General features: G+C 45.4%; 4 protein-coding genes across 6 annotated transcripts in view; 1 reads left to right on the top strand and 3 right to left on the bottom strand.

The window, feature by feature from the left end:
- Window positions 1–42,896: 42,896 nt before the first annotated feature.
- Window positions 42,897–44,887, bottom strand: lsm6 (LSM6 homolog, U6 small nuclear RNA and mRNA degradation associated). 2 transcript variants are annotated; one of them, XM_037473259.2, is made up of 4 exons: window positions 44,771–44,887; window positions 44,198–44,303; window positions 43,971–44,084; window positions 42,897–43,081 (listed from the first exon to the last, which is right to left on the bottom strand). In XM_037473259.2, the coding sequence occupies exons 2-4, from the start codon at window positions 44,289–44,291 to the stop codon at window positions 43,047–43,049; spliced, it is 243 nt and encodes an 80-aa protein (XP_037329156.1). In that variant the 5' UTR covers window positions 44,292–44,303; window positions 44,771–44,887; the 3' UTR covers window positions 42,897–43,046. The 2 variants fall into 2 exon arrangements, with proteins under 2 accessions (XP_037329156.1, XP_037329157.1); XM_037473260.2 differs by lacking the exon at window positions 44,771–44,887 and adding an exon at window positions 44,667–44,701.
- Window positions 44,888–57,329: 12,442 nt separating this feature from the next.
- Window positions 57,330–118,489, top strand: znf827 (zinc finger protein 827). The gene is made up of 14 exons (XM_037471105.2): window positions 57,330–57,718; window positions 74,343–75,620; window positions 77,739–77,911; window positions 78,199–78,682; window positions 86,395–86,667; window positions 95,173–95,412; window positions 97,869–97,923; window positions 98,040–98,140; window positions 104,511–104,648; window positions 105,825–105,996; window positions 106,583–106,749; window positions 109,264–109,473; window positions 112,043–112,220; window positions 114,467–118,489. Exons 1-14 carry the CDS (start codon window positions 57,676–57,678, stop codon window positions 115,476–115,478), a joined length of 4,524 nt encoding a protein of 1,507 aa, XP_037327002.2. The 5' UTR covers window positions 57,330–57,675; the 3' UTR covers window positions 115,479–118,489.
- A 10,083-nt stretch (window positions 118,490–128,572) lies between these two features.
- mmaa (metabolism of cobalamin associated A) lies at window positions 128,573–136,277 on the bottom strand. Its single transcript, XM_037473064.2, has 7 exons — window positions 136,166–136,277; window positions 135,379–135,808; window positions 134,236–134,358; window positions 133,831–134,001; window positions 133,241–133,326; window positions 132,045–132,194; window positions 128,573–129,478 (listed from the first exon to the last, which is right to left on the bottom strand). Exons 2-7 carry the CDS (start codon window positions 135,785–135,787, stop codon window positions 129,188–129,190), a joined length of 1,230 nt encoding a protein of 409 aa, XP_037328961.2. The 5' UTR covers window positions 135,788–135,808; window positions 136,166–136,277; the 3' UTR covers window positions 128,573–129,187.
- A 679-nt stretch (window positions 136,278–136,956) lies between these two features.
- The window catches only part of smad1 (SMAD family member 1), a 13,654-nt gene continuing 6,431 nt past the window's right edge, over window positions 136,957–144,179 (bottom strand). For both annotated transcript variants that reach the window (XM_037472826.2, XM_037472825.2), the window contains 6 exons: window positions 143,352–143,922; window positions 141,669–141,941; window positions 141,442–141,558; window positions 139,300–139,521; window positions 138,958–139,214; window positions 136,957–138,605 (listed from right to left, as the gene is read on the bottom strand). In XM_037472826.2, the coding sequence (XP_037328723.1) occupies window positions 138,462–138,605; window positions 138,958–139,214; window positions 139,300–139,521; window positions 141,442–141,558; window positions 141,669–141,941; window positions 143,352–143,751 (1,413 nt within the window). In that variant the 5' untranslated portion in view covers window positions 143,752–143,922 and the 3' untranslated portion in view covers window positions 136,957–138,461. The remainder of the gene's footprint in view (window positions 138,606–138,957; window positions 139,215–139,299; window positions 139,522–141,441; window positions 141,559–141,668; window positions 141,942–143,351; window positions 143,923–144,179) is intronic.

Below are 144,179 nucleotides of genomic sequence, written 5' to 3'. Positions count from 1 at the left end.
AAACAAACATTAAGTGAGTAGCACGTGGTGGAATGAAGTCGTAGCACAGTTACAGGGGATCAGAGGCGAAGTATGTGCAGATGTAGCCCATCACCAACAAAGACCAGACTTCTCCGAGACCATAGACCACCATCTTTTAATGAAGTCTAGTTTACATGAAATCCTTCAATGGGGTGCCTCTGTGGCTCAGTATTCCTCCCCCTGTGGGTTACTCACAGTACACAAGTGAAAAGGCATTGTGCAAAAACAAACCCCTCAAAATTGTTTGACCATTTTTGTTAACCTTTAATTGAAGCTCACGTCAAATGGAAACAATCTGGCCAGGAGATCGCCCGCCCCCCCCCCACCCCCCCCCCCCCCCCCCCCCCCGTTGCTTTGCCACTCCATAGAAATGTGAAATCTGTGACGAGGGAACACAGCTCCACCTTTACTCCTGGGTTTAAACGTTTCGGAGCCTCCGAATTAAGATGAATAGGTTTAACGAACGTCTTGTGGCAGATCAGAAAACATTCTAATTAAGTAATAAGTCATTTTTGTCAAGTCTTATGAGGGTTTTTCTCTTTTTTTTTCAAAGACGCTGACAAACAGCCTATTTTGCAGCTTAGGTGTTGTGACTTCTCACCTGCCAATGCGGCCATGAAAGGCTATGAAATGAAAACACCGAGCGGGAGCCCAAAGGACCGAGGCCAGATGAAGGAATTAAAGAATCAATCAAAGCACCGTTAGCAACCGACTGAAGCTGAGCCCTATCCAATATTTGGGTTCTGCTCGACGTTGTCGAGTGATTTAGTGGCTTCGGAGCGCTAAGTGTCATGTTCCCAAAACTCTCCCGTCCTTAATGAGAAATTGTGCTCTCTAGTTAGTCTGTTTCTTTTTTTCTTTTTTTTAAAGGTGGGTGGGGGGGGGGGGGGGGGGTGGCGTCTCTGTTTCATTTCTCTTTTTTACGCTTCACCGTGAGAGAGGGAGTGCAGCTGTGAGATGATGAAGTTTCAGGGAAAGGTGGATGTGCCATCCATTACAGGAGGTGGAAAGGTGCAGATAAATCACCTTATCAGCCCCTGCCTTCTCCCCACTGAGCTGAGGGAGCCGAGCAAAGGGGGGAAATCCATCAACCTCCACAAATGGGACATGACTCAGAGATCACTGTGCCTCCAGACTGCGCTCTGTACGTACCTTACACCGGCTTTATCATCGTGTTATAACTGTGACGCGCTTCTGCCGTGGCTCAGGTGGACATCGTTGTGTGAGATGCAAAAATCGACAGTAATAATGTCGACATCCTTTAGACAGCACACTTTGTTTTATTAGAATAGTTTATTATACTTAATAGTTGTATTATTTTAATTTTTTCTTATATTGCTTTATATATATATTCTATTACTGTGTGTAACACATGTGGCAATAAATGGCTTTCAAATTTAGTTTGAATGCACACCCACAACAACCGTACACAGCGAACACCTATGGCTCGCCATACAAGGTTGCTTAGCAACAATAATGACAGTGACCTTTTAGAAAATCAGTGGGATGCGTCCCACCAGACGGAAAAAGGGGGGCCGTTCGGGGCACGCGCTATGGCACTCCTGTGGGTTCCTCGGTGTTTGTACCTCAGCACAGAGCAACGATGACGCGCCTTCCTTCACGCAACATCACGCAAAGGGCGTTGAGCGCGTTTGCCCTCTTGCTCTGAAATGCACCTTGTCGACACCCCCCCACCCCCACCGTTTACGTAGGAGCAGTGTGTCGGCACGCCGCTGCACAGGTATCCGCGAATAAAAGCAAAGTCTTTTTTAAACATCTTAACCGCTGTTTGTTCTGTCTCTGGAGGGCACGAGCCGTGCGCTGGGGGTTTGGGAATAGACGAGCAGAATTGCAAATTTGTTTTGCCAGATACATGTGCTCTATAATTCCACGCCTGCTGCACAGCGTGTCAGATTTACACACGTAAACACACACACACACACACAAACGCCAAGGTGGGACACTTTAATTCTTAGAAGAAGATTTGGGATGTTTAGGTGTGATTAAGGACCTCTCCGTGGGAACAACATTATACAGACAGTGGATGTGATGTGCCATTGTGTTGTTGTTGTTGTTGTTGTTTTCCCTCTGAACCGAGGAAACGGGAAACATCCATAACAAGTTTTTTGTGTTTCATGTTCACGACATTAAAGGCTAATATAATTTTTTTTTCTTCCACCACCGTGAGAGAAAACAATGCAACGCCAGGCGAGGGTGAGGCCTATGAAGCCACGGAGCGCCGTATCGCGGCGTCGTTACGCGAGTCTGGCTTCACTCTCAATCCCTGTAGCATCGTGTTGTACACTACAAGATCCTGACGCCTCACTTAAGCTCAGCGCAACGGGGGAATGGCCTAAATGAAAGCCGAAAATATCCCCCCCCCCCCCCCCCCCGCCCCCCCGGCGGGAAGTGTAAGAGAAAAGGAAACCTTCTCTGTATCTGTCTCTTAAGTCCTTGGCATGCATCTGAATGACAAACCCGTGTGTCTGTCCCCCTTTTAAGAAATCCTTTACAAGTGGTGAGACACCAGGGCCTGGGCCGTGCAGGCTGTATATTTCTATTCATAATTGATGACCTGCACCCAGACAGACAGCACACTACACATGTAATATGGATTCACTCTCGGTTTCAGATGCATGCCCTCGTCTGGACTCGACTCTGAGCCACCGTCGTGTCTGGAAGGGGAACCAAGACAAGAGTGTGATTTGTGTGTGTGTGTGCGTGTGTGCGTGTGTGTGTGTGTGTGTGTGTGTGTGTGATACGGTCTTGTGTTTTCCAGCCTCGGCTTGGCTCCTGTTTTTCACGGCTTCATTTCTGGTTTTGTTTTCCAATTTTATTTTTTAAATATATATATATATATATATATGTACCTAATTTCTCACAAGTTGTTCTTTGTTCTACTTCCCCTGTGAGCGTTCACAATGAAATGACATTCCTGTGGACTATTTGATCGGCCCTCCAAATCCTGCGGTGTTGGTTTGGTCTCACCTCACCGTTTTCCCAGATTTCCGTAAAGGAACATCTTGTTTCATCAAATCCCGGGTGATTTCTTCTGGCCTTTCGTGGGATGTGATCCACTAATCTGTGCCTCTGACCGTGTTTTCCACAGCGTTAATATCAGAACGGGAGATGAGAATAAATCTCTGGCTTGCAGGCTTTAAGTATACTGAGTCAGGCTAAGCTGTAACGGTCACTACGAGACGATAGTCCACTATATGCCTATATCAAGAATAGTGTAGACAAAGCTGTAAAACATGAAGGTAAAGTCACTGCTCGTGTCAATTTGTAAATCACCAAGACATTAAATGTTTTAATAATTGTTAAATTTGATTTTTTTGTGTAGTTGCACTCAGTTGCAGGAATACAGCTTCAGCGCGTATTACTTACTTTCTGTTCTCTTTAAAAAATACACTTTAAGTGACACCAAAAACATTATGATTTGCACCTGAATTTGAGCATAAACACAATTAGATCTGCAGCTGCGCCTATAGTGAAGTATGTAGTGTTTGGATATGAATGAATACTGGGTGTCACATTGAATAACAGATCGCAGGATGAAATGACGTCAACAATAAATTGTAACATGCAGTATCTTTCGTTTGATTCCAATCTTTTTTCGTGATAAAACAGCAGCAGTGTCACTAAGTTATAAACTGCAACTCGGACTAAAACTGTGAACTTGAGTGACGTTCAAAACGGAGCTGAAAGGAGACCTGGAGATGGGTTATTGGACACAATAGCAGTATTCTGATGTTTTGCCAGTATATGAGTGATGAGCCACTTGAGCCTCCATTTGAATGACTGTCACTCCTCCCCGGTACCCCCCCAATTGATTCAGTGGTTTAATGGACTTGAGTGGTTCGCCCTCGAGTCTCACTCTCTCCTCTGGTCTCAGCTGAAGTTCACCGGGGGGCAGAGTTCATACCCCCGTTCCCATAGCAACATATGACACGTCGCCCTCAAACAGAAACTCCCTCTCAATCCTCCATAATGGATTTGACCCCCTGAACTCTGCCTCTCAAACTGACACATGGGCGAGCGTGAGGCCCTGCCGGCTGTAGCCTGCAGCCCCGCGTCCTCCCCCCCCCCCCCCCGTTACCCTCCACGTCCCCGCCACGGAAAGGGTTAATGACCAGCCCATGGCACGTGTCAACCCAGCGAACGAGATGAAAAGGTTAAAAACCATCTCCACGGCGACGGATTTAAGTAAAAACTGGAACTTCGGCTTCAGTTTTTCAGTGGGGAGGGGTCCCGTTTGAGGGCCGCCTTGCTCACCGCAACCTCACACAGTCTCGCCGGTGGAGCCCGTCCCGCCCTCCATCCAGCCTCGCCTGCTGCGTTATTTATGAGCACTAATCAGGCTCCCGGCTCTGGCGTGCTAGCCACCCTACCGGTAACATCACTTCCCTGACCCGACCCCGCCTGTTTCCCCACAGCATCGGCGCGTGTGTTTGCCCGCTGACGCCTCGCTCATTAAGACTCAACTTATGCGAGGCCGGGGCCGGAGCTGGGGGGGCCTTTTGCAACACGCTCTAACCAGCCCAGGCATCCCCCCCCCCCCCCCCCCCCTTCCCTAGTGGGGAGCAAGGAACAGCTACGTGCTAATCTCAAACAACAGGAAAAAGCAAGGCCGCTAGTACGCATAGAGGTAGTTTACTGGGAGACGTGGCCCTGCGAGGACCTGCGATCAGGCTCCATTATTGTTGTAATTAGCGTGCCTCGATGGAGCCCGGGCTCCCAGGCAGCGTGCCTCGACCTCCCCTGCCTCTCCGTCTGTTTACAGCCAGCCGAGGCAACGGGAAGAGGGCAGGAGGGGGGGAGGGGGGGGCGGCCACACGGCTCGATGCCTCCATTCAGCTCCAGCAGCAAGCAACACAGCTGTTTGCTCATTTGAAGTGTGGACACGGGGAGGGTTTTCGTTTCTCTGTCCTGTCCGGCGCTATTCGGACGGAGGAAGAGGGGGTGGGGGGGTCAGATGTGGTGTTTATGTTTTTTGATCAGTTCTCCTCAAAGACTGCACCAAAAAGCAAGGCGCACATCAATCAACGTCAGGATGGAACCTGTTAAGGCGTCGAGCTAAAAATGCGAATCGCACCCGGCGTGCTGTCTGAACCTCCTCCGCTTCCCGACTCATCCCTCACATTTACCCCAACCCTTTGGCCCCCCCCGGTGCGACCCCCCCCCCCACCCCCCCATCCCCTGATCACCAATTAGCAAGACCGGTCCCTCTTTTTTTTCCTTCCTTTGCGCGAACGCAGAGGCGGGAGCGTGGAGAGAGGCAGAAAGGTAGAGCGGCGCCATCAGGGCAGTGCGAGGTGGAGGTCCCATGAAGGACACGGCTCCCTGGGTGGCTGAGCGATGAGCAGGGGAGCGTGAAGGGCTGAGGCAGGTCTTTGCCCACAGACCATCGGCTCTTCGGGGGTTAGTGTTGCAGTGTTGAAGTAAAAAAATGTTATCAGGCAGGTAGGGAAGCTTTCTTTGAGTCCCCCCCCCCCCTTTGTTGAGCTGAGACGCGGCGGTGACGCGTTTCTCTTCATTTCAGTCGGCGCTAACATCATGAAACATTACCCTTGATAAGGATCAGCTTTGCCCCCCCCCGGCGTCCCTCCTTGTTGTCTCACTTCATTCCCTCACTCACATGGTATCTGATGAGAGGCCGTGTGCTGCAGCGTGGTAATGAAGACTGTGTTAGAAGGGCATTCAGGCCCCTCACACCCCTGGAGAAGCACAGGGCAGCGCGTGCATATCGATCTCAGATTGTTTCCTTGAATGCGACTGCCTGGCAGTACTTTGTGCTCTCGCTGCACTGCGTCTCAGGTTAATGTAGAATGATGCGCTGGTACGAAGTGAGGCGATGCTGTGTGTGTGTTCCCGTGTGTAATGTCTCATATGTAGTATGCATTACACTTGTTTTTTATTTGTCTGTACACAAACACGAGGGAAATAGTGTTGAATCAATTTTTACAGTTGGTAACAAACAATCTTAAAAATAAGATATTTTACGATCATGAAAACATGTTTTCATTTATATTTTGACTAAAAGAATTTGTTTAATTTTTCTGCTCGGTGACACTGAAGCAGAAGTGTTCATCATTTTACGCCAAACGCATGCATTGAAGTCAAAACCAAACCCAATGAATGTAGCAAATGCAAAATATGTGACAGAATGCTAATAAACATAATATGCACTCATTAGCAATTACAGGCATCGTTATGAATAAACGAATGGGCGGTCCAATAACATCATACCAGAGCATCTGATATGAATATAATGTTATTCCAGACACAGCATGTTTACATGGGGCCTTGTCTATTCATTTATACATGCTGTGTGTCTGTGTGTGTGTGTGTGTGTGTGTGTGTGTGTGTGTGTGTGTGTGTGTGTGTGTGTGTGTGTGTGTGTGTTCCTTGCGATCTAAAGGGCTAAAGCGCCATCTGGTGGTGATGCAACGTTGTACTTGCTGAAATGAGCATCAATTGTACACTGACTTCATCACCAGATGGTTTAAAACTTCATATCGAGATCTCTGCGGTTTGACAGTTACACATAAAGCCATTTTCTGCCCAAACACTTGAGGTGAGGGAGATGTTTGGACATTTATCCCAGAGAAATGAAATAAAAGCTATATTGTTTTATTGTGTGGCATGTTAAAGCATTTTCTGCATGGTACCAAGAAAATAATTGTGTCCACTATTTTGCATGTTTGTTTGGTTATGTGTCTAACACTGACTGATATCTGTGTCACTTCAACTTCTTTGTTTAAATTTCAATCATCTTGAGGATAAATTTCTCAAGCAACGTGCAACAGGCAAATCTGTCACGTTTATGGCAGCTCATTTGTTTGCATAATAGCCGGCGTGGCGTGTCCGCGCTTTTTTTTTCTTCTTTTTTTTAAAGACTTATTTGAGGTAATGCATGTTTGAAAAGGGCTCGCTTCCTGTCCTCCCCAATTGGCGCTGTCAGGCGTCTCTTCGCTGGCTTGTTTCACAGTCTGATCGGATAACCCGGTCCACGTGAAAGGAGTGAAAGGTAGCCCAGGCAGAGTGAAACAAGAAGATGAAGAAGGAGAAGAAGAAGGAGACAGGTGATTAGGAAGCTGCTTAAGGGATGCTCATCTGCCAGGTACACGACAGGCCTCACGCGCTCCCTTTTATACATAAATAGTTGTCTTTCATTCGGCATATCTGCAAACAACCGCTGATCAGAGGTGTTTAGGCAGGTAGAGGGGGAGGGACTTTAATGCAACATGACAAAAAGTGCTACTTTGATATTGCTCATATCGTTACCCTGGTGATATTTAAGTGAAGAGAGGAACCCCCCCCCCCCCCCCCAAATGGTCTTATTCTCTCAATAACTCACCAGTCTCTCTCAGTCAAACGTTTGAAGCCTGTTTGAAAATCATTTTTCAAATATATCTCACTTAATTAGGTAGGTGCACTTGTGCAGATGTGCTCTACACTTCACCTACATGTTTGTGCGGCATGCAAGAAAAAGAGTGCATGTACAACGTGTGTGTGCCTAGCCTCTGCATGTGTGTGCGCGTTGTGAGACGGTAATACCTGTGTTACAGTCAAAAGTAAGTAACTTCAGAAGTCGAGTGTATCATGTCGCCGGGATCGTCTTTGTGGTGACAACAGTGATTAATAATGGAAAGCAGATGTTGGCATCTTGAGCTGAAATTTTCATGAAACTTCGCTAACGTGATTAAAGTGCACGTCTTCCGCGAGTCACTCCGAGTCTTTTAACTGCGCTCTCTGGGGAGAGGCAACAAATCATGGTTGAGACAACATGTCAAATCACAAAGAATCTTATGCATGTCAGGAACTCATTTACTTTCTTCTCCTTTCTGAAACGGGAGTCCCTTCTCTGTTCATCGCAGCAGGCCAATGTGAAACAAAAGTTCGATTCTTATCTCCATCATTTTACACTCATCTCTGGTTGATTTTTGTGGTTTGCAGCATTTCATAAAGGATGTGGCGATAGGTAAGTATAATTTCTTTACTTTTTTTAGCCCATTCTTACAAGAAAAAAAAAAGAATAGCTATAAGGACCACAATATAACTTACATAACGTATAAATAATGTGAAATATTAATATTTACTTGAATTTGAAATATGTCTAAATAACAAGCTTTTAGTCTTTTGCTTAAATCTCAGTAGTAATAAATTCAGAATCTAAAATCACAAAAGAGATCTTTATCAAATGTCAGTGTCAAGTCAAGATGAATTAACTTGACTTCCAGCTTTGCAAGTGTGTCTTCCTGTGAAGAGTGATCTATATTTCAGAGGAATTTAATGACATTTCTATTCTCACCTCTCAGACGGATTTTTCTTTATATTTGTTTGTATGTATGTATAAATGCATTTGCACCTCTGCTCAGCAAAGTTTATTTATATTTTAGGATGCATTTAAAAGCCCGGGCTGCTGTCACAAGGAGGTAGCTTAGCTTGGCTCACTTTGGACTGCAAGGTGCAAATGTATGAAAAAAGGCTTGAGTTGGAGACTCAGCGCAAGGTAGCCAGGGGGGAGTTGGGGGGGGGGCAGCAGAAATATCAGATAACTTTAATGCTTTCTCAAACATTTTGCCCTCTGTCTTTTCTTTCTTCTTTTATCCTTGTGTCTTAATGCCTCTCTCTCTCTCTCTCTCTCTCTCTCTCTCTCTCTCTCCCTCTCTCCTCCTCCTCTGAAATCACCTCCCCTGGAAAGCATCTGCAAAGAAGAGGAATAATACTGCGTGTGATCAGATGGATCATTTCATTGTATTTTCTTCTCTTCTGCCCAGTCCAGGGTGACCAGGTGACCAGGAATCCATCAGTACATTTTGACCAATTTGACCATCATATCTTTATTTTGATTTATTCAGATTTGAGATGGAATTTCAATGGTAGGGAAATCCCTCGTATCAAATTGTCCATTTGCATGGATTCTTAATATTTTGTCATCTCATATAAAACATCCATAAAAACAAACAATGTGTTGAGCCTTCTAAAAACACGTCTTACTCCTCTGTGCTGTGGATATCCGTGTTATTCGTATTAAGTCCCACATAACGCATTAAGCTGCTGTAAATCCCCACTCACACAACAGATTATCATTAATCCACAAAAGGAAAAAGTCTGTCAATCATTTCCATCTTCGGTGGAAACTTGTTGGCGTAAGGTTGACTATAAGGAGGCCAAGTTCAGAGAGACAAGGTGATGCTTTCTAAGAGATAAAAATAGAAACTTTGACCGTAGTATTTACCTTTGTCTGTCTTTGCATCACAAATATTTTGCGTTACATATGTGTTAATCACTCAATAATTTAGTCAAAACATTTTTTCCCTAAATTGAGTACATTTTATTGGGAATAACATTTACTAGACTTTCAATTTACTTTGTTGTAGGGGATTTCAGTCATATTATATGAATTAATTAAGTGAAACAAATTACTTAAGCTCAGCACCAGCATCATTTTTCACCGTTGAGCCTGACACGTGTGAGATTACGAGGGATTTCAGATTGGAATAATCATTTAATTATGATCAGATTCACATTGGTCCAATCAAAATCCCTCTTCCTCTCCTCTGACAGTTTGGTGACTTCTAAACAGGTGACGACTCCACCTGGTTCCACCGAAGCCTCTGAACCTCCTGAACGACAACCTAATTCAAATTGTTGCGATAGCGTGGTTTGAATAGCGCAGAAGGGCTTGTGCCGACTCAAATTTGACTCTCCCTATACCTCCAATCCGCTATATTTGGGATCCGAAGAGCAAGCACCATAAATATCACAAAAGGCTGTGTGTGCGTGTGTGTGTAAATGAATATGAAAAGCAATGTCCTTTCCGGCGAGGCAATGATAGCTGTTTTCACATTGCATCTCATTTTGGTGTTTTCTCTCCCACCTTTCACACTCCTCCCTGCGGCCATAAAACAGTACTTTTACATATATTACCTTTTGATTAATGGAGCTGTATTCATTATTCTGCCCCGTCGCTAATTAGAAAACGCACCCCGCTAATGACATACAGTTGGAATAATACTTTGCCCACGAGGCACGCTGCCGCATCAGGTTTCATACCCGCACGGTCGCCGGGTTTTGCGAGCCCTCGCCCGTAGATCCAGATCGGCCTCCTTCCTCGCCGCTCGCCTGCTCCATTAGCAGCGCGGGCATAATGAGACCCGCTTTCTCCGGGGAGTTGTCACTGAGGGTTGATGAGGTGTGCAGGCACTGCGTCAGTCTTAATCAGGAGATCTGTGTGTGTGTGCGTGTGTGTGTGTGTGTGTGGTCATGTCTGGTGTCATATTGCGCATGTGGATGTCTCCGTTTTGCCGCTGCTTTACTGCTGTTGAAGATCATATTTGATTTTCCCAGTGGTCAGAGGAGGAGGGCACTGCGTGGTCCCGCTGGCATCCCGGGATTCCGCTGCTCTGAAAAAAAAAAGGTTTCCTTGTGACCGTCCTGTCACGGCCCAAAAAAACCCATCAATATCACACCAGCAGACTTGTCTGTACTAATGCGGCCGTATTCCCCCGGCCGCGTTAATGGCTGCAGGAGTGTGACAGAGGTGTGGAGGGGAGGGACTGGGTCATGACATATTGGTGACAAGGTAACACCAGCTTTAGAGATGACATCTGTCATTTGTCTCCTTCAGCCAAACAGCCCACTGGTCTTTTTGGGGTCTTTTATTTTTATATAACCCATTGGCACATACTCATTTCATTATATCTCATTATGTGTCACACAGATTTTAACTATGTTTTATACTCATCCAAATCTACAGACATGCCGATTTCATGAATGACAATCACGAAATGATGATGGCAGATGCATGAGAAATGAACTATTGGCTTAGTTGTGCAAGCATATCGTTTTGCTGACTGAGCTTCATTTTTAACAATCATGTTGCATTGCTGCATTTGGTCATGAAAAACATTTTTTTTTAATTCGCAGATATCAGAAATTTCGAAATTGAACCATGTTATTTAAATTTCAGTTCATTCTCCAGCCTGTGCATCGCACAGAAACACATACAAAGAATATCTGATTTCATTTAACCCTGCAATAAGGGCAGAGAAAAGGCCGGGGTAACCACAGCAGGCAGATGAAAGGAGTTCTGCCCTCCGGAGTCTCCACCTGAGAAAAGGCCAAAGGTCACGAAGGAAACCACAGAGTTGTGCCAAGCAGCCGTTAACACTTCCCACCTAGTTTTTTTTTTGTGGCTCGGAGGTCAGCATTTTCTAAGATTACCTCTTCTTATTTTCTCTTTTCCGCTCTCTCCAAAGCGCCATTAGAGCCCAGCACACAGCCATTAGAGATCAACAGCCCATGCAGCTGTAATAGCTCTGGGGTCTACTAACCGACAGCCCCGCTGTGCCGCGCACCGTCCTGCTGCTGCTGCTGCTGCTGCTGCTGCTGCTGCTGAAGGTTCTCGCTGAGGTCAAGTAGGTCAGCGCTGTTTTTTTGGCCCACGGAGTCCAGTCTGTGTTGCAGCCACCCGGACCGATCTGTCCTGGCTCTAGTTAAACAATAATACTGTTGATGGTGCTTTTTTTTTTTTTTTCTCCCCCAAATGCTCCTCCAAAAGAGATTTTCAAAGCGTGCGGTCAGCTACACAGCTGTGCGCCCCGTGTTTGCAGTTATTTGATTGTCTTGCTCAAGGGCACTTTGGTGTTGTTGATGATCGCCTGCACGAGGCTCGAATCCGTTTATTCCGTGCAGGAGTTACAGTTCGAACATCTAAGCTCGGGAGATTTTTTTGGGGGATTTCTTGATAGAATTGTATCGGCTTGCATGGGTGTTTTTTTTAGTTTTTCTATATCAAGCACATGATATGCATATGACAAAAAAAGGTGTCGTCAATTAAAAAAACAACAATGACTTCCAACACTTTAATGAATTGAATATATATTGAACAATTTAGACGGTTCAGAATTAAAAACCAAAACATTCAAACATTATCAAAGGTCAATGCATCATGTGAGTCAGATTTGGATAGAAATTCACAGACAACATGGCCTGCCTTAAAAGCAGCCCTATAACATAAGAAAACACTGTTAACATAAACTTATTGCATAGATCGGTTATTGGTAAACCGGACCGAGCTGGTGAGGGACTCCACAACTTCCCCTACTTCTCCAACTTTGTCCTTTCAATATTTAACTGTTCCCCAATGTGTTTAAATCCATCCCGGTTCTTCGGTTCTAGAAGCTCTGCCAAACTCAGCAGGGGAAAGAGTCACTTCGGATTGACACTGAGATGCATTGTCAACTCAAACTCAGCCGCAGTTGGACAGGTAAGACAGAAAAATTGGCTCGAGAGGAAGGGAATTTCACTCGTTTGTCTCCAGACTGTTCGGTTTGAATCCCTCTCTTTCGTTTTGTCACAGACGCGTTACGGACCGCGCCCTGCACAGTCAGTGACGTATCCGTCAGAATGACACCACGTTAAATCACTGCAGGTGGAAACACCACGGGGGACGGTTGAAGAAGGCAGCGGATATTTCCCAGCTTATCGTCACATTTGCTGAAAGTAGTTTTGTATATATATATATATATATATTAGTTAAATTCCACATGCTACACTGGTTCTCTTTCACTGAACTTTATTGTGCTGCAAATTATCAAGTGCTGTGTGACTTCTGTCATGATGTGAGCATCTATCTAAGCATGTATCTGCAACTACAGGGTGTTTGCCTGTGAACTGACCAAAAACGATAATTACAATTTCATTCAAGATGTGCCTGCTTTTTCTCAGGATTAATATGTCTTGCTTGTCACTTGCTGTTATCCATTGTCCTTTTTTTCATTTAAAAACCCTGATTCCCACCACCTTGAGTGGTTTTTATTTATTTCATCACTCCTTAAACTTTCTGTATGCAAAGATAAAATTCACAAACACTGTGTTGTTTTTCATCTATTCTCAAGACATAAACATACATGTAAAGGATTGACTGTCTCCTCAAATGTTATCTGGGCCAACATGCCGCAAACATGCTTGGAAAAATTAAAAGTAATGACAAAAGCACAAATGCTGCTGAGATTCCACTTGATGTTGAGGCTAGAGTTTCTCTGTTTAATTAACCCGTATTCCAGTTTCTGGATGAAAATAAAAAATAAAAACACACTCTCTATGTGTGATAGAGAGTGTGTTTTTGCTGAAATATTTTTTTAAAGTTAAATACAATTGAATATATGCCATTTATGTCCGTATGAAGGTAATACATTTACTGATCTGCATTAAATAGGTTCCTTGAGTTTAACACAAGACAACAGTGCATTACACTAATTTTAAAACCAGCACAGTGTAAAAAATACATTAAAATGTAAAAATTAAATAATATTTTTTAGCATTATTAATTACGTATCATTGGAATCTTTTTAAATGTTTTAATCAAAATGTCATAACAGTGAATGACACATTAACATGCCCTTCACTTAAAACGTTCTTCTCTGCCCCTCCCCTCCTCCAAAAGCATCATGGGAAATCTGGATCATCTCCGTCGCTTCTTCTGCATCCGTCTTTTACACGAGGGCCACAAACCTCGAGCCTTCCAAAAGTAAAGTTTAAAGGGATGTGCAGGCAAGAGTGCTGTCACGGCACGGCCAATTATACAATTATGAGTGAAGAGTTCCTCTAGAATCCTCTATCGCCCCGGAGAACCCCATTACCCAGAAGCCCTGGCTTTGAACACCTCTGGCACACCCAGAGATGACACCAGCTCCAGTGCTGGCTCCTGTCAGGCGAGGGTTCTGTAACAAAAGCCTGTCCTCCCCCCCCCCTCCCTCCACTGAGGAGCCACACTTCCTAACAGTGTTGGCATGAAGCCAGTACTGGCAATGTGACAGCCAGAAGAAACAGTGAGTGCCACAATTGACATATTCCCCATCCTTTTGGCATGTCGTCTCCCTTTTTCTGGACACCTGATTGATTCTGACAGCCTATATTGGGTATTTCATATGAAAGAGAATTTCGCGATGAAATGTTAATGAGTTGGAATTTCTCTCAGTGCTTTTATTACAGGCCGCCAGTTTTGAACATTTTTCAAAGTAACACACCCAAATTCCTCTGTTTCAAATGAATTAATGATACAGTCTTGTCACTGAAGTATCATGCATTCTTTAATCAGACCGCGAGTCTGAAACAGAAGCTTCTTGAAAAGGTATTTCTTCATGATCGGAAACAATTACAAACTTAGCGGCGATCATGAAGGGCTGCTCACAAAGTCATGCATACACATGCACATTGTGTGTGTGTGTGTGTGTGTGTGTGTCAGAGAGAGGGAGAGAGTGGACTCTGCTTCTCGCTATATCTGAATCGCACGTCTTGACTGGCTCACTTCAGTCGTGACCGGAGGACTTGAGGAGACTGAGGCCAAAGGCTGTGTGAAGCGCGAGCACAAGAGACCAGAACCGCCCGTCTCAGAGAATGAAAACACTCCCGACTTCAGCTCACGCCGCCGTCGGCGCGGTCGACGCGTTGAACTTTGTGGGAGCCCGGAAAAAAAAACCCATTCAAGCTTTCGTGCCTGCGTCTCGGCCTCCTCTGCAAGCAAGAGAAGGGACGAGCTGCCGGACTGTTGTGTCATTTTCATTGTCTCACATCGCACACCCCTAACTCACGCTCTCTATACACCCCCCCCCCCCCCCCGTCTGCATGTGTGCCTGTGATAGAGAGGAGAAAAAAACACAAGGAAAACAGGCAAAGCAACAACAAAAGTAATCACAGCGTGGACCGTTATTCTCTCACCAGTGTCCGTCTCACAGGGGCCTTTTGGTGGAGTGATTGACTTTCTTTGGAGTTTGTCTTTTCTGACACTCTCTCTTGTTGTTGCGTAGTGCAAAGTGCCCCCCCCTCTTTTCCCCTCCGTTCCCGAAGCAGAAGTTGGAGAACAGTTGGTGCCCCTCAATAACTCATGGCGCCACCCTCCAGAACTCGGGAACACGCAACAGCCTGGTAGAATTCCAGGTAAAGGGCCGGCCTAATTAGTTCCCATCAAAAATGCAATTCTTTCCTGGAATTACGCCGCGAGGGCCGAGTAGCCGAAAGCGAAGATACCTGGTGGATGAAAAAAAAAATAATAATGAATGAACAGAAATATTCTAACCTCGAGCCATAAGTACATTTATATGCTTGACATGACTCTGCCATCAATGTTGGGTCTAATTCTAATTTAATTTCTGAGATGTACGTGTAATTTTGCCATTAATATGAATGTTAGCGCCCTTAATATTTCACACGTCTCGTGGATATTGTGAGCGTCTCATATATCCTTCAAGACTGTATTAATTAATAAACTCTTTTCTGATACTCCCCCCCCCCCCACGCTGGAAACTTCTAATAAGAGCAAGCAGGTAGGATGATATAGTGAGAGGCGCCAGAACACAGTTGTCTGGTGCCTCATTAACATCCCCGGTTCATTAGGAAGAGGTTTCTTTCCTGTCATCTTTTTTTTACAATGTGCCAATGTTGTGTGGCCTTTAAGCTAATTAATAATGAATCAATTAACCAAATTAATTCCTGGGGTTTGGAAGCGTTGTTCAGTAGTGAGGCCAGTCAGCTTGGATTTGGGCCCCGATGGGTGAGGAACCTTTACAAGCTGATGTTGTTCATGTTTCTGACAGTGCCAACCCCCTGTCTAAAAGCCCTAGCAAGTGCCATTTGTCTCCGGGTTAGCAGAAAGACGAGATATAGGGCGGGCTGAATTATTTAGGCTCCCACAACACATGCACTTTTGCTTTTCAAGCATGAGTTATAATTTAATTAGAAACTTCTGGTGCGTTGCTGGCTATTTAAATATTAAAATCTTCCGCTGATCACATTGGATTAGCCGTCCCTGTGAAATTCCCTGAGATGTCAGTTGTTGTCTTCCTGTCTCTCTCTCTCTCTCTCTCTCTCTCTCTCTCTCTCCTCGCTGTCGCCCGCTTTTCTTGCATTTCCGTCAGTGCCTTTCACGCGCTTCCACGCCGTTTCCATCGGAGACAAAGGATTCCTCCGGTGGACTTTTTGGGGAACCTGGGATGGAGGGATGATCACGTCCGTCGACTCCCTCGTTCTCCTGAATGCAAAGGATGCGACCTGTTGACCTGCCCCCGTGTTCCGTTGATGTCAGAGCCAAAAGGGATCTGGGGCCTTCAATTTGTATTACAAAAGTATCGAAATCTCATTTAAAAATCATGAATTCATATCTAAAACATCACACATAACATTAGACTGCAGTTGGTCTTGCGGTTTCCCTCCAATTGTCGAACCAGGAGAAAAAATGTGTTTATTATCTCTATTTTTAGCAGCTTTTAGGATAAGGAAACATAAAATATTGTTAATTATGTTGATCTTCGGGGCGCACATATGGTGTTCAAAAAGAAAGAAAATGCTATGTAAAAACTGACATTTTACTTTAAAAAAAAAAATAAGAACACAGGTATATAAATAAGTTGCAAAGTACAATACCTACTTTTAAAGTTAGATGCTTTTTATAATGCAAAACCTTAGGCCGGGGTTAAACATCTGTAAAAAAAAAAATGACACAGTTTTGTCATGTTCGTGAGCAAAGTGGGACGGCGAGATATCATTACAGAATATTTATATATTTAAGAAGCACCATCTCCCACAATCCCGAGTCCGTCACTGGTTGAATGTCACCGCAGTTGACAGACCCAGTCAAGTGACTGGCTTCAATGGACGTGGCAGTCGTAGACAGTGCAACAGCAGTAAAGATGACATTACCTCAAAATAGGGTGTGGGTCGATATCATAGACGAGATAAGATCAGATAAAATAATCATTTTTTTCTGTCCCACATTAGGGACATTTGCAGAAGAGTAGATAGTGTAAAAAAAATAGATATAACGCCAATTAAAGTTGTTGCCTTACTGTTAAAACGTCACGGTAGCTCTATACATTTCCTTTTTAACACCAAAATCCAAATGACATGTATACTAATTCCTCTTGTAATGCTATTTATATATATATATATATATATATATATATAATAAATATGAACCCTTTTTAGAAGGTGAAAAGGAGACATTGCATTACGTTACAGAAAATAAGTGACAGCCAGGCTTCACCTTTGAGTGTTTCATGTGTTCTTTTTGACGCTGAGAGAGACTGTGCGAGTTTGTGCAGCTCGTCCACAGCCCCGCTCGTACAGTTTGTGTGAATTATGGGTGACACGTGCACTCTATCACCACTGGCAAAGACGTAGTAGTGAGTCCCCGCTTTAGGCTAACCCGGCTAATTTTAAACCAGCATTTACTTTCATCTTCTCGACCGGACGTTTATTTATTGCTGTGAGCAGCCAAGAGCTTAATCTCCTCTTTCCTGTTGCAGAGTCAAAAAAGAAATAGCTCACCTACCTTTGATTCAGAAGAACCTGTTCTTCCTGTGTGTGTTTATGTCTCTCTGTGTATTCTCCACCTGTCATACTGTGGCCCCTGGACAGGTGTATTCGTCAGCTCACGGCCGGGGGGGGGGGGGGGGGGGGGTGTGAGTTGTGCTCTGTTGCTCCGAGCTCTGGGTGGAGCGGCGCCGTGGTCGAGTGTCAGTCAGACGGGGCCTCTCCCCCCCCATCGCGTGGGGTCCTGTCCTGCTCCCTCTCATGCTGTCGCTCCAAGTTCCTTTCATCTCTTCCTCTGTTCCTGCCGCGGTCCCTCAAACATCATCATCATCATCATCATCATTTGTTCGCAGGAAAAGATAAAATTTGTAAAATCTTCTTCATTGGAGGTATCAGCATATTGGCATAATTTACTATCAAATATTCTTAACATATAACTTATTTCTTTGTTTTGAATGTACATGTAAAAAGAAAAGGGTTCGTGCCATAATGACCAATCATACCAGCTTTTAATTGTATGGATTAGATAATTACCTACATAAATGTATGAGATGATATATATTTAAATTCATTATGACTATGTGTATGGCATTTTTAATTTATTTATTAAATTTGTATACTTTAAAAAAAAATACCAGTTGGATTCTGATTCAGTGCAAAAAAGAAAGTTTTTTTTGTTGTTCTTATTTTCACACACTCACCTGTGTATTCCAGTTCGTTTCGAGGCAAACAAAGCACTCGTTCACCCATTCATCTGATCTCCAGTTGTAACAGTGTCAGAGACACGGTGAGTCCCGAAGCCAACTGCGCACTGCCGATGACGATTGGCTGCAACAAAAGCTGTTTTTCTCGTTTCTTTTTCCTAAACTTTCACCTTGAAGAAGTTTACCTTCTCTATCAGAAAGTTCAACTTAATTAAGTCGCAGGAAATGTCTCGACTCAGCAGAGCTGATCTTTCATTCAAAGAATTATGATGACCAAGAAATCACTCTGCAACAGATCCTCTTTGGCAGAATCTTACATCACAACTGTTTTTTAAAATAATAATCCAGTTCCATTTGCCCCTAAAAGTATAAATAAATAAATATCAACACGTGATCTCTTTTAAATGTGCATTGAATTCGTCACCTCTAAAAAACGCTGTTGAGTTTTTTTTCTTCTCCTGATTTCATATGGAATGAAACCGCAATCATTACTTATTATAAATGAATATTGTGTACTTTCTCTGTCTCTCGCTCCCTAACTGTCCCTGCATGTCTCGGCGTGCCTCCCCCAGATGTTATTTGACGTATTTGAATTTGTCTGAATATTTCAGCAGTTCGAAGACAGCTCGAAGAGTCGCTGTTCATCAAAAAACCTGTTTGTGTTCACTGTTCATCTCACCGTGGTGGAGACAAAGATAGATGAAGAGGGGCAGCATACTTATACTGTAACATCAGGGTGCTGCAGCTAAAGGTGTCCCCCCACGTGTTTCTTTAATGCTGATTGCACCAGTGCTTCGGGAACCTTTAAATATTATGAGACACTTTGAGACAGAATCGACTCCATCAGGTCAACAGCGTTCAGCGGCTCTCCTCGTACACCAGTAATTGAATCAACTGACCTTTAGCCGGCCTCTGGATCAGTTTGACCTTTTAACCCCCGTCTTTCCTTTTCGGATCTATTGAGTACTTTAAGGGCACAGTCCATTTTGGATCTCCGTTCATAACGAGTCGGAGGCCTCTTCCCTTTTTGGAAAAGGAGACTCGTCGGATGGCTCCGACGATTTATATCACGGCGAATGGGGCACTTTAATTATTAACCCTGCGTTACATTTGAAGAATGCTCACGAGGCGTAAGATTTAAAAGAAGCTAATGTTTCACTATCAAACCATTTCATCCAATCTTGGGAAGGCATTAGTTTCCACAGCGGGCGCTAAAAAATACGGCTGCTTTCCCTCTCTTCAGAAAAGAAGTCATGGTTTGTCTTCAGGGGCCAAGTGTCTTCTTGTGACTGGCCATTGGTTTTAAGTGGCTTGTGCATTTTTCATGGGACAGTGGTCGGTGGGAATGTCTCGTCACTCTAGAAAAGGCCCATTCAAATGGCTGCGGCCATAAAACGAAGCAGGCACTGAAATATTCATTTGATATTACAACACACCACAGTGTGTGTGTGTGTGTGTGTGTGTGTGTTAATTAAGGAAAGAGCTATATGCTTTGGATGGGACGGGGCCTTTCAACACACCCTAATGGTGGAAGATGAGTTAAATCAAAGTGACGTTTGGGTTTCCCGGCTCGAAGGCTGATTCCAAAATGTAGATTTTATTTTATAAGGTGCTTGTATGTGATTATTCAATATCTATTACTGATAGAAGTAATTCAGCTGTGTGTTATTTAACGCCAAATTTGTCTGTGAATGAAACACTGTAAAAAGAAGCTTGCAGTTGTCACCACTTGTTTGTGTCTTAATTGTAGAATTAGTTGTTTTATCGACTATCGACTTATTGAATTGTTGAAACAAAAGTCAAACATAATCAGTTAGCTGTTTTCAAAGCATGAATGTCAAACATTTGGTCATTTTTGTAATAAATTATTACATCTTTTTTTGGAACTGTGAAGTAGGTAGATAAAAAAGTGGGATGGGTTATTTTTCATCTTTAACCTCTTTTAGTCTACATTGTTTATTTATCATAAAGATAAAAACTTAAATGACTTCATAATACTGTTTGAGTGTCTTCCAGCTCAGTTTCTTCTTTGGAATTCTGTATTACTGCTTTGCCATTCCTCCTTCCTCCGTAGGACAGGCCAGCAATTACATACCCTATCCTCCATCTTAAAGCTTATTAACCTTTTTGTTGGAATATCTGGAGCATAAAGACCTTATTAAATATTTACATATGCACTAACCACTATGAAAAATTAAGTAACCCAAAGTTTTATTAACCTGTAGTAATATAATGTCTACTCTTGGCCAACAAAAAAGGTCTTTTTTGCACATTAAAGCATTCTGTGGCGCATAATAATGTATGGTAAGAAGGTGCCCCTTGCATTGATTAACTCTGCTTTAATATAACATTAGGTTTCCCTAAACTAGCTTCATCATAGAAGTGTGCTTTTAAAACAAGGTGCAGAGTTGAGGGGGGGGGGGGGGGGGTTTGCCTGCAGAAATAAAGCATTGCGACAATCCTTAATTATCCATGGCTCTGTGTGTGTTGTCACTTGTGTGGGGGACTTGAGAAATATTCATACGCTCACATTCCCTGAATATATTAGACACTTAGGGCATAAACGCCTGCCTCTGCCAGGCATACTGACCTCGTCCCTCCATAGGTGTAGTTGATCCACAAACACTCAGCCATTCAAATGGGACTAAGTGTCTTTCAATTATTCAAACACGTATCCAAGAAAGGCCCGCGTGGTGCTCGGTATCACCTGCTCCTGCTATTCCACTCCTGCGGAGACACTACTTTTTGGAATGCATGCGCCGCCTCGCCGCTCACAGCTGAGATGTTTGGATTTTTTTTTTTTTCTCCGACGGAGAACTAAGCATTAACTGTAAAAATGCATCTCCTGCAGAAAATGTGTTGGAATGCTGGAAGCTGAAGCGCCAAATTGAATTTTTTTTTTTTAAATCGCTGAAAATACAGAAAGGAGAAAGTGCCGGCATTAAAAATGTTGAAGGACCGAATCATTAAAGTGGATAACCTTCTAGTTCTAATGAGAAACTGGCCAGAGAAGAAGGCTCGTCCGCATTATCCACATCCAGAGGTTAAGAGCTCACTTACAGAACAGGGACAGACGGAAGCTGAGCGATTTTATTGTCAAAGGTTATAGCAGTAAAATAAATAGTAGTAGTGAGGGTAGTGGCAGTAATGATGGTAGTAATAAAGCCGTTCGTAATAGTAGCATTAGCAGTGGTCGTAGTGGTAGTTGAAAGAACAGAAGTATCGCTGGATATTTGGAAAACGTATAAGAGGCGGAAACTTGAAAAAGTCACAGCCGGCATGTCCCCGATGAGTTGAATAGATCGATAGCGATGGACAGATGAATGCTGAATCAGCATCCTGCTCTTCGGTCCTCTGGAATCATTCCCCTTTAGCTCTGGGAGGCCTTCACACAGAGAGCCTCGGCTTTGACTGTTCAAACAACGCGTGGCGAGCGGACTGGGCTTCGTACCTGCGCACCTGCATCGGTAACCCCCTAACCCCTAACCCCTAACCCCTAACCCTAACCCTCTAACCCTAACCGTGCACGTTTCAGCCTCTAATCATCCTGATCATTCTGCCATAGCAGGCCCAGGATGCCGGATAGAACACACCTGTCTCACTTGTAGCGGGATCGTTTCTCTCCGCGGTCGATGGATAGATCGATGTGACGTAAAGCACAACAAAAAGAGTTGAGGCAAGAGAAGGAGGGGGGGGGGGGGTCGGAGCGGTTCACGGCGAGAGGTTACGATTGCACAGCATGATGAAAAGCTGGGAGTGAATTTTTTTTTTTTTTTTTAAACCTGGGCGAGAAACATGGACATCTAGAAAGTGAGAGATGAGCCGTGATTGACAGTTGTAGGTGTTAAACTTTGATGCCTCCAGCAGCAGTAATAGATGGAGGGGAAGAGTTGGGGAAAGACGGGTGGGGGGGGGGGGGGGGAGTGTGGAGGAGGCATTGTCGGAGTAACAGAAAGACGAGGCAAACCTTACACTTTCTGAGTGAGACAGAGAGCGGGTTAGGGGTTGCGGATAGTTAGGTACAGCGAGAAGAAGCGAGAAGGTTATCCATGATTTATCGCCTGTGGGGCCGCGAGATGAGCTTCGCCTGTTCGGGCTTCTGTGATTGCTGGATGGTGCTGGCTGAAGATGGGGAGGGGGGGGTGGAGGGGGGATGGGGTGCCTTTCAGCTCATTTCATCATGGAGCTCCTAATGAGGCCCGGGCCCACTCCCTGAGCTCCAGACGCACCGCTGATGGAGGGTGCTGAGGGGGGTGGGGGGGGCGGGGGGGGCTCCAGCATCCACCGGCAACACCATCGGGGTCCTCAGTATCTGAAGGTGGGGCGAGAGAGAGAGAGAGAGAGGGGAGCATTTGCAGGCAGAGCAAAGCGGTGACGTTGGTGAAGGTGGAGGTGGTGGTGGTGGTGGTGGTGGTGGTGGGTGTTGCTCCAGGGTGAGCCGGGAGACCCACTTTGTCCCGAGGCTGTGTGAAAAGGTCACCGCCCGTGAGGAGAACCCACAGGCCCCCGCTGCAGGGCGTCCGTGGGGAGGCTTGTTTTTGCTCAAACAGGAAGTGGCAGGTTAAGAGGAGCGTGTCCGTCAAAAATATGTCCGCTGTTTGCTCGTACAGAAGTAGAGGCTCCTGTTTTTTGGAGTTTGTTTACTCTGAAAGCACTTTTTTTTTTTTCTTCGATGTCTTCTTTTATTTAGTTTTGTTTTTGTTTTTGTTTTTTTCGCTAATCCGACACTGAATCTCAGATCCCTGGGACCTGTCTTCTGGGGGTCGAGGGCCGTGGCGCTGTGTGGGCGTCTCCCCCTTCCTAATGAGAGGCGGCTCCGGGGGGGCTGAAGGGGGCGGAGCCATATGGCGGGCGGGCCGTGGCTTTGGCTGGTGGGGGCGACCTGTCTGCTCACCCTCGGCCCTGGCCTTTTGTGCAGAGTTAATGATGCCACTAATATGTTCTTTAAAGACCACACTGTGATTCATGGGTTTCATTAGCGGCCGTGTGCCAGGGTGTCTTTCTCCCTCTCTCTCTTCTGTCGGCCCTTTTAATGATGGCCTGGAGACGAGGTGGCACGCTTGACCCTTAATCATACAAGCGAGGGTAGCGGGCTGGGAGGGGGGGGGGGGGGGGGTGAGTGAGGGGCGGTGATGAGATAGGAGGTTTTTTTGGAGAAAGGCAAAAGGCCGGAGGAGGATGAGGAGGATGAGGATATCAGATGGTTGTTCTTTATAATCCTGTTCCCCAGGGCTGCCACACATCACAAGTCCTGTGAGCAGTATCTTCTTTTTAATTTTACAATAATTCTTCTTCTTGTATCTGTTGTACTGTTTGTGTCCAAAAACCAAAGTCTCCTATTCAGACCCTATCGTCACAGTCTGGGTCATCCCCCCTATTAGTAACGGTAACGTGTTTTTTTTCTATATGCTAAATCCGCTTCGTTTGATTTGTTCTGTACACACAACACAGCACTTAAAGCATTAATACCAGCGCGTCCTCAGATCTCAACAATGACCCCGTCGCCTCCTTCCACAGTCAGAAACACGCCGTGTGTAAAGGGAGTGCATGTTCGCGGAGGGGTAAACACACAGCATCTTTCTCACCTCCAACCGCCTGTTGGGAGGCGGATGAGTCAATGATGAATAAATTACACGCTGACACATTGTACTGGTGCTTGCTCGGTGGAGAACTACGGCTTGTTTACGCGCGTGTTAGCAGAGCCTGGCAGGTTGGAGCCACGCCGCGTCTCCGTGTGTCACGTTGTGCTCGTCTCAGACCACTGACACGCGGGGATCATTTCAATCATTTACACAAAAAAAAAAATGCTAAGCAGGCCGTGTTAGCCTCTGCCCACCGACCACACGCACACACACACACCCACACACACACACACACACACACACAGCTTTGGACCAGATGAGCACCCAGATGATGAAGAGCAGATGTTTTCCCAACTCGGGGGAAGGCTCCTAATGCTTCTATACCATCCCATAAAACCTTTTCCTCTGGTCTCTATCCAAGCCGTCCATTTTTCTGCAGAGTAAAGACACATTAGGGTCTAAATCCCCCCTCGCAATTTGGGTCGCGGCCAGGGGTCAGCGGGGGGGGGTAGGCCGGCCGGTGATTGAGAGGGAGACACGAAATATTGAGATTGAATTAACAGAGAGTCTCTGGTGGCGAACCCGGGCATCAAACAGAGGTGGGGGGGTGGCGGGTAAAAGATGGCGGATAGCCGGCTGTGTGAGGGCAGGAAGGCTCTCTGAAAGCGTTTCAGCGTCTTCCAGTTTGTTGTTTTGTTTTTTACAGACTGCAACTTCAGTGTTTCAGTTCACTTTCACTATGATCTGATTCAATCAAAGTTATTTGCATTTTCACTGCATTTTCACTGCATTTTCATTTCTCTTCTACACCGCTTATCCTTAGAGGGACTTTGCACATGCCTGTAAATTGAATGTGTAAAATCTAGGAATGTTGGGTTATTGTGGAATTACCCAGAAGCTCCTTGGCTTTTCCTGAAATATTGCGCAAAAACAGGAAACACAAAAAAAACAGCACATGGCGGCAACAATCCAGCACAGTGCCCCCTCCCTGATTCGCTCCTCTTTCGTCTGTGTTACCATCTCATCCCGAGTTCAAAGCGGCGTGATGTTAATGAAGGTTCCCATGTACAAAGAGAAGCTTATGTAAATGTTACCTCTCCAGATGTTCTACAGCTCTCAGAGCTCGAACTCCAACTAGCCCCTGAGCCACATACCAGCAGTTAGCATTTAGACAAACCTTTGTACCTTCGCTTGCCTATAGGGCCCATCACATCGTCGCAGTCTGAAAATCAATATCTGCCGCTAATGAAGTTTAGCCACACGTTTTAATGAAGGGCCTAATTTGCATTTAAAAGTAACAAGAGGGGAAATTGGTTCATTTTCTCACATATCTTATTTAGTAGGGTGCATCACTACTACTACCATGGTGTGTTGTGTGTGGGAAACATTTGTCTGTGAGGAGTTTTAATTTAATTAGGTTTTTTGCCTAAATGTCTGAGGGAATCCAGCCGATGAATGTGCCGGCCATGTGTGTGCGTATCAATGTCAGTATAACGTATTACACCTCCTTGCAATCGCTGTGAAACATGCAGTCTTTTCTCAAAGGCACACTTACTAGCTCTTTAACTGCATTTTGTCATCACGTGAGCAGGGGGCCTTTGCGCACCAGGAGCATGATGAATAAACAACGCAAAAATATGCAATGTTGAATATCTGAATATTTCGCATGACACCGTTCGTTCACAGTTGCAACCCTTGTTTCAATGAAAGGTTCCGGTTGAGTTGAGCAGCCCACTGTGGGGTTGTGTTGACGAAGAGCAGCGTCTGGGCAGTTTGTTCAGCGGTAGCTTGTTGTACAGCCGTAGCTGCTCAGAGCTTAAACAATTACAGTGTGCTGTTGTTGTCTAGAGCTCTCGTTCTGAAAATATAAGAATGGAGGGAGTTGATCTGGGATGCTACCTTCTTTAATGTTGAATGAGTAATACAGTTATAATATATATAATATAATTGATATGCTCAATATAACCTATTGTATTTTAAGGAATTATTAAATTATATTCTTACAAACTGAGGGCCTTTTTGGGGCCTTTATCATATCCAAAAGTTATTAAACCTTGACTGTTAAAAAATATTTGGGTCTCACGTTTGGGTATAAAGAAATGTCTCTATAGCAGCATCTAGAAATGTAATTCCCTTTCTTTTTTTAATTGATCCAGCCTCAATCTGACAGGTGGGCTTATGTTGGACGCACTCCACTATGCAGCCTTGTGTTGTAAGGTTGTAAGGAATTTGCTTATGTCTAGCTAGTCGTGTTGTCTCGCGATGTCTCCACACATCTTGTTCTGTTTTCTTTCTTCTGTTCTACCATCGAGTCCCTCTCTAATGACCAACTACTGTAACATTAAAAAAAAAAACAGCTTCAATCCTTTTTTATCTTGCATTTCAACCCACATTCAACTGGTGTTTTTTTTTGTCAGAAGTTCAGATGCTACAATGGCTGAGGGTGAGGACCTGTTGAGTAAAGCTCCAATCCCACATTTGAGAGTCGAGCAAATCGTGGTTATGCCTCCAGTCTTTGGACTCGATGGTGTGATTCGGGTTGACAACTCGCATGCTGCACAAGCTCTCACATGTTTTTCGGTGTAATCCTCGAGTTGTAAGAGGAGCTTTGATTTTTGTTCTAGTGGGGGATTCTCTTCTGGACCATGCAGGTAAAACATTAAAGCTTCATGATTGAACTAAACAGCTCCAGCTCAGGGCTCTGCATTGGTCTGTTTCTTTTTTAGTAGAATCAAACATGAGTAGCCTACATGTTTGGTACCAGGGCAGCAAATGGGTCAAAGTGCATCTTAAAAGAGTGCAATTCTCGAACGGCAACCATGGATTTCACTGACTAGAATTACAATTGTTGCAAAATAATTTGCAAAATGTTTATTGGCCAGAAAAATTAGAAATTTTTCCACCAATTGTCCAGCTCCATAGACGCTTGTGTTTCGACATTTGTTTAATGAATAAATACCGCTTTGGGAAACTTTTTTTCTATATCCTGTTGAGAATAAACATAAAAAGTATACCCAGCTCCGGTTGTCATTTATGTAACTGCGTTGAAGTTGAAGTTTGGGGGGGAATTTGGAAACTTTTTGGTAACGCCCCTGTTCTTTCCAGATGTGCACACCCTCATCTCTGACAGCAACAGTCCCCTCTAAGAGCACCGCGTATCTGCACTTTGTCACACCCCATTTGCGAGCCTTCCCTGCTCTCTTTTGTGGCAATAACAAAGCAGCGCAGATCGTCCCGCGTGCCACGCTTGAGTGAGAACACCCTCTGCAACGGTTCTCCGTGCTCTCCCCTGCCGGCAAAGCGTGCCGCCGAAACCCCAGCTGCAGCAGGAAGGCGGCAGCTTGGCCTCCAGCAAGACTAAAGTGTGCATCAGGGTAAAACAGTTGTTTACTCTGTTTGAACTGCGGCATCTCACCCCTCAGGGGGGGGGGAGGCAGTGTGCTTCAAGTTTTGCATCTTTCACTCTCATCTTGTGAAAAAAAAGAGTCGGATGAATAACAATGTCATTTTCTCTACATACCCCCCCCCCCCCTCCTCCTCCTCCTCCTCCTCCTGTTGTCTTCTTTCCTACGTTGCATCTATTTCTTTCACCGCCGCCGCCTTTTCCACCCTTTCCACTCCTCTCGAATTATTCATCGGCTCTTTTAAAGTTTCATCACGCAGTGAATTGGCGGTGACACACAAACTACATTTATTTTTTTTCACTCCTTTTTTTTTTTTTTTTGTATAAACTAACAGCGGCGCTCATCTCTCTTTAATTGCGCGGCAGTTGGGGACGCAGATGCACACAGATGTGAGTGCAGAAGGTTGAGATGAGAGGAGGGGAGTGGAGGGTGGTGTAACTTAGTCAAAGTGGTGCGGGCTGAGGTCCTGAGTGACCCGGCTCAGACGGTGCCGAGGGAAAAGGGGCCCTTACTCGTTCTTTGGTTCGCTGCCACTTTCTAATTTAAAGTTCCCACTTTATATAAACTTGTGTGACAGTTTTAAATGGTTTTAAATAGAAATGACAAACTCTTGATGCCTTGCAGTTTTCACCAACATAAAAAAAAAAGTTGGTATTAGATCTACTTTTTTATTTAATGTCCGTTTTTTGTAACACAAATAACGTTTATTGAAATTCACTCTCATTGACTCAATGCTGAGAGTCAAGGCAGGCGCCTAATATTCCTATATATTATTATAAATAAATGACCTCCACTGAGTGGGTTTCACAGAGCTTCCTTTGGAACAACTAATCCCGACTTTAATGTATTTTTTAGGTGTGTATTTAGTGATTTGACGGCCCAAGGCAAATGTTTGCTGTAAAACTGTTAGTAAAACTATTCACACTGCACTGGAAAAGTCCTGCGTGCAAATGAAAAGCGACAGAGCCATCAACAGGACCATGGAAACACATCGATGTGACTTTGTTCTGAGCTTTCGCTTCTAACTTATTCTGAATAGTTAAATGAACTGAAGTGCGTGCTCGTCAATCAAATCAGGTCCCTGCATCTTCCTTGCAAGGTAGATGTATTCGAACCGTGTTTCGCAATGTAAGGGGCATACAGTGGAGATGCATAAATGAGTATTTCATAGTGAGTTTTTAGCATCCCAGAGGTCAGGCTCTCAAGCGGTCGCCTGCATAAGTAAAGGCGAGTGGTAAAAATGTCTTTCACCGGCATATTGGTAAATATCTGGCTTCTCCGGAAAGAATGCCCCCCCCCCCCCCCCCTACAGCAGCAGCTGAATCCAAAAGTGCAACCTTTGCAGCTTGCTTCAGTGGGAAAGCTCACTATTATCTCCTGCACAGGCGCTGCAGTGGACGGAGGTGCACCTAAAATAGCACAAGTTAAATGTGTGGTTCCCAGATGGAACGACAGTAGCTTACAAAGTACTGAATGGATGCTTTTGTTGACCATGGCAACAACATTTTGATGCCGCTCTATTCATTTTCCCCACAAGTGTACTTGTGAACTCTGTAGTGTGTATCAGAAACAAACAGTTTGTTTTCGTCATACGTCTGTGGAGAAGAAGGGAGGCATGATACAAAGCTACAAAAGATTATTGATCAGTGAAACAGATCACGCTGACGTGGTCATTTCCCTGTTCTTCCTTCATCCAGAATGCTTTCTTATCTTAATGAACGCGTCCTCGGGGTAGGAGAGTTAATTTAGTGCGGCATGTGTTTGTGTGTTAGTTTGTTTGTGTTTGTGTTTTCACTCAGCAGCTGCTTTTTTAGCCATATTATAAACCAAAGGTTGTTATATCCTGTTATATCCAAGAAAAAAATGTAAAATGTAATGTAAAAAATCAAAGGACGGAAGAGATTAAAGCTGTACAAAACGTGTCAGATTGCGTGTGTGTGTGTGTGTGTGTGTGTGTGTGTGTGTGTGTTCGTGGCAGGACGGGTCTCCCCTTTCTTGCCTTCTTGTCGCTTCCTCTCTTTCTTTCTTTTTTTCTCTCAACCTCCTCTTCAACAAAAAATAAATAAGTAACACCTAATATCATCATATGTGATTGAGGGGGCTCTGAAATGGAGTGAAGAGCATCGGCAGATGAAGTGAAGTGTTGAAAAGAGTGATTCTTCTTGCTTGACTGAGGTCTTATTTTTCAAAGTGCCACTAAAAGCACGAGAGACTTGTGTCACTTTGCGCCCGGGAGAAATGAAGGGAGCCGAAGGGTGATTTGATAAGAGATGAAATAAAAGGTGGCGACGCCCCGCTCCTCCTTTTCTATTTTTTTTTTTTTTTTTTTCAGACCTTTGCTCACAATCTTGATGCTCGGAGTGGCTCCAATCATACTCGTGTGATATTTATGCCCCGATCGCCCACAGCCAAAGCTAATATTATGAGCTTCCACAGTGCCATCCATATTGTTTTACCTCCCGTTTGCCCCGCAGTGACGAATAAATAAGGTGCCTGCCGCTTGTGGAGTGGCATCTCTGGCAGTCTCGGGCTTTCAAAGCACTGGAGAGAAAGAGAGCGGCCGGGCTGCAGAGAGAGGGGAGAGAGATGGGGGGGGGGGGGCTGTCACTTTGGGTTGGGTAATTTTTGACGTGCACGTCAAGGCCTTGACAAGGGGAATGTGGCCCGGCTTGTACATTAGAGGCAGCGTAGCACTGGGGACGGCGAGTAATGCAGTCCCAGAGAGTGCTGCTCATCTGCTCACACTGTGTACTTGTCTGGTGCCACACAAGGATGCCCCCCCCCACCCCACCCCACCCGGCTCCACTCCCCCCCCCTCTGCAGAGATGACTTTGGTCGGTGAGGGAAGAATCCATTTACAATGTGTGCTTTATAACATCTCCTTGACAATGCAGCAGTGGATTAGAGACATTTGTTATTAATCTTTTATGTTGACTTCCCCCCCCCCCACCCCTCCCACCATCTTTCTTTTCCATGTGCGCGGCCTTTTCTGGGTCCCTGTCGCGCAACACACGCACACGTGTCTGTTCGGATGTCGTCGTGAGCCGTTACGGGGAGGGGAGATGGCGATGGGCACTCACCGAAATGAAAGGAAAGAAAAGCAAGAGGGAAAGTGACACAATCTTCAGAGTGGGGCATTAAAATTGAACCCGCGAGTCACGATGGCGGCGCGAAAAAAAACTTTTCCTCTGAAAATGAGCGTCGCTTGTCCTCTCAGTCATCTCAGCTCCCCCCCCCCTCACATCCCGAAGACACGCGCTCTCTGTCCTCATCAATTCTTCACTGCTGTTTTGACATTTATTTTCATTCACTCATTTGCACAACCGCTCGTTTCGGTTCTCGGTTTGAGCGCTCCGACGTCTCCTCGACTTCAAAATGCAGCTTTAAAATTAATGCCGAAGATATATTTATATATATATATATATATATATATAAATATACCCTAAAGTTGACATGATGTTGTTGTACATTATTCCCTTTGAAAAGCGCTTTTTGTTGGTACTTAAAGCCACTCAGAGGCGTCGGCTGCGGAGGCGACACCGACGCGCCACGTGGTGGTCCCGTCCCGCCTGTCTGTCTGTCGCCTCCGTGCTGTTTAACACGGAGAGATGCGCGCACAACGTTACCATTAAACACGCAGTGCTTCTCCGGCAGGGACCTTTACGTTCCCACATTTTGGAGTTTGTGGCCCCCCTCCCCCCCCCCCTGGATGTTCACGGACACTTTGTGAGCTCCTGAAGCAGCCAAAGGTTGTTTTTTTGTTGTTGTTGTTGTTTTTTACAGCAAAAGTAGAGAAACCGTGTATCTGAATAATTAATTTAGGTTATCATCTTGTTTAATTAATTGGTTCACTTGTCGATAAGTCTTTAAAACGATTGAGCATGAATCAAAGAGAGCCGTCTCGCTTTTCTGACGTCCCCGTTTTCTTTTCTGAAGGCCAAATAATACTTTTCCTTCTGCTCGGCTCGTCCAGTTTGCACAGATGGCTTTTTTCCCTCTCTTCCCACTTCGAACTCACCTGTCTGCCCTCGTTTGAAAAGGGGCAGCAGCGGCAGAACCCGGAGAACGAGTCAATGCAAATGCTCCGTGGGAAGAAAAGAAAAAAAAAAAAAAAAGAAGAAGAAAGAATATGAAAAATTGATCACCTTTCCATTTGAATTCAAGGTGGGCTCCGTTCTCCATAAGCAGGGCTGTCTCTTTAAATCAGAGGAACTGTCGCTTCTGTGACTGCCTGTTTACAAAATATGAGGCTGAAAATGAGACCTGCTCCCTGCGGACAGGCTCCTTGTATAAATGTAAATAATGAATATTAGATAAATAATTTCTGCCCTTTAATAATGCACAACTCAAAGAAATTCACTTACACTGTGAAACTGGAGAATCTAAGTAAAAGAAGATAACCCGGTAGGACAATAGAGTGGTGCGTGCGTGTGTGTGTGTGTGTGTGTGTGTGTGTGTGTGTGTGTGTGTGTGTGTGTGTGTGTGTGTGTGTGTGTGTGTGTGTGTGTGTGTGTGTGTGTCTGTGTGCAGAAGAGAGGAACAGTTTGAGTCAGAGACCCCGCTGACCTTTTGGTTAAACTCAAGGCTCTCACCGTGTGCAGGTGGCCATGTTGCGTTTGATCGGATTCATAGCGTATAAATATATATTCTATACATAAACCGGACTCTTTGCGTGTACAGAATAATGAATTACATCATAAATTAATACACCCTGATAAAAGAGTTCAAACAAACACGTATATATAACCCCTGCGAGGTAATCGGGGGGGGATTTACCGGGTTACCGCCTCCCTCCCGTGGGGGGGGGGAAGGTGGTCTTGGGAGCAGGGCGGAGGAGGAGGCAGCCCGCTCCGCCGGCCTGGGCGTCTTCTGGAGAAAAAGGGAGGATGGAGATTTGATTAATGGTTAATTATGAAAACCCTTGTGCCAAAGCTAAAAATGTAATTAGCCTTAATTGGCTAATTGGATCAAATTGTCGGATGGTATAAGCGTAATTGCCCCCTTCTTTCAAAGCATTTAGGGCAGAATTGCGATGGCAGTAAAGGGCTTTTCTTTGTATTTCTGAGGGCAAGACAACATTTGACTTCTGTTGCCGTCAAACCCAAACGACCCCGACCCCTTTCCACTTGTTGTGGACCGCATGACTAATAAAAGCCCTCAGCGAAGGAAGCGCAGCTCTCCCTCCGAACCGGCTGGTATTCCCATCGCAGGGGGGGGGGGGGGGTGGACTGCCTTCACTCCGGGATGAGACAAAACACAGAAACAAGAATTTTCTCTCTCTCCTCCTTCCCCCCCCTCCTCTCTCTCCCTCTCCCTCTCTCTCTCTCTGACACACAAACACAAACTCGCACAGAGCAAAAGAGCAGCTCGACTCTCAGAGTCTCTGCTAATAACACCATCTAGAATTCACGCCCTCCAAATAGGTTAATGTGTTTTTCGCCCAGAGGGCCCTATCTACCTCAACGGCACAACTCTCTCTGCACTTCCATTAGGCAAGAACACTGCCACCTATTAGCCGCTTGGGTGTGTGTGTGTCTGTGGGGGGGGGGGGGGGGAGAAGTGAGAACACGAGTGTGTGTGTGTGTGTGTGTGTGTGTGTGTGTGTGTGTGTGTGTGTGTGTGTGTGTGTGTGTGTGTGTGTGTGTGTGTGTGTGTGGAGCACAAAGGTGTGCACGGAGGGTGTCACTGTACCTGCTGTCGCTGGCTGTTGCAGGAGAACCATGTCAGGGCCCCTGACAGCTTGTTAAAGACTCCGCCACGTTGGAGCTGCTTTCCGCTGCGTTGTGTGTGTGTGTGTCCGCGCCCTGCGGTACACACACACACACAACGCATAGTTCAACACACATACGGGCAACACACATTACCAGTGAGGGTGTAAAGGGAGACGAGGTGGAAGTTCTTGCAGTTTTTGTTAATTGGAATCTTTTCTTTGTGCTGATGTCTTTTTCTTTATGCACCTTTCATTTAGTTCCTAAATGTATAAGAAATGCATAAGTACACAATTTAAGTACCAAGCCATTCTGAAGGCGCATCCCTTCTTTTTTAACATATCGAACATGATTAAAAAAATGTATGAAAATATATATATTAAATATATTAAATTAATCTTTGTGCTGCTTAAACTTTTCTCTTAATTATTTGGAATATGAGTGTTTCAAATGCTGCAAACTTTTTTCATCTTTTTATCAGAGATTAGAAAACTGCGATGTTAACGAGGCGGTTTGAGGCAGGAATGTAAAACAACATTGTATAATCGTCTTGTCAGGGAATTTTTGAGTATTTTATACCCAACGGATATCGTGAGAAAATGTTACATACACTTTGAATGGCAGGACCAAATTACAGCTTACATCTGAACTCTAAGTTGATAATTTGATGTTTGATGCTGGTATTGTTACTGTGTTATTGTGCCTTCACCTTCAAGGTTTGAATAAACAATGGATCTAAACTTGTATTACTGAAATTTTGGAATGTATTTGTTTGCTATATGCGTTTGCATCTGTGATTATTCACACCAGTGTTCTCATGAGAAGAGGATACAGGATAAATCCTACGGTCCTGTCTGATGGACAAAGTATAAATAAATATTTTTACTTTGACTATAGTGATTTTGTTTCACAGAGTTTCTTCTTCATGGGACATTTAATCCCACAAAATATTTGGATTTCATTAGAAATAAATAACATAAAGTATGAGTGAAAAATCGAAATCTACACTTTTTAAAACCATCAACTGGGATCTTACATTATTTCACACTGTTCACACATCGCATAGTGAGTTATTCCAACACACCGGCGGGTGCTGAATGTTTTGTGTCAGCCTGACCCCTGGTGGACGCCCACTGCTGCACCACCATCCCTTTCACACAGGCGTCACACAGAAACCGCAAAAGGAAAACATTTATTAAACTTGTATACATTTTGTTCAAATGAATAAATCATCTATTGCGATGTTTTGATTGCAGTTCGCAGGCAACACATGTCCTGAATTGTTTCGCCGTATTAGTATTGAAGCTATAACGCCCGAAGGCCCCGAGCACTGGCCCGTGTCTATGAACACTTTATTTTTATTTGAGTAGACTAAGCCATTATTCATTGTGTTTCGAGCCAAAGTCAATACCGGGCTTCTACAGATGTGCGACTTGAATTGCTCTCAATTCTCTCTCTAGATGAAGTTCAGTGTGTCTGCCTTTGACAACAATAACTCAGAATATGCATTAAAGAGTCCTCAGAGATCCAATGCATATATTTTAATGAATTTCACGACTGACTGGACGAGCCGATATGGGTAAAATAGACCCGACCATCTTAGAGAGAGCCAAACTAATTAAATAGATACAAGATATGCATGGCCTTCTCCGAGTATGCAAAATTAATACAAGACCAAGAGGACTTCATCTACTCTGAAACTCTGTTTCTGAGGTTTGTTTCTGAGTGTGTGTGTGTGTGTGTGTGTGTGTGTGTGTGTGTGTTGAATATTTTACAAAAGTACTTTTTTGTCTTCTGATGTTCCATTGAGTTTTTACTACATTGTTAATGTTTATGTCCCAAGTAAACGCTCGATAATTGTTCATTCATGATTTTATGAAACGTGATTCAACTAATGATCATTTTCATTGATGATTAATCAGTTGATTCCTCAACCTAAGGTTTTTATTTGTCAATTAAAATAAATAGTACAAAAATGCCCATCACAATTTCCCACAGCTCCAATGCCCCCTGTTGTCTAATCAATAGTCCCAGACCTAAATCCTTTTTGAATTTACAATTATTTTAAACTGAGCCACACACGTTTGATAAGTCCGAATCTATACAGTTTAGTTTTTTTCCGCTCATGGAGTGATTTAAATTAGCAGCAATTATAAATCCATAAATTGAGTTAAAGAGCTCTCACACACAGCCTGGTCCTTTGCTGAGGTCACGTATTAGGAACACGCCACGCTGACCCACTTTGAAGGGCCAGTGCACTCACTTCCTCTTCCCCCGTCTTCCCCATGAAGACAGAGACGGTTGGTTCTTTACTCGTCCATTCGGTGCTCCTCAAACACCAGGGTCAGATCAAAACATTGCTTGTTTATCCGCTGCGATCGGACATTCTGCGTGTAAACGCCAGGCCTTCGCTCTTACATTTTACGCTCAGAAATTACCTTTCTGCAGAAGAGGTTTCTAAAGATGGTTGAGATTCGTGTGCAAAGTTACAAAGCTGAACCGACATCAAATAAACAAATGGAATCCAGTCCAACAGCGTTGGCATTTAGACGCTGTTAAGTTTGTTATAGAAAAAACAGATAGTACAAAGTACTTCACCAGGAAGGAAAAATTGTACAAAAAGAAAAATAACCATCTTATAATAACCATCTTATAGGACATTCTGAGTGAATCATAAATATTTGGGTAAATTCCTTTCTATAAATTTAACCTTGAAATGAAATAACCAAAAAAAGCCTTGAAGATGTCACACAGTGAGTAATCATTCTAGCTCAGACTTCAGCAGCTTAGCAATAGTTAGAAGAAATGAAACGTTTTTTTTTTAATGTTGCAGTAGCTCTGTGTAAAGTGTTCATTCCGAATTAGACGTAGTTACCACCGTCCACCTGTAGAGGGCGCGCGAGAGCGCAATCCTTCCTCCTGCCAACTTGCCTGGCCTTGACCGTGCACTTGGGAAGCCATCGTTTATTTTTGGAGCCTAAGGGCTGCATGGCAGCTGTGAGAATGACGGAGGGCGAGGAGGTGGGGGGGGAAGGGAGGGGAGGGGAGGGGGGGGGGAGGGGAGGCAAGATGAAGGAGGGGGCGCGGGGCATCTTACGCCAGCACCAGTGACACAAAAAGCATTGTCCTGATTTAATGGCTGTGAAGTCTCGCCTCCCCCTGGTCCGAAGAAGCCGCTGATGCTTAATTAGGATGAAACGCGGGCGCGCGCACACAAACACACAACAAATACCACGCACGCACACACACCCTCGGCCACAGCCCCGAGCACAACTGATTGCAGCTCCGCCATCACAGCGGATGAGTGATGAAGACGGAGCGCGTTCTGCTGCAGGCCGACTCTTCTTCCAGTGTGGAGGCCATCAACTTGTCACCGGGCTTTAAAGCCAAGAGTTAAAACCTCTGATGAGTCATCGAGTGTAAAAATCTAACAGCGGCGTGGTCTGTGATTATAACTGCACAGGGGGCCGTAAGCTCTTATCTTTAATGACAACGGAGCAGGGGGGGGGACAATGAGCCTGATATTCAACTTCATCCTCAAATATGCTTTTTACGCGATAGGAAGGACGCCGTCATCGAGGGGTGAAAGAATCAATGTTTATGATTTAGTCGTTCAAACGTTGACTTAAGAGCAAATTCCTTCATTTTCTGCGGGGATTATTGTGTTTAAACACACATGCATGCAGTATTTTGTATGTTTAAATAGTATTTTATCAATTCATTAAAGGGCCCTGTCTCTACATAACACGACTGTATGATATATTCATTAAGAAGTTCCACTCTCTGTCTCTCTCTCAGAACATGATCATTTGTAACATTAAATCCAACCCGTTTTCATTGAGTAACCTTGTTCATGGCGCGGATTATTGATCGCCTCGTATGGATAGAAACCCAGACTCAGCGCGTGGAGAGATCGACGCATGACGCCATTAAATATGAACATGTGTCAGGCGGCTGTGGGGTAGTGGGCCTGTTCACATCCTCTCAGCAAAGGTTGTCCCGTTTGTACACGTCTCTGTTTCTTAAAACAAAAAAAAGTCATTGTGCTCATTCTCTATGTTCAACATAAAGGGGAAACTCAGTGTGAGACACTGGATTAATATTTTACTTTCCCTTTACACAGAGAAATATGAATACAAGACAAAGTCATGTACCAGCCCCACACACATATATGACAAAGTGTTTCTTCAATGGACTTACATCCAATTGCATTAAAATTCCCTTCTCCATTATGTGGAAATGCATATTTCTTAATTATTCATCGCAAGGCATTGAAGCACCCAGGTCTTTTAAATTTTTTATTTCTGCTCAGCTTCAAACAGTAGATCATGTAAAAGGGACCCAGTTTTTTTTTTTTTGGGTGGGGGGGGCGGTTGTGGGAATTTGCTGCAGGGCGAAGCTGACAGGATCTTCAGTCTCGAGGCGCCTCTCGCTTCTTCATTACAGCGAAGCAAAGGCACAAATCCAGGTCAATTAAAATAAGGAACGAGAGGGGCCCGCGTGGCTGGCTGCGAGCGGCTTCACCACCCCCGCTCTGCCACAGGAGGGCACGAGGGGTCTTAGACGTGTCTCTGAGAGGAACAAAAACCCACCGGAGAGCAACGCGGAGCACCGGCCGAGGCACACCGGGAACATCGCCCCCATGCATTTAACCAAAGGTTGCACGAGCTCTATGTATTAAATTACATACACTGTACTTATGGGGTCACAATAAACAATGTGCTTCAGTTACAATCTGCGTGCACCGTTAATTAAAAGCAGAGGCCCTTCCCCTTTGGCACTGTATAAAAGTATCTCCCAGCTTTTGCTTTTATACGCGTCTTACCAATAAAAGCTGCTCCTCCAATCTGTGTGTGTGTGTGTGTGTGTGTGTGTGAGAGAGAGAGAGCTGGAGAACGTCCACTCTCCACAACAGTCGTTAAAAACTCTCCAAACGACACTCCCACGTAAAAGGAAAAGCATCAGAGGCCGACCTGGGGAGTGTCACATTGGATTTAATGGCCTCCGGGTTCCTCCGCCGCGCTGCACGGGAAATCATATCTGGATGTGAAAGGTGCTCCCCCCCCCCTCGTGACGCCCCGTGACGTGTTGTGTGGCGCAGATGTTCACACGCAGTTTCTCTCTCTCTCTCTCTCACACACACACACACACACACACACACGGGCTGAGGAGAGAGAGAACAAGCCCCGGCCCAAGACTGAAAGGCTTTAACAGTGTTTATGACAGCGCCCTGACTCCCATACTGGCCCTGATTACCCAGTGTCCAAGTGTGTGTGTGTGTGCGATAGATCTGGTTGCTTCCGAGTGTGTTGCTGAGTGTTAGGTAAATGCGTGTGTGTGTGTGCGTGTGACTGCAGCCTCCTTATGACCTCCCTGATGGCCGGAGAGGGGCTGAAGTCATAACTCTCCTGTCTGGCTTCACCCTTGAGCAATATCACAGGCACTCAGAGAGCAGCGAGTGGAAGCATGAGTGTGGACGCAGAGGACGAAACAAACACAGACACAGTCAGCCGGCCCAACAATAACGGCAGAGTCGCTCCTATTCATGACGCCAATATCAGCACAACGAATCACTTTTAACACCAACCTGTAAATAGGCAGGTAAATAGGCAACAATAGCCAGAATTCCTCATTGTTGACACGTTGTGACACAGTTTACGCTTTCTTGTTTTCCCTTCAGCTCTCCCAATGGCTTTTGCAAGGATTCTATTCGGCCAAAGCAAAAAGAAGAAAGAAATACCACAATTTAAATGAGGGTTTGTCTTCAAAAGCATTATATTTCACACACACACTTCATTCGATACATTGGGCCTTAGGTTTGGTCCTCGTGAAAAAACAGAGTCAGACAAAAAAAAAACACAGAACGAGACAAAGACAACCATGAATTTATTAAGACAGAATTAGAACTAAACTCCACACAAAGGCAGGCTTAAAGCCTTTGTACTGGGGGCATTCGAGGGCAAAAGGGTCGCGTCTTGACCCCCACGTCTGCAGCGCAAACATTTCCACTTCCTCGACATCTCATCCAGCGACACGCCGGCCGCCCCGTGGCCGTTAGTCTGAGAGGAAACAACAACAAAGGACTCCTGCAATACCATTATTACCATTTTGGGTGCTTGCCAGCAGCACTGCGGATTACCTTGCATGGCAGACAAATTGCCAATTGGAACGCCGGCGTAATGGAGGCTAATTGCCTGAGTGCAGGGTTAGTTTGTATTTCATGCAAATCTCATGTGCATAGTAGTGAGACTTGGCTGACAAACAGAACAAGCAATCGCCTTTCTGAAACAAAAAGGAGATTGGAAATCCCTCTGTGACATGGGCCCGGTTACTTCATAGTCACTAATTATTGCTCACAAGCACTGATGACCTCATTCTTAAATATACTATTTTATGAGGTCCCAAGGTGGTCATTCAGTAAGCTTCCATAACCTTATATTTTATGCTCGCAAGTGTTTTGTGACTCTTTTTTTTTTTTTTTTGGAAGATGATTTGTTCCGGAACAACCTGCAATAAAACCCTCAAATACATCCATGTATCAAAGAGGAAAATAAAGGGAGAATTTCTTACGAGTTAACTGAAGTTTTTATAATATGATGTGCGGACATGTATTTCAGATTAAGAAAGTAAAAGGTCTTTCAGATCTCAGAATGACACATTTTAGCTGTGCAAGGCCCGGCTGTCTTTGCTATTTAATTTCATTGTCCTTTTTTCAACGTTTACTAAATTTTCTTTCAAAGCGTATTTTTAACCTTGGAACAAGCCTTTAATGACCGTATGTGAATTTCCATTTAGGAGCTGTGTGACATTGGGTCACAGTCTCCAGCTGCGTAACAAGGCCTCCTTCAAAATTCATATCAAAAATAATGTCCGATTTTCTGATACAAAAGTTGCTCAACTATTCCACATTTAATCCCAAGAAAACAGGTCTTAACATATTAATTAAGACCTCGCACCTTAATGAGAAACACAACTTTCCGACCTTTCGAGAAGAAGATTGTCCACCCAGGTCATTGTGGTGTAAGTGGGTCATTGTCAATAATACAATATGGTCATAATCTAGTGGGAGATTTCAAGCAAGTGTGTTTCCAAAATAGACACTTGTGTTGTGGGACAGCTGGAGAGCCTTTTGGGTTCGAGGTTGCAAGGACTCACGTGGACGATGTCGCTGTGCCACGAGGGACGCGGCTGTTGTTGCCCATAGCGACGGATCCTGTGCTCCCCGAGTGCACCCGCACATCTCTCCGGGTACCTCGAAAGGTACCTCGTTACCGGGTCCCCCCCCCCTCTAACCTCACCATCTGCATCACGCCGCCATTCGGAGCCGAGATAAATCAAAGGAGCCCCCGTCCACGCTGGGAATAGCTTCTCTCAGATAAGAAGGTCAAGGGTCACACATTTCTGGCCAAGGTTGACTGTCCTCGGGGGGGCTAAATAAAGAACCCGGGGGTGGCAGGGCGGCGGAGACAAGCACAGGCCCTCACACTCAATTAGGATCAAAACAACCGTCAAACTTCAACTTGGATTCAGGTTTCCGTAAAGATGGCGCGGGGGCGGTGTGGGGGGGGGGGGGGGGGGGGGGACAATTCGCCCTGATGTGTATTTTGAGGGGAATGACCACATCTGAACGAAACCACCAACAGACCAGCAAGGAGCGCGCCTTTTGAGCGTATCAATCAGTAGCAGCTGCTCTCCACATTGGTCGGCACATTGTCAGGGCCGCTCCCACTGCTGTTTGTTTTTATATTTCGCCGCTAACCGAACGGGACCTCCGACCCAGACGCTGGAATGTGAGAGCAGAGAGGCGGTGCGGGGGGCAGTAAAATAACTCACCCTGGCAAAAGCATTCAAATGAAAAGAGAGCCACTCTGAATAGATTTGCATAGAAGAAGACTAATGAGAACATGCTACAGCCAAACACGGGGAAAATCACTGATTTCCAGGCTGTCCTTGTCATCCTCTGATCCATTATGAAAAGGCTAGACAGTCATGCTGCAGTGATCAGTCAGGGTCAATGTCATACGCCACTTTCCCTCCCTCCTCCATCCTGTGACTCCGCTGTAGTTTTGTGGCTCCGGCAGCTGGTGGTGCTGTAAGACTTTGAGTCTCCTCCCCACCCGCCCCCCCTCCCCCACCTTGCTTTTTCTCCCATAACAAGGCTGTCACCTATTCTCCCCTCCTTTGTCCTCTCCCCTCCATCACTCACCTCCACAACGTCGACGCCGAGCCACTGCAGCATCCTCCGCCAGCCACCTGCTTTCATGAGGTGCGAGGGGAGGAGCGGGGGGGGGGGGCCCGGGGGGGGGGGGCTGGGGACGAGCCAGTGCCCTCCCAAACAAGCTACGGCATCTCAAAAGCAACCCACGTGCAACCAAAAAAAGATGACGTTGTTGCATCGATGATCGAAAAAAATTGGGGCAATAAATGCGGCTTTCAAAAAAGTGTCTGCGAGGGATGCCGATCAATACTCTTGATGTTGACATGGGCACAAACTGACTGCGGCAGTTCAGCGGTTTTTTTGGTGGGGGGGGGGGGAGAAGAGCTCATGGCTGAGTTGCGTGACGTGTGCCACCAGGTCATTTGCGTGAACGGTGTGAACTGGGTTCCCTGCGAGGCCACACAACCCGCGGCTCCGTTATGATTCCACTGGGTAAATATTTGCCTGTGCCTGAGTCTCACTGGGCGCCGTAACGATTCTTTGTGTGTTGCACTGTGTACCATCCGTTTCGGTGTACAAATCACTCAGAGAGTGTGTGTTGCAGCTGAAATCCCCCCCCCCCCCCCCCCCCCCCCACCTCCTGCCCCCCAACATTCCCTCTTTACAGCTGCAGCTCGGCAGAGTTTGATCAATAGCGTGTCCTTCCTTCTCAAGTCGGGCCTGACCTTGGCAGCCTTTTGTCTCCTTCCAGGGGCCAGAGTGCGCATGTACAGGTTGGGAAAACAAGGCGCTCCAAAAAAATCCCCCCTTTGGAAGCCAAAGAATTCCCCCCTCAGTGCCTCCTCACTCCAGCCTTCTCATTAAGAGCTTAATGAATCATATATTTATAGCATTCTTATCTTAGCGTAATGAGGTGATGCCACTTTTGAACTCATTTGTTAAATGACCACAGGCCACACTAATAGGAAATAAACTTCCAGCCCTTTGCATGTATGCGTCTGCGTTTGGTGTTTTCACGGGGCGACGTTAGAGGCAACCTTGTGAACAAAGAGCATCTCACAGTTGACAAAAGGTAAGCTGTGTGTTCTGACATTAAAAGGCATAGTCGTGGAAGCCTGCTTCCAGGGTGGGGGGGGGGGGGGGGGCGGCGGGAGTTGATCTGACGGATCTGTTTACATGCTAATGCAGCCTGACGTAGCCTGCAGGTGGCACCATTTATGGATTCGTCCAGAAGGCTGTTTTTTTTTTTTTTTTTTAATTCAGCAGTGGATATTTAAAAAGTGAGTGAAGGATTTTCTTTCAACTGCGCACATTGAAATGTTCCATAATACTGTATTAAAGCAAGCGACAGGTTACCTTTGAATGTATGAGATCTCCATCAATGTTCAGGTGGAGGTACATTAAGTCATCCTCTGGAGCTGCAGGAATACCATCACTAAAGCTAAATTTAAAGCCTGAATGCCATTTTAAAGGATGACTTTCCAGTTGAAATTTGTTTTATATATGTGAATTACTAGAACAGTTTTCTTTTTAATTATACAAACAGCTGTTAATCAAATGACTTGTATTATAAAGTAAATGCAGGATGGAGTGCGTTTGTACACAGGCCATTCAGTAATGGGTTTCTGCGGGCGTGCCGTATCAAGATCAAGTACACAATTAGCACATTAGTGCTGACAAATTGCAAAATTATGTTCTAATCCTTTTGAAGCCTCGTGGTAAAACGGTGGTAGATTTGCTTGCTCCAGGGGGGTAAACTTTGAATCATTTGGCCAAGAAACACTCTACTTTATTTTACTTGCAGTGAAGGAACCGGATATTGTCGAGAATTAACTCACAATAGGAACAACAGGCTTTTTTAAAATGAGGCCTGTTCAAATTATACTGCAGTTCAAACCCTCCGTCTACATGCAATTAAGAACAGGAAAAAAAACGCCCATTATCATTTACTGTGTGCCGTTAACTCCAAAATGTGTGAATAATATTAAGCATATCGGACATAAAAGAAAACTCAAGAGTTTATTAACTGATTTCAACAACAATTTCAACTAAAGTCAACATTCAAGGCTTTTCAGAACAAAAAACAGGACAGTTATCCACTGACACATCTACCACTGGGAAATAAAAAAAGAAAAACAGAAGAGTCTTCACTATGCTTTCCTCTTCTGGGTGCTGATGTAGAGGACTGGGGAGACAGAGAGGGAACAAATATTAAGCATATCAAAGGCTGCAGTTTGGATGAGAAACTCAAATCTGCGAGACCAATCTGAAATGTATTAATTGTATTTCTTGCTTTGTGGTCATTATTGCAAATGATTTGACTTGATCAAACAAATACAGTGGAGTTACAATATTCTTACAGCTTACTCTTCACAGTCACCCCACCCTTGACTTCCCATGATGCACCACAAATAGATTATCTCGGGTTAAGACTGGCCCACTGATTCCGATCTAATTGTGAAAACAGTCACATCTCTCCTCTGAAATATGTTACTGTTTTGCACTGGTGATTCTGGTGGATTAGAGATGGAATACTAAAATCAATCATCAATCATTTGACTGAAATAGCTCCATCTTCAGCTTTTATCACAGACCGGTACTTGAGCAGTATGACTCTTATTCAAGAATGAATCAGACTGTAAATACTGTGCATGGCTGGTTTAAGAAAGAAGGAAATCTAGAATGCAAAGGGCAGCAGATATATGTTCTTCTGAATGTGAAAAAAGATCATATGAAACACACTTACTACACATTCATCAAGTTTTGAGAGCAGACATTTTGGAAATGAAAAGCAGGAGAGGCAATAACGGTTGCTTTAAGCATTCCACATTATTTCACATGGCCTGGTAAATAGATTTAAAAGAGACTTCATTCTCATTTTGAATGGGGGCAATATATTCTTCTAATGGCTGACTTACCATCGAGGCCTTTTCAGCCATTCACATATTTGTTTCTGAAAATGTCTGATAAAGGCCAAAGTCTGTGTTTACAACTTACAACCTTAACTTAAGCGGGCGCCTTCATTTTTATTTGTTACCCTGACAAGAACCGTGCACCTTCTTCGATAATCTTACCATTGTTTCCTCTTAGAAAAGCATCTCCGTACTTGTTCTTGAGCTGCCCATTCACATACTCCTCGGTTTGCTCTATGGCAATGTTCATGTAACCATCGAGGCAGGCCAGGACACCTGTAAAGTTACACAGATCACTAATGCGCAGTGTTTGGGGCCAACGAGCTTCACTTTTAAAAATAGCATTATGGAAAAACAAGTTAATGGGTTACACCTGCCGGGCCCATTACCTCTGTAATCGACACCAGAGTTCAGTTTGACCACCACAGGTCTCCCGATTATCTGCTTCAGAAAGTCGCTCGGGGTTTGTTTTCTCAGACTCATCTTGAACGTGATCTGAAAGGGTCGGAAATGGGCAGCAGGTCAACTTACAAGTTACGATGGCCGTTTCTCGCAACCAACGTTAGCTACATTAGCATCAGCGCCAGATAAATAACGCAGGCTGGTGGTCATTTATTTAGTCCAACGACAAAACCTTATTTACATAATGTTATGAGTGTGGTAGCATGTAGCTACATTTTTCTGATTTGACGGAAAGTGAAGTGTGGTAGCATATAGCTAAATGTTAACTTAGCTTTAAATGCTTGGGCAATTAGCTTAGCTGCAAGCTAACTGGTTTAGCTATCCCGCTGACTAGAAACTCTTCAATACATACGGTGGCACTTAATGCCGTGAGAGGTACAATATACGTGTGAGTACATTTCATGCACGTGTTGGAACCGACGCGGACTGCACATCAATAGGTTACGTATGCTTTTTATATATGTTATCGGTAGCTACACGTTCTGTAGCATTTCACTCACCCGGCAGTCGTTCTCCAAACGATTGTATTTGGCTTGTACCGCGTATTGACCAATCACAGGCGTGCAGTGTACGGAGACCGGGTGAGGACAAAAAGCCACAAAGCGCAGTGGCAGAAAAGTGAGTTGAAAACTAGAGCGACAGAACAATGTAGACATTCATTTCATTTGTTTCTATCAATAGAATTAGGCATCTTATGAGATCACAAGTACAATGTCCTAGTTAGAAGTTGCAAGTTGTTTAAAATACACATCACCAGAAAAAAAGTTTTGTTAAAATTTGCCCCGCTTTATTGTACTTTGATCAAAACAGACATCCAGAATGTAATGGAGAAATGTGGTGTGCTGCACTGCGCTCAGTCTTTACAGCACAACCTCCTTGAATATGTGCGAACTTTCACAGACTTTGGCAGCTTCCGACAGTGGACTTGTAGCTGGTCACCAGATGTACAGTTGAGGCCTTGACTGCCAGAAAGAAAGGTGGAAAATGTCGGAATCCTGTGTGCAGAAAGTTACATCAGCATTTATTATGTTAAGTCAAAAGTCTTTCTAGTCACTTTAGTGAATGTAAAGATTGTATGCTTTTATTTGCCATTTATTTGTTGTCAACATTTTTTCATTTTGATAGTGAATAGAATGTTTTGAGGTTTTCAACCCTTTTATGAATAAAAAAAGCAACACATCACCTTGGGATGTGGAAATTCTAATAAGCGTTTTCACTATTTATTGAAAAGAACCAAATACAGTAATGATATCAGTCTAAATTTTAATAACGACATTGGAAACACCTTAGTTTTTGTCTTTTTAAATAGATAACTTTTACTGATTTCTCACAGCACAAATCATCATAACATTGTTGTTATACTGTGTGGTAGCGTGTGGTAACGTGAGTTCAGTGACCTTATTGTACCTTTGTAAAGTCTTTCTTGGAATTCCTATTCCAAGTCTTGTAGCATTCTTAAAGGGGCCCGGCTTTGAAATGTGTCTTGTTTAATAAAATAATAATAATGCATCACAGCGTCAGTGAGATTCCTCTTTTCGTGCGAGTGTTATGGAAATTAAGCTCCCTTGAGGTGTCGGATCTTTTCGCTGTTGTGTTCCGCTGTGGCCAGGCTGTGTTGTGAAGGATGAGACCAAGTCTACCATCTGATAAAACTCGGGTTGCTGGGTGCATGACCCAAACACTGCACAGCTTTGGAGGTACATGAAGAATGGTGCGGGGGCAAAACAGGGATGAAATGGTGAGGTGAAAGAAATATACGAATAGAGGGAGGGAGGGTGTGCCAGTACGTGTTAACAAAGACAGAGAGGTTGCGAGAGAGAGAGAGAGAGCGAGCGAGCGAGGCAGAGAGAGAGAGCGAGAGAGAGAGAGAGGGATTGTGAGAGGTGAAATCATAAAGTACCTCTTGTGTGTCTAGACAGGTTGCTTGTTAGCAGGGCACGGCTAGCCCTGTGGAGGCTAGAGGTTAATTTGGTATCTGCTGCTGTGTTAAACTAAGGTCAGTACTACAAGTCCTTAAGTCATAAACAAGAGTGGTTAAGAGCCATGTATACACCTAGGCACCGGTTAATGAATATTCAATGAAGATTTTTTTTTTCTCCCTTGTCCACCGTTCCCTTCATTGTTTCTCTCTTTGAAGGAGTTTTTTGGAAAGAAAAAAAAAAATCGGTTATCTCTGTAGCCTTCAGAAATGACCTCTGTGCACTCACATTTACTCGTCCTTTGTTATCATAATAGATGGCCTTAGTCGTAATAGAAAGTGGCTTTTTGCTATTTGAAATGTTCCCGGCTCATTATGCAGCTTTGTCCCTGAATGCACCAAATATAACTACCCATAATTTGATGGCTTAGTACAATGAAACCGATAATAATAATAATAATAATGTGATCTTTTCTTTTCCAGGTCATAAAGTTTGTGGTTGAAATAAATAAACTTACGACCAAGGCTACGTCCTCCCTGGTAGGTGCGTATGTTTTATTAATATGCATCTTGCTCACTGTACTGGCAATGAGACAATATGCTTGAAGCGAGCAAGCCGAGAGAAATTACCTTATACATGGGCCCTGAGATAAGTGTGGTTTGCCTGTAACCTGTAGACAATTCACAGAGGATAGATAATGATTCAGCTGAAATGGGGGTTAATTGTAAACATTGACACGGGGCTCTAGATTCATCGTCAGCGTCACATCCAAGTGCCCCCGCAGATCACATGTCAACAATTATGGCCACATACTCTGCAGCCTATACATTATTTAGAAACTGAAGTGCGTAGGAGTTTAAAATGCCAGGCCTTTTTTACCTGCCCTGTAATAGCGGTTAAATACAAAGCATTAGTGGGCTTTATTTTTTTGCTTCTAGCTTTGACCCGTCTGATGGCCGACAGTCAGTCTCAATGAACTGTTTAGACACCGTTTGGCATCACTGGTAATTCTGCATATTTACATGTAGTTACCAGCTAATTTATCCCAAAGAACCGTTCATAAACCAATTATTGAAATGTTTGTTACGCTCATACATGTTTATATTGTGTTGTGGTAGTTATCAGTTATTATCAGGGAAAAAATGGTGTGGTTTTGGTCCACACTGCTCTTGTAAGCGTTGTTTTCAGCAGCAGCATGGAAATACTCCCTTTTACAGAAAAAAAAAAGAAAAAATGCTTTAAAATCCCAACGTACCGCAAACAGCGCACTGACACAGTTTCCGACTGGCTGGGGGAAGAAAAGTGCATCATTTAGCAGCATAAGATGGATATATTTCCCCGCAGAGTTGCAGAGCTGGGAGAGAACTAAAACAGAGCTAAAAGAGAGTGAATGTTGAACTTAAATTCATCAGGTGAACAGAAATACTGCTCCAAATGAATGATTATGTTGATATGTGTAATTAAGAAACTGTTTGTTAACAAGTTACATTCCAACTTGCTTTGTTCATTAGGTAAATGAACAAAGCAAGTTGGATCTAAATCTATTTCACTTATGTCGGTCCTGAATAAATTTAAATTTAAATGTATTTTTTTGAATTTCAACTTCAGTCAAGGGTGAAAATATTTCCGCGTTGGGTTCACAGCTTCTTACAACCGCCCCCAAGTGGCCAAAATGTAATCAATATATGCTTATTCTAATAACTGTAGAATTTCATTAAATGGTTCCCATATGGACCATAAGCTGCATCAATCATTTTGTATCATTTGATCTATTAGCAGCAATATCTTAACGAGCAATTGTTTTACATGATTTTTAATGCACACCATGATATCATTATTTGTATCTCACATTTTAAACTCTCTTCTTTTATATGGCTGTCTTCTATATAGGGCCCAATTTCTTTCACAACATTGTCTGCAACAACAGATAATGACATTTCTTTAAAATAATTCTCATCCCTTATAGTATAAGAGAGTCAGGAAGCACACCGACAGTCAATTAAGAGACAAACCCCCCCTTTTGCCATCTCCAGACCCCTTAAGCCCGAGGGGCGGGCTCGTGAAATAGAAAGATTATGGTGACGGGAGATGCTGTTGTAGGTGGGAAATGAGCGACTGGACCAAAGGAGGCATAGGCTGGAGGTGAGTGGGGAATAAGGAAAAGGGAAGGAATGGGGGGGGCCACATGCCTCTTGTCTCCTAAAGCAATATGCAGGATGGGGGGCGGAGGGGGAGGTGGGGGTCGGCTGTACAGGACGAGGACAGAGTCTAGACTGCATTGACCCTTCTGAAGCCAGGTTTTCTCTTCGGGTCAAGCTTGATATGGAGAAGATAATGGAAAAGCTTAAGGGAGTTTTCAAATAAAAAACAGATTGGTAGACAGAGTGTCCCTGTTCTTGCCTCTATGTAATCCCTAACTGTATGGAGGTAATAGCTTGGAAGTGATGGAAAACCTTTCTTCCATCAAAAAAAGGGGCCAGGAAACTTCAGCGGCATGGCTGGATGCTTGGCTCGGCTGCCTTTGTGGCTTGTTTTCACTGGCTCGCTTGTTCAAAGCTCCTGTGACTCCCTCTGTGTAGCTTCATGTAACTGTGCAGCAGCAGCAGCAGCAGCAGCAAAAAAAAAAAAAAAAAACAGGTGGTATACCTCCAAATCCATTCCACATTTCATTCTCTCAGAGTTCTGATCTCCTCTGCATAGCCTGCAATTGTTAAGTAAAGAAATTGTAGGAAAAAAAAAGAAAAGAAAAGCACTGGTAAATTGCCCGGTAAGGCTGCAACAAGTGTCCCCCTGCTTTAGGGTTTGCTCCTTATTATTTCCTTGCCAACGACACATCGCTCAACTTGCACTTAATGACTCAGCTGCGAGCACTGACAGTTGACTGGTGGTTGGCCGCCCAGGGGCCCCGCCGCTGAGAGGAGGAGGGGGGGCGGGGGGGGGGGCGGGGGGGCGAGAGGCAGGCAGACGAGGTGGGATGTAATCACTCCCTGTAATTTGGATGGAAATCCACTGAGCTGCTCACAGTCTAAATGAAAGCCTTCCCCTTGTTCCGTCTCCTTCTGCATAGGCCACCGAGCTCCGCCGCTTCCAAAGGCCTGAAAAGGGGGGAGGTCCAGAGAAGCCGTTTCTCCTGTTGGTTGCCGCCCCCCCCCCACCCCCCAGGGGGGGTTGTTTCTGGGACCGTCTCAAATCCGCTGCAGCGGCCCTGGAGCCTTGTTCTTTCCCCAAGGAGTGGCACCGCAGGCAGACAGTCAGTCTGCCCGTCCTCTGCTACGCGGCCCGGGCGCAGCCAGCCGGCACAACTCTCCTGAGATCCTCCTCAGTGGAAAGAGAGCTCAGTGGAGCTTATGCTGCTTGTATCTGCCTGTCTTTTTTTTTTCTCTGTCTGACACCACCTCGTGTCACCTTACTTCTCCCCCCCCCCCCCCCCCCCCTTCAATGTCTCAATCTGAGAGAAAAGGGGGCGATGCATTTGAAAGCTCCGCATCCATTGTTCTTTTTCATATGTTGCATTAGGAAGACAAAAAGGGCAATCCTTAAAACAAACAGTTTTAAACAATATGACACGCTTGTGTGGATAAGTTTGCCTCAAAGCGTCCTGTCACGAAAACAATCGTGTGCACAGTAACTAATAATCACCCTCGGCGTGCCTTATTGTCCTCTCTGTCTAAAAGACACTCGCTTTCACACCAAATCTTGGCTCGAGCCACGAGCAGATCGCCCAGTTTGATCACTTTGTCACACAACACTATCCTACCAAGTCGTCAAAGAGACACTGTAGTGGCTTTGCTTGATAGATGGTGAATGGTGCTTATACAAGGACCCACTCCAGTGCGCCCATAAATATGCATCGTGACATTTGGAACAAAGCCGCTCGTCCTCTCTTTCCTGATGAGCTCTGCCTGCATACTATAACATATTGCCATACTGTCACACCTTGTGTTTCATAGCCAATCTCTCTGTTCATCAAGTTGGCAGATAACCTCTAGATGCTGACGGATGATATGGGGGATGGCATTAGGGCCCTATTGTATGCAAAACCAGGAAGTGGAATTCCAAACAGTAATGCTCACACCAGCAATTAATCATTAATCCATATTATTTCATGAAGTATATAATGCAGGCCTGCATGAATATCAAAAAAGGTCACTTTGTGTATTTTCGACGATGGCGTTTTGGAAAAAGTCAATCAAATTCCTCCATTGATCAACAACGGGTCAGACGCAAAGACATGCTCTCATATTCTCAGACCATGGTCTGCGAGGGCAAGTGCAAGAGAATGCTCGCTGTTCTCACCGAACACATAACTGGCTTCTTTCTCCAAACACCTCATTGCTTTAGAAAGGAATAAATACCCAAGACAGCCAGGAGCAGTTTCCTTTCAAATCCCACACACACAGATGGCAGATCTCCAGCTCCAGCTCCTTGTCTCCCTCCCTCTCTCTCTCTCTCTCTCTCTCTCTCTCTGTCATTTGACCAGCAGTGCTTCCTGCCACTGAGGACCTGTGACTCATCAGCCAGAATACAGCAGCGTTCTCTTGCCCACCCCCTTGAATATTCATAGACATAAGAGGACTCAAGCTCAGACCCCCTTCCACCTTGTATTCATCCGCGTTTGTATGTATAAATGTAAGGGGCGGGCTGCAAGTAGTGCTAGATATCTGAACGGGTGCTGTGGGAGAGCAGTGTGGTGGGAGGGGGTGGGGGGGGGGGCTGTTTTACACTAATTTCTTTATCCCTTTCACAGGAGTGCCATGTTACAAGAGAATTCCTGAGGCGAGCCAATGGCCCGATAAATCTGCCGGAGCCTCTCTCTCAATTTGTCTCCGTGGAATGTCAGCTGGCAAGCGCCCAGACACTGAGAACCTCCTTTCACAATGCGCCAATCTAACAGACGAGATCCCGCGTCGGAGCCGCAGTACGAGGACTGGCATGAATAAATCGCCACGTGCCTTATCTGGGTCTCTCTCTTTGTGTCCAACTGTCTGAGGTCTTGCTCGTCCGACGGCCCCCCTCGGAAAAGGCCACTTCCTCCCAGAACCGAGCGGTTGACCTGGACGGCTGAGTGAGTGACACTGACCGAGCGCAGGTGTCACCGAAAGAGGAACTTGTGATATGACACAGATGCCGCGTCGACCCGTCTTGCTCCACGTGACCCGGAGTGGACAGAAATGGTCCTGTTTGGTGTCGTTCATCACTGTGTGGCGCCGTCTCCCACATAGCTCGGTCCAGGTGGTGGAATGGCAGAGTGGGAGAACAGACCACGTTTGTGTGAAGATGCAACAACTATCTCTCTCTTTTTCTTTCTCTCTTATTTCCTCCCTCCCCCCATCTCCTTCTCCCTCTCCAGTCAGACTGCTGTAGCACTGTTTTTACTCTATTTAAAGGTTGTACGTTAGCAAACAACAAGATGCCTTCCCACCTGTACCCCTAAAATGAGTCAAAACGATGAATGAATTTATTCATCCATGCACAGTATTTGCAAGAGAGCTGCATAAAAAGCTGAATGTACACAGATGGATATAACTGTTCTTCCCCAATCAAGATTTCAAATTGTGAATCTCTTACATATTATATAAATCATTTTGCTGAAACTAAGCTTTATTACAAGGTTATTTTAATTTACATATTTATGGTGTTGCATTTGCTTCACGTTCAGATGAACTAAAACACTCAAAATCGATGGCATCCCTTTTCCTCTATCCAGGCCAACCACACTAGCGTATTCAAAAGGTTCATGTTACTGCGTGACAGTTGGCATGACAGTAAAAAAAAAGGCACGTGCCAAGCGGAGCTGCCAATGCTCAGCATGGCTGGTTTTAATATTTTAATGTGTTTCATTACAACAGTATGGGCCAGATAGCCTCTGACGTCCAGACAATTGTCTGCAAATGAACAAGATTACATGACAAGCCCTGAATGACAGAGCTATCCACGGCTGCCTACCCGAGCCACTTATCTGATGGTAGCCTAGCAACAGATCCCTGACCTGGCTTTGACCTCCACCCGATAAGGTCAACACCTGAAGGCTCTCTCATTGGAGGGCTGGCGGAGAGAGAGGTGGAGCTTGGGGATGTGGGGAGACAAAGGACTCACAGAGCAAGGGCAGCCTCCTCTGCATAGAGTTCCCTGCTTCCTGCTGGCCAAACAGAAATGTTCAGACAAAAGCACGCCAGACCTCTATTAGGCGTTCCTTACACCTGTATGTATGTGTGTGTGTGTGCGTCTGATGCAAGCCAATCAAATAAGACATGCCAACAACAAAAAAACACAGCAAATATGTGCAGCAGTGCCTTATCTTACACAGGGTAAAAAAAAAAACATCAATGAGAGGAAAAGACCGCCGCTGTAACTGTTCATAATGAAAATGATTGTGGTGTTAGATTGAAAAAACACACTATGAAGGAGGTGCTGAATGTGACATTAATCGACCGGAGCGGCCCACCGCGATAGACATGCCCACTTCTCTGTCATTTGTCTGCAGACACACATGCAAATCTCTCCCGGTTTAACTGCAGTGATATGCAAGTTATTTCAAATTGTGATAGTGGCAATATCCTATTAGACCACGGCAATAAAATCAAGCTGAGACTGGTAACATATTACGGATATCAGGACATGTTCAGCACGCGCCATTACAGTACGAAGTGACATTAATCAGCGGGGGTCCTCTTACACACACATAGAGGCATAATACAAACATGCAAATCATAACACACAGACCTGTACAGTACAGCTCAAAAGAACACAGCGTTTCATGGGTTGAAGTGCCCCTTCATTTAATATTATTTCAAACGCTGTAGAGAATTAATCACAGGCGTTGCTACATAAATGCAGGGATATTGTGAAGAAAAAAGCAATATTAAGCACCCAAGGGCGGAAGGGTGGACAAATGAATTGCTGTTCATAACAGTTTTTTGTAATTATCATATTATGTGTTAAAATAATTCCTCTGGAATAAGAAAAAATGATTTAGATCAAGCTGGCAGGCAGTGTTAATGTCCTAGCACTTTGTGACTTTCTGTGATAAAACGTACTGCAATTCAGTTTGCAAACTGCTTGAAATGATAAAAGAGCACATTGTGTTTAGTACGGTGTTCACAAGCAGCGGGCCACTATTCAGACTGATTCCTTTCAGTTTTCTAGTCAGTCTCATTTTACACCGTGGATATCTTTCCTTTCCTTTGCGTAGACGCCATTGGCACTGCAGGGAGTATCATTCAGCCTGTCAGGTTTGGCACCGCTAAAACAACTCTTGTCCCCGAGTTGAAGGACCTTCGCTTCCCCTCCGGGGCCTTTTACAAGACCTCTGCCCCAGTTCACCCAGGCCAACCTGTGGCTCCTCCTCCGCCACTGTGTGTGAGTGTGTGTGTGTGTGTGTGTGTGTGCGTGCATGTGTGTGTTCTCACTGGCGTCTTACAGCGGGAAAACTGTTGAAGGTCAAAGGGCAGGAAGTTGGCCACCTGCCTCTGTCACTTTAGCAAAAAGTAGTGGTAGCAGAGAGAGGAAGTGGTAGCAGACAGAGTAAGACGAGACGGAGAAAGTATCTCTCAGCATGTGTTCGGGCTTTTGTCTGACAGTTGAATTTGCAAGAAGGTCAGGTGTGTTATAGCATAACAATCCTTAAATAAGTTTGAAAAAAAACATGGCAATTGAAGTCACATCTTTAAAAAAAAAAAAACTCCCCCACACTGTGATGTTGTTTTTTTCCCAGCGATTATTTAGTTGACCTTGGTGAAACTGAGCTGATCTGCAGACTTTATGTCTGATTAAAGTAAACTACAGCTACAGGCCTGGGACCATGGCAGAATGACCTAAAGGGATCCCAGCGCTGGTATTTGCTGGAGGCGACAACCTTTTCCCCCCCCGCTCCCTGCGTTAAATGTGCCATCGAAAAGAAGGGAGCATAGGAGGCCACGGGGCAAAAAGGGTGTGAACCACCTGCTTCTGTCACACTGTCAGGATGAAGGCGAACGAGTGCAAATAGGGTGAAGTGTGTGTGTGTGTGTGTGTGTGTGTGTGCGGCTAGCGTTATTGTGTAGAAGAGGGGGGGGGGGGGGGTGGGGTGGTGGTGGGGGGACAGGTGGTACGCCGGACAGCACTGGCACGAGCCACCCCAGGATTTATCACTCAGCGACAGTCACGCCTGGGCAGGGGACAGATGTTTCTGTTTACCCCAGGGCAACATCTGACTGGCCGGGCCTAACGGTGGGGCTAAGCGGCGCCGCACGCGCGGGGGGGGGGGGGGGGGGGCACAGAGGCTGAGAGCGCGGCGGCAGAGGGAGCGAAAAGGAGAGACGAAAACCGGAGGATGCTCAGTTTGCCCCCCCCCCGGGGCACGGAGGCAAGTTATCTCATTTCTCTCCAGTCTGCTCTATCCTCCACTGAAGCACCTGAAACTCATTTAGCCCCCACTAACTGTAGTGCCACTATGGGAAACCATTTTAATAAGTAGTAATAATGCCAATGGACAATATGAGCCATTTTCAAAGTAGGGAACCTGAGCCAGTTATTGGTGAGTGAAAGAAAAGCATATTCATTTTGTTAGAAAAACCGACAAGGGATACTCAGTGACAGCCATTTTGAATCACCTCAGTGTGTACACTGTTCCAGCTGCAACGTTTGAGCGTTGTCACTGGTAATACAGCCCGGAGCCATGAGAAATGACCTTTAGGTTCAACCCTTGGTGAGGTCACGGCAGGGTTGCCGTGGAAACAATCAGCAGATAACATTACCTCAGCTATTTGGCGTTGTACGGGTCAGAGAACAGGCTGTAACCTCCCTGCGTTGACCAAATCTCTAAAGTAGACAAAAACTCCAAGAAGACAAACCCTTGAAATCTAGTAAATATTATTTTCTGGTTATGAGAATGTTTAGTGGAAAGCAGGGCACTTTGCAAAAAGTTTAACATTTCTGCACATATTTGAGTCTGAAATAAGTCAGCCTGGTAAATGACTGTTTGATAATACATGAAGTTTGCAATCATTAATTACCACTAATGTGGTGTAATAAACAAAGGCTGGTTATACACAGAAGGATTTAGCACTGATTAGGCCTTCCAGCAGGACAATTTCTGCCTCCCCAGGATTGTTAATACCGAATCTGTCTACATAAACGTCACTCGAACCACAACATTCATCAGATATTGCATTTGATAAGACATACAAGCCTGAGCTGCTGCATTGCAATGTTTTAGTGGGATAATACAGATATTATTCATGCACTGCTCACTGATCTGAATGAGAAAATGTGTTTGCTCTTATAGTCACCTTTTTAAAACCGCACCAGCACAACATCACAAACACATGCTTGTTGGATGGTTTACTTAAAAACTCTTCGTCTTAGTTGAATGTTGTAACTGCAGTAGATATCAAAGTACTTTCCCCTTGAGTACTTAGAGAAATCATCTTGAGGTCCTTCCATTTGCATATTTTGTGCTGACAGAAAAAAAGACAATGTGCAAGAAAGGCAAAAACCAAAAGGGATTTAACCTTTCACTGCAGCTCATCCACTCTTTGGTCAGAGCACCTGTCGATAGACTAGCCATGTGAAGGTAAGAAACCCAGCTGTCTAACACATTCACTATCAACATTGTAATGTAAACCATTACAATATTCAGTATAGCAACACAGAAATTAAAAGCCTAATGGGATGTCTTAATCATTTCATGCAGGAGATGCAATAAAATATTACTCCTTTCTATTTGTGGAACATGTTTGTCCACTCTCCTCCTGATAGGCCCCGTTTAATCATGTTGTTCTGTTTCCTAATTAGCAGAAATGCAAAGTGTCTTTGTCACCTGTGGACAGCCAAGAGGGCTAATTTGGGCTTTTCACTAATTGCCACGGTAACGAGCCTCCTGCGCCTCCGCTGGGGGTGGGTGTAAGGCATGGCAGGAGGAGGACTGGAGGATGGAAGGATGGAAGGATGGAGGGATGAAGACACAGCTCTGCTCACACGCGGCCGAGGTGTGAAAGAACGCGGCAGGCCAACAGAACGCAGCCTGGAGGAGTCCAACAGCAGGGAGTGGGGGACAGCCTGCGCTGTGAAAAAGCCCCAACACCCAGCTGAGAGGGAGGAGGATTCAGCTCTGGCCAGTTTTGGTCTCTCAACTTTGACGAGGAGATGACTACATTGAGTTTGATAATTGTTTGAAAGTTTTCGGACAAGGGCACCGGTTATGGTGACACGGGTTCCTATACAATGTACGTTTTAAACTGTTCTTTTAATTAACATTTTGTAGTTCTAACTCAGCAGGCAGTTTTTACATGTATAAAGATTGTGTGTGAGTGGTAGGAGGAGGTGGTGACAGAGATTATCCTAATTAAAATATTTGATCATTTTTTTTGTCATTAGTCAATGAACAAATGAAGCTTTCAGTTGTTTTTTTTTCCATATGCAGCATTATATGGTTTAGCAATCACTGAGAAATGGAAACCTATTCTAAACTTTCCAGGGGAAAAGTGGATATGAATTAGGAAAGGCTTGACATCGTTTCCTCTTTACACACACACACACACACACACACACACACACACACACACACACACACACACACACACATATATATACAGTATATACACTGCAGATTTAGTATATTAGCACTGATATTGTCAAATAAATCCACAGTATTAATATGCATATATTTAATGTATGTACTGTAAGTGTCTAATTAATAACAAATTCCTTTTCAGCATCTATTCTTTTCCTTGCTGCAATTTGGATTCTTATCTATAATTAAGATACAGGTTTTTGTTATAGCGGATCATTGTCTGCTTTGCTAAAGCCAAACACTATAAATACATGACGTAGACATGTATTTATAGTGTCTAAATGCATTTGTACATTCATATTTCTTCACTCGCGTTATCGCATAAATTATTATCGTCACCATTACATACATATAATCATTTTTGTAAAGTAATTTAAACCGATTGGGTTCATTCGAATCGCTCTGCAGATTTAAACCCTCTTTTTTTTTAAATTCATTTTTTATCCAAATACGTTTTCTTTTTCAGCATTACACCCAGAGAGCTCGGGGGGCACCTTGTCCGTCCGCTGCTCTCGGGGGCGAGCTCCTCGACTGCGTCCGTGCGCGCAAAGAGCGTGTCCTCGTGTAGGGTTGCGCGAGTGTTTGTGCCGCGTGTGCGTGTGTGTGCGCGCGAGCGACCGCGTGTTTGTACGCGTGCGTGCGCGCCCGCGCGCGTGCGTGTGGCTGCTCTGCTGTTGCTGCCCTTTGATCCCTGCATTAGTGTTAGTTAGGGGCTCGGAGACACACTTGCACCGAGAGCAGCCATAGTCAAGACACGGCAACAACAACAGCGGCACCTCCTCCGCCCGTGTTCCCGACCGTACACTTTAGACCGAGCGGAGCCAGGTGCACGACCGAGTCCCTGCCATCACTGGCGCCTCCGGTCTCAATGGGAAAAACCTTTTTTCTTCTTATCCCTAAACAAGGACGAGAATGTGATTAAAAACGGGGGAAAATGCCAAGGAGGAAGCAGGAGCAACCCAAGCGCCTGCCTTCACGTAAGTCCTTCTCTCCGTTTGTTCGATTTTTTTTTTCTTCTTCTCAACGGCTCTCCGTATGTTTTGCGCAGTAGTTTAGGGTTAAAGAGGTGAAACAGACAAAAGACTCGGCGTAGGTTATTTCTCCCCCTTTTTTTTTTTTTTTTTTTTTTAGGTCCGAGCGAGGCAGCCATGTTGTTGGCGATGGGTAACGGTAGCTAGGCTGTGAGTGGATAAATGATACGTGGCTTTTTATTAAGAGTATAATCGATAGAGGTCCGGTTCCGCTAAAGGTTGCAGGCAGTTGGCGTGTGTGCGTGCGTGTGTGTGTCTGTGTGTCTCTGTGTGTGAGCGAGCCGTAACGGCCGAGCCTTTTCGCTAATGTGTTCGCCACTGCCATGTCGCTTTTCGGGCAGAAAGGGGAGGATCTGGGAGTCTGGCCGCAATAAAATGAAGGGTCAGTCGGATCAGACAAGCCAGAGTCTGGCTCCCCGTACCCTGGTGTTCCTAGTTAGCAACAGCGCTATCTAGCAAACGCTCGCTAAACTTCCCATTTCCTCGGCCGTTTAAACGTGTAACTTTTGCCTCACAGTTTTGCTGCTCCGAAATCATCGCGGAACCCAAATTTGTTCGCGCTTGTTTGTCGTCGACTTAAAAAAAAAAAAAAAAGTCAGGAGGGATTTTTTTCTCTCTCTCCCACTCCCTCAACCACCCCAAGCCGATAAATATAACATGTTTTTAATATATACATTTTTTCTACCCCTACCAGTCTGCATGTCAGAGCCATGGCCGGTCACCTGAAGTTCAGGGTTTTTCCCCCCCTTCCCTCCCTCCTTCCTTCCCCTTCTCGTTGCAGCCATTCATTGCAGACAGACTACGATCAATAACGCAGTTACAAAAAAAGGGGAAACGACAGTTAAAGCTTCTTCTACGTAACTGCGCGCCGCGCCGCGTCGCATCAGGAAACTGCTCGTGAACCCCGTGTAGTAGATCTTTGGTAGGCGGATGGTTTACTTTTTGTACATTTTGACCCCCCCCCCACCACCACCACCACCACCACCTCTCCTCCCGTATCTTGGATGTTCGTATTGTGCGTTTATCAGTCTACATGATGAAAAAAAGAAAGAAAAAAAGAAGCTGCGATGTCGCGCATCGGCCACTAGGGGATTGTTCAGACGGCAGTGTGCAATGATAACGATTATTAAAGGAATTATCCGAAAGAGACATTACCTGCTTCTTGATCATCTCTGCTCGATACACGCGTAAGCAAACGGCTCAATTAGTCGCATTTGCATACCAAATGAATACCGGGGTGATTCATCTTTTGTTAAAACAACAGCGGCCCTGATGCATTTATCTCATGACACTATCTTCTTCATATCTTAAATGTCAGAGGATGCCAGCTGTTCATCACAACCTGCCACCCTAAAAAAATAAAAAAATAAGAAAAGGCTCCAAGTTGTCCGTCTCAGTCAGTTTTGTCACAGTGCTTTTGTTTCAATTCCAAAAAGGCTTTTAGTAAAGAATGAGCTCCTGCTGCACCTGTCACAGTCCAATATGTCTGGCACGTGAAATCCAATGTACATTATGAAGTTATTATCCCGTAGTTTCGTTTTTTGTAGCGAAACTCTGATCTGCTGCTTAGGTGTTTGACCTAAGGTTGAACTTAGTAGAGGTTGGCTTTGAGGTGTGTGTGTGTCTGTGTGTGTGTGACGGAGTGACAGGACGATTCGGGCTTAAGGAGAACGTAAGCTATGTGGTTGAACTGCACAGAATATATGTAAACGTATATAAGCCCCTGTAAACACAGCAGAAGACAATCACCACTTACAAAAATGTGTCGCTTGAATGCATTTTCCTCCTCCGTTACCAAAATCTGTGCTTTATGAGTTTATTAAGAGTGTGGCGGAATCATGAGATGCATGTAGTTGTCAGTCCCTGAATCCCGTCTTTGTTAGTGACATTCATACTCTTGTTTGTGATTAGATGCATGATATAATGCAGTGTCCAATATGGCTCACAGATTCTTTGATAAGCTGCACATTTCTCTTCCAAATGAGAAAGAGCTGGAGCCAGTTTTTGTGTTACCTGTCCGCTTGATAATGAAAATGCAACAATAATATTATAATTGTGTTTTATCACCTTCTGTACAGAAAGTGAATCACAGGGGTTATCATAACTGTCCATGCTCAACTCCTGGGATGCAATATTCCAGTTGTGCAGCTTTTGTCAGGTTCTTCACAGACCCCGAGATCAGCTTGTCCATCATCTCAACTTCCAGAGATGACCTCCTCTCGGTCTTTGTTCTGCCTAGACCGCTGAATCCCCTCTCACATGGAGCTGAAGAGACGGGCCGGCGCGTCTTGCTGTTTGCTATCTCTGTTTTCTATATGTCGAAAAGTGGTTGGCAAACAAAGGCCAAGAATTGGTTGCCAATAGCAACCTGGCAACCATTACTGTCAAGCCCTGTGTTAACAGGGACAGATGTTTACTCATATTTATTTGATGTATTTGAGTTGTGATTCGGTACAACAAAATTGAAATGATCATCTATATATGACACAATATCATATTTTATAACCAAACCAATTGGCAATGTTTTTTCCCACTTTGAAATGTACCCTGTATTTTATTCTCATTTTTAGGACATTAGAAACCTAGTGAGAGGTTGTATTAACACAGCGTCCTCATGCTGTCTTGATCGGTCGGACATGAAGTTCAATGTTTTATGTCTTTTATGCAAGAACACCAAGGGTAGCCCATGTCGAGCCTTTTCAATTAATCTGCTTTGTAATTGGCCTGGAGTGAAAATAACCTTCACCCACGCATCTGAAATCCTGTACTCCTGTGTAGGCGCCGTGCTCCTGGGCTGGAATGAAAGCCGTTTTCTGATTTAGGAGTTGTTTTCCTCCTCAGTCCACAAACTGTCACAGGAAAGTATGAATTTGTCAAAAGCTTTTTGCGCTTTGTTTCGAATCTTCCCACTTCAGAATGGAAGCGTCACCTCGTGCCGTTTGCTGTCAGTCTGTGTGTTTTCAGTATTCCGCCAACAACACCCTGGTGGCGTGCCAGCCAACACGCACGATATCCAGCCTCAAATCTCTTCATCTGTGGTGGAAAAAGGGCAAGTTAATACACTGGCTTTAATGCTGGAGGTGCTTTATCTTAGCGCAGACCCTGATATATGGTTTGTGTAGCCCAGTGCATGTGCACACTGTCCTATTGTCTGGGCCACAGCTTGTGAGAGGAGACTATTCCTTAAGTGTGTGTGTGTGTGTGTGTGCACGGCACGCACATGCGAAAGGGAACGGTGTGTTTTGGTGTGTGTGTGTGTGGGTACATAAGCCAGTTATGGAGGTCACAGTACAGTATGGCGCCTTCACTCTGACAAGTAAACATGACCTATGGTGCCACAATGAAAACTGCCATTCTTTATGACCTTGCAGCGTGTTATTGTTTGTGTAATTTTTTTTTATTGCCGTATTACTCCCTTTAAAGTTAGGGTTACTGAAAAGGCTTGTTTACCGGTTTGTGTTTATCACTGATTCTACGATAAGAAAACCCCCACATGAAATTAGTCGGAATAGGCCCAAATATTAAGCGTTGAACATTAAAATGTTCAAATATGTTCAAAGACTGTCCGATTGAACATTCCCCCTCACATTTCTCAACCTGTAGTTATTCTAGTCTGTAGAAGTAAATAGTTGAGAATGTGAAAAACATTGACTTAGAGGGAGTCACTATCATAAGGAGCGTGACCCCAAGTGTATCGGAGGATGGGGGGGGAACATTTGTATTCTGCTTACTTATCCCTCCCCTCCCCCGGGTATTCTAGATTTCAGATGGAGGGGATATTTAACATTTCTCGACAGATGTGGGCTCCTCCTGACTGGGTGGCTGTGTACCTTACTGTAATGGCGGGTCACTGGCTCCCTTCCACTTGCTATGATTATAATGACCTTGGTGGGGCCGGGGCTTGAAAAAACATTGGATTAAGGGTAGAGGAAAATTAGAGGCGGTCTCCATTTCGCTCTTGGCATAACATTTGTGAGGAATTTCGGCCAAGAATCCCGTTCCTCACCACCAGCGCTACGCCGCCCCCCTCCCTCCCCCCAACCCCCCAAGTCGATGGGGTTTGGGTGCTCTGGCGGTGTCGGGCGAGTGGAGCTCAAGCGAATAATGATACACAGGCTTTAACTTGGAAATGAATTAAAGGGCAGGGGAAAGGTGGCGGACACTTCGCTCACCATGCACTGTAACACAGAGCAGCTTTCGCTGAACGCTCACTGGCCAAACTGGCCCCAGTCTTTTGTGTTTGGCTTGATGGTCAATGAAAACACTAAGGTGAATAAACTGGTAGTTGGATAAGGTTTAATGGGCCTGGCTGAGCCTCACGGTGTGAATCTTAAAGAAAACGTTAACCTCCTTTCGACAATTGGCCGGGCCGATTAGCGGCAGGGGTTTTATTACCACGATGTCGGTGATACATTTCGTAGTTGATTCAACTATAAAGAATAAATGTCAATTAGGATTCCAAGCTTTGGGTGGATTTGTATGTTACCCAAGGATAACGCGTAATAAGTTTTCTCAGAATTACCTCTTTCCCATTTGCTGTTGAATAATTCATTTGAATTTGAGTGCCCATTTGTTTCACATAGCACCTTGTAGTGTCACTATAGAAGTAGGCTAATGCCTGAAATTGAAAATTGAATATCGGAGAAGATCCTCGCCCGGTGTTGAGTATCACCATAACTTTGGTTAAGTGTTGTCTTAAGTGTACGTTACTTTGTCCATCATCGCAGTGATCATAGTTGTAGAAGGAGAATCTTTTATTTCACTCCAACCAGATTTCCAACGCCCATTCAGGAGGTAAAGGCCACTTTTATGCACAGTAACACAGAGAATATAGCATTGATGTTGGGCAAACATTGTGTCTCATATTAGTCGTATACACAAAAATAAGAGATGTCAAAGCCCCAAACTATTTTCTAACCTGTATCTCAACTTTAAAAAAATTGCACTATGTGAGTAAAATTACATTTTTATGTTGGGACTATAAATTAGAAGATTCACAACTGACAGTGTAGTTTTTTTTTCTCTCCCTTTTTTGTAGTACAGTATGTGTGGCTATATAACATTGTTTTTCCATTCAAGCCTTTATCCTCTTAAGTGCTGCTGTGAACCTACGAGTCTGAAGTGTTTACATGTGCCTGTAAGAGGCTACTTGTGTCCCACAAGTTTAAAGCAAATCACACGTTTTGGAGATTTCTTACAAATGTAATGTTAAAGCACCAAATATGTTAGAAAGCATCTTTATTTAGCTCCCAGCTTTGCCATTTTTCTGTAAATTTACCTCGTCATTAAGGGCCATGAAGATGTTTAAACAGTACAGTGAGAGTTTGACGGACAGGTTTTATTTACCTATGGCTAGATATTTAATCCCATTACGGAAATGGGTTTATAGCACAAGTTATCAAAAACTGTCTAACAAAAGTTGTCCATGGTCACATTGTGAGTGTAGTTTACTGCTTCTTTTATCAATTTTTCCCAGATTTATGGCTTTCTTTTTTCTGTTTGTGCTGATTTTCACGTGTGTAGGCATACCTCTGTAAACATGATGCCGCCAAGCTATTTGAAATAATAAAAAGTACAACAAAACATATGCCCAATCCTGCTTTTACCAGTGACGCTAAGAAGACTTCTTTCCAGTGCTGTTAGTTGTCTGTTGCATCTTTTCTTTTTTCCTAAGTTGTTTGTTATCCAGTCAATTCAAAGTGCATTTTCAGAGCAGAAAATAGGCAGGAGATATCAGTGTTTGGCCTAATACTTCCAGTACAGTACCTGCCTTTCTGCCGGGTCTCAATCAGATCCCCCTTCTGTGTGGAATGGAAGTGCCTCAGCCTTGGTAACGATTTTTTCCCGTGTTGACAAGTCACAACATGGAGATCTACAGCTCGGAGAGCAGCCCTTTGGCTACACAGAGCCCTGCCTCGCACTGAGTAATAGCAATCTCACAGGAGTAGCAGGCTTTCAGCTGGCAGCAGTTCATACGGAACAGCTCGCCGGTGCAGCTGGGAAAGACAGAGCAGAGTGGAGAGGGAGAGAGGAGCTGGTGGTGCTAGCAGTGGAGATGGAGGGAGGGAGGGAGGAAGTGGAGAGGAAGAGCTGTTAAGAGCTTTGGGCGGTTTCTCTGTTGTTGTACCACACAAGTGCATCCAGGCCCTGCAGGACAAGCCTTTAACAGGCATGAGGGATGGAGAGCATGAGAGGAGAGGAGGAGGAGGAGGAGGAGGCGGTAGAGGAGGTAGTGGTCTGGGGAGCTGAAGCCGGCCAGTCGTGCCAGACGCCTGCTCTAAACAGGGATGTGATTTATTGTTGGACTGTGTTTCACATTTTACTCCTAGAAAGACACAGAAATTATTGCATTGTACAAGGACAAAGTATTTCTTGAATTGTGATCGAAGAAAGCGCACTGCCTTTGGGTTGTGGGGAATCAGTTACTAATGTGTTTCTTTTTGAGTGTCCCTACAAACCTACTGCTCATGTAGAACAGTCTACATGTTATTGGTCCACATAGTAATCCAGTCTATTCATCAGAGTATTTATATTTTTTTGCTCGCGGGCAAAATGAAAATGGCTTTCGGCCAACTCGTTGATCCTATGAGGTGACCTCACTTCCTGTGTGGGTAGACTGGGGCAGGAGGCCTTTATTCTCCCTCTCAAGCAGAGCCTGGCTCCAGTTATCCAGGCTAGTGCACTGCAGGCCAACACCTCTCACACCTCTTGGTATGGAAGTGTTTCCACATTGCACAGTTGAGGCACAGGCTAACGTCTGTGGATTCTTTGGGAAGTAGGATCAGTTTTACAGGGAGATTAAAAGTACAGAGGGGGTGGGTGGCAGTAGGACCATAAGGCAGTGACAGCTCTCTAGGGAAACAATGTATCACCTCTAATAGGAGGGAGGAAGGGTTTGGCTCGGCGACAAAAATCCAGAGAAGTTCAAATCACTGATGTGGTGTCATCTCGGAGAAAGCTATTGTCAGTACCGCGTGAGGTTATTTATGATGCTGGAAATGCAGGTGAGCGTCTTTACTAATTCACTGTTGCAGAAGAGGCTCCCCCATTTGCACAATGTGTTCGTAGCATCAAACAAACGATGGGGCTCGGCTCTCGTCCTTTTTTATTGTCATTGTTTACCAAGGGCATTTGGTCACTTGCGTTTTGTCCTTGTGATGCTAATGAGATTAGCTAATCACTAGATATTTTCCATTCTGAGTGAGGAGCCTTGTGGCGTATGGAACCTGTAAATCACATGTGTAGAAACGAATGAAGACGGACAATGTAGCCGACTAAGATAATGAATGAATGGTTGTAGGTGGCGAGCTATTCTAAAATCCACTGAATCCGGTCTCCAAGCTCACGATTACCCATATGTTCCCATTCCCGACCAGGGTTTTGAATGGGGGCCATGTTGGTTCAGATTGCCATGTCATTAATCCCTCGTACTCTACAGGGGAGTGGTCAGCGGCAGATGTATTTGCACTTCCTCCAGAAGGTTTTCTAGATTAGCACAAATCCTCCCAGAAAAAAACGTTTAAAAAACCTCATTTGGCACGAACAGGCAGACTTTGTGCTCATCGCTCGCCAAAGACAGCCATCCCTCCCTCTCGTTCTCTCTGACACCCTTGATTTGTTTTTAGTTATTTCTTTATTTATTTTATATCCCCCACCTCGTGGTTCTCAGAGCTACGTCGCCCCACGTCGATTCGGACAGGGAAGTGTAATTGTTTGGTCCGTCATTTGCATGTAGCAAGCAGCCACTTTTCCAGTTTCAGTGGTTTGACCTTGTTGTCTCTGCCAGCCAGAAATGAGATCATCAGGAGAGTAGACGAGAAGCTGACATCTCTCCTCCACCTACCCATGGCTTTAAGTGATGGTTGTCATAGCAATCATTATGCCACAGAACAGACTCAGTGGGTGAAGGATGGCTTTGAATGCGACAGCCTCAGGTCACAACCCGGTTATGACAGAAAAGATGACAGACCAATGATGGTCGGTTGCGGCAGTACACCGGTTGAACAGGCTAGACGGCCGCATACATTGCATGTCAAGTTCATATAGATATCCGGTGGGGGTTAAAATTACTGAGGAAATGTCTTTTTTTTTATATATAGCTTGAAGGAAACGAGGGAGGTATTGGTGGAGCAGCATGGGGCGAACAATGCCTCTCGTTCCCATCAGCTGCCCTGGCCAGCATTTAACATGGAGATTGGAAACGGAATAAGCCCCCCCCCCCCCCCCTCCCCTCACCCGCCCCCCTCATTCTGCCTGGACCTGCATTTAAATGAGGTTAGCGGTTAGCATTTCCTGCTGTGCCACAGCAATTCTTCTCCCTCTCTGGCTCACTCTTTCTCCTCTTTTCTTTTTTCTTTAAAAAAAAAAATAATGGTCTGAAAGTGGTCCCCCTTTCCCGGGGTAGGGGCCGGGACCAATCCTGATTAGTGTCCCTGTCCTAAGTGACAAGCTACAGTCCAAGCAGGCACTGCCTTGGGCGCCTCTGCCAAGCAGCCGTCAAAGCAATACAAACCATAAAAAAAGGCGTCTTTCCCCCCCTCCCCCTCAATTCCCTCCCTCTTTCGTCTCCCTCGCTCCTCTGCTCATTCTCCTTTGCCGTCCATTCTAAGTGTCTCTAATAGACACTGGCTCCATCGCCCCTAACACACTGTCCCCTTACACACATGCACGCACGTATAGAATTACCTCCCACCGGACCGTGCTTTGTATCTCTGGCTGGACTGGCTGCTAGAGAGCCGAGTGTCCCTTTTGCCAGCAGGGTGATTTACAAACAATACATGGATGCTGTACACACTCCCACCTTCCACCCTCCCAATCGCGCTCTCTCACTTCTCGTCCACAGACACACTATCACCTCTGTGAGGATTTTCAGTATGCCAGAGAACAACGCAGCAGGGTGATGGCCTGTTCTTTTTGCACTTGTTCCAAAGAATGTAGCCTGTCTACTTGAGAATGCTAGCGCGACATCCACGTTGTGGTTGAATGAGGTTACTTTGTCAACCGGAAGACAAATGGATGAGATCTGACTAGTATGTCAAGTGGCTCATAATTAGTAGTTTTCAAGCCGATGAAATGGTAATCTGAGCGGTGTTCAAGGCAATTTGGGCCGACAGAAAGCAAATATGCGAGGGAGTAATATTAGATAAACAGTTGCAGGCATATGCTAATATGGCTGTTTGGGATTCTTCTGGGTTTGTGAAGGTGCCAGTCTGTCGGAAACACTGTACACGACACCCACAAAATAGACGACTGCAGCACAATGTTGCTCTGAATATATGTTAATCAAATAGTAGTGGCACCAAGTCAATTTTAGTGGAGCAGTCCAGCATAGGACATTTAAAGAAAAATAACTTGTGTTGTTTTTTTTTTTTTTTTAAATCATGTGCTGTTTCACAAAGGACGCTACCCACATGCTTACTCCTATGAGATGAAACGGCTTGAGTCTCGACGTACATGACCAGCTCTTCCTCATGGAATCAAGATTAGTGTCTAGACAAGATTGCATTTTTGTAACTAGTATTGCGGGACCAAAAGTGCCCAGGGATCCCTAAAAGTTAGATGTCTTCCCTTTTTGTTCTTTTGTGCTTATGCGATGCATGGCTCTGATCTGTGCTATCATGATTTGTAGGATCTGTTGCAGCACTAACGTGTATTTAGTATATACTTAAATGTTAATTCGTGCAGCCGCATAACATGGGTTTCTAAAACTATGCTGAAAATCTAAACGGCATTCTGCTCAATGGCCTGCTGCCTTTTGAAAAATGAGAGGATTGTGTTTTGGCTGGTTATAAACAGACTTGGCATCCGACTGATATCCACAATAAATGTGTTATATTATGCCTGATGATATCCAATTTTGGATAAACTGTTTTGTACTATATTGAAAAATGAAAGCCCCATTGTATTTTTTTTTTTGTTGCCTACAAGTAATGGAACATTAGAGCAATTAAAACATAAAGACTTAAGAACACGCCACTTAAAGAAGTCTGTAAAGTAATGAAATAAACAAAATAGAAATGAAACCTGTGAATGTTTATAAGAAATGTAACACTTTACAAACCCATTTGACCAAATTACTTTTTTTGAGCCGATCTTTTGAATTGGTTGGTTGAATATCCGCAGTGAAACATTACCGTTCGCAGACATGCTGTTAAAAACCCAACGTACTTATCGGTTTGAGGATTTCTCTCCCGTCTTCGCTCCCAAACATTTTCTGACTCGAGTCAGTCGTTGTTTAGCAAAATTGTAGCAGGAAATTTGCACTCACTTAGCAGCAAACCACTAAATTATATCCAATGAGTGGGAGGCTAAGTGTATGACACGCTATATATGTAGATTTGATCTGATGTCGGACGCAGTAGAAATCTGCTCTTTGTCAGACATGACATCCTATTCTCTACTAGTGAAGAAAAAGCATGACTCGTTATTCCCATAAAAGTGCAGGTAGTGACGAAGTCATTTCGTAACTAAACCAAACCTTTTGGCAGAGCGTTTGACACTAAAACCATCCAGTAAGACGCCGACCCAACCAGTGCCGTGGGAATAACTGTGTGCTGGTTTTAGTATTTCCCACCTCGTAATTAGCCAGTTAATCTTTACCTTTCTGCTTTGGCACAGGCCCATTCTCTTTTTATGTTGTGTTTTATGTACCCACGGTAAGTCAGGGATCAAATAACTTTGAGAACCATTTAGTGGGATTCATGCCATCCTCAATGCCATGTGCTTTGGATTCGTATCACACATTTCATACATTGATCAGGGATATCAGTGGAATTAAGCTGTCATATTTTAAAGAGCTTTCCCTTACTTAACTGGCACAAGTTGTGTCTCCCGTTTATAATCCAGTGAGCAGGACTTTTTTTTTTTTTTGTGGCTCCATTGAGTGATGATTTTGCATTGTTGCAATTAATGATTTTGATTTGTCAAGTATTTGTCAAACTGACCTTCCTGTCTATATGTTTTATGACAGAAGGAAAGTTGTTGCAGACGGCGAATAGAACAACCCCGTCACGGGGGATGGGAAACTGTATAGCTGTACAACAAAGCACACAGTGTTCTAAATAAAACAGACCAAAATATCGAGATATATTTGACAAATCCTCCCATGTGAGGCTATTCTGCCAAATATTTACACACCACTGAGTGTTCAGTTCATTGGACAGTTTTTGATCCAACATGTTTTCTTTTTTCATAGAACACGCAGTTCTCTCCATTCATAGAAGCTATACTGTGATAACTTAGGACTCCATCTAAATGGGATCAAATAGAGTAACCATAACTGTCACATTAATTACAGAGTTCACTGTAACCGAATTAAAATAATGTATGATTCTTTGCATCAACTAAATCTGAATTTAAATATTGAGTCCTATCATAATGCGCTAATGCAAACACAGGTACAACGTCGCCCAAAGCATAACAATACCCAGGTAAGGGAAATAAATCAAATATAGGGCCACTAATTTCTATTCAGTTGTTATTTCTTGTAATCATCATTTTTGTAATATGTCTGTTGTTCTGGAAAAGAAGCAATACACACATCGCCTCTCTCCCTCCAGCAATTTAGGTCCATAGCTTTGATGACACATCTGAGCTTATGTGCAAGATTTTTTTTTTTTTTTTTTAACATGAGATGCTAAAAATGGAAGGGAAAAATAAACCAGGGGGTAAAGTGCACTTCATGTGCAATGAGGAATTTCAGAGGTCTGGGGCTCTCAGTCGTCTCATTCTCTTCCAAGAACACTTCTCCTTCCTGTTTCACCTCTGGCATGCTGCCCAAAGTACCCACAAACCAGGGAGGCCAAGGCCGAAAATACACAGATGGTAATTTGCACTACATTTCAATACGACTCAACCGCCATTATATATAGCCCTGCTGCCTAAACCCTGATCCTCTCCGAGAGTATCACCGCACCTCAGGTTCCAGCTTTACATCTTTGTCACGGGGCACAAGTTTTACGGGAGGATGTAGATAGTTGGAGTTGAAATGAAAGAGTTGATTCTGATTTTGAATAATGTTTTAATGTCTAACATAAACCTCGATCAATACATGGGAGGATTTCTCTTCCACTAGATCAAGGCCGTGTCAACATAATGAATTGCTAGATGGATGTTTAACGGCGTAGCTTACTCTTGCATGGAAGAAACGTTATTGTTAGTTTTTCATTGTACTAAAAGCAAAGGCCTTGACAACTCGACGAGATACGGGTACTAGAAACGGACGGAAATACTCTGCTGTTATTCACCCCATTTCATTGTCAACGGTACATTAAGAGATGTAGGCTGTTCAATGTGTTTACCCAGCACTCTGGCAGACGACTGCATTGGGATTGAGGTCCCGGGGTAACGGGCAATTTAACTTTGCAACAATCCAAAAGAATAAACTGCGGTTTCTGGGATTTAGCTAACGCTGACCAGACGGATGGAGCTGATAAATCCATTTGAAAAGAAGATGAGAGCAGGTCGTGGACTGCTCACATGCCGCACAGTCCCGCTCCGTGTCCGTATCAGCAAAAAAATAACAACGGCTCTAATTACTGATCAAATCGACCGATACAATGAGATACACCATCTTATTTCCAAATATGTCCGAACTCCTGGTCCAATTCATCCACCAAAGAACATGCGTGGAGGTCTTATTTCTGTTAAGTGTTTCTCAGTAGTGTGAAAAGGACAGAAAGGTCTGATCTGTCTGGTGATGAAACAAACACAACTTCAAAACTTGCTACGGTGTCTTCAATTTCATTTCATACGGCCCGCACATTCTGTCTTTTTAATGTATTATTCATGGCCCACTAGCACTTCTAAAACTCTCCAGATATGAATGAAAGGCAGAATTGTCTTTTTTTTAAGAGTTGTTCACGCCTGCCTGAGTGGCTTATATTTGGCTACATTGCCATTCGAAAAATAAAGATGATTGTGACAATGGAAATTGAAATTTGTAAACAACTTTAAAAAAGGAACGAGACATCCAGGAAGAGAAGGAGAACATGTGGGTGTGGAAGGGATCAAGCAAGTGAGGAGATTACGAAAAAGGGAAGGGAAGCGATCCTGATCCAGTGCGTCCCAATTAATGGAATTACTTTTCTTCCTCCGGGGGAGGAAAGTTAGTCATTTGCAGAGACGTGAGCCCGCCAGTCTATCCCACCATATTGTCCAGCAGGCGCTAATAAGGCAGCCCTGACCGCCGGGCGCGCTCATTAGCATAGCCCGCGGCCGTGGCAACCCCCGCCAGGGCCCAGCCGGACACTTAATTACCGCCGTGTCGCTACCTTCCTCACTACATCCATACTCGCTGCCCTTCTTCCTCCATCCTCACCCCCCCTGCTCTACCTCCTTAACCCACTCCCAAATACGTACGCATGCCCCCACCCCCTCCCATTCATACCCCGCTGGATGTAAGACTAATCATTTTGCCGTTGTGATGGCTTTAGTCTTGGTATGTTGTGGCAGGCTTTCATGTTATTCCACTCTTTATGGCTTTGGCGGTGAGCAATCTTTGTGATTTTTAGTGAGTCCCTGACCTGCACCATCCCTCTAGCTTGTGCTCCCTCTCTCATTGCCTCTCTTACTCTCATTGCTATATTGGCTCATGGGCATGACATCGGCACAGTATTGATGCTCCGCTGTCCACTCTTAATCGACTAATGGCCTCCCCTTCTTTCCTGCCCGGACAAATCAACCCCCTCCCTTAACCATCCCGCTATCTGTCCCTTCCTCCCTTCGCCGCTCCGTCTCCTCTCCCCTACCCAGTTCAGGCCTGAGGTCAGTGAGGCCAATTTTCATGCCTGGCTAAGTCAGAGTAGCTCCGTGTGTGTAGCTCTGTGTGCACGTGTGTGTGTGTGTGTGTGTGTGTTGGAGGGAATATGCTAGTCAGCAGCCTCGTACAAGTCATGTGGTGGGTGACCTGCTGACCTATCTTTACTCCAGTCGCTTGCTCTTCCCTCCCTCCTCTAACTCGCACTCTTCCCTTTACCAGCAATCATTCCGTTTGACAAGGAAATCTGGCTCGCCCCCGTACTAAACGCGCACGCACACATGCACATGCACATGCACGCACGCGATTCTGACCTTGAAAAACCACGGCCCAAATAATCCTGCCAAGTTCACAAATGGAGATTGTTGAGCGCGCTGCACGGTGAAACAATGAGCCACATACACTACCTGTACTGTCCAACTGTTTTTAGCTGTAGTTGCAGGCTGTGCGCTTTGTTTTGTGACAGGGTAACACAACACACAGGTTCCCAAACCCTGCAAGTCACACATGTGCTACGGCATAACATTTTTCTTTTCTGCCGCTCGGGCTATATCTCCGTTCAAGCTCAAGGCGGTTTTGTTCTCGGTCTTGAAGCCCCACAACCTTCTCTATATGTCGCCTCAGCTTGCACTTTCACTGACCCGTTGCGGCGCTCTCTTTGTTCATAACGTGGTGGTGGCGCTATACATCTTTTTGTCCCAGAGAGAAAAATCCCCCGCCGCTGAATCACCGGCGTGTGAGGGATAACTGATCCAGACTGCTGAGCACCCCGCAGCTGTTTGTCTCAACATGCAAGTCATACCCGCCATTACACCGCTAAATGGTTCCCTTTCAGTAGCAGACGCTCGCCGCCCGGGTCTGTATCTTCATGCCGCCATCACTCGAGGGTGCGGAGGGGGTGGGGAGGGTTGGTCTTTGCGCTTACTGTCACCGAGCTAGCCACCGTACTGGAGGCGAAGCAGTTGAATGCGTGTCAGAGTGTACAGTGGTTGGGGGTGGGGGAGAGCGAACGTCCCCATGTTAAATGACCTCCTTGGCTGTATGCATGCGCGTGTATTTGTCTGCGGCCATGCGCGTGGTGGGCATACAGCGGCAGATTGTGCGAGCAGAGTTCAGTCGAAGCCCCCGTACAGCCCGGGGCCAGAGGCCGTGACCTTGGGGAAATGTCATTGCGCCCACGGTGGTGGCTCGCCTGTGACACACACAAAGCCGCGGCAGTGTGGTGCATCGGTGCGCTGTGGCCGGGGCCCTAGTGGGGTGGGGTTGCATTCAGCCGTATCTCTCCCCGAGGTTGGAGAGGGAGCCTAGGAAGCCACGGAGTTCAGCCTCAAAGCTGAGACCTTGGGTCAGCAATCTAGCGATTTCCCTCTAACCATATTAGAGCCATTAGTGGCTCCTGCTGCTTTTCACATGTCACATAGAAATGGGTCAAGCCCTGCCCTGTATGACTCACAGGCACTTTCTCCCCCTCTCTCCCTTTCATTCTTTTTTAACCCCACAAGGTGGCAAAAAATTGGGTTCACAACAGCACAATACAACGTTTTCATTCACCTAAAGAAAGGGTCACTCTTGGCACGCACGCTCATCAGTCTCATACTTCGTGCTTTGTTTTGTGTAGGTGAACTATTTAAGACATGAGGCCATAAACTAGTAGCAGAGCCATGAGATCATTGTTAGAATATATTTTGTTGCCTTGGTTTTTGGCCTCTAACATTTCCTGTCAGTTTCTGGTTATGTGGTACTGAAAAGAAAGCTGTGTTTTTGTGTGAGACAGGAATACGTTTGAAAGTGTGTTCGCCCTGTTTGATATCTGTTGCCGCAGAAGAGCAGCGGTCATAGTGGGTTGTGATCGTGGTCACCTTTTGTTGACTGTGGCAAGCCACATTGGCCAGATGTCAGCCAACTGTAATGATCCCAACAGGTCGCTGGGCCGGGTTGCCTGGCAACCGTTTTGCCTTTGCCTGTAAACAGAGAGCAGGCCCACCAGGCCTCTGTCGGGGTTTAGAGGGTGAGGGCAGCTCCGGTGTGTGTGAAAGTACTGTTTGTATTTTGCTGTGTGAGACATTTTTCAAGCCACATGTTTTTGCAACTGTACGAACTCAAATGTGTGTGTGTGGGGGGGAAGTCAGTTTTGACACTTTGTGCGTTCTTATGGAGGTTTGTTAATATGTATCAGGAATATTCACTTTTCTTTGTTCGCCCTTGTCTGGCAAGCTGTAATGTTTTGCTTATGAATATTGATACATGAAGTGTATATTAATGACCCTTGGTGACCTTAACCCTATCCCTTATTGGCTCCCTGGTGGTATCTGCAGGCTCATGAATATTAATCTAGTTCTGTAACCTCCATTACCCTAATCTTTGCTGTCTAGCCTCCCAGAAGGACCCGTTGTCATGGTAACCCCTTTACTAGACTCTTCGAGACCAAGGGTGGGAAAGAATATGGTTTAAAAAAGGCAGAAAATTTAAATTACTCAAATATCTTGGATTGTGGAAAGATGTTAGATTTGTGTTCATAGATATTTTAGAGGTTTGCTTGCTGAGAAATGAATGCATTTTTTGCATCTTTTAATGTAGTGTTTTGGGCAGGTTATTGTTTTTAGGAATTTTAGGAATAGTTGCCTCAATTCCACATAGTAATAGTGGAATACAAATTTCCTATTTAAAAAAGAAACGCGTAGCCACACGCTAGGACTATGCCCACCATTCGTTCTCAGGATACACGTGAATTCAGCTGAAAGATGATGCCTAGGCCTAATTGTACACTACAGCAACATAATGGTGTATGTGCGTATGCTCTCTCTCCTCTTGCAGATGTGGACAGCAACGATGAAGGAGGGCCCGATAATGTTCCTGTGGAGGAAGAAGGCTGGTTTGGGAATGCTTCTGACACGCGCTCAGAGTCGTCTTCCTACGGAGACACGCAGGAAGAACTCCTCCTGGCCAGGGGCTCCTCACCCGATGAACAGCCTGGAATCAGCATCGCGGACCACGATACCTGCGGGGGCGAGAGCTCCTTGGGTTGCCCCACACCCGTCCATCGTGCCTCTTTGGAACTTCTCGGACTGGATGGAGGTGCATTCTCGGCCCAGGACACGCTCTCTTCTGTGGTGTCGTCACTGTACGGCGAGGCAGCATCTCGTGCCCTGGGAAAACCCCTCAGCAGCAACCTGCGGCGCCTCCTGGAGGCCGGGTCGCTGAAACTCGACACCGGGGAGCTGCTGGGTCGGTCATCGAGGGGATGCGCTGGGGGGGAGTCTCCTCCAATAGGCCTCGCCCCGCCTCTGACCCTCTCCCCGTCTTCCCACCACGCCCAGCAGTTAAGTGCTCTTGCCCGAAAACTGGCCAATAACAACAACAACAGCAGCAGCGGGGCGGCCTCGCCCGCCTCCTTGGCACCCTCAGTCACCAACATTAAGCAAGAGTCCCTTGATCCCTTTAACTCTGTCACCCCTAGCAACGGCGGTGGCTTTGTATGGGCAGGTGTTGCAGATAAGTGGCCGCCGGCCAGCTGCTCCACGCCCTGTGGCTCCAGCCTGTCCCCGGACTCCGCCATCCAGAAGTTAAAAGCGGCGGCGAATGCCGTGCTTCAAGACAAGAACGCCGTGGCCTCGTCCTCAACGACTTCTTCCTCCTCCTCCTCCACCTCCGGCTCGTCTGCGGTGCCCGGCCTCGGAGGGGGCGGTCGAGGAGACGACGTGGTACGCTTCGATGCCTTCAGCTCTCCGTTCAGCCCACAGTCGGCTAGCTCCACCCTCGCGGCGCTTTCCAAGAAAGTCAGCGAGCGGAGCCAAACGTCGTCAACGACCAGCGCTGCTACCGACCATCAGTCCTCGGGTTCCTTCCTCTCGCTTGTGTCAATGACCTCCTCTGCTGCCTTGCTCAAAGAGGTGGCAGCCAGGGCAGCGGGAAACCTGCTGGCAGAGAAGAAAGACGGTTCCTTGTTGGCGACTGCTGGGGTCCTCCAAGAGGATGTGAAGCCCCTGATGGACAAGAACCAGAGGGCTCCCACGCCCTCTACACCCACCCAGAGCCTCGATTTGCTGTTGCCCTCTACTCCAAAGAGCAGAGGCAAACCCAACAGCCAAGCAGGTAATATGATGTAATATGCTATGCATATTATTACTAATACTACACTGATTCAAATAATGGTCGCACGAGTTCAGCTAATAAGAGAAGAGCTCAGAGTGAGTTAGGGACCCTTAATTGTATTTTGCTAATGAAAAAAATGTTACAAAACACTGAAAGACATTGAATTATTGCCTTGTGTCTTCAGGATGCCTAAGCTCAAACTAAATTGCTGCAATGAAATAAAAGGACCATGTGGTTGCATGGAAGTGAGAGTATGCAGGTTCAAGATCATTTCAGCTGCCCTTAGCTTATGGAAAGTTTTCACTTTCCTTCACCATAGTGTTTTCTTTAAAAAAATCATTTAAGACTCTGTCCCCCTATCATAATACTTGTTTTATTCAGCTTTTTTACCAAAGAACAGATTCCACCATTGTGTCATGACAAGCAAATCAAGACTGTTGGTACTAAGACGTTGCCTTCCACTAGGATGAAATTGGAAGAGCAGCCGGTTTGTTCGTTACCCAAAAAGAACAACCCCCCCCCCATGCAAAAAAGCACAATTCTGGACTTGCGTGCCATGTTGTCTCTGGGCTTGTAATGGTTTTGTTCTCACCTCGCCGTCGCTGCAGAAGAGAGGCGCGTAGCCTCAGCGTTAACTGTCAACCGAGCCGAGAGACATCGGCCCTGGCTGGCCTTCCAGTCTGGGAAATGGTCCCTGGGCTCGACGGGGGGGAGGTGTGGGGGGGGTTCTGACTGAGACCTTGCTTCCTTCCCAGACCAGCTCGAATGTGCGTGCTGCCAAAAAGGGGGCCGTCAGTGTGTTCTCGGCACAGTGGGGAGCCCTGGAGTCCATATCCATCTCGGCAGCCTCCTCCCGGCTTCAACCCCCACTAACCAGAGCCCTCTGCACTGATCGGCACGGCAGACTTAAGGCCAAACACATCATACTTTCCACTGACTGGATACAGATGCGTGCACACACACACACACACACACACACACACACTCTCTCTGTTTCTCTCCCCCCTCTGTGTTACTCACAAATAGTTGTGCCGTATATTCTCCAAGTGTCTCCGCAGATGTGGACATATAACCAAACAAGGGTGCACACAAAGATCTCACTCTTGCACAGGGAAGGCTTCAAAGTGCAGGCTCCTGCTAAGTAGCCTTTCGGGAGAACAGAATGTTTTCAGGGAGATGGATGGGCACTTTTGAGGGATTGTGTCGCAACCCCGCCAGATCTAAAATGGCTGGATCAAATTGACTTCAGACGGATGAGGCAGTCGATGTAATATTCTGTGATCTGCATGCTAAAAAGGGTGTCCGCTCTAACCCGCGAGCCATCAAGGTCGAACGGAGCTGTAAAAATGCAGGTAGTTGTTTGGTCGCCAGACTGAAAAATGTGACCTTGATTATTGACTGTCTTGTTTTGTTGTCGTCCCTCGCCTGTTCACCAATAAAACGCGCCGGCATATTCTGCACTTTGAATATGAAGGAAAAGGCTTTCTCCCCCCTTTTTTTCTAAAACATACTGGTGACTGCTTTGGAAATATATGTGTAAAATGCTAAGATGAAGGTGCTTAACGGGCCCATTTCCTCTCTGCTGTTTTATTTCCACTTCATTCAGCTCAACTCGGACGAAGCACAAGTCCTTTTTTGCATTGTGATCTTTGCTGTGCTCAGAGAGGTTTGGCCGCAGATGGCGGTTTATTGTTGCAAATAGGCAGTCTCGAGGTTTTACACCCCAGGTCAATGAATGGCTGAGCACAGTAATTTCACCAAACACTGATTACCAGATGTTTTTCAAGGAACGGCACTGGAATACTTGATGAAGCCATCCTGACAGGCCCTTGTAGAATTTGTAATGCAATCATGCCTCTTTCTAATAAGACCAATTAAACAGTAATGGATGCCGAGAATGAAGCCAACAACAATAATCGAGATACTAAAACATGCTTGAGTTTCTACTTCCGTTCTTACACTGCTTCCAGCTGGCATTTCCCCCGACAGTTTTCACCATTGCGTGAAGAGTAGTTGTCTCTTGCAGATCTGTCGTCCGCATTCGGGAAGGTATTGTTTTCTGTTTCAGTGCACGCTTATGACTGTCCTTGTAACAATGTTGTTTTTGGCGCCCTCAAGGCTCTCCCGAGGATGGTGGCAAACCGTTCCAGTGTCCTGTGTGTGGACTGGTCATCAAACGCAAGAGCTACTGGAAGAGACACATGGTCATCCACACAGGCTTGAAAAGCCACCAGTGTCCCCTGTGTCCCTTCCGCTGTGCTCGCAAAGACAATCTTAAGTCCCACATGAAGGTGAAAAGATATGGATTTTCTTCATCTTGTGACCCTGCACCCCTTGTCACCTCCACACACATCATATTTAATTAGTAGCAATTATGGCTCTTGGATTGTAATTGTCAACATTAAGGAATAGGCATGCTTTAGTTTAGTGTGTGTTAATCCTAGACATGGCGTAATTAAGCCCTACATGTTTGTTTCATTTCAGTTCAATTGATCTCCATTGTGTTTTCACTTGATGTCCTGAAGTAGCAGAGGGGATGAGAAGTGATTTGACACGCAAGCCTGTCCTCCTTTTCCAGGTACATCAGCACCAGGACCGGGGTGAGACGTTTCAGTGCGAACTCTGCCCCTTCACCTCCTCCCGTCACTTCAGCCTGAAGCTTCACATGCGCTGCCACCAGCACTTCCCCCGCACAGACGTCAAGGTGAAGGAGGAGCTCACCACCGATACGGAGGGCGAGGGCTCCCTGATGGGGGACAGCGGCCCCACGGACCTGAGAGGGACGGAGGTGTCCCCGCTGCACTCGGACAGCCAGCTGCAGACGTCCTCCCCGGTCGAGGCTTCTTCCAATCACGTCCACATCAAGGAGGAGCCCCAGGAGAGGGATCTGTCCGTGCTCTCCACCTTTAGCATGTGCAGGGACCGTCCCCGCAGCAGTGCCAACTCCCTGGACCTACCTGGAGGCGGGGTCAGATCCAGTCCTAGCGGCCCAACCACAGCCTCCCTCTTCAGCCCGGACATCACTACCAAGACGGCCACTGACCTCCTTATGAAGCTTTCAGGTTTGTGTCATTTGATTAAATGAAAAATGTTATTCACGCTAGGGCTGCAAAAATGACTTTTATCAATCAAGCTACTAGTGGCTAGACAAATGGAAAAGATATATACCCATCACAAGTGTGCACAGGGCCTGAAGATACATGACAGTGTTGCATCAAATGTTCATTCAGGTATCAAAGAAAAGACCAAAAGACCAATTATTTTTGGAAAGCTGGAGCTAGTTGAATTTAGACAGATTTGCTAAAATGCTTGTACGGTAACAGTTGCCTATTGGGGAAAATTGTATTAGCTATAATTTAATCAATCCATGAGTATAAACCAATCAATGTCCAAAATATTAAGTAGTATAGTTGAAAGTTGCTTTCATCTAAATGGAGGAATATTTCATTACAAAAATTAACGTGCACACGAACACTAGCTTGATGCCTTTTAATCCCTAATTGTTTTGTTTGTTGTGCCGTTATCACAACTTGACTTCTTAACTGCACTCATTTCAGTCGCACTTTTATAAAAAGTATTTCTCTTCCTCCAGACTTGAGCGTGAAGACAACCGTTCTGATCTCCGGCTAGATGTTGTCTCGCCTTTGCCTTAAGTTTTGTTTTGATTCTTTACTGTCACCAGAAATAACATTCGTAAGAAGTGTAAACAGTTTTATGTTTAACGTTTCAGGTCAAGGCCGCAGTGTGTGTCTGTGAGCTGTTTTTAATGGATTTTAAAACAATGAGATCCTAGTATTTCTTGGAGACAGTTCAAGCCTTCAGGGAATGGACAGTTTTAGCGTTGACAGCAGCAAATATAATCTTAGTTAGGCGTCTTAAGGACATCAACAAGGGAATCCAACCCAGTTTACACAAGGTTTGCTAAAGCTGCGTGGGTCTTAGAATCAGACCCATATGTTGTTTTTCTACACTTTAGCTATCATTGTGCATATTTTGGGGCTATCTGGAATGCCTGCACTTTTCTGCAGGATATTTCATCCATACAACCTTGGTTTCTGTGCGTCTTCCTCATGAGAATGGCCATGGACTTTTAGCCTTTTCACAAGTACCACATGCCGCATAAACAGGTTTGGGCAACGCCCAAAGAATTCAAAACTTTCTCTTTGGAGACAGATTTGTGGAATGCAACATGCTGTGTATTTGATTGAATAGATTAGGTTATACTCATTTTTCCTACAATACTTTTTTAAAACTGCACAATTTGGTATAGAGGAGTTGTTTGATTAATAATTGTTAAAACTAGCAAAGGAACCAATAAACGTGGCCTTTTTTGTATGTGAAAATGTTTCAATATGTGCTTTTGGCCATCTCACTGTTCAATGTGTGGCACCTATATAACAAAAGGAGTTACAGCACGCGTGGGTGCGTGTGTGTGCGTGTATATATAGTGTATTGCTATTAAGAAACTAGTTGGTCACAGATAAAAACTGATTCAAAGATCTGATTTAGCAAATCTATATTCAAAAGATGATGCATCTTACTGGCAGATGCACCATCCATGTATTAATGTGGATGCTGTTGGGCCGAGCACATCTAACTGATTTGTTGGCACCTTCCTTGTGTTGTGCCACTTGTTTGTTCATTGAAGGTCTGTTGGAATAAGCAAAAGAGAGGAGACATTCCTGGTATATTTACACTATTTCTGGAGGTAGACTGAGAACGTTGTGATAGTGAGCTTTTCACTTGCTTTTAAAAAGTAGGTCTCCAGTAATTGGCAGTAACACAGTAGAACTGAGCAAAACTAAAGTCGTGACCTGAATCCGAGCATATGCCATATTTTCATATCTAATCTCGAAGATAAAAGGTCTTGTTTGTAAACTTCACGTCTGCTTAAAATGTCATTACAAGACTGATATTCCATTCTTCTACCATTTTTGAGATAAGCTCTCCACCCAAGGTTGAAGTTAGTGGGATTTAATTTTTTTGCTCCTTTAGCACATACTCAAAGTGACATTTGATGGCTACCCAGTTGAACATCCTCATCTATTTGCGGTTGGCCGCTGATTAGCTCCACTGAAGCAGTTGTGGACTAAATGATTCCCTCAAGGGCACCTTAACAAATGTTGTTGAGGGATTAATTTTTCTCCCCTCTCATATTATCAGTTCTCAGGGGAGTTGAAGATACTGTAACCTTAAGGCATCTTTCTCCTTCCAACAGATCTCTTTGCCTGGGTGTCGGTGTTATTGTGACTGACACACTGGTGACACGTATTCCTCCAGAGGTGTTGAGATCAACTGAAAACGACAAGTGGAAGAAGTCGTTCCGGAGCCATGTGCTAGGGATTGTTAACATAGATCTACTGTACCTTGGTGAAAAGCCTCATTTCAAAAGATGAAACGGTTTAATTCTCAACCTTTCTTGCAGTTGATACTGAGACCTGGTTGTCTGCACCTTAAAACCCGTGGTAGCAGTAATATTCCCCTTTCATGAGACCGTTTAAGACCTACTACGCTGACACGTAATTCAGTGGTATCTGCCTTTTGGTAAAGTTGCAATGTGACACGGGATTTTCCTGAGCTTTTACAACGTGGTGATGCGGCATGATTCTCAAGTTGACAAACATGCTGCTCTAAGGTGTACCAGGCTCAGGCCGTGTTTGGATGCGTTTCACCAGGTTGCAAAATATCAAAAGATGAGCTTGGACACGATGGCGAGATTGATGGAAAAAGGTTGACTGAGGTTCAGCGTCGGGGTCGAGGCTGCCGCTGCCACTCTTCCACTTAATGCTGTGTAATTAGATTGAGATCTTGAGCGAGGATGGGATGAAAAAAAAAACCCTGGGAACATTAGATTAATTAAAAATGTATGCATAATTCATAATTAAAAAGGAATTCATAATTTGAGATGATTAGCGCCCTCAGCGACATCTTCTGACCCCGCCAGGATGCACGGGGACTGAGCCGCCTTAGTTAGCTCCCCGTCGGTCTCGCACGCCCGGCCCCCCATGCGTGCTCCCCTGGGTGCCAGTTGCATTCTACTCCCAGACTGCACAGCCAAGCCCGGGCAACTCCCACAGGACCAAGATGGCTCCTCGCAATGTCAGTCCAGTGTCGAGTGGCGGACATCTTAGTCCGTGCATCGCTCGGCAACGAGGGAGGATGAAAAGGCGGCGAGAGCGCGTTGAACTCGAATGCGCGATGGTGTGTTTTTAATGAATACCGCCTCTTTGATCACTAAGTTTTCCCTTTGTGTGTGGGGGGGGGGGGGGGGGGGGGGGAGTGGAGTTAAAGATGGAGCGTTATGAAACTGAGAAGAGCTGGACTCAGATCTTTGTGAGACTTACTCATGCCAAGGAGCAGCCGGCGAGAGAGAGAGGTGAGGAAGTTCCTCCTGGGACCTGCAGACTCTATTTCTTTTGACCTCCCTGCCAACTCAGATTGAATGTGTACACGAGCAGCTCATCCCTCCTGCTTTTACACTGCTGTCTCAGTGCCTCTATCCCACAAGGCCTTGGAGAGGGAGGGGGGAAGCGGGTGTGGGTCAAGGAGGAGGCGTAAAAATGTAGAGAGGGAAAGATAAAAAAGAGCCGGATAAAGTGACAGCAAGTGGGGGAGGGGGGGTGAGAAAGAGGGAGTTGCATAGAGTTCCCCGGGCATAAAAAGCCAGTGAACTCTTCCTGACCTCTGACATAATAAGCATATCATTTTTTGGGGTTGCCCGGCTTTCCATTGAGTGTTACACTGATACCCTTTGATTTTTATCCTTGCATGCTGACACAACCGTTAGCGATCCAGTGTGATCCACAGTTTGTTTCAGAGATGAAAGGCGCGGAGCTACTTTGAAATGCGCGGCCCCTACCCTGTGCCCAGCGGACCCTGAGTTAATAATGACAGTGGGCACTGCACACCCTCAACCCCCCCCCCCCCCCCCCCCCCCCCCCCCCCCCCCCCCCCCCCCACCCCGCCGTGGTGACACAGGCACAACGAGCTTGACCCTGGCTGGGTGTGAATAATTGGCATGCAGGGGGTTGTGGGAGGTGTTGCATCTGTCACGATGCTTCTGCAGTTGTCTTATTTATCCTTTTCCTGGGAGAGTATCTCACATGCAACGCTCTGCTTCAGTGGAACGATGCGCTGACAGGACGGTATAATCGTACATAAAAAAACGTTGGTATTCTCCGGGGGGTTTACAGGACATGGACTTCCCCCGCCGCCCCTTGTCCTGGGTATACATGTTATTTGGATACACCATACGGGCCTGTGTTAAACTGTTCTAGATGTGATGTGTTAAAACACTTTTCATCTTGGTTGATAGAGATTTCCATTGAATTCTGAAATGTCCCATTGTAATGTTGCTTTATGAACATCAAGTGTCTTTATGTCCTTTGCTTTCCAGCTCTGCATGAGCAGACACAGGCAGGCCTTTTGTGTGTGACCTCTGGTCCATACATCCCCTCTGCAGCCATCAGTATCACTGTCCGGTGTCTAGCACACTGTCAACTATTGTCGGGTTCTCAACTTGCCCCACGTAGCCCTCTGCTTTTCTTTTCTTTTTTTTCTTTTTTCCTCCGGGGGAAAACAGCAGCCAATTGTCAGAAGGGGAGCAGGCCGGCATGACAGAGGTGGAAAGCTAATGAAGTTATTTGACGGCAGCCCTGGCCACGGAGCGAGAGGTGAGGCGGAGTGGACAAGCGCCTGGCAGCGAGACGGATGAGGCGCGAGAGGGAGATGCGCGGGGTAGGGGGGGGGAGAGAGAGAGAGAACGCCGATGAAAGCAGCATTTGTGGCAGGTGTCGGTAGGGTGCGATAACCTGGAGACAAACTGATAGCATCGTCAACCCTGAACCAGGGGCCGCCGTACAGCTTCAGGCGCCCGCAGCTGACACTGTCCTGGGTACGGACTCACACTGCCAGGAAGCTCACAGAGGAGGTGCCCAGTCACCCAGAGGGGCCCATCTCCTCCTCCGGTCTGTGCGCTCTGCACAAGATGAGCTGCCATGGACTGGATGCTATTGTGAAATTCTGACAGACAAAAGGCCAAAATATAAACTCTGCGTTGGGGGGGCTGATTTGTTCGTCTTGGTAGCGCTTTTTGTTATCGAAAAAAGAAAAGAAAAACACTTGCCAGTTGGATTTGGCCACTAAATAATTCATTGGGTTCAGTAACATAGATTCCGAGTGGAAATTCCCTCTATTTATAGCAACAAATCCAAAAGGTCACTCAAGTGGTGTGACTTTGTGTGTGAGTGCACGTCCTGGGGTTGTTTTTGTTCTCGTGAGCCCACAGGGAAGAAGTATTTGGAATTCTAAAACTTGTGTTGAGTCTGCCGCTTCATACGGTTTCGAATGCAGCGTGACGCAACACGGAGCGAGTATTCCTCCTGCGTGGGAAAATTTCGACATGTAATCTTATGTGTGTTTTGTAAGGCGCTGGCCAAAGTGTGCTGTCCCTGTCTGATCCGACATGGCCCAACACGCTTCTAATTAGAGGACGTCCTTCCAGGTGCTGACCAGGTTATACTTAGCCTGCCCGTTGAAATCTGACGGTGTGACATTTCCAGCTGGTGCCACGTGCGACCCCGCGCCACTGCCCCTGAACTTGAAGGTCACCTCCCCTCCCCTCCCCCCCCCCTCCGCCCAGTCCCCTCACCCCACCACAACGCTCAACCTCTTCCCTCTCCCCTTCTTGAACTGCAGCACCGGCCCGCCAGGGCGCGGCACTGTGGCGTCGTGGCACCACGCGGGTGGTCAGAACACCGACACCTGTCCCCTCTCCTGCCCCTTCTCGCCCGTCACCGAGCCCTCTGTCCCCGCCGCATGGATCATCATTAATCAGAGGGGCTGGGGCCCGGCACAGATTGATGATGCGGGCAGGGAGGGGGCGGCGGGCCTGTGGCGGTTAGAGATGTTAGGTGAGATGGTGGGGTGAGGAGCGGGGCAGATCTCTGCTGGGGCCAGAGGAGACAGGACAGAAGTCTGCCCAAGAGTGATAGCCTCTCTTATGTCCGTGCCCTGTGACTGTGTGAGTGTGTCCGTCTGTGTGTAAGACACACTGCCGATTGTTTGAAAACTGTTGATGTGTCAAGCGTGGGGAAGGATCTTTTTATATAGACACGTTCCCGTACTCGGCATCAATTAACTTGGTCCAGTTTTAATTGAATTATTCGATTTAATTAAAAAATTGTGTGTGTATTTATAGGGTTGAGCTTTAACAAGCCGTGTGGCTCCTTAGCAGCTTCTCAACTGTGGTGTCAGTTTTAGCATCAGCATATGGTTCTAATTATTGATAAATGCGTGACCAATGCCATTTCATAACATCACAAATGTGTGCTGGTAGATATTCCGTGAGTTGCACATATTTTTAAAATAACAAAGGAGAAATATAGAAACAACCGTTGCCACATTTGGTTGTCATTAGCATATACGATGCCCTGCCCTGAAACGTTTGCTATAGCAACGAGGCTTCGTGACGCACGTCTAAAGCAAAACACCATGCTCCTTCCATCCATCCAGGCAGGATCATTCATTTTACTTTTAGCAAACAACATAAACACTTATAAATACTTCTACTTCAACTTATTGCTCAAAGAAACTTTGCTTTCCAGGTGTTTTATATAATAGGTAAATATAAAAAAAGATCTAAAAAAAAGTCAAATGGTTCTTTCTGATTAGAAGAGAGGGAAATTCTTTCATTAACATGGCCTACTATATATTCACATATTTCACTTGCATGCACGGGAACGGTTTTAAGTTTCGTGTAATCAGATCTCATCAGCCAATCTACTTGATGAAGTGCTGTGATTGTTTCTCACTAAGGGGGTTTGTGCGCCCGTTGTGAATCCCGTTGGTGGACAATAGTCCCCTTTAACCCTACCATAGCTGCACGGAATGAAATGGAATAGAATAGGTCTTGCAACGCATCGCCGCAGCTTCCCTCTGAGTTTTCTGGCCATCCCAAAGCCGTGGCCCGTGCAAACCTTTTTGAGTGGCGTGGAACGGGCCGAGAGGCACAAAGACTGGCGCTCGCCCCGCTGTTCTTTTCTTGGCGGCTATCGGAAGTTGCTCCATGTCTAATTATTAATTATTCATCTGAAGCGGATTAGACGTGGCCCAGTTTCTCTTGAAGACGGCTTTAGAGCAGAGGGGTCCGTGTGACGGTTCACTCCCCTGAACCGGGCCGCACGCTGCAGAGATGGCAGATAAGACCTCAGCCGATTTGTTATCGCGCTCCGTGGGAGGATCTTGGGGTTTTTTTGTGTTTTTTTTTTTTCTCTCTCCTTTCCATTCCTCCAATGTCCGGGGAGAGAAGAAACCCTTCTTGGGGTAGAATGGAGCTGGGAATAAAATGTTCAGAATTAATGGGATGGGGTGGGCGGGGGGAGGGAGGGAGGGAGGGAGGGACAGTGTGAAGAAGGGGAGGGAAATGAATTGGCCATTTGTTGTGGATGCCCTAAAGACCAAGAGAGGACAGTCGTGAGGTGGCACCCTTTGTGTCGGGCCACAGCACGGCCAACTGTGGCGTCTGGCGCGGGGATAGGGCCACTTTGTGGTCTCATTCAATTGAATGTATTCTCTCTTCACTCATTGGAAACATAAACAACTTGGTTTTATTTAACAATCTGACGTGTTGTATACTCAATGTGGTATGTGAGACCTTTTGTCTCACTAAGAAAGTAATGTGAACTCGTGTTTTTTTTTTTTGCTGCTGCTGCTGCTTGCCCTCAAATTGTCGTTTTTAAATTCATCGCATTCCTTCTTTTCTCTCCGGCCGCAGCGGCCAATCAGAGGGAGTCGCTCAAGTCTCCGTTCCACCTGAAGGAAGAGCCCAAGGGGGAGGAGGTGCTGAGCCCTCGGCCATCCTCCCAGAGCCAGGTGCAGCCAAGCTTCCCTGCTACTTTCTGCCAGGACAGGCCACTGGGGGCTGCGGCAGCCACGGAGCGCCCGGGGCCACTGAAGCCGAGGGACGGAAGTCCCATGGCCAAGAACACCTTGCTGAACCACGACATCAACCTTAAGGTGGCGTCTGAGCTGCTCATTAAGCTATCAGGTATGCATGGGCCAACCGTAGCTTTCTAGCCGTTTATTTGACGTCTGTAGGCTTAAAGTTAATGTGCTGTATTTGTTAAATGTTCCGCAGATACGCACGCGAAAACGACAAGCACATCCATACAAACTATTTTGTGGAGCGAACGGATCATGCACTTGTGTTATTGATAATTCCTTCGCTGGTCGGCTGTTTTGGTTTTAGATCAGACAATAACGGCTCTAGAGGTTAGTTTAAGGTCAAGAGTTATGACACTGAAACGGGTCACAAAGGGTTCTGTGGTTTTTCTTCTATAACACACCCCACCGAGCTGAAATTGGGACCTGCTGAAAGTTAACGTGCGGTGAGAAAGCATATGTGGTGAATTTGTCTTTGTTTCTTGGAGGCCTTTGGTCTAGACGGTGTCTTTGTACACTCTGATGATATTTCGGTAACCCGTCATAGTCTATTCACAGTGTCACTGTATACATCTATGGTTTGTTCCGAGTTATTGTGAACATCAATCAGTGCGTCGAGGATTGGTCCTCCCTCTTCCTTTTGTTTTGTGCAACGGTTTGTCTTCTAAACACTGCCCTCGAATCTAGATCTTTGTACACCGAACTTAAAACTCAACCCGTGTTCGATGAGAGGCAGTTAAAACGGTTTCAGGCTGCGTTGGCCACTCTGTCATCATCCAATCCAGCAGGATTTAGCCTTTACAGCTTCTGCTTTGAGCGCCGCATGAATGTTGGGAACAAGTCCTCCCACAGGGACTCCAGCCTGGTTCTTTTGCTTTGTAGCACTCGCAGCAGTGCTGCCGCCGCTGCTCCACTTGTGTTGCTGTTTCACCGGTTATTTTTTTGATTACCACACACTTTGCTTTACTGCAAAATACACTTTAAAAGCCGCTTCTTATTATAGCCCACTACTGACTGCCAGGGCGGGTTCAAGTGTGCCATGGACAGGTGTTTGTCCGCTGTGGGCTGCTGGAGTTCATCTGTCAGGGAGTATTTAACAGCATGTACCAACAGAGTGGGCACCCCTAGCTATATGAACCTTTTTTTTGTCCTGGGCTAAGAATGAAAAGGAATGCTGAATTCATTTTTCGGAACTACCCTTCCTGTAAGGAAATAAATACACAGCCAGATCACCAATTTGAATGAATACTGCACTGGAATTGTACAGCCGTGAGAAGAAGAAAAAAAAGTGTGACGGACTTGTGACGGACTTGTGCAACTATGTGCAGTGTTTAAAGGCACTAAGCAAATCAAAAAAGCGCAGTGGGGCGTCACTCCGTCTGCGGCCCTTCATCCTGTGCCAGCGTGTGCATGCTCGACAGTCACCTCACACACCGGTCGCCATTGTTCACTTTGGGTGGACTAGTGTTCAGAGTGAGTCATGTAAGCTGGAAGCTCTGTGCCACTACACGTGTGCTGCTCCGCTGCCTGCCCCCAGGTCATGTTCCCCTATGTGTGCGTGTGTGTGTGTGTGTGTGTGTGTGTTGAGGACGACAGAGATGAAATGATTGCTACTTTGAAACAACAACAATAAAAGCTGATTTAGTGTGTTAGCCTCTGTGTTAATTCAGAGGGAAAAGCTGATAGAATGATGTGGGCAGGATGTAAGTCCTCCAGTGGGCTGCCTCCACCTATGTTCTTTGTTTCATCGCTGATCCTTACCCATCAATTTAGCTCATTCTGATGTTCTCCCGCCAGTGCGTTTAGTTCTCAAGCCGCGCTTATCCCCACCCATCGCTTACACTGGCGCTGCGAGGTTGACCCGGGTTAGGGAAAGATGCCGCAGCGTTCATCTGTCCGCCAGCTCCCTCTGCCCCCTCACACAGTCCTCGTAGTGCGGTGCCGTCCATTGCCATGGCAACAGCGGGGGCGGTAGATGGAGAGGGCTGTCTAGAGTGACAGCCTTGACAAGAGTCTGGACCCTCAAATGACCCTGGGGGGTGGGGGAAGGAGAAAAGATGGCGATGGGGGAGAGGGGGGGGGAAGAGACGGGGAAAGGTCAATGCCTTAGCAGTCACGTGTGATTATGGTCATGAGGTTCAAGGGCATCTCCTCTGTAACCTATTTCTGTCCCCGGGTAAAGGTCAGCTCCACAGCACAATAAAGCCGTAAGTACACTTAAATGGGGAAACCACATTGGGGAGTTCGGACTAAGCATTGTTCTTGTTTCTCTGTTTCCTCATCGTCGCCTGGCGTGCAACAAATAGACCTAGCCTAATTAGATTCCCCCTCCCCCCACCCTCAACCGCGGCATTGCACAGTCCGAGTAAGTGGGGTTGTCATCATTACTGCCCATTGTGCTGTAACATGAGTTGCATCATCCCTTTAACTAGGTCACTTCTTCTCCTCTCCCTTCTCTCTCCCCTCCTCTCTTCCTTATCAAACGTTGGTTGGTGGTATTGAGTCGCCTCGCGAGCTCTACCTCCCCCCACATCTGTTTAAAACCAGGCTGCTGGTGTCTGGGGGCTAATTACGCCAGGCTAAATAGTCCCTGGCGCCAGAGGCTAACGTGTCCTAGCAGATGGGCACTGGTGTTGCAGGGCAATGGGAACATGGCGTCACAGGAAGGGGGGGGGGGGGAAAGGAGGGGTGAGGGGCCCTAGGTGGTGCCCTGGCAGACTGGCGTCGTGTGGGTAACAGCCGTGCCACCCACTCACCATCCAGCCACCCTCGCCGTAGGTGTGAAATCACACTTTGTACTTGCTTAACTCATTCCTCATTCCTAGGAACAGGCCTTTCATCTCTGATGAAATTTCAAAGGACTTCTCCCCTCTGCAGTGCTCGTTATCATCCTAAAAGAGGTTGGATTAAGCCAATTTTTGACCACAATGGAGCAGTAAGACTTAAAACCAAATGGATAAGCTATAAATGTGTAGCTCATGTGGTTCTTTTTGTTTGATTATTATTATTAAACACATCCAGCAGGAACAAAGCAACACATACCTTCTTTTGGTTACCATTCAAATGTAGGTTAAATAAAAGGGAGTTAATCCAATGAAGTCTAGTGAAGGTTGATGCATATGGTTTTCATAAGAAAATGGTTTATTCTTTTTGTCCGTGCGTCAGAGCCAATTAGCTGAACGAGGTAGCCACATTTGATCGTACTGCGTAAGATCTCGGCTCTTTAATGCGAAACCAAAGACATTGTACATCTCCTGCTGGCTATAATGTTTGGGTCAAAAAAGGTGGAGGGCTTTCTTAATGTGTGCAAGTAGGTTAAGATAACGATGTTGCTTAAATTGCACTAAATGTTTGCATTTTTCTTTTGCGTGTCTGCTGGTTGTTTGGTTTATTTACGTTATTCTGTATTACAATTTAGAAAATAGATAGATAGATATTTTTGACGGAAAACACATTTTAAAGCCCTAGAGCTAATACCCACGTTTCTAACAACTTTACAGGAGGAGGTTTTTATATAATTAAGCCGTTTTTATAAATGCCGTCTCGGGTTGCTCGTTGCTAACGGTGTCCCCGTCTGGGTTACCCGCCGAGGCCCGTCTCACCTCCACCAACTATCCTCCTCTTTACCTGTCCTAGATTAGCTGAGACCACGTCCCTATTGATTACAGTCGATGGTAGTAAAACCCTGTTAAAGGAAGGTAGGAAGTAGGGCTGCAACAACGAATCGATGAAATCGATTAGAATCGATTATTAAAAGCGTTGGCAACGAATTTCATTATCGATTCGTTGTGTCGCGCGACTATTATCTTTGAGTATTAAAAGAAAGTTGCGCGCGCCGCGCAGAGCTGAGAAAAAAAAGTTGAGCGCTCGCGCAGCAGAACATTGGAGAGACCCGTACTACTGTTCTGAAACATGCGGAGGAAGAGAAGCCAATGCGATCTAAATATTTCACACTGAAATGGGGGGTGCGGGTCCTAGCGGGCAACGGGGGGAGGGGGGGGGGGGGGGTGCTGCGGTTTTTGTGCAGCAATATTGATGTCCGGGTGGAAATCAGGAGAAAGGTCGGTCCGGGATATTTTCGGGAGGGGCTTTGAAATTCGGGAGGGTTGACATGTCTGATTGTAAGATATGCAAAAGCGACATGGCCTGGCACGGGAGCACCACGGGGATGATTCATGATTTTGTGCCTAATATATTTAATTTGGCGGCTGTAAAGTATACATCATGCGATGTGTGTATGTTTTTTGTGTTAGTCCATTTTATTTGCTTACTTAGGGATGTTCAAGGAGCAATCTGTTAGTGCAAAAGATATTTAGAAAGTGCACAGTCAGTTCTATTTTTCAATAAAGGGTTGGAAATTAATGTTTTTACATTTTTTATTTTTTTATCCGATTCATCGATTAATCGAACAAATAATCGACGGATGAATCGATTATTAAAATAATCGTTAGTTGCAGCTCTAGTAGGAAGTCATATCATTATTGTTATTAAAGGTGAGTTAGTTAGTTAGTCTGGTTGAAAAATGTTACAAAGTGACTCAATCTTCAACCTTACTCTTAACTAACTGTAAGCAGTTAACCACTCTGACTCACCACTCCGGCTTTACTGTCCAGTATTCCTGGTTTAGCTCTCCCGTGTCCTCATCATGCCCCCTCAGTGTGGCCGCTTGTTGACCTCTCTTATCCCCTCCCCTCCCCCCTCTGCATCTTTCCTTCTGTCTCATTGGCTCCTTGTCACTGCTCGTAGCTCTATTTACAGGAATACAGAGTATATACAGAGTAATTCGTTTTGCCTTCTGTTTCCTGGTTCCTGTTTCCTAGTGATGGACAGAATGACTGAGGCACATCACTTATCGTCGTTTTCTCTCGATGTTATACGATAAATCTTCTGTCGCCGTTGAACAGCTCCAGCTCATTTTTTTCTCGTTTGTTTAGCATCACTTTAGCAATGGCCGTATCTGGTTCCTTTTATGGGCTGCTTATCAAGCGCGCTGCTCCAGAGTCAGATGTAGCGGCGGTTTGCGACCGTTGAAGGGCTGATCTACTTTGCGCTAGCTGGTCGAGGATCAATTGCAGCAGCAGCCGTCTGTGAAGTCTGCAGGCAAGGCTGCTGTGGCTCCCACATGACACGCAGTCTCCACACTGCAGCCTTTGAAGCGCATGAACTCTTCACCCCTGTCTGAGCAGGTCGGCTGGAGAGCAGCAGAATAGAGAGATGCGAGAGATTGAGAGAGAGAGAGAGAGAGAGAGGCAGAGGGAGGGGGGAGATGGGGGTGGGGAGATTGAGAGATGTGGGATAACAGAACAGGGCGAAAGGTAGGCTAGGGAGGTGTAGAGGTTGTCATTTAGGCTCTAGCAGTCCCCCATCCTTCTGTCCTCCCCCAGCTCCTCGCTCTCTCATCCCACTTTATTTTTTCCTCTCCTCCCCTCGGGTCTTCTTTTTCTGGCCCTGTTTGACCATTCCTGTCTCTTTCTTTACTCTTCCTCCTCGCCTCTTCCTCACGTCTGTCTCGCTCCCTGCCTGTCCGCCCGTCCTACGTTTTTGTTCCCGTGCCATCGACGCATCAAAGTGGTGCAATAAATTGACTTTGAGCGTTAAGTCACTAATGGCGTGTGACTTTTATTTTGTGTAGTAACGTATCTGCGGCGTCCTACTGTATATTCTCGGCAAAAGAGGCTGTCACGTCCTCGCAGATTCAAGTAGACACCAGAGGTCAAAGTTGGTCACTAAAAACAGCACACCACAGAAAGCCCGATCACTTTCGCTCGGACTCAAAACTAGAGTTGTGCTGCCTCAGAGGGAGCAAGGTGTATGTACAGTGCATTTAAAATAACAATAGCGATACACAATATAAAAATGTGCATTTGGTTGATTTTACAAAACAAATGGACCTGGAAAAAAAGGGCTTTCTTTACATTTGGACACCCCTTATAAAGACTGAGCTGCAATCGAACGGTTTATTGGTTTCTAATTATCACAGGCAGTGCTTCATGAATTCATGAATAAGGACTGTTTGCATTTTTTATTCAGCAGTGACATGAATTCTAAAAAAATCTCGAAAATATGAAAAACCACAAGTTTATTTACCAAATGCACAAATGCAAACATAGCTCTTACACTTGCTCCTTTATTAATGGAAAGTTCAAGAAAATAAAATAAAAATATCATTTGTCCACTAAAAGTTGCGTTACGTTGGCGTATGAAGTAATCAGACGAGACATCCAGCCAAACTCTACACAGGACTTCCTTTACTTGTAATCAAATAATTCTAAACAAGTTAGTTTCCTTGATTTCTAATATTTCACAAATATTACCACAAAACAGCCCTGTATAGTCTACTATTAGTTTGGTTTTACAATATTTCAGGATAAACCACCTTGTTTTATCGGTGTTACTATTTTGCAAATATATAAAACCCACATACATAACTTAATAGCCTGCGGTTTAACTTCATTTATTTTTCATTATTCTAGAAATTATTTGTATTTTATAGAAGAAAGCAATGCTATTTAGTGAAGGAGGGAACAGATACTTTCGGACACACATACACTCTTTCAGAGCTGATTCTGTGGCCTAATGGCATCTGGTGTATCACAGTAGAGGCTTCTGCACCAGAGGGGATGACACATACTCTCATAGACACACGCACACACACACTCTTACTTACAGACCGGATTCAGGCAGCCTGAGTGCAGCTTTTCATGGCTTCAGAACATTAGGTCGTGACCCTGACCAAAAAGCCACAGTTATTATCAGTCTGGGGAAAAAGGCCACATTCTCATTGTGTGACAGGTAGACTTATAGTTTGACCCGCTGTGATGTTATACTTTTAATGTGGTGTCCGTGTGTTTACCATCAAATACTTCTCTCTGTGTCACGTGACCTCACTGTAACGACCCTTTGGGTCGTGGGTGCGTTTGTCCTCGCGCTGGGAGTACACGTGGTGTCCGTTAGTGCGGGCACGCCACTCGGCATCTCGTTGTTAGGGTGGTGATCCAATGATGGAAGCTAGCTTGTCCCTTGGTTGACCCTAACAGAGCTGCCCCCCCTCCCCCCCACCCCCTCACACTTCTCCCACCTCGCCTCCCTCCCGTCCCTTTCCTCCTCTGCCCCTCCCATCCACCTCTCCTAGGTTACTCTTGGCCAACTCTAGCCACCTGATTAAGGGATTAGTGAAGCTGATGGTTGTCAGTGTCCCCCACATGCTGGCTACACCTGGACCTTGGGGGGGGGGCGGTGTGCAACTTTACATTCACCCGCATCAACACGGACTCGTACACACATCCTTATTGGGCGGACACCGGTATTGGTGTCACACAATGGCCTCGTTCTGCAGAGGAGCGGAGAATGCAAGGGGAGGGGTGGCAGGGTCAGCGCAGGGTCAATGTCTTGTATCTCCCTCCCTCCCTACTCTCTCTCCATCTCTTCTAGCGCCCCCCCCCCCACCCTGACCCCCCATGCCCCTCCCACTGCTTCCAATGCCCTGCCAAATTAATATATCCCATAATCCCACCGTGTCGCCATGTCAGCAGCACCGTATCCCCCCACCAGACTTTGTCTTGCTCTCGCTCGTCACCAGACGGCGGCGCCTCCTCTTTCCATCCCCGCAGTCACAGATTAAGATACCGTGGATGTGCAGGCGCTGCTGGATGTAGCATTGGCAGACGTATTGATTTGTTTATTCCAAACATTACATCTGCGCAGTGTATACTTGCTCCGGCCTAAAATAGGCCTCCACTTAAACAAGTCAATTTAACCACAGAGGGTTATTAGAGAACAATTCTATAACAACATAATAGCTATGCATGAAGAAAACAAAGCTTGCATCACAGTTTTCCTTTTAATAGTCTTTAATATATTTTCCTTGGCGGATATTCTGTTGTTTTATGTCTGTAGAGAGCAAGCAGTGCGTTTTGACTCCTGCCTATATTTAGGCTGGTCACTTTGCCTCACCTCCTGGTAGGAGGAGTGAGTCAACAGCTGTTTTCACCTTCCAGCTCATTGTCCGTGTGCTGAAAACCTTTGATCAATCAAAGACTCTTCTATCCAACACCCCTAGTCTTTATAAGCGTAGCTTCATTGCTTCTTAGTTCTTAGTTAAAGTGTTTTGGTGTCTTTTCTGTCTGCTTCACTGAACTTGCATGGGGTGCTGGGTCCCTCCCCCAAGCGGCTCTGTGACCTCTCGTTGCTCTCTTGCCCTGATAATTACACAGCTAGATTCTAACCGGCTCAGCTCGGCTTTAGCTGCAATGTTTTGGCTGTTATTTGGATTTTCCTATTTGAGTTTTAATTCCCCCTATACAACCATTTCATACATATATGCTGCGTGGGTTGTTGCATTTGTATTTGGGTGAAAGGCAAGTTTTTTTATTTATTTTTGCTCATAATATTTATTCCTGTTTTTCTCTCATGAGAAGACTTTGACAATAGAGGATTTTACTGATTGTTTAACCTTTGGAGGCGGGTGTGTGATATTTGATTTGGGGCTTTATGAATAAAATTGACAAGACTAGTTCAACATATCCAACGGGTCATTTGGCAGCTCTCAAGCATAATTCCGGCAAATCAAGTCTAAACAGTTTTCTACTTTTTTTCCAAACATCTGCTGCAGAGAACAACAAAGATCAGTATCAGAAGGTGAAAGTAAAGCCAGAGCCCATGGAGGTGGACCCTCCCCCTGCTGAACTCTCTCCACCTGCCTCTCACCTGCGGGCCTGCAGCACTTTAAGTGCGAGTGAGAAGACCGAGCCAATGAGTAACCTTCTAGAGACATTGGCCCGCCCCCAGAAAGACCTGTTCTCCCAGGACATATCGGTCAAAATGGCCTCCGAACTACTTTTCAAATTGTCAGGTAAGATCCTTGCACACATCAAACACGCAGTGTTCGTTGTATGCACAGCACACACGCACGCGCACACACACACACACACTCCTCTTTTCCCCTGCAGCACCACGGTGTAAACAGTGGACAGGTTCTGGACTATAAAACCTCCTGCCTTTTACCTGTCCGGCCATGAAAGCAGGAGACAGCAGTTTGTTTTGCTAAATCAAGCAAGACAGAGTATTAAGAACCCCCCCGCCCCCCCTTCCATGTCCGTGCTGATGTGTGTGGGTGTGGAGGGTCAGCCTTGCAGTCCTGGGCTATGACCCCGGCTTTATCCTGCCTCTAAATGCCATATATAGAGAAACACTCTTGGGTGAAATCTGTTTCCTCTTCTTGCTCACACACATATTCACAAATTCACACATTTACAGTCTTTCTTTCCCACACAGTCTTGCATGCACACCTTTACACACTCACACAAGGCCCCATGGGGAGTGGTGTCTGCACAAAAACTCCCTCCTCCCCCTCTGCCTTTCTCTCATTCTTTCTCTCTCTCTCTCTCTCTCGCTCTCGACTCGTTTTCAGACATGCCGGCTCAAGCACACTTGGCTGCACACGCTCTCTCCCCCTGCACTTCCACTCCCTCCCTTTACATTTCTCCCGTGCGGCATCTCCATGGCAACGTCGAAAGAGACCTCTGTCCTTGGCGAGGAGTTTGATGGAGCGGGGTGTTTAAAGGGTTGCAGTGGGTTGTAGGAGGGGGGGGGGTAAAGAGGGCAGCAGGGGTACGCAGTATGCCCACCCAGGGAGGCTAGGGCATTGCTCGCCTGGCAGTGGCGACGACCGTCCCGCCCCGTCCCCTCCCCCAAGAACTGGGTTTGAATGTGAGGGGAACTGGAGCATAGTGGGCTGCTGTCACACAATGAGCAATCAATATGAATTACCCAGAGCAGTAGGACCTCAGAGACACATCAGTAGCAAGGTCGCTCTGAATGCTGAGATGGTTGCAGCTTTGAAAGTCTTCAATATATCGCATTGAGACTCCGACATGCGGCTCCATCCTGGGGCGTTATGGACACTGGTGTTAACGACTGGATACTGAAAAGCCCACAGCATGGACGCTCGAGAAATGGCATTAGATGATTTTCCATCCTCCCTTTATTACCATTAAGAAACCTGTTTAAAACATGTCACATCTGAGACTCCATCCCTGTGAGCAAGCAGAGGTGGCCACTATGTTAAAGTACAGTATTCAGTGTACCCCCTCAGAAGCAGCCTGTGGATCTCTGGCAAGTGGACTTTGATGCCCTCGGCTTTAAACTAACCCTTGCCTGGGAGCAGCATGGTTATAATGTGTAATCGCAACCCTAAAACAGGTGCGAGTTGAGGTGTGAACAATGCCCAAGCTGTTAAGTGGCCGCAAAGGCATCAAGTCTTTTGGGATAACACGAGCAATTATCGATTTTGACTTCTAATTTTGTGGAATACAATAAGAGTCGGTGGCGGTCTTAATTTACCGTGGTTGATCTATCACATTGTTCTGACACTCCACTGTAATCATTCGGAGCAGCGTGTTGCTATGTCGACAAAATGCTAACCTTTGTGAGTTTTTAGAAGTTTGGAAGTGCAAGAGACAAACAACACAGCTAGTTACAATCAGGTGTTAATGTGTGAGGGGAGAAAAACGCTGCATGCAGGTCAGACACAGGTTGGTTTGATAATCACCAGTTGGCCACACATTTTGCATTTATTCTCCCCAAAAGTAGCACCATGAAATAATATTTTTGCACTGTTAAATAGCTTTTTACCAAACTTTTCCTGTTTTCCTGTGTATTCCGTAGAACTTTACAATGTAACATTAATGCTGATAAAAAAAAAACCTTGGCTAACACAAATGCAACTGTACTCAAAACACTTATGTGCCATCTGGGTTGTCTTATATGAACAGCTATGCACACGTAAAGAAAAAATATATATACATATATGTCTGTGTTATTGGGATAACATTTGGCTCACAGGTCGGCAGAGACTCCCACTGTACCAGATGGCCAGTACACCCCTGCTGGCATGGCCAACCTGTGCTTTACCAGCCGACTTGAGCCACAAGGAATAAGGAGGACGTAGTTTTTGTTTCTCTATTGTTTTGAGTATTTTATTGTGGGGTATCTAAATATCTCTTCTAAATGAATTCTGAAATGAATATTAAAAGAGAACGTTTCACTGGCTTTTCCTGGAGCCTCCAACCAAGCTCTTCACGTGCTGGTAGTGTTTCCTCGGTTGTCGTGGAGATCCCTTAGTTGTTGTCTTGTGACGTAACTATGGAACTCGGGTAGAGTAATACCTGTGTCTGTGTGAAGGTCTTCTACAGGGCCTGGTTTGAATAAATACTGCATTGAATAATTAGAAATGATAAAGTAGATAAAGTAGTATTGGGTTCACTGTGTTTTAATATGTTTGGTTTTCTTGTTGTTGTTTTTTTTCAGAAAAAGTCAGCAAAGCCAACTACCACAAAGACAGTAACATGGTGGGAATGAACAGGTTAGTCAATCATATAGCATTTGTCTCTTGACGATAATATTGATTAATATCCTGCTCTTTTCTTGTTTTTAATCCAGCAGCCATGTAAACTGATCTTATTATGCTTCCTGTTTCAGTCCGTTTCTGGACGAGTGCTTCAGACAATCACCCTTTAACTCGCGCTCCAAGAGCTCTTCCCCCGCAGAACCCAGCTCGTCTACCAGGGCACTGTTCCATGGTGAGACGCATGTAAAACACGCGCACACAGACACTCACTCACAGGAAGATGTGCTAGTGGTATTAACGGATTATCTCCGCTCGTGTCGTGTCTTTCAGATCTGCAACTAAGTCGATAAACTATTGTGAGAATGAAGCGTTTTGAAGAATGTGTACTGGTTCCAGCAGCTCAGATGCATGCATTTACTACTTCTGCTGTCATATGTGACTGTAGATCGAATATCTTTTCTGGTAAGCGCACCAGAAGAAAATTGAAAACAGTATCATCGACTACGAAGTTGTGAATGGCATTTTTTTAAACAATTAAGGCAATAATCTACATATTAACTGATAATGAGAACATTTATCAATTAAAACCTTGCTGTTTTCATGCTTGTTGTTTTATGATTAAAAAAATAATAATATTCAGAAAAATGATCTCAAAGTCAGAACCGCTGCGTCATTAATTAGAATCAAAGAAATGAAAAAGATTCCAAGTCTGCAAGTTACTCTCCGTGTACAGTTGCTTGGTCATGATATACGTACATATATACATGTACATGTACATATACATGTGCATGTGCACGTATTACCGACATCCTTTTAAACACACAACTGCACAGAAGCCGTGTTTCCTGCAGAGTTTCTCACCACCAAAACTATACATTAAGAAACCTTTACATCTGAGCCACAAGGACACATCTCAATTAACCACCTCCGACTTTACAGGATCTCACCTTCCTCTCTGGCGAAACCCCCCCTCCCTCCTGTTTCATATTTAGAGCTCCATCCGGCCCCACTGCACTCAAGCATTTCCCCAACCCCGAAGGCCTTTGCCCAGGGCGTCCCCCCCGTCTCCCTCTCCTCCGTCTTCCCTGGCATCCCTGAACTTCCCTCCGCGTTCTTTTGGCAGTGAGCGATCCAGAGGTTAATTAGCTTGTGCCAGCTTTGCCTGTCCCTGTGCCAGTTAATGAAAATCTGATTGGCTCCTGGGTGTCAAGAGTGTCCTGAAAGTTAATTCGCCCCGACCACCTCCCCTTTCCCTCGTGTGTTTAAGCTTCACATCCAGACTCCGCCGCTCACAGTACTGGTCTACTCCCCCCCCCCCCCCCTCCCCACATTGTGTGTCCCTCTTTGACTGCTCCTTTTCTGGTGTGTCTTCATTTTCTTCTTCTTCTCCCCCGTATTACAAACCCCTTCTCCAATTATTGGTGGGCATCTGTAGTCACAGCTGTGGGCAGGCGTAGCTTTAATCAAACATATTTTCTGTTCAGTGTTTGGGGAACGTCACTGTTCGTTCCTTCCTAAGTTTATTTTATCATTACTGGTACATGAATTGCACTTGGTTACTGATGAGTGACAATTGTCTTTTTTTAAAAGGCCAAGCAGACCGCTTCACAGCAGATATTTTAGTAACGTAACGTTTAATGTAAAGAGGAAAGCTTACATCTTTTGATTGAATGATTAGTGTCATGGACAGTGATGCTCTTTCCAACAATTCTTCAACGAGTGACGCATTCAGCAGTATTTCAGAGCATGTAATGGCTATTTAAGCAACTTCCAGGCTTCTCGCTTCAGTCTGCGGTTTAGCACGATCCCTCATTTCCCGTTTGTACCCCCCCCCCCCCTCTCTCTCTCTCCAAAGCAACTAATTAAGCCATTAACCACTTCAGGGCTTACGCCACACCCTAACCGGCTTAATCATCCGTGTGTTCGCCGGGTCGTGGCCACGAGGCCTCGCTGTGCGGCTTCTCATCACCCGTGTGACCGGGCTGTCCCCTGGTCTCAGGACAAGTTAATGTTTTTCTGTGGTGAGCTTCAGCTACAAGCCCCGTAAGAAGGCCTAGGATTCTCCGAATAAACCCCCGAGACAACAAGTAGAGAACACCGGGATGAAACTAATGTGATCACCCTGTTGAAGTCAGATCTCCGCTCATTTTTTTTGCATAATTTTCAGCCAAATTACTGCTCTTTCCAGATTTACTGGTGTGTTTTTACCATCACACACGTGCCCCCCCTCACCCTAATGACTGGAGTGTGTCACAAACCTGCAGTAAAAGGTCACAAAGAGGATCAGTTTACAACTGTTTTCTGAGTTAGGCAGAAAATTCTCTTCCCCCCCCACAGCCATGGGCAAGTCTGGCATGTCTTATCAAAAAGCAACTTATATGTCGAATTGATTAATCGACTGCTATTGATGTGATTTCAAGTTGAACCCGATCTTGGTGTCTCAGCAGGCTCTGCTCACTCAAAATGATAGAGTCCTGCAGCCCATTGATTGTATCTTTGATTCACCACATTTTCTGGAGCGAACTTTGCAAAAAATAATGATGAACTCATTACTTCCCTCAGAGTAGTTTGAACGGGATGTACCTCCTTAAATTTGACTTCATAGAAATATTCTTTCTGTAATCCCAAATTATGACACCTGCATTATACCCATCAGAACATATTTCATATTTCTTAGAATAATACCAAATTCCACAGGCTTTTTATTCCATATCAAGATGTTACATACAGAACAATCTTTGCTGGCACATATATTAAAGCGATACACCTGTATTTCTACCCATGGAGGGAAAGTCGGTTGTTTCAGGAGCACACGGACAGCAATGGTACAGAAAAAATGGTGAATGTAAAAGGAATTAAACGGATGTATAGAATATAGAAACAATAGCATATTGAGATAAAAAAAAAATGCCTGGATGTCGTTCGCGTGCAGCGATTTGCATGTATATCAGATACTTTGCATATTCCAGCATCCTCGCCTTGTTCCATCAGGAAACATAATAACATTCATAAGGCAATTTGGTTAACAAAAAACATACCTCCATATGTAGGAAGAATCTTTCTCATTGCGTTATCTTAAACCACACAAACACCTCACCAACGTTTTTCATGGGACAACTAAGGAATGTAAAGGTAAAATGCGAGTTTAAGAATCTTCCTTTTGAATTTAAATGGTACATTATGTGACCTAAAGAACCTTTAGACTATGAAGCCTATAAACAATGAGTTCCTTCAATCAAAACTTTTAGTCCGAGGGGGAAACTTAGCAGCAGATTTGTTTCCACTTATGCAGATTTTTGTTTTCAGTGTTCATATCTATAGAAACAACTGGGCATCATAAAGGTTTTAGCTTTAGTACAGTAAGTAGGGTTGCAAAGGGGCAGAAAGTTTCCATGGAAATTTTGGCGTGGGGATTTTGAAAGCAAAGTGCCTTTCGGGGTGCATCAAAAAGCGAGAGTTGGGCAATTTATCACACTGCAGCAGGGCTATTGAGACCACACTAGTGCAGGGCTGGGGGGGTGCGGACGATACGGCCGACAAGGGAGTAACCAATGTGGCTCGGATTATAGTTAAACGACACACTAATACTAAATATTAAGTAATATAAAGGACGTTTGCTCAATGATGACGTGTGCGTGGCGTTCGGTTGTTCTCAAGCATACGGCGTCTCTCCACGGGACAGTTCCCTCGGCATGGAAGTATGACGGGAAGTCCGATCCGAGCCAACGAGCTATCGAACGGGCTGACGGCAGGCCAGTCGAGGAGCTTCCATCAAATGGCAGGTTTAGCACATCAGCCCACAGTGGATCAGTTGTTCTGTTTCACCGGAACTGATGGAAATGAGACCTTTCTTGATGTATTAGACTATTTTTTTGGGCTAGGCAATACGCTATCAGGGAGTATGAAGTCGCTAAATGAGTGAATGTGATGCTGTGATTCACAAAGGAAGAACTGATTATGAACCACACAGTTTTCTCTCTCACTGTGATCATCATCTCTATTTCGTGTAGTCTTTAACTCTCCTGAGCAGTTTGTCCCTTAGCTCGTGGCCTCTAGCCCCTCCGGCCTGTCTGCTCCGTAGGGCGGAGGCTCAAGGCATCGAAAGCCAAACGGCCTCCATAGGGCTGACGAAGGTGGTTGGAGGGTAAACGGGCACCTTCACAGAAGCTGAATACTGAATGAGATTATTAGAGCTGAGCAGGAAGGAACAGTTTTTGAAAAAAATGCTGATTCTCCACAGCAGACCGGCTTATTAGAGGAGGAGGAGGAGGAGGAGGGAACTGCTAGAGGGGCTCTTTTCAAAGTTCAAAAACAGAACCACGTGCGACTTTTAAAGGTAGTAACGTGCAGAGTAACCCAAATGTGAACGTAACAAGCTGTGGTTTTTATCGTGGTCTTTGTGCTGAGTTGAGCTAGCGTTTATCTGGAACGCATCCCCTTGTTTTCACATCATCTCTCATCTACTAATGAACAGACGGCAAAATGTATGGAAGTAAATCTGTGCCATCGGGGGTTGAAATAAAAAGTTGATTGAATTTCTAGCACTGAATATTTATGCATTGAAATTATGTACCTGAATGTTTTTCAACATTAAAACACCGCAAAAAAATTCAACCTAAAAAAAAAAAATGTTGAAATATTCGAAATGGAGGCTACAATATTCAACCGCAAAAAATTCAACCTTGGCACACCAATATGCGGAGGCTACAATATTCAACCCAAATAAATTCAACCTTGGCACACCAACATCCGGGACACTAAGGAGGAGCAATCGATTCTAGATTCAAGATCAGGAGCGTGCGTCAAGCTAAAGGAGCGAGCACCCAAAACACCTTCGGCTTCGGATTGTATCCATGTCCAATAATAACGGGACTTTAACTCTTCTTCATGCCATCAGTGTGGCAACGTATGAAGAAATACATAAAAGAACATATAATGTTCACCCTAAACCAAAACGTTTGCTTGCCACTGACGATATACAACTCTATTAAAATATACAAATCAACTGAAATCCCTTAAGCTCGGTTGGCCGAGTGGGTAGCACAGCCGCTCTGTGGCACTACGTTATTTTGCGCAACACGGTTCGAATCCCGGTTGTGGCGGACTTTTAATAAATGTTCTTTTATGTATTTCTTCATACGTGGCAGTGACGTAGTGCTCACTTATACAATCGTAATCGCTGCAATGGATATGGGATGCATTTTTGAACATTTTCAGAACAATATGTTTGCAAATGTGTGACGACTCAAGTGACGGAGGCAGACAACACCTGCCTGCCGGGGGGAAACAAACACGCACCCGTAGCCAAACCAGTAGGTTCAAAAACCAGTAGGCACGTAACACCGGGGGAAAACAAACGCGCACCCGTAGCCAAACCAGTAGTTCAAAAACCAGTAGGCACGTAACACCGTCACTGAAAAATGGGTTCTCGTTTCAGACTTTACGAGCAAATACAGGATCCCTTTGAGATAAATTCTAAAGCCTCGCATTAAGACGTACATCCCTTTATGTAAGACTCTGCGCTACTTGCAGGTCGCTGTGTTGTGCCAGATCCTCAATAAAGTTTACCCATGGTCATGAAGACTCATTTAACGTTACGTGGACTTTGAATGTCGCTTAATACCCAACTGAGATCGGCTTGTGCCGCTGTGAAAAAGGATCCTTCCACCGACGCTACTGCGGTTATTCCTGCATGTCCTGTCGGGTTTATGCGTCTGCGCGCTCCGTTAAAGCTGCTGCCGCTGCCGCTGCCCCCCCCACTACGATACAGCGGCTCATCTGCCTCTTCAAGCGCGTTCCTGGTTTTCAAAACTCCGCCAATCACTCCTAACAGCTTGTCGAAGGATCTCAGCATCATTAAATGAATTCAAAACTAGAAGAAGAGGCGTATTGTGAGCGGCTGTACGCTCTCGTTTAACTTCCGCTTAGTTCATGTCCAACACAGTCTGTTAATGTACAAATGTCAGCTGTCTATTACGGAATCTTACAGACACAAACCACACTGATGACATGAAGAAGAGTTAAAGTCCCGTTATTATTGGACATGGATACAATCCAAAGCCGAAGGTGTTTTGGGTGCTCGCTCCTTTAGCTTGACGCACGCTACTGATCTTGAATCTAGAATCGATTGCTCCTCCTTAGTGTCCCGGATGTTGGTGTGCCAAGGTTGAATTTATTTGGGTTGAATATTGTAGCCTCCGCATATTGGTGTGCCAAGGTTGAATTTTTTGCGGTTGAATATTGTAGCCTCCATTTCGAATATTTCAACATTTTTTTTTTTTAGGTTGAATTTTTTTGCGGTGTTTTAATGTTGAAAAACATTCAGGTACATAATTTCAATGCATAAATATTCAGTGCTAGAAATTCAATCAACTTTTTATTTCAACCCCCGATGGCACAGATTTACTTCCATAAAAATGCAACAAACGTGTTAAAAGGGGATGGATAAAATCAAGTTAGTGTGGTATGGTTTTAAACGTATTCAGTGGTTTTTATTTATTTTTATTTGACAGCCGTGTGACTCGACAGCCTTCAGTCTACCTGTAGCTGCTGATGCAGTCAGTAGTGAATGATGGCCCTGGTTTTTCTGCCCTTTGATCCAGACTCTGAGAAGGACGACGGGGAGCCGGGAAACGGGGTCGCGCCGTGGCGACTAAACGAGCAGCTCTTCCCCTGTCCCGTCTGCGGCAAAGTGTTCGGCCGACAGCAGACGCTCTCCAGGCATCTGTCTCTGCACACGGGTAAATGAACGCACCAACGCTGCGCCATGCCATTTCTTTGTTTGACGGCGGAGCTTAAGCTCGGGTTGGTGCTGCCCCCACTAAGTAAATAAGGTTGACTAGACTGGATTACCCTTCCTTTAAAGAGATTACTACCGCGATTAGTCTCTCTGGGAAAACTGCCCGTCTAATTACCCAGCTGGAGGTATGCCTCTCAGAGCAACACACACACACACACACACACACACACCAGTAACTGATGCAGTCACGATTGGATTCCTTCATTCACTTTGTTTCTCACACTCCGACACGCGAGACTTCCTCGCGATGCGGCCGCACTCTCCCTTGTGTCCTGATTACTCTGTCTTCTCTAACGTGGCCCTTCTTTACTCCCAATTGATCCGTTGTATCCCATCACTGTCTCCTGCGATCCCTCTCTCTGCCCTTATTTTTTTTTTTTTAAGTAAATGAATGAATATCCTGCTTATGCTATTTTATTCGAAGCAAATTAAACGCTGGATTAGAACAATGAATGCAACCTACTTGGGATTGCAGACTAAATGGCCAGGCGCACAAATGGAGACTGGAGTACGAAATGCCCCCACACGATTGGACGTGCTCTCACGTTTCACGCACACACACACACACACACACACACACACACACACACCCTACAAGCCATCTGAGAGTGTTGGCTGTGAACAGCTTGGCCACACCACAGAGAGCAGAAGCAGGGGCATATGTCAGTGTGATGGTCTTTTTGGTTTCCCGGGCGACATAAAGGTTGCCTGGCTTCATGTCCTTAGGGCAAATGGGGTGTGTGTGTGTGTGTGTATGTGTGTGTCTGTGTTTGAATTTAGGGGAAGCTATAGGGAGAAGACATAAAATAAAATATATGTGGTTTTTAACTTTTATCTTGGTTTGAGTGCTTTCAAATAAATTAAAATGATGCATGCTCATCTTGTGGCATCTACAGGAATATCCAGATGCTCCCTGAAAGGTTTCTTCTTTTCTAGTCCGACATCACAAGATGTTTTTTTCTTGCTCTTCCCAGGATCCGAGTTAAAGTGGGTTAGCAGGGATAGGCATTAAATAATTATCTTTGAAGCTTGTTTTAAAGGCTCAGAGGCTGTGACTTAATGAAATATCCCGTGAGATAATGTTTGCAGTAACCTGAGGTCTTGTTTGTTTCCGCAGACGAGAGGAAGTACAAGTGTCACTTGTGTCCTTATGCAGCCAAGTGCAGGGCTAACCTCAATCAGCACCTGACCATCCACTCTGTGAAGCTGGTCAATACCGATGCTGAGCAGATAGTCAGCGCTGTTACAGCAGAGTCCGCTGAGCGCAAGAACTGCCCCTACTACTACAGGTACTGCCCAAAACACAGCACACACTTATCCAATTATATTGTGATCTTTATTTTTATTTCTGTTTTTGTTGGCCTTTTAAAAAAAAATCGTAATATTAATTATTATTTGCTTTTTGAAACCAGACTTGTACCCGTTTGTTTCATACAACATGAAGCTGTGACTAGGTAGAAAAACAATCCTCTCATCACCTAGAGGTCCCTTATCAACATGTTAACTCTTATTTATTATGCATTCAAAAAGCATATATAAAAAACGTTTGTTAAGTTGGGTTTTATGTGCCGAGATATCTCTTGTTTGTGTGTAATGATTTACTGTAGATTTACATCAAAACGAACGGCAAGAAATCTAATAGTAATCCAAAATGTCGTACTAATGCATAAATACTTTCATGTGGTTAACGATCTGGAACGAGTTCAACAGCACCACGTCTGCCACGAGGAAATATTTAATTTCCAATTGTCTATTACATGAATAGAAATGCATCCACTATGTACCACTTACCAATTTATGCAGGCACGACATAACACTAAAGCTGACGCTTCTTCTCGCCATCTCCCTTCCCTTTCCTCTGTGTTCTCTGTCCAGCTGCCATGTGTGTGATTTCCAGACGGAGCTGAACGCTCAGTTTGTCAGCCACATGTCGCTCCATGTGGACAAGGAGCAGTGGATGTTCTCGCTGTGCTGCAGCGTCTGTGACTACGTCTGCATGGAGGAGAGCGACATGAAGAGCCACATTAGCACTGGACACGCAGGTACAGAATGCCGCTCCACTGGAAACGTGGCCACACAGTACGTGTCGGTGTAATGATTGGTTGGTGTTGGTTGTATAATCGTGCTTTTGTGCGTCAAAGTTCAGAAAGTAGCGCAAAACGCATTCAACATATTGAATGAATTCACATTACGTCACAGAAAGAGAAGAAGCTCCAAATACTCACAACATCGAGGCTGTCACAAGAACTTGCATTATTGCTTTGAAATGGTTATTGAAAATAATCTGTTAATCTATACTGCTAGTTTACGCTTTAGGGTGATGTTCCTGTGACTGCTGTTCATGCTCCATCTTTTCACACTCTATGTATCACCAAAGGGCATGATTCAAACCCTAGAAAAATGCTCCATGGTGTTATTTTTTTAAATTTCTCTCGCATGTTGAAGTGGGTGGTAGCTTACACATTGTGGCTCTTGTTCACAGCTCAGAATAGAAATACAGTGCAGTACTTGGACGGTGACACATTTTCTATTGTTTTGTCTCCGTACTCCAACACATGGGATTTAAATTCAAACCGAGGCTTGAGCGGTTTTGAGAAATGAAGTCTTTGTGCAAGTGTCTCCAATAATGAGGTTACAGTTCAAACACTATTCACTTTACCTGTGTAAACACACTCAAATTAAAAATGGCTGTTTTTACAATGAATAGTTTACAAAAATGCAGGACATTTGACACATATTGCTCATCTTTTCAAAGGAAATTAAAGGATGTTTGATTAAATGTTGACCCCCTCCCACTTCCCCAGTGAAAACCCACATCAGAAAATCTGATACTTGGAAATAATCAGCAAAATCTGTGCACATGCATTGATTATGTAATTGTCTTATGGTTTTCAGCTTACCTATATATGATCGACTAAATAGACTGTACTGTGTCTACAATATATGAAGTCAGAACATCCTAATGTAACAGTAATTTAGACCTCATGAACACCTTGTTTTGTATCGGTTCAGAGGACACGAAGGAAAAATAAGATATAGAATTGTGTTTCACAAACTAAACTCTACCTCCTTTGGACTTTTAAAGCTGCTGGATTGACCCCCCCCCCCCCCCCTTGTGTGGTCAATAGGAGAGTGTTTGTCTAAAACAGCTTTGTTCGGTTTATTGCTGACGTTTTGGTCTTCCACTGTTCCTCAGTGTGTGTGCATGTGTGCATGTGTGCGTGGGATTGTCCGGCCCAGACAGCTGAGGGGTCTTTCAGAGGCCACGGTGGCCTTGTTTATCTGAGAAGGTTGGCCCTTATCGTTCCTGGGGGGGGGGGGGGGGGGGGGGGGGGAGAATCAATAGGCCTTGGTTTCTTTGGAGACACGCTTGGTTTATGACGCCACTGTGGCCATCTTTAAGTCTCTCATCCTGGCTCGGCATTTATCTCAGTCTCTCACAAGATGGACAGCCCTACAGATTTTTAGTGGTTTGTCCTGTGTCTGCCTTTCGTTTTTGGTTAAAGTGTCTTCATACCGGTTAGCAGCACTTCCAGTGAATCCCCACAGACTGTAAAATGCAAGTTTAACTGGTCAACAAGCCCAGGCAGGAGACTGCTGAGCTCAGCAGGTGACCTCGTCTTCGAGTTGGTTGTGTGGCCTTAACTGTAGGGGGCAGAGTATTACCTGGTATCTACCCTGGATACACAGGCAGATAGACATGCTTTGCCTCTTCATATCTGTTCCATGAACATTACAGGGCAATCGCAGACTAAGCCATTCATTAAAATAGAAAATGGAACTTTTTTTTCTGCAAAGGTGTGTTTCAAGGTCAGGCCCACTGGCTCATAGAAGCTCTATTCTTTTTTTTTTTTAAATTCCTTTTGCTTATATTCTGTGGCATTAGCCTTTTAGCTATTGTAAGAGGAGGCAAGTGTATGTTAAATACAGCAGCAGAGGAGATAAAAAACCCTCAAGCTGGCTCAATTCTGTATTCAAAATGCTGCCAAGACCGCTGAACTGACTCCGAATCCCCCTGGTTTATTTATATTTCATTGAAAGTAATTAATCATATCTTCGGACAATTCCTTGTGTGCGAACGCCACGCAGATATTCTTGTTTTTAGATGCCTGTGTAAGAAAGCCAGGTCGAGCGAGGGCAGCTGCTTTCACTGCCGTCTGAGAGAAGCGCCTTTGTTGAGCTGTGCCCTGAGATGCTCCCGCCATCTTAGCTCCTTCGGCCTTGACCAACGCTCCTCACCCTTGCCTCCCTCTTGCACCCCCCTCCCCTTCCAATTCCCTCGCTCCTTCCAGTGAATCGCAGACTTGGAGACCGGGATCAATAAAAGCACACTGCCTCTTGATTTGACTGGCAGAGAGGCCTCAGTCAGAGTTACGGAGGGCTTTGTGTGTGTGTGTGTGTGTGTGTAACAGAGGAGTACTTGAAACTGATTTTGAGCAAAGATGATACAACAACGAGTTTCATATAACAACTAGCGCCTGAGTTTCAACTGTAGCTGGTAACATTTCTCCCCAGATTTTGCGTTTTCAAGTTTTTATGGGCGCTCTTGTGTCCAGGTCTGAGCTCCAGAAGTCCCCTCAGCGAGACCAAGAGCACGTCTTCTTCCCTCTCGGCCCTCAGCGACTCGCTCAACAGCTCGGAGGGCGGGGACCTCACCCACGGCAACGAAGAGCTCCGGGGCCTGCTGGCCCTGCCCTCCTCCGCGGGAAGCCAGTCCAGCTCTGGAAGCCACTCGGGATCAGGGACTGAGGACAAGTCCGACAAAGGTGAGGGGATTCTGGGAAACCAGAACTTTCTTATATTCCTGACTAACAATCACCAATCAAACAAAAAATGTTATGTATATTTATGGCTAGATGAATTACTTGATTGATAGATAGCGTTGAAAAAACAAACATTTTCACCTCTCCCACGTTCCCTTAAACTAGTTAGAGGCTTAAATTAAAAAAAATACAGAACACTCTTAAATGGAAAGTTTGCCAGAAATTGTGTGTTCTTTATGTCGAGCCCAGATCTTTCATAGATAATATTAATACTAATAGCACTTTTTTAAGCCATCACGTTGGTCTCAAGTAGTATCTTAATTCCAACTTTTTATTTCAACTACGACTTTTATGACCTTTACAACCTATTATTTTGCACTAGACAATACAAAATTGAATTGTGACCTTCTTGATAACATTTCTTCAACACACTTAGTATATTTAATAAAAGTCTATGACATGATTTATTTTTCAATATACTATCCTATGAATTAAGAAATATACAGTACCAGTTTGAACACACTTTCTAACTGAATAGAACTAGAAAATGGCTGAACTTTAGTCTGGTACTGTACATCTTTCTCAACGTACCATATTTTGGGCTTTTGCTTGTAAAATCAACATACTATGTTATACACTTTTACACTCAGATTTTATTTGAAAGAAAATGACTGACTATAGATTTTTGTCAGCATACTATACCATGACTATGACATAATACGCCCTGACTTATTGTACTTATTATTGAAATTTATTCTGTATTTTTTACATAATACGCCCATGGCTTTTTATTACAACCTATACATTTTCTTTTTTTTGACCATTTACCATTTTATGACTAGAACCCTTTTCTAATAAAAATAAAACAATATTAGTATCTTTTTTTAGTACACTATACTATAACTTAATATACTGTGACTTTTATACGAAACCTTCCATCATACCATAATAATACTTTTTTCAACATAGCATACTGTCACTTTTTTTTTTATTCCAGACACTTAAGCCGGTCTATATCGGCCTCCCCCTGAGCAATCACCATTGGTAGGATAAAAGTACCCCTTCAAGCAGAGGGAGCAACAGAGTACATTGTTGAATGATAATAATAATAATAGCAACAATGGATCTCCCATTATGCTGAATTATAGTAGCAGCAGGTAGTAGGGTGGAGGTGGAGGTGTTCCCCCGATCCATGAAGCTCTGTAAGAAGAGAGAGCACAAAGACCCCAAGTCAGGGATATGCATTCATGGCCCATAAATGTATACGGACGGAGGAGAGGAAGCTCTCTGGCAGCCGAGGCCTGAAGCAGCGTAACGAAGGGCCTGAGCGCCTAGTGCTGTAATATGTTACTGTAAGCTCTTTGAGATCCTCCGGTGCATCACCCTTCAGGGCTTTGTAAGTAAGGACAAGGATTTCATATTCTGGATTTTAAAGGGAGCCAGAGCTGAGAAGCTAAAACAGAAATAATGTGATCGGTATTCTGGATCAGCTGGACGGTCCGAAGAGACTTATTAGAGACACAGAATAGTGTGACATTGCAGATGTGTATTTATGTTGTTTAATATCCTTAAAATAAGACATAGTATAGTATGTCATCGGTAATTTAGTATAGAAAGTAATGTTATAGTATATTATACAAATAATAATAATGTCCTTAAGTTCTAGTAGTAGGTCGTTAAAAGTAAAAACAAAAGAAATCCTATGTTGATTAAAAAGCAATAACACAGCAAGTCATCAAAGTATATTGTGTTTTAAATAACTTACAAAAAAGTCATAGTATATCATTGAAAAAGTCATGGTAATTGTATTTATGAATCATTGGAGCTTCATAATTTCAGTCCTCAAAAAAATTCCAGTATTTCAGTAATAGTCATATTGTATATCATAAACTAATTAAAGTATTCTGTCTTTGAAAAATAGTGACATTTGAAAGTAACGTTATCAAAAGTCATTAAAGGTCACAGAACTTTCTTACAAAAATGTATTTAAAAAACATTTTAAAGATGAAAAGTCGTGTCGGTAAAGCATACTACTGTACGTTACCAAGAAAGTTAGAATATAGTTTGTTACACAAATTTAATTTAAAATGCATCGTAGTATATCCTTTAAAAAGTCATAGTATACTACGTTGGAATAAATATCAAAATATAGCATGACATTAGAAAGTAAAGTCATAGTTTTTATTTCATAGTATTGTAGGTGGTGAAATGTTGTCATCATTCATCAGGCAGGATGATGTAACAGTTTGCATGATGAGAACTGGAATCTATTGATATTTGGAGTCCGGATATCTCGACCTTATGCTTTTTAATTTCATAACAAAATAAATCTTGAGACTCAACCAACATCATAAAAAGTTCGATCCTCGTAAGCTCGCTTTTATATTCTCCATCTATGCGAGAGGTCACAGTTGGAGCTGCCTTCCCCTGAATCTGAACTCCCTTTGTTTCCGTTTCCATAGATACTCTCTTAGCCACACTGAGTCCGAAGAGAAGCATAATCGCCTAACCATTAAAATCATTAAAAACCGATTGGGTCTTAACTCACCCTCTTCTCGTTCCTTCTCTACAGGCTTCGAGTGTGTCTTCTGCAATTTCGTGTGCAAGACGCGTGGCATGTACGAGCGGCACCTCCAGATCCACCTCATCACGCGGATGTTCGAGTGCGACGTCTGCCACAAGTTCCTGAAGACGCCCGAGCAGCTGCTGGAGCACAAGAAGTGCCACACTGTCCCCTCCGGAGGGCTCAAGTAAGGAAAGCAAGTACAGACAGAGGTTCCTAACTCCGCCCCCCCCCCTGCCCCCCCTCGTTACCCCTTGCCTCGGTATAGCGTACACACACACACACACACACACACACACGTTAGGGGTGTGCACCTTGAGGCAAACAACCAATGCTCTGCGCATCTAGCAACGGTTTCATTCATTTTACAGGCAGCATTTACCTGACTTTGCATTTCTGAAGTGGTGCGTGTCGTTCACAGAGGGCCCAGCTGATATCTTTAAAGGTTCTTTCTAAAATAAGAAGTGATCGTAACGACCAAACTGCTGCAGACGGAAACGCTGGTTTCTGTCGCCATGTGTCCTCTGCCAGTTAACCTCTCCTTAATGGTCATTATTTGCAGCCAGCAAATTAAATCATACAAGCTGTAGTTTCGCTCGACCGCCTCTCTTGGCAAGTGTGAGTTATTAGACAGTGGTCTGCAGTGGCTGCCACCAGCAGAAGGGAGAGGGGAAGCGGGCGGCCCCTCGGGGTCTGTTGTGCCGCTGCCCGCAGCCAAAGAGAAGAGTCTAATGAAAGCCGCCTTCAGACGCCCAGATACAGACACTCAAGAGTTTATAAAAGAATGCATGTAGAATAATGTTGGCACACCCCTAGAAGAAGTACAAATATCTGAGCAAACATCATAGCGTGTGTGCGTATGTGTGCATGTCACAAAACTAATTAACGCCCCTAAAGCAAAGCTTTCACATATAATGTGCAGACCTACCTGGGTTTGTGCTACACACACACACTTAGCTTCATGTGGCTGTAGCCCTCCTTCATGCCTCCCTCCCTCTCCATCTCCAGCCCCACAGGAGCCTTTGTTGTACTGTAACACCTTTATGTGCCATAACAAGCCGACATAAAGCCCATCTGTTGATCTCACCATGCACACGCTGCCCATGCCATCGTAATAACGTTCTAAGGGAGCCGTTAACAGCGTTTGTGGTTAGAAACAAAAAAAACAAATTGCTTTCATATTTAGGAAAAATGCCCCATGCCATTTTTGTTTTGTCTTTGAGTCGTTGTCATAACTCCAGTCTGCGCACGTACGGAACCATTAAGTCATGTTTGTCGCCTCATCTTGTCATAAACAAAAGATCTGTGTTCTATATCTTTTTTTTTTTAACATTACTAAATGTCTGGAAATGGTTAATTCAAGGAGGAAGCTGCCAACTCTGCGACATTGACTTATATTTGACCAGATCACAGCCCCTTCTTAACTCAAAGATCTCCACAAAGCATCGTTAGTCTCTAACTGGAGGACTGGCTGCTAGCTGTAGCGTGTGAGTGAAAACATGTAAAGGAGATGTTTTCGCAGCCAGATTAATTTCTTTGAGCTATTATTCAAAAGGGCAAGAAGAGGGTTGTGGATATTTTTAGATCTTTTTTTTTAATTAATTGAGAAAGAAAACAGACTTAATGATTGCTTGATTTGATTTTTTTTTTTTAGATAAACCAGATAACTTTTTGCTGTACTGTTCGTATCTGCATTTCAGCTCTCTGAGGTTTACACATCTCTTAATTTAAATGTAAACCACATTTCTGTCTACTTTGAAAAGGAGGCAGGATTTAACCTGACAGGTGTAGAATTACTTAATGGACGTAAAGGGCACAAAGGTCCCAGATAAACTCCCATTGCCCACATTTTGACTTTTTTTTCTTCTTTTTTCTAGACTAGTGTGTACACGCGTATACACTTGAGCAATGTGAAGTGTTTCTATATATGTGGGAGTGTGTAGAAAGGGAGAGAGGGCCTTGACCATTTGGAGGTTTTTCTGAGGTGATTCTGTTCTGCAGGGTTTGTGAAGCGCTTTGGGGCCCAGAGCAGATGAAAGGTGCTATTTAAATGTAAGTGCCACTCCATTCCTTCATTTCCCTTCATGTCGTACTGCTCCAAACCTTTCTCTAGCCTGTCACACACCCCTCACTCCTCCTACACACACACACACACACACACATACCTGATCACTGCAATTCTCCCACCATTAAAATGCCACACATACCACCACGAGCACACAGAGCTCCACATGACGCACACTTTTCCTTTACCTGTCCTTCTTCTCCTCCTCCTCCTCCTCCTCCTCATCATTTTGTGTGATTCAATTTCAAGCTGTTTTCTGCGGTTTTTCGTGTGCACCTCCCCCTTCATCTGTTTCTTTTGCTTCCGTGTGCCGTCTTGCCCACCCCCCCCCCCCCCCCCCCCACTTCCCCTTTTGCCGTGTTACCCAGGTGCCCTTTCTGCATCTACTCCACCAATCGCCCAGCGGCCATGGAGTGCCACCTCAAGACGCACCGCAAGATGGAGCACCGCTGCCGCATCTGCCAGGGACTGTGGCCGGACCAGGCCTCATTGGAGGCCCACATGCGCGGGCACCGCCTGGGCAACCACTACAAGTGTGAGCAGTGTGGCTACTTGTCCAAGACGGCCAACAAGCTGATCGAGCATGTGCGCGTGCACACGGGCGAGCGGCCCTTCCACTGCGACCGCTGCTCCTACAGCTGCAAGCGCAAGGACAACCTCAACCTGCACAAGAAGCTGAAGCACGCGCCGCGCCAGACTTTCGGCTGCCGAGAGTGCCCCTTCACCACCACACACCCCTTCGTCTTCAGCCGCCACCTCAAGAAACACCAGGGCGGAGCAGCGGGGGGTCCGGACGGAGGCGTGGGAGGAGGAGGAGGAGGAGGAGGTGAGCAGGGGGGGGAGGCGGAGGAGGAGGAGGAGGCAGAGGAGGAGGAGCTGCCGCTCCGGGGAGCATCGCCGGGGGTCTCTTCGCCGCTTAAGAGCGTCCTGTTGAGCAGCGGGGGGAGCGGGGGCAGCAGCCCCCTGGTGAGCCTGACGGCGTCCCAGGCGCTCCAGTCCGTCGCCCTGTCGCTCGCGCTCGGCAAGCGCCGCCGGCCGGACGCCGCCGGCGCCCTGCACCGCCTGGCCGGCGCCAACGGCGAGGGCGCCACCGGCAGGGAGCCCGGCGGCCCCTCCCTCTACCCCCCCTCCTCCCGCCACGTGTTCGAGCAGTACGGGAACTGCGACCGGGCGCGCCTGATCCCCCTCACCACCCTGTTCACCCACAACCGCCGCTTCACATTCCGCCCGCAACTCCACTCCAGGCGGCGGCCCGCCACGCCTCCTCCTGGCTTCTCCTCTGGCTCGGCGTCGCCCTCGCGCTCCCCCCCCACGCCCTCCTCCCACAAACACTCCTTCCTGGCCTACCTGGGACTGATGGAAAGGGCCAAGACTGTTTGACCCCACCCACCACCTCCTCCTCCCCCTCGCTCTCTCCCTCACTCCTCAGACGGTGGTGTGAACTGACACTTGACCGTCTTTTCCAATCAGACCAGCAGGATAAGCTGGAGCGGGCAAACGTATTGAAGAAAAGAAAAACATTTATAAGAGAAAAAGGCTGTACATGCTAAAAATGCATTTATATCAAAAAGCTGCTTTTCCTATCAGTTCTATCGATTGAATTATTACTTCTTCAACTACTACTCTCTATTACCTGTTTTGTTTTGAATGACTTGGACCCAGTTGCATTTTCTGAGGAGACGTTTCTCAGTTTTATAGATATTTTTCTTTAGTCGTTTGACGAGATAAAAAGACTAAACAAAACTTGCAAGTGCTATAATTTAGTGCATTTGTGTCTATCGCTATTATGCATCGAAATAGCATGCCTGTGTTTCCACCATCTTCGACGTCATTAGGAAGCTGAGTTGGAGAGATTCGGAGGCGCTAGCGGACAGAACTAATGAAACGGAATCCTTCTCACCGTAAAAAGGCCCGTTTCCAAAGCAACGCCTAAAACCACGCACTTACTTATTTATCAGTCTTGTAAATAGTTTTGTAGCCCCTCCCCTTCCCATCTTTTCCATTTCTGTTGTTTTTTTGTACAATGGTGAAACCATATTATGCATAGCTGCTGCCTGATATCACCTCTGTCTCGGAATAAATATAATTTAAAGGAGTTATACTAGCTAATTGAAATAGTTTTTTTTTTGTAAGGTCGCCAAGCAGAACATAAGTTGTGATAATAATGTAAATAATGAAATTCTGACTTATGACAAGAAGCATTATACATTTATTGTTAATAACTTGATTTAGATAGAAGTGTAAAATGTTGACTGAATTTGCACTCACGAGTGGGATGAGCAGTGAAATAATGAGAAACCTTCATCAATTATTTCTGAGACCGGGTGGGAATCAGTGCAGCTTCACATGCAGAACTATGTATGACGCACCTATACTTAGAGAAGACAAATATGAGATAACTGTTTTGTGGAGGTGACCAGCGCCGGGTTAGCAAGCTACCCACAGCCAGCGTCACCACAGGCCGATTCAATGGTGCTTTTTGGAGCTTTTTGTAATTTTTGTGTACAAAAAAAAAAGAAAAGAAAATAACTGTTCCAAAATGACTTGAATGAATGTATTTTTGTTTATGTACATGAAAAAGAAGCGATACAGAAGTGTAAGCAGGGACGTCTTCTGTGCTGGAACAGACAGGAAAAGTCGGTGTGTTTGGTGGCCTTCTGTGTCCCTTTTCTTTTTGTCTTTTCATTTTTATTTTTCTTCACTTTTTTTACTGAGCCTTTTATCATAACAAACACATTTTCTACTAACGTTCACCGAGAACCCATCGTGAAATACAAGCTCCCGTAGGTGCAAATATGAAGCAAAGCCATTCACATGTACAGCATTGTTTTCAATGGCACTGGCTTCTGCATGCCGGTACTGCCCCCCCCCACCCCCCCCCCCGCCCCAAAAGCTCTTTTCAACCTTTTTGAGTTTTAATTGCACTTAACAGTTACACTTCAAGCCAAAAGCACTTAAACCTTGTCTTTTTTTCTTTTCTTTTTTAAGGCGCAATCTTGGATCCACCAAGTTAGCACAGCGTGACGTGGACAGTAGTTGCTGGAAATGAGTCAACAATCATCAAGCCGTAGTGTCACATGTGAGCGTTTCTAGCAGGTTCAAAAGGGCGTAAATTAAAACACATTGCATGAATTAGCCAGTTTAGGTCAAGTTCTCCCTGGGAACTAAAGGTCCCAGGCTAAATTGTGGGAGCCAGTTTTGCACAGTGCTGCACTTTTTGATTAAGAGAATATGTATTTATCTGTAACATTTTCAAAAACAAGTATGTTTTGCGTGACAGAGCAGTAAAGTACAAGCATTTTATTTTGAAAAAGCTTTACCCATTATCTACAGTGCTTTTGTTTTTAAGTGGTCTTCAAGCCAAATCTCTTATTGTTAAGAGATTATTTTTTTCATTTGTTCTCCTTGTTGCTTTTTTTTTTTTTTTTTTTAACTTTAATCGTATCAGAAATACGTAGATTGGACAGAGAACACGAATTGTCGAGACCAAAATGTAACACGGATGTGATGTTAGGATCGAATCCGTCACTTCCTGTTCTCGAGGGAGGCCTCGATTGTCCCTCTTAACACTACTGTTTGTTTGTTCCTTTTTGCTCTGTCAATGTCCGGCATGCTGTGTCTCACACACACACACACACACACACACACACACACACACCCCCTCCTTGTACTATCTACGTTATCTTTTATACTCTAGTGCCACTTGGTGGAAAGAAACCACCTGAGACTTCTGAGAATGAGTCAAACTAATTGTCAGGGTCCAAAAGATAAAAAAAATAATAATGTGTCCGATCTTTTTAAAGCGCCTGCCTTTTTATTACATCTTAATCATAAACGGCTGCACTTCTTTATGTCCCACCTGTTTGGAGTGTAATGTTTAAAAAGGCAACATGTTTCTATCCTTCCTTTCTAAAGCCAATATTCTGAAGCACTTATTGATTATTTTTGCCCAATTGTGAGCAGCACAGCTTTTCTTTTTATTTCTTTTTTATTTTTAAGCTCAACTACCTTTTCAGCACTTGGGATTTTGCATGCCATTGCCCTCTCTAGTTCTTTGAAACAAAGTCCCCTGGTTGCGTTTGGCTGGCATCCCTCTGCACTGTCTACAATCAGTTTGCTTTAAGTTTGGCTGTATTTTAGGATTCCAAAAGGCTCGGCTATGTTATCTTTTGGCACTCGGTAAAGATTGGTATGTGCTGTACAAAGCTTTTTTTTTTTTTTTTTATTACTCCATTGTTAAGGCTGTACAGGGTTGTGACGATAACTGGTAAATAGATCATTTGTACTTTTTTGGTTTTGTATTTGTTTTTCTTTGTTTGGCATTATTTTATGTTCAACTTGCCAGGTCTAAATGTAACAGGATTTGAAAGTAAAGCTTACATCAGATATTACGTCGGTGGTTTGTCCTTCTTTTCACATGTGATATTTATCCACTGCTGCTCTGAATAGTGACACAAACGCTCACTGTCTCTTATGCATAAACGCAGCGTGACTTTTTTCCCATATAGTTTGTCGTATTGGTCAGACTCTCCATCTGTGAGCTGGTGTCTGGTGTAACAGCAGGGACCGAATGCTGATGGCACTCTACATGTTTACTTCATTCTGAACAGTGTCACTCTTTCATGGCGTTTTGTGCCATACTACAACTTTATGATATATAATACAACTATGACTAAATCACTACTTTAAAATATATTTTTGCCCTACTATATTATATTATTTCGCAAAGATTTTTTTTTAATGACTTTTTACATGCAGTTGATAAGTTTGGTTATTTGGACATTTAAATGCCAACCTTTACTACAACCTTTTTCTCCTCTCCGCCCCTTTCTTACATGCTCTTCTGTCTATTTGCAGATGTTTTTAGGGCATATTTTATGGCTTTGTCATACTATTAACTACTATAACATTCAATAGTTTTCTTTGACATACTAATAGGGTGGATTTTTCTGACATTTAATGTCATGTGAGTTTTTATCAAATAAAATATGACAACGCTGTTAAAAATTCCACTGAAAGTCAATGATCAATAAATCTAAATTACTCCGCTCAAGGTGAGCAGAGACCAGGGAAAATTGCAATGCACACAGTGCGGATAAACTGATTTATTTATCACCTTCATTAATGCAAGATTAGGACCTTTGGCCTTGGTCAAGGTCTGCGTGCACCGAGGGTCCCTCTAATGATTATTTTAGTCATTTAGCTGGTATTAAAATAAATGTACACCCTCAAATTTAAATTAAAAGACACGCAAACGCCTTGGTAACTATTCAATATCAAAGCAAGCAAAAGACGCGTAAGAGCGACGAGTTCAGCCAAAAAGAGGGGACATGAGTTAAGGGACAGCACTGATCATCTTTGAGGGACATGGCGCTCTCTTAATTCACATCGAAATAGGATCCGTCATGGTGTCTAGCTGGTCCCCCCCCCCCCCCCTCTGCGTTGTAGTAATGAAAGTTACTGCACGTTCTCTTGCAGCCAAAGGTTGGCCCCGCCTAATGAAAACAGATGAAGCAGAGATAAAGTGTTTGCCGACATTAAGGGACTCATTTATCACCGTTAGCACCCCCCCGAGCTACAGAACACCTTGGTCCGGAGCTCTCCTCTACCGGGCCTTGCCTCGCAGCACCCTGGTGGCACGCTGCAGCCTCACGGACGCCGCCATCTTTAAAACGCTCTTCATCTTCTCCTTCGTTGCGCCCTCAGCGGACGTCGTCCCCCGTTTACGTGCTTCTGCAGGATTTGGCAGTCCTCGGCGGGGACCTCCGCAACGTCCACCCGCGTGGGTTCAACTACCGAAAGCCCACCCCCCTCCGGCTGAAGGGCCGAGCTCCTCATCTAGCTGCTCATCTCGCCTGCGTTTATAATGAATCTTTTTTTTTTTCGGGGCTGTGTTTAAAAGCTGCTTAATTAAGTTCAAAGCAGGCGCTCGGGGCGCCGTGCGCCTGCTCGGGCTGACCTCTCCCCGACGAGTGGAAGTGTTGATTAGGAAGTGGGGAGACGCGCAGGCACTGCGGGCCACGGCTATTGATTGAGAGGATAGAAAAAGCTCATTTGGATTTTGCGATTGGAACGCCGACGCCGCTCCCGGCCCGCGAGCCGCCGACTACGTGAGAAACGTCTGTGACGAGGCACAAAAACGCCGCCGAGTTTCGCCTCATCCCAATAATAGCCCTTCACCCTGGGCCCGAGCTGTCTGCACAATGTCGACCCCCCCGACACCACCTCGCCAAAGTTGGCCGCTGTGGATCGATAGCGTGTTAGCTTTTTGTTTGAAGGTTCAGGCTGCCTTGGCTTTATTACAGCTGCTGAGAGTCACCGGGGAGTCGCGCGCGGCTTTGTGAGAGAGGAGCTCCCTCTTGTTTGCCAAAAGTGTAATCCCACCGTGACCCGCCCTGACCCCGCCCTGAGAGGAAAGCTGCTTAGACAGAACTGCGTGTCTGTGGGAGCTCCCAGCTGCCTCCCTCCCTCTCCTTTCTCCTCACTACATCCACCTCACACTTTCCCCGGCCTTTGGAGCTCCATATACATCTTTTTTAATCACCCTAAATCTCTCCTTTTACCCTCACTCAATACTCACCTTTTCTTCTCTCGTCCTTTTCTGCCCTTTCCTTACTTGACCGTTAACTCCTTGCACGCTTCCTCCTTCCTCGCCACCATCGCGCCTGTTGTTCGGCGAGCAGAGGGGTTTTTTTTTTCGCCAAGTGGCGACAGAGAAAATAAACACACAAAGTCGTACAAAGAAGGACAGCGAGGGAAATGAGGGGACGAAATGACCTCTGGGAGGCATTCGGCTGAGAGGCCACCAAAAGGCACCTGAGGACCAGCTGGGGGGACAGCGGCAGGGAGAGATGATCTGCAGGCTCACCTGTGGGGGGGGGTTGGACACGCGTGGGCGGGACGTGTCTTTACATGTGTCGGACACGTGTGTGTTTGGTGGGGCACAGCTTCAGCGCAATCTCAGTCAGGGAGCCCCGCGGGGGATGTTTTGGGAGAGAGGGGCGCGATTACCCACAATTCCCCGGGCCGGAATCAGCATTGGTTGCTGCCTCAAATATAAAGCTGCTGCCCGGCCGTTCTAACTGGATGACAAACACATTATAGCAGAGAGGAAGGGGGGGAGGGGGGGGGGGTAGCTGGTAATGGGCAGAGGGAGAGCAGCTCCACTTAAGTGTGATCGTGTCTTTGAAACAGATAGGACAAAAGCCAGCCAGACTCCCCTGTTGTTAAGCCCTGCTGTTACCATGGCACCCCGTGACAGTCACCAGCCATAGGTTACTTGGTTTCTATGGGTAACAGTTGGCGCCGCCGCGCTCCATCCACATCTTCTGTGGCAGCCAACATTAAGATATCGCCCACTGGTTCCGGGGCTTCAGTAAGTGGAATCTCTCCGACTGAACCGGGACAAGATGTTGATTTTTGGAACGTGCACACAGCGCGCTTGTTTTGATTTCAGTGCATCGGGTCTCTGCAGAGACCTGAAACCAGGAGACTCCGTTACAAGGAACAGAATAGCAAGGTCAAGCCCAAACTAATCGGGCTCCTTATTTCCCTGGATGGAGTAATGAAGTAGAGCGCCCCCCCCCCCCCCGCCCCCCGCCCCGTCTGACCCTGGGAATCTGCTGCAGAGAAAGCCGGCCGCGAGACCAATTAGCCAAAAGTAAGGTGAAATATACTATAATATATTATTAACAAATAAGATCAGAGTTATACCTTTGTGTGATAAGAACGGTTTGATGCTTAACATCAATTGTCAGAAAACCATAAATCTTCCAGGATAACAAGTTCCCTTTAGTGTGCATCCTAAAGATGATTGGTGATGAGGGTTGATACGTGCAACGCGGCTAGCTCTCCTAATTATCTCGTGCACTTGAGCTTTTAATGATTTCCATGATCCAATTATCCCTAACCGAATTCCGGTCGTCAATCAATTAAAGCCATAGCTGCACACTCATCCATCTTCCGATCAGGACGTCGGGAATCCCTCCATCCATCCTCATTTGAGACGAGAGTGGGTCAAACAAATTAACAGAGATCGCATCCATCCATGTCTTTGCATCTTTTGCATTTTTTTTTAACCTTTTCGGCTACTTACATTTCGTTCTGGGTGAATCGCGTCACTATGCGTCCTTTTGAGCACATTGTCTTTCATCAAAAGGTTCAAACATGAATATTATAAATAATTTTAACGTCATATAAACAGAATCAACCGTCAGTACCTTGAACCAAAAGAGTTCTGTCCCTGCGACTATAACGTATTCTACCGAAACGTTGAATAAATACGGTATAATCCTTTATCCTAAAACCCCTTTGTCTCCTCTCGGCGGGTTATTGTGACCCCCGATGTGAAGGTGAGTGAGAGCGGGTTTCTTCATCTCTCAAGAACACGCTCGTCCACAGACACTTAAAGAGATCATCACACACACACACACACACACACACAGTATGGCACCGTCTGCTGGAACCTTGAGAAACACGTAGGAGAACAATGTTTGTATAAAAGTACAATAAGAAAAAGGCAAATTTGGTTTAGCGACATCAAGCGAGGCCGTGTTTGACTGATGAAGGCAGCCTCCTCAGCCGGTTCGAAAGGCAAACGAGAGGAAGAGGAAGCGCAGAAACGGTTGCCACGGCGCCCTGATAGTCCTCCCCCCCCCCCCGCCATTGGTTGCGAGGGCCGCCGAGTGCGGGCCGGACCGCACACGCGCTGCTCTTTCCATTCCCACTATCGCCTCAGTCTCATCTCCTTCGGCCACAAATGTGCTTTCCCTTGAAAGGCTTCTCTTCAATGTAAATACCAAATTGTGCTCTTTCTGCACACGTGCACGGGAACTGGAGATTAGGTCTGCCGCTTTATCACAGCGACCGCGGAGAGAGGAGCGTTTTGGGGGGGGGGGGGGGGGGGGGCTTCGGCCACGGTGGACACTCGGGGGAGGGGGGGGGGGGAGATCAAACACTGTGACAAGGCTCGACACACTGCGGCGGCCTTGGAGCGCCGCACTACGACGGAGTCACAGCGCCCGCGGACTTCAATCTCATCACTCTGGGCAGTGAGTGCTGGTGGATCTTTTTCTCAGAGCCCTGGCCTTCTTTTTTTGGGGGGGGTGGGGGAGGGGAGGGCGAGCGTGCATTCCCTGGCACAATTTTCAATAGAGCTCACCCCCCCGGAGAAGCTGGGGAATGGCTATCACAACAATTACACCGACAGCTCTTTTCTAAAGTGCACTTGATTTATTTGATTTAGCTGGGATTAATGGCCCTCCCTGCAAGACGGCCCGGCTGAGGACGTGCAGCGAGACCCAGGCGCCCTCCTACAGAAACACAGGTGTGATGCCCCTGCTACCAGACGCACACACATCCCAGCACACGGCGTACTGTGCACGCTCGATCCAACAACCTGCTTTCGGGTTCCCCGTCATCGGTTTCCTGCAGCCTAAAAGACACTCAAAATCCTAAAAATCAAGGTCAAGTATCAAAGTCACATGGTGTCTCTGTAGTTCCCTGGGTTAAAGTGCAGCACATTCTCTTTTTTTACGGCTGGTATACTTGTCAAAGTCTAGATTGGTTGTTTGAAGGTTTTACATTTTAAAGTTTGGATTTATGATTCAAACTTTAGCCCACGTTTACCTTTAGTCTTCTTCTAACTTTTTGGCCAGATGTTGCAGTATAAACGTGTAACAGAATAATACTTTTGGTCCTCTGAATAATGTACCCAGCATATTAGTATACATTAGGAACTGCCGCTTGTCCATATAGCTGACAGAAACCTGCAGCACCTAAACATAAAAATAATAAAATATATTAGTTATAACTAACTGCTATGTTTTAACTATTTTGTATGTGGACATGTTCCTGCAGCTCGCTGCTAGAGGGAGACACTTGTCCCTCCACCGTGTGCCAGGAAGCGCTACGTCTGGCTGACAGTTGCCAGGTCCAGCGGTCCGGGGCGGTCCAGCGCTGTTGGCAGCGGCGCCGGCCCATCTGCCAGAGTTGACGCGTTCGCTCCCGCGCCGGCGTCCAGGAGGAGCAAATGTGCTGCGGCGTCCTGGCAAAGTTCCCCCGAAATGTCGACCTGGCGTGACAGACCCATGCCCGGGCCCCCGTGGCCCCTCGCAGGCCCTGGTAGTGTGGGGGGGGGGGGGCGCTGCCCCCGGGTCAGACCGGCAGCCAGGAACATGCCACCCAAACAACCGCCGCTGATCGACTGCCGGGGCGCTGCCATCTTGTCCAGGGTGGATGGAGCTTGTTGGGTCGGGCGGAGGATGACCGCTCTCATCACTGGCCCTGGACCTTACGGAACTTGGCTTTTCACTGGTTGATGGAGGGCAGCTGGACACAAATGAGGCATCGCGAGCAGGGACTCAGTTCAGGGAACACACTCGGACCCTCCGCTGAAGTCATACGGTTTGGAATTGTTCTGAATGAAACCAATTTGAACTCGGATGTAAAAAAAAAAAAAAAGACTAATAGCGTAAGGAACATATTTTGTCTTTTGCGAGCAGACGGTCTTGGAGGTGCGGTGAGAGTCTGATGATGTCTGACTCCATCCCGCAGGCCCTCAAGGCAGAAAAACTGTGACTGGTCATTAACACGGGGAGCCGGCTGGTGCCAGGAGAGAGAGAGAGAGAGAGAGAGAGAGAGAGAGAGAGAGAGAGAGAGAGAGATGGGCGTGCAGCGGTAGTTAACAGCCACCATCCGGTTAAATCCTCCTTGTCTGTGCTAAACAACAAGTACAGCATGCCCACTGTAAACGCAACACATCATTTAAAAGAACCAAAAGGACCAAAAGGAGCAGAGCGGGTGAAGAGGTGGGTTCCTACTGGGCTGCGTCTCATCGCTCACTTCCTGACTCTGAGGCTACGGCCGGGGGCCGCCTGGCAGTTATCCGTTTCCCAGTGAATCACGGCATTCATATGTGGGTGTACAGCAGAGCTGCGGACAGGTATGACAGGCCGACCCCCCGCCTCCTCCCCCCCCCCTCCCCCCCTCCCCCCTCTCCCCTCCCCCCCGCATGTTACCGGAGAGAGAGTCTGCGGCCCGGCGTTACCTGTCATAACACGGGGCTGCCGGCAGCAGCGGCCCGGCCAGGCCACCGGTCAGCCAGAAATAATAGAGACTGGCAAGAGGGAAGAGGGCGAGGAGGGGTCACACGGAGAAAGGGTGGGGGGGGGGGGGCGGACGGACAAGGACATGTGACGGGGGGACTGGGCGAAGGATAAAGGCCGAGGAGAGTGAGGAGAATGCAAAGATGCTGTGAGGACGATGATGCCGGTCGATCAAGAAGGAAAAAGAGAGGAAGATAAGAGGCACAGCAAGGGAGGGGGGAGGGTGGAGGGGGAGGGGGGGGGGTTGCTGCAAATTATCATTCCCATTTGTTTTGAAACAGAGTTTATCTTTGCCAGTGTGATGAGCGCTCTCGGGGTGCAGCGGCTCGCCCGCAGATATGGAACAGCTGAATTCACTTAGGCGGGGCTCGGCCCGCAATTAAAGTGCCGGATTAAGAGTGATTGCATTTTGTGTCCTGAGGAGGCGCTGCCTGCCATCTTGAGAAGGTCTCATTAACATGGCCGCCGTGGGGCCGCGCCGAGCACTGCCACCGGCAGTTAAAAAAATAATGGAGACATTATCAACCTTAATGTCTTGTACCTGGAGTGAAGAAGATTTTATAATCACTATTGTGATGGGCTACGGGCTGCCGGCTGCACGAAAGGGAAAGGTTGGCTGAAGATAACCCTTTTTCTGACCAGACCCCTGTGTGGGGTTTTTTTTTTTTTTTTGATCAGCCGCTACACGTGGGGAGTCTGAGCAGCTGGATTTCATTAATTAAGTGCTGGCAGCGTTCTGCTCTGGTGGCAGGGTTGAGTCACACTGGTGGGATTGGTCTCTCTCTCCCTGATATCATCTTCCAACCATAACTACAAATAATTATTCACTCAAATCCATTACCGGGGGTCAATCAAGTTCCCCAATCAGTTCTAAAGTCCAATTACTGGCGCCAAGGCTCTGTTCGCGCCTTCCTGCAGATGAAGGGCCTGGCCCACAGGCTGCCCAGTAAATTACACATAGCAAACAGTGGAGAGTGTGTGTAGGGGAGAGCAAGCCTCCCCAGGTGGGTAATAAAGCAGAGGTACATTCTGCCCCCCCCCTCCCCTAGAGGCATTCTGACCGTTCCACCCAGCAGACTTCATCAGGTTAAATAGAAGTAGCAACGAGACGGCGTCCGAATACCAACGGCGTGGCGTCATCGCTCAGGGAGCCTGGCTTCAACATCCTTCCCAGCAGTTAATGTAATAAGACGTGAGGGTCTTCTTATAGAAGGGGCTGGATAGCTCCCCGTCAGAGAAGCATACATCTACAAGCGCGCACACACACACACACACACACACACACGCTCACACAGGGCTTTGGTGCAGCACTCCAACCCCATTAGCGTGGGGGAGGGGAAGGGGGGGGGGGGGGGGGGGGACATCGAGTGAGTCCTCAAAGCGAGTCCTCAGCCTGGAGGAAATGCTTCTCGCACACACTCATCTGTCACCTGCAGGGGAGAGACGCAGCGGTGCAGCCGGCCGAGTCTCGGGGCGTCGGGCCACACGGCAGGGAGCGCGCGTGTGTGTGTGTGTGTGTGTGTGTGTGTGTGTGTGTGTGTGTGTGTGTGTGTGTGTGTGTGTGTGTGTATATATACTACCGGGGGCTGGATGGCTCGTATGTATGTACGAAAGGCGTGTGGGAGGTGAGCGCGATGCGTGTTCAGGGTGGGTGGGTGGGACGAGGTGCAGGAGGGGGCCATGACCGCCTGTCACACTTGGTGCAAGCACGGCTCCCAAAGTCGGCGCGGTAGGAGGGCCGCTCTGACATTTGCCCCTCGGCGCCGCCGGGCTCCGATCGGATCACAAAAACAACATCCAACCAGAACTGTGAAGAACACGGGACGTCTCTGCGCGCCACGATGATGGGCTCGCGTTTGTTTGCTGACGTTTGTAGGAGCCCCATTTGTCATCGCTTCTTCCAGAATTTGAAGGGAGGGACGGGGGGGGGGGGGGACGGGGGGGAGGGTTGAGTATTTCGACTGCAACCACAACAGAATGAGGACGCCGTTTCTTTTCAGGAGAGCATACAGACGTCAGACTGCTGACGCAAAGAAAGGCTGTCAATGTAAGCCGTTCCATTAACCCCCCCCTCAAAGACCTGGTCCCTGTGCCCTGCTTACATCCAGGGGATCCAGCTAAATGCTAAACACATGTGGATGGGTCCTGTGTTTAGGATAAAATGGCCGAACACGATCCGGCAGCATTTGAGTTAATCTTCCTTAGTGAAACCGCATGGTGTTGTTTACACTGGAGACGACTGTGCGTGTGTGTGTGCGTGTGTGTGGAGTGTATCCAGGGCTGCAGAACTCACTGTTCCCTTTTGCAAGAGCCAGAGCAGTACAGTGTGTGTGTGTGTGTGTGTGTGTTTGTGTGTCAGCATGATGGAGGAGAAGGCTGTTACTCAGGCCTAATGAATCCATCTGCATTCAGGGGGCATTCTTCCTCTCGTACACAGGACGGAGCAAACCAGCAGCGACCTGGGAGCTCGTCCAGCGGTTTTGGGGCGTTGGGGCCTCAAGCGCAATTTTTTTTTTCCCCCCCAAAAGGGCCCGAGGAGGTTTGGGCACTGAAGGCAAAGATTAATTATGCTGCCTGTGCTCCTGGAGAGCGGCAGCAGCTGATGCCCTCACCTCCGAGTGACCCGGCACCCCGGGCAACCTCCATGAAGAATGGATAGAGGGCGGAGGGGTCTGCTGAGGGGGGAGGGGAGGGGGGGGGGGCGCTGCAGAGTGGTTGGCACCGAGGGTCCAGTCATTAGAATAATGAAGCCAATGAAGCCAAAGTGGTGTCTGGGAGACCTCTAGTGGCTGGAGAGAGGGGCAGCTCGCCCCCACAGGGGGGTCGAGGTGCTGTGTGACATGAACACGGTCCGTAGCACATCTAATCTCATTCTGTGTCCAGAATACAGCTTTTCGCTATTATTAGCAATCAATAACAAATTACTGATTTCAGTGGGGCCCAATTGGCTTCCACTTACTTTTGATACAAAGTTCTGTTGATTTATTTGGATTTAACTCCCACGGGTGAGGAGAAGCACTCCACACACTTCTGGAAGAAGCAGAATGTCTGCATAGATGTCTGAATAAACCAGCTGCACTGGAGTTATGCGTGAGGGACTTCTCTTTGTCCATAACTCTCTTGTGGCCTCCAGGAGTGCAGAGCATTATGAAAGTAATTCAGAATATATTAATAGTGTGTTTTGCCTGCATCAGAAGCAGGCGACTCATTTAGGCGAAACCCGGCACTGACATTTCTGGCTGCAGAGTGCAGAAAGAAGAAATGAATTACATCTTTGACATCTTTTGATCTCAGGACTAATATTTGTCGGGGTAATATTAATCACTCCCCTTTTGTTCAGATCACGATCAAATACAAGGACAGAAAGGCTCGGCCAACTGTACCAATAGATTTAATGTTACTCTCTTATCCATTTAGGACTCGCATCATTCTTTTAAGATAATATTAATCTCAGGAACACAAGTTATGAATAAAACCATTTTGCAGGTCAGTTGCTTTTCAAAAAAGGGAGAAAACAAGCTCATTAAGGGAAACGCGTCATAATAAATCTCATTTCTCTGAGCCTGATCATATCTTACAAATTACAAATAGTGTGCGTTATTGACCACGACATGAGAAGGTTGAGCAAACCCAGGGTCCGTAGTGTCTTTGTCATGGGGGACAAACCCAGTGCCTGCTTTAGATTACCAGGCAGTGCCACATTTCATATTTCAATTCACAGCAACACTAAACACAACTGAAATGTCTCGTTTTGCCGTCCATCGTCCACACGTTTACCCGAGAGGGGACAACTCACTGCACCCACTTCCTCACCAGGGTTTGGATTACAGCATGCAGAAACAGACATTTCTGGGGAGGAGGGGGGGGGGGGTTCCTGTCTGAGGTGTTTTCAATTTCACGTGAAGCGTGAGAAAAGCACGGCTGCTTTGTTGTTGTGTGCGAACCAGAGCCAAGGTCACACGTCCTCGCTCTTCCCACCGGTTCCTACGGCGACGGTGATGAGAAGGCCTTGAGAAGCAGGTCAGCAGCCAGGCCCGGGGAGATGGCCCCGTTGGTGACCCTCTCCTCCAGGTGGGGTAGAGCCTCTCTGACGCCGGGGTGATTGCGGAAATGGCAGAGGGCGTTCTCCTGGATCAAACTCCACATCCAGACCTTCTGCTGGGCCCTCCTCCGGCCCTGCAGTTCCCCGCCAGCTAACATGGCGTCCCGGTACGACTCCATCTTCGCCCAGACCTCCGCAACGCCCTCACTGGTGTGGGAGGAGGCGCGCACCACCTGAAGAGGAAGTTGGGGGGGGGCGAGGGGGAGGGATGAATGTGTGTTTTTTTATCACCCAGGTGTTAGTCTGGACCATTTCAGTGTCCAGCCTCAGGATATCACCAGAGGCACAGCAAATTAGTCCCATTGTTAATTTGGTTCAGTTGGGAAGCCGGAAAAGTGCTGCGGACATGTGTCTCATATTTAAGATTCTTTAAGCAATAACGTGTCCTCCTTTAAGCCACTTTGTGAATCGCATGGACAGTGAGTCCAGGGAAACAAAGGCAGCTGCCAAGGGGACTATTGTCCCCCTCGAATGCTGCGAAATTGGACAGTCAGCTTTTTCTATGCGAGCAGCAAACCTCTGGAAAGCTCTACTCATGAAATGCACTGCACACAGCATTTTTATTAATCAAACTTAAGATGACCCTGGTGCCGAAATGGATGAGACGCATACTAGAGGTACAATGTCCCCACATTACAGCTGAGGATCCTTGTTGCAAGTCACAACCTCTTCTGTCTGCCTGTTCTGACAATTGTCCTGGATATGTTAATACACCATGTCAAGAAAGACAACCATTCAAAGAACTACTGCTGTACAAAGATATAGTTTAAAGATATATAATCTTGATTTTTGAGGATAAAGGACCATTTTGCATACAGATAATTTCACTTGATTATGGAGCATTACTCATTTTTCAGTCGGTTTCTTGGTTAAAAAATGTTTTGCAAGACATCTTCAACCCGTAAGAAGCTGTCATGTCACTTTACAAACTTGTTCACACAAGCAATCTGGTGATAAGTGTCCCTAAGAGTGCGTCTTTCTTGTGACTGCATGTGTCTCTCTTCAGAGCTTGCTGCAGATCCAAAAGCAGATGATGAAATTCAGGGAAACGATCAAATTCAACTCAGACACAGAAGTGAAAGAGCCTCACATGTAGAAATACAAAGGAAGTCAGGACATTCATTCAGCTTTGGTGGACCTATGAAAACTGTCTATGAAATGTAACCTTCATTTTTTAATCCCTTAATTACAGAATCCAAATGACAAAAGGGAGTTGAGGAGAGAGAAAAAACATCAGTGTTGAATTCAAACAAAACCACAGATACTCAACCATCTCCAGGCTGCTGAAGGTTTAAGACGTGGTAAGTGTCCCTGGGAGGTAATTGATAGCAACTGGAGTTCCACACAGACGGATGTGACAGCTGATAAATAATGGTGACTTGTGAACAACAGCCCATTAAGAATCCTCTAATTACATCATTAAGTGAATCATGACTTGATTTGAGTCTGATGCAAATATAGGAAATCAAGCTTTGTGATACAGAATGTATCAGCCATTTGCCAATTATCCTTTCAAAATGACTAGTTACTCAATGACCTCATAACGCAACTGATGTTGACTGACTACATTTGAAGATACTGTTTAAGTCCCAGTAAAAAGAAGATGAATTGGTTTTAGATTGCCAGGCTTTTCTAAGAACTAGCAGGAGACATATTCAGGTCCAAAAGCCCATAAAACTACTCAAAAGTATTACTTCAAGCTCATCCTGGCCTTGTAAACACATTTTCAAACATACTTTAAGGCAACTGAGATTATCAGTAAGAGAAGAGTGTACGTAAAGGTTCACTGATGTATCGCTTTTAAAAACGTTATTCATGATATTGAGAATTCTTGCTTATCTTTGTTTCATGTTGCTGATTGGATGTTCTTTGGATTTTGTACTGTTGTGCCGACTGAAATCATTTAAATATGCCTTCTTGATCTTCCTGACATTTTAGAAAAGAATGCCAACGCAGCCCTAATTTTCAGCAAATGTAGTTTATCATTAGGTTTCAAGATTTTTCACATATTACCAAGAACTTAGAAATCAAGGTTAATGTCATGCCATTCAAATGTTATGTTTTCACGCTGAGCACAGCGGGGCAGACTGATGAAGATGAGAGACAGCAATAGACCAAATCAGAGATTATGCTTCTAAAAGACAGACACAAAAGAGACAGCAAACGTAAGGATAAGTACAGAGAGAGCCTACGAAGAGAAGCATATCAGCTTTTATGTGGAGTGCGCAGCCTTCTAATCAGCAAAATGCACGAGACAGCAGCCCAACATTCAGAGCAGCAGCGGTAGGGGCTGGGGGGTGAGGAGGGGGGGGGGGGGGGGGGGGGGGGCGGTTTGCTGGCAGCTTGCCCACTGGGCAGATGCTGCATTGGGCTGGGAAAACAAAAGGACAAGGCCAGGCAGGCAGGCAGGCAGGCGGGTGAGCTGGGACATGCAGGGCGGGGTGGGACACTGCAGTACTGAAACCATGACGCCATGACATCATCGACATCATCATCATCATCATCCTCCCGCCTCATCCGGGGTCACCTGACCTCTCAGCAGGACGGCTTGTTTCGGTACACAGAGAGAGAAACACCACGGATGCGGACCCTGAGTAGGTCAAATGTTGAATACTTGTCTGTTGACCTTTTTTATTTTATTCTGAAATGCCTGTCCTTCTGATGTTGGCTCCATGTCTCACTACACTATCTCCACACACAGTCCCTCCTCCACACACATGGACACACACACACACCTACCTTAGGGTTCCAGGACTTGGACTGTCTCCGGAGCAGCTTGAGTGCGCTGGTGTATTCAGCCTGGATTCTCCGGGCCGGCACCAGCAGGTCTCCATCCGACTTCGTCACCACCACCAAGTCGGCCCGCTCGATGATGCCTCTCTTGATACCCTGCATAGAGATTTGGGCATTAAACAGGGGGGCGGGGGCGTCATTAACTTTTCAAAACACTGTAAATAGATCTGATGTCTAGACAGCTAATCTGCTGAGGGATCTGTGTACAGAGTGATGGATGGCGTTGTGGTCGGCTGCCAGTTTACTAATTTATTGCTCTGATATTGTTGCTTTGTATCGATCCCTCACTGCTGTCAGCCTCGGAATGATCCAAAACAAGGACTGCAGCTGAGCTTATTTGAAGCAGTTACTCTAAGAAGTGCCCTTGACCTGTGGAAATCACGGGTTGAAATGTCTTTTCAGTTCAAGTCTTTGAATTCAGCTGGTGACTCAAGGCTGGAGCAGATGTAGAGAATGTCTCCAGCTGTCAGTGGTGTTCGGGCTTTATGATTTACTTTGCTCTGCTTGAGACATGTGAACCAAAATAAAATAACGCTAATTAATTTCTAAAGGTCACATAGTTTTGTGGCACTTTTGCAATTAATTATATATTTTTATTTAAACAAGTCAGACTTTGCTGTTTAGAATACTGATTACAATGTGAATACCATAAGTTTAGTGTTAAGATACACAAAAATAATTGAAACAAATGACAACTGAGCTTCTTAACGTCTTATAATAATCAGTGTAATATTATCCTAACGAGTTGCATTTAGCAAATTGATACATTGATGAGGGATGGTGGGCTTGAAGTTCATGTCAACATACTCATCTTTACATACAAATGTACAAATTCTGATTTATGATGTAAATTTGTTAATGTGTTGATGTAAAAAGGTAACTCGGATCTGATGTCGCCATCAGTGGTGAGTAATGAGTCTAGAAAAAAAAAGTGTTTTCACATCCAAGCCTTTCACTTAAAAAAAAAAAAACTTTACTGAGGTTTATTGAATGGAAAAGTGAATAATACTATTCAGTAAACCGTTTTAAAGCCTATCAGAATTAATTTCAGAACTTTTTTGAACCTGAAACATCTTATCTTCTCTTTCTTCCAACAGCATTGGACACTGATAAGCTTGTTGCTGCTCATGTTTTTCACTGACCTGGAGTTCATCGCCCCCTGCTGGCGGGATCAGCAGCACAAACATGTCAACCATGTCAGCCACCGCAAACTCTGACTGGCCCACACCTAAAAACAAAAAGATGGATCCAAGTGTCACCATTGGTCAACAATATACATCACTGCAAACCAAGGGAAAAAAAAAAAATCAATGACCACAACTAAAACAAGGTGCAGTGGGTTGAATGTCTGTTTTGTATTGTGTATGAACAATATGTATAAGAAAAATAAAAGCAATTCAACGACTAGAAATAAATCACAAAAAGGAAAAAATGCTTCTAAATAATCATGAAATTCAACAAGCATCATGTTCATCAAACTGAAACCTCAACAGCTAGTAGTGACCTAATTGTGTCTTTAGGAATAAATATAAAAACGTGTATAGTTACAATAAATACTTCCATATTTTTGTTGTGTAGTTTGTTATGCTTAGGTCAGAGATTTACTGAAATTAAAATACAAAATTGTGCATTTTATAGAAAGGAAATCCCAACAGGTGGACCAAGATTAAGACTTCAACGAAACCTGTCTTTAATGGACAAAATACAGTAATATAGAGAATAAACGTCTTACCTACGGTCTCCACCAGGACAATGTCATATCCCGCTCCTTCACAGAGAACAATGGCCTCATTAGTCGTCCTGGTGACTCCACCGAGTGTTCCTGAGGCCGGCGAAGGCCTGATGAAAGCGCTCATGTCCCTGGAGAGTTCAGTCATACGAGTCTTATCACCCATCAGAGACCCTGCAGAAAGAGGGAGGACTCAGTTGTGTCTGGAAACTCAAATTAAATTACTGTAAAAGGTGCTGCTGTTCATTCTACAAGTATTACAGTTGTAGCCTAATTAAGACATCAGAACATGCATAAAACATGTGCACAACACAAGTTCACACCAAAATCTAATGTGGATTGTATATTGTATGGTCACCCAACATCATCTCTTCTTTGCAGCGATATGCAATGAGGATCCTGGTTTACCTCCTGTTGTGCAGGAGGACGGATCAACGGCGAGCACTGCCACCTTATGCCCACGTCCTGTCAACATCTTCCCCACCACCTCGATGAAGGTCGACTTCCCTGCTCCCGGGGGACCGGACAGACCTGACAAATCAGAGCAATCGAATCAGCAACAAATGACACAGAGAACAGATTTTTGCTTTCACTTAATATAACTTTAAAACAGACTTTGATAAAAAAAGACTGGCAGTTTGTTTAGTTTTTACAGCTACAGGTATCAAACTAACACCGGGGACTGAACCGATGCAGCAGATCTCTTATGAGAAAACATGACGGGCTGTAAAGACACATGAACTTAATGTGCCTTTATGGGCCCCAAAGGCAGTGATTTTAACAGCAAGGTACACGCCAATGGGATTCAATAAACTAGATTATTAAATCCTCCAAGAGATCCTTGTGTTTCTGTGCAGTGGAACATGGGGAGCACTATATTTTGACAAGAACCATTTTTAAGTGGGAACGAGTTCATTCACACAACCAACAACTCCTCCCACCTCTCAACAGCCTACATTCCTCTGGGCCGGTGTCAAATCCATTTCAAATACAATCAATAATTCAGCTTACATTGTGCTCACAGGGGTGGATCTCTAAATAAAGTTGTATTCATTAAATCACCACAAAGTGACACCAAGTAACACTGAGCCATGCATAATGTGCGTAACTGTATATTGGAGACGTGGTCTTTATAAATAGACTCAAGGGGCCAATCCATTTGGTACACTTGTAAAATCTAATGCAATTCAATAGAAGGGTTCAGCCATAAGCTGTACCATTAAAAAGGTTGTTAAGTTGTGATTGACAGGGACAGAGGTATCTAGTTAACTGCAACATGAGTTTATCACCGAGTTGGTAGTATGTGGTCAAATGGATTGCATTAAACTGAAAGGTTTTTCTAATGTTTTAGCCTCTCCGTTGGAAGGGGGAAAAATATTTTCACTTTAACTACAAATCAATTCGACCTTGATAATGAACATTATAAATGGCAGATCTGTTGCATTGTTGTACCCAATCAGTTGGTCAGGGAGTGCATTGTACAGGTCAGTTACATCGGTGGAACTGGTTGTTGAAAACCCAAGAACTTTAGCCACTAAACAGACCACACACCTACTCGGAAAGCCACCGGCTTCCCTCCATTACGGCTCTCCTGCTCCCCCCTGTGGGCCAGCACCCTCTGCAGCAGCACCTGGGCCAGCTCTTTTTTCCTGGGATGCTGGGTCTCCACCAACGTGATGGACTCGGCCAGAGACGCCCGCTGACCTCCGATCAGCCCGTCGTACAGTTTGCTCAACAGCCTCTGCTCGGGGCCGGTCAGCAGGTCCTGCGCGTGCGACCCGCCGAGGGCCGAGCACGCGTCCCTCTCGCGCTGCCAGCGGTGACCCGCGACGGAGCTCTGGCAACGGGCGAAGACCCTTTTGGCGGGGACGGCATGTCCTGGTGTCCCCGAGGGGACAGTGAACGAGGAGGGAGGAAAGGAGATGGGGCGGCGGAGGAGGGAGAAGCCGAACCGTCGCATGTCACGGCAGATGTGGGGCGTCTAGTTAGGAGAGAACAACGTGACAGAAAGTCAGTGCTTCAGCGTATTAACTGTAGCCACAATGTTTTGTTATTTAAATGACTAAAGCAAGGATGAATGCCTGTCACATCCCGCATTCTTTTGGTAACACACATGTATGTTAGCTAACATTGTTTAGCTTAACGTCCAGACAGCAACAACTCTATATTTTAACGCTCTATTTATCCAATGGAGGTGAAGCTAAACACTAAAAGTTAAATTAACGCGACGTTTCTCCGTCCCGCAAACGTGTAACTTAACGACAGTTTGTTAGAAAAACAGCTATGAAAACACCTGCTGTTAAAAACAAAAGAGTTTGAAAAGAAAATCCAGGCTGACCTCGTCCCAGCTGCACGGAGGTGTGTTACAGCAAGTTCACAAATTGACGTCACGTAGCGACGGTTCACTCGTCCACTTCCTGCTTCCGGTGACGTAAGGCCCCGCCCTCCGACACGCGGTTCCGTTTGTTTGTTCAAGCAACACAAATGTCTTTAAACTCTGTGATTGCAAACACATATGGAGAGTTTTATAAATGTGTGAACGTCATTTGTTGACAAAATATGTGCGAATGTTATGAGTCGTTTATGTAAAGTATAAAGTAAAAATTAAACTGCAAAGACGGTGGATAACTTTAGCCAGCAGGTGGTAGCATTGGTTAATTTCTTCGATTTTTATCTTCATCATCACATTAAAATCATTCAGTGTTTAAGAGGGGACTTGTCAAGTATTAATAAGTGTGGGGTTTATTTAATAAAATAGTGAATGTTTATGCTGCCAGACTGAAAAGAAGCACCACAAATTATTATTTTATCGGACCATTCTGCAAAATCTATCAATATATTTCCAGAAAATTGACGTAATCTTAATGGGTTTGTAGCCCTCCTTCCATTCGGTGTTCTGTCAAGAGGGAAATACCTCTGGAATATTAGACCATCACAGGTCTGCAATACGCAGGGTGCCACCAACCTTCTGAGTCTCTAGTGGGGACACATCATTTCAAATGCGATCATGCTTTCACTTGTTATTGCTGTGCCTCCCTAATTGAAGGAAGTTCATATGCACACACACACACGCAAAAAAAATAAACTGCTCTAACACAGCATTCATAAAAGACACAGACATACTGGAAGTATTGAAACAAATTTATTGAATCTTCCAGTAGAGGCTTGATATTCATGGAATAAAACTGCTTTTCTGGGAGTTTTACTGAGCAAAATCACAAAGAAGGAGAAAAACTAAAACAAAACAAAGAGGCACTGTGTGAAAGTGCAGACAGACAACATAAAACATGTTCAGAAAAATACAAAAAGAATGTAGAGAGTAATACAGCAAAGAGGATGCTCAAAGCATAAAATAACTGAATGGCAAAATTGGCATTGAATTAAAAAAAAAGAAAAACAGACAAATCATATTTAGACATCAGTAACTGATAAACATTTCTCAGTCAACAATAACAATTGAATGCTCAACATTTTCCCATAACAGTCATATATCATGTTTTGCTCAGTCAATGTAAAAACAGATGAAGAGTCACAGAAATATTTATGTCCTCAATGTGACTCCGTATTTGACACATTTGATTTTGCTGCAGAGTACACAGCAATGGACAAACTGCAATGCACTTGTATTTGCCTCTGCTGCACGTTGTGTTCAGCTACCAAGTTTTTAAATGTGTAACACTACACAATCCAAACTATGCTTTGCAAACCCAGACTGCACAGCACATATTCTAATAGTGCATTTTCTAAACACTATTGTTTTTTCTTAAAATTCATTCGAAACACAAGTGTAACAAAGATGAGCAACATTTAAACATTAGTTTTTTTTTTCTTCTTACGGAATAGTCTGAAATGCCATTTAAGTGCCATGCCCCACACTAAACCCCACTTCTAACTATCATACTGCCCCTAATTTTCTCATTATTTGACATGATCTCTGATACGGGATTTTATATACGTGACAACTCTGTACTGCTTTGATATTTGAACCAAAAAAAAAAGCACTTAGAAGAATACGGCATACTCGTTTTAAGTATCTGGAGATGATTACAATTTTTCAGTCATACTGGTCAAGTCCCTGTTAACTTTTTACACGTCGTAACATTTCCATTTCATGCCAACCTTACTGCAGTCAGCCAGCAGACAGCTGCTGACTGCAATTTTGGTGGAATGTCCCATAATTATTGTAACTACACAAGTACTGTATATCTGAATTTTAGAGGGAATATGTATGCGAAAGCTAGTAATGAGTCAGAATAATAGAACATTGAAAAAGAGACATTGTTGGAGCAAGATCGGGAGAATACTTGCGTTATGATGAGTACGACGGTCTAATTATTACAGTTGGTCACAAAGATCAAGTATCTTCCAGTTGCATCACGCTCGCTTTGCCTACGCCTCTCCCAGACTGTAAATGTGCCCAATTCAGACATCCTTCAAGTAGAGAACAAACCAATTTTTTTTTTTTAAAACAGCCCAGCCCCACCTGTCCCAGAGCAGCTTGTGTTTCAGTCAAAATGCCGATGTCGAGAAAAGGCAGGCTGGCTGAACCAAAAGCAAATCTGCGACCGCTATTCTTGCTACTTCTGACCAAAATGCTGGGCTGTGGACAGCCACAAGGCCGAGGACAGTGAAGCCTAGGAGACGGAGGATATAGGGTTGTGGGGGGAGCCCATCTGGGTTAGCACCTTATCCAGCCACTGTAGGGGACCATGCAGGTGGATCTCAATCCAGCAGGGTGTGCTGGTCACATCTTGGCGGTGGTACTCTGCTCCCCAACCCTGCAGCACACGAAAACACATTTGTACTTCAAACTTTGGACTGTTAAAGTTCATATTTTGAGATGCGGATGTCGCACGCTGATTTTTATATTTACACTTTAAAACTTTAAAAAAAGGTTATTTATCTGATGTGGGTTGTTTCTGTTGTGAATTTTGTTTAAAAATGACTTTCACTGACAATAAAATAATCACTCGAATGAAGAACCTATTACTTTGAGCACCAAAAAAATAATGTAAATACAATTCAAAATTCCAATTTTTGTCTATGTTCATTTCCAGATTTCTTAAAAAGCAAAAGTAAACAACTTGTTTACAGTACGCACAAACCGCCACCAAAAAGAAAAAACCTTACCTTAACGAAACTCATGCGGATGGTGCACATCTTGGTGAGCTCATAAACCGCCTCGAAGCCGTGGTTCACGGACTGGGCCAGCAGCTCGGCAAACTCCTGGTTGTTGAAAATCTTCAGGCTGCAGCCGCTGGGAATCTTGCACACGGTCGTGGGATGGAAGCCGTGGTGGTAGTTGCAGTTACGGCTCTGGACGAAGATACTGCTGTCGCTCAGACATTCTGCGTACACCTCCCCGCCAACGTAGTACAGATGGACACCTGAGAGGGAGCAGGAGAGATTATTATCATTATCTGTGGATAATATCTTATTGACAGCATGAGTAGCTCTGGTCTCGTGCTGCACCTTTGCCGATGTGCCGCCGGGTGTTCTCGATGGTGGAGTTGCGGTTGACGTTGGAGAGCAGGCCGAGGCAAAACCGGTTGCGGTTGTTGGAGGGATCCGTGAAGCCGTCCACGAGCACGCTGGTGGAGGACGCCTGGAACGCCTCTCCCACGCGGTTATTCAGCTCGTAGTAAACAATAGAGCACCAGTGCTTGGGCTCCTCGTAGGCCACGGGCTGCACGTCTGCACAGGAAACACAACGACGGGTCAAAAAGGGGGGGGGGGGGGGGGGCGCGCACACAAGACACATTTAACGCACGTTTAAGACTCCTCGGGGCAGACTCCCCGCGGGGACGAGCTGCCAGGAGCCGCTGATGTCAGCTGTAAATCTTACTCATCCGCAAATTGTCCCCCAATAGCCCATTAACAATGATTTGAATGAATACAAAGTACCCACCGGCTACATTTGTATACGTTTATGCAGACCAAAATCGATGCGGATACATCCTAAAGTATGCCCACCGTCTGAGGTCTGTTTGCCAGCCTTTATCGAGCAGAGAAACAGTCAATAGATGGTGCCTGGCCATGCTCTCTGAGCCAGTGCCAGCTGGCCTCACCCACTCTGAGAGAGAGGAATAAGTCATGTTTATCTAAGCACATACTTCTCCTAAACTTCCTGTAGAATGGCACTGGCTAGCAGGTGTGTTTTGTCTGTCCCCTTCACAAAATTGGCCTACAATAGAAACCCGCTGGCCTGTTCAGGATGCAGCTTGTGTAAAAGAACTAAAAAAAAAAAAAAAAAACACTTTCAGCAAACATTTAAACAGCTTTTCCCACTATTACTGTCGGCGTGTGTGGCCAGAGTTTCTGGGCTTTGAGTGCACGATCGTATAAAAGTACAATTGTTGGTCAGGTGTGGAAATGTTCATACCAGAGTTCAGCAGTTATTTCATTGTGTGGTGAATTACGTTTTATAGCAAACAACTAACGTAGTGCGTAAGAGCAGAAAACAGGTGTTATTTAATTTGCCCTTCTTTACAATTTTCATCTCAAACGGGTTCGGGCACACGCACGCACGCGCGCACGCGCGCACGCACACGCACACGCACACGCACACGCACACGCACACACACACACACACACACACACACACACACACTATTACAACTTCGGTCAATTTTGCTTGCTTTGGGCATTATTTCTATTGGTTGTGATAATATCAAAAGAGCGTATGACAACCCTGTCTCCTCTACATTAGTAGTATCTCACCTGGACACAAATCTATTGGATTTCCTTTTAATTGGAACAAAAACGGCACCAAAATAATAATGACAATTCTCCAGAAAACTGATTTCCTCATATGTAGGCTTGTGAACAAACTAAAAGGTAACTGTATTATAGTTAATGACAAATAAAATAGCTGGCTTTGTTGAGACGGTCTCCTCTTTTAAGTTTCACCACACAGTACACGGATGCACACGCACCCTCTAAACACAACAAACAGCATCTACAATTAATAATGTAGAATTACAGTTCCTTATTTTACTGGCTATTTGCGGAAATGCAGAGTGAACAAAACCAAACATTGCATTTGAACACTGATTTTCAGCCTTAGAAAGGACTCTTTAACTCTGATGGCTCTTATTAGGTATTCATGAATGCACCATCACATCAAATCACATGTGTCTTTGGCAAAAAAAAGCCAAAACCACATAGTTAAGAGAGCAGTAATTATTGCACCGCATTTCCTATCTGAAAGTTGTAGGTAATTTGTGAAACCTATTGGTAACGAGTTTGAAGCCATTACCAACAGCAGAGATGACATAAGCCCTGGCTTTTACAGACCTCATAAAACTGCTCTGAAGCCTGGTTTAATTTGCTGAGGCTTTGAACGTTTCGTGGGCTTCGCTGTCAACCAGCAGATCCTTCCCACCAACCACACCAGCTTTTATCTCACAGAGTACGGCACCCAAACCCATCAGAGGTTCTACTTGTTGTATTTGAGGGGTTGACCGCAAGAGAAGAAAAAAAAAAAATCTTTGCACCTGCGGAAACAAGGGAAACACGCAGGCAGCTTTATTTGAATACCACTGTGAACACAAGGACGGGCGTCTGTGCGTGTGTGTGTGTGTGTGTGTGTGTGATAGCCACTGCCATGGTTACCTGGTCTGTTGTTACTCTCTAGAGGCAAAGGTGGAACCAGGAGGTTGGTGTCCATTGGCTGGGGACAATCCTGAGTCATCTGCTCCTCCGGGGGCATGTAGGCAGGAGGGGGTGTCTCTGCATCGGGAATGGGTAAAAAAAAACAAAGAGCAGTGAGTTGTTTTGTCCCGGGGGCCGGGGGGAAAAAGGACAAAAAGCAGGAAGACTGTTTCGCTGTCGAATCTCACCTGGCATTTGGAAGGGGCTGCCGGGGTCAGAGCTGGATGGCGACTGAGGGAAGGTGGCGCTGCTGCTGCCACTTCCCGGCGAGTTTGGGTAACTGTTCACCGGTGAATTGGGGAAAGCGGGGGGCATTGTGTTGGCCTGAGCGAAGGATTCCGGGAAGGTGGCGTTCTGTGGCATGTGCGGCTCGTTCTGTTGCAGAGGGTTGCGGAAGCGAGGCAGCATTGTGTGCTTGGCGTTGAACTCGCTGTTCCTCGGTACCAACACAGGGGGCAGCACTGAGGAGGGAGAAAGACATCGAAATGGGTTAAAACAGGAAATGGATGAGGTTCTTATCCTAAGTCCATCGTAATGGTCAAACCAGAAAGTAGACATATGGGCTTCTTTCTTTCCCTTTTGATGAGGGTTCTGTGATTTATGTGACTTGGCTGGTGAGGAAAACAAAAACAAACCTATACAAAGTTAAAATCTTCCCGGGACTCTCCATGTTTCTACGCTCTAAACACAGATGTCACTGCATTTTTTTCCCAGACTCTTGGGTGTTTTTCTGATCGGAACAGACATTTTTTTTCAGGCAGGCCATTCTTAAGGAATTCGTCACTTAGGGTAGATAAATACCTCAGCTGATGTGGCGGCTATTCAGGTGCCGTTCACACAAACTACAGAGATATGCTTCGCTTGTATCTATGAATAGCCGCAAGAATAAATAAAGCTGTTGCTGAAATTTCAACAGGGGCCCCCCTCTGCTGCCGATGTTACTGCAGGTAGCCCATGTGTGCTGCAGCAGGCCAATGCATGCATGTAGCAGGTTTCTGTTTGACTGGAGCCGGGTGTCAGGATGTGTGTGTGTGTGTGTGTGTGTGTGTGTGTGTGTGTGTGTGTGTGTGTGTGTGTGTGTGTGTGTGTGTGTGTGTGTGTGTGTGTGTGTGTGTGTGTGTGTGTGTGTCTGTGTGGGTGGGCGGGCGGCATTAGGAAAGAAGAGGAGGGGGTAATGTGGACAGACAGGTGCCGTGGGGTTTAATCACCTTAACCCTCCTTCTTGTACCCGCCGCTGAAAACAAAAAGTGTGCACGGCAGGCAACAACTCTTTCCTCCCATTGTGTGTGTGTGTGACTGACTTCCTGTCCCAGGGATCCTCAGAGAAACTGTGAGTGCGTGAAGTCGTGTGTGTGCGCGCGTGTTCTTTTTTTAACACGCCCTGAAGTGCAAAAGTGATTGTGTGCTTTAATGTAAAAAAAAAAGCCGGCAGCACCGAGCACGTCCAAAACAAAGCCCTCATTCTCCCCGAGATGGAATTTCCTGTCCCACACGCATACATGAAAGAACCCCCCCAACAGACACACACTCTTAGCCCTTTGCACACTCAGCTGTTTCTATCTTGTCAGCCGAGTCACACTTTTTTATTTAGTCAGAGGCCAAGTAGTGATTGATTTGTATCTCACCGAGTCTTGATGGCTAACCACAGCTTGATCAGAGATTTTACTGTGTTTTTATTCAATTTTACTTGACGTGTCATTTCATTTCTTTGATCTCATATGATTGGAGTTGGTTTTGTCTTCTTTACGAGACCAGGGATCTTCTTAAAATGTTAGACAGACTTGAGAGAATCTTTCTACAGACAAATAACTTTCATGTAAAAATGATGCAACGGCAGAATGCATTTAACTGAGTGCGGTTTAATCGCTCACCTGGACTGTCCACTCGTTTGTAGTGGTACGGGTTGATGCACACATCCTTCTGTTTGGAGCCAAAGGGGTACTCGCAGCACTCCAGGGCCTTCAGCTCGTGGTGCGACTGCAGGTCGGGCCAGCGCCACACCCGGCAATAAATGACATGCGGCAGGCCTTTCCGGTGGGACACCTGCAGCCGTCCGTCCAGGGAGCGGGGGATTGTCACACAGTTACTGGGCTGACCCGGGCAGCTGAGGGCCCTCTCCAGCTCCTCCATGGCTCCCTTCTTCTTCTTCAGCTTCTTGACGAGAGCGTCCACGGCCTTTTCCGCCCATTTCTCTTCCTCGTCTCCCTGCTTCCAGCCCAGCAGCCGCTTGACGGCCGGGCTGGTGAAGGAGAAGAGCGAGGTGACGTTCATGCTGGACAAACCGCCCTTCCCCTCCTCTCCTTTCGGTCCAAAAGAAGTGTGGGTAGCGACCGTCTGGCCTTGCAGAAGAAAAGGCGTGAAAAGAAAGAAAGAGTGTTTGTCCTTTTGGAGTTTCAAATCATCCTGAGCGACGTACGGTCGGATCCTCTTGACAGTCACCAGCTAGAAGAAAAAGGAGAGTGAGATTAGCATCGAAGAAGAGGATTTGAACACACTGTGTCCTTTCCCTCACAAAGTGGTTGCACATATGCACCATATTAACCTCTCCCCCTTTTGCCACATGATAAGCACTGACAGAAAATAGATATTATATTCCTTGACAAGTCGATGATTATTATACAATTATAGCCGTTACGGCCATCGCTGTCGCGGCTGCTGGGAAACAGGCAGAGGAGTCACAGACCCCCCCGAAGTGAGCG

This window comes from Pungitius pungitius, chromosome 9, assembly GCF_949316345.1.
Source record: "Pungitius pungitius chromosome 9, fPunPun2.1, whole genome shotgun sequence".
Classification (NCBI taxonomy): Eukaryota; Metazoa; Chordata; class Actinopteri; order Perciformes; family Gasterosteidae; genus Pungitius; species Pungitius pungitius.
The sequence above is the reverse complement of the archived record's forward strand: the minus strand, read 5'-3'. Positions and strand labels throughout refer to the sequence as shown.

Excerpts from the sequence above, each read along its gene's own strand:
- lsm6 (XM_037473259.2), bottom strand. The coding sequence starts at position 44,291 with ATGAGTCTGAGAAAACAAACCCCGAGCGACTTTCTGAAGCAGATAATC. Across the intron at positions 44,085-44,197 it reads CTCTGGTGTCGATTACAGAG|GTGTCCTGGCCTGCCTCGAT; the intron begins GTAATGGGCCCG and ends GTAACTTTACAG. Across the intron at positions 43,082-43,970 it reads TTTTCTAAGAGGAAACAATG|TCCTCTACATCAGCACCCAG; the intron begins GTAAGATTATCG and ends CTGTCTCCCCAG.
- znf827 (XM_037471105.2), top strand. The coding sequence starts at position 57,676 with ATGCCAAGGAGGAAGCAGGAGCAACCCAAGCGCCTGCCTTCAC. Across the intron at positions 78,683-86,394 it reads CCTCCTTATGAAGCTTTCAG|CGGCCAATCAGAGGGAGTCG; the intron begins GTTTGTGTCATT and ends CTCCGGCCGCAG. Across the intron at positions 95,413-97,868 it reads ACTACTTTTCAAATTGTCAG|AAAAAGTCAGCAAAGCCAAC; the intron begins GTAAGATCCTTG and ends GTTTTTTTTCAG.
- mmaa (XM_037473064.2), bottom strand. The coding sequence starts at position 135,787 with ATGCGACGGTTCGGCTTCTCCCTCCTCCGCCGCCCCATCTCCTTTCCT. Across the intron at positions 133,327-133,830 it reads TGTCCTGGTGGAGACCGTAG|GTGTGGGCCAGTCAGAGTTT; the intron begins GTAAGACGTTTA and ends TTTTGTTTTTAG. Across the intron at positions 132,195-133,240 it reads CAGGGGGCGATGAACTCCAG|GGTATCAAGAGAGGCATCAT; the intron begins GTCAGTGAAAAA and ends ATCTCTATGCAG.